This window comes from Lissotriton vulgaris, chromosome 6 (genome assembly GCF_964263255.1).
Source record: "Lissotriton vulgaris chromosome 6, aLisVul1.2, whole genome shotgun sequence".
In the NCBI taxonomy this organism is placed as follows: Eukaryota; Metazoa; Chordata; class Amphibia; order Caudata; family Salamandridae; genus Lissotriton; species Lissotriton vulgaris.
Genome location: NC_141694.1, coordinates 1,913,392,598 through 1,913,536,776, shown reverse-complemented (window position 1 = coordinate 1,913,536,776; position 144,179 = coordinate 1,913,392,598).

Below are 144,179 nucleotides of genomic sequence, written 5' to 3'. Positions count from 1 at the left end.
TACAATCATCTGTCATAAATGTACACCAACTTTAGATCTTCTGTTTTGCATGCTCTAATTTACATACACATTGTATAAGCTGCTCTTTCAGTATTAGGCTTCTGACCGCTCTAGATTTCTTGCACTTTGCATATATCAAAAATAATCAAACATGTAATTATTTCTATAAAGATTATTCACATTGAATCACAAGGCACTATTTACTAATTCAGTAATTTGCATTTCTTTTTATGTGTTAAAGGGCACAACATAATGGGCCTTCTACATCCAAAGAACAGGTGAAAATATTCATGATATATTTATAAATTTTGAAAAAGAACTCTTATGACTCTGAATGTTGATACCCCAACAGGTTATTTTTTTTCAGTTCATGTACTAAATTTGTATTTTTCATGCATTATCATATTTTGTATATCTGCTTTGAAAAATAACAATTTTCTTTGAATGTAACATGAACTAGTACCCAAAAGATGATTCTTAATTTTAATGTGAGCACTGCTCTGTACCCACATTAGAGTCAATGCCTGAAACCAACGCTGCCCTGGGCTACGCAAAGGTGATACATATGAGCCTGACTTGAATCAAACCATTTTTTGGGAGAGTACTCCATGATAAGGCTCCCAGACAAGTCATTAAAAAGAAAAACAGTTCCTCACACTGGGCAAACATTTGTTCAGAGATTTGAGATTTATTATACTTCAAAAACCCTCATTTGCCTTCTTTTTAAGAAATAAGTTGCAGAGAAAAATTGTATTGGATTGGGACCTTCTGCATTGCCCCTTTGCTTAGTAACTCCTGAACCTGTTGCAAGATAAACTTAGGTTCTAGTGCACAGACTAATATTGGATGAAGGTAAACAAACTAATGGAGGAGAAGATCATTGTGTCTGATAATCCTGACTAGTCACTGGTCTGATAAGATTAGTCCAAATATCTTCTTTAGAAAGAGTGAGTTTATTGCACCCATAAACAATTATGCCAATGCATCACTAGTGATGCTTCACACTTGACCCGTCTCACTAGTGATGCATACAAAAGAAGCTTTATTGAAGGACGTAAAAGTATTTGGAGATAAACATTTTGTTTACCATGTTACTAGATCACTTTTGCATACTTTGTTCCTCATTTTTATACCTTTTATTTCACTTCAAAGCACAGATATACAGGAAATGTAGTTATTTATTTATTTATTTATTTATTTAATCAGAGATTCTACAAAGATGTTGAAATTAATTTGGGGAGTATTCAGGACACTACAATTGTACCTATAATATATTATTATGATTTGCCAATTTAAGAAACTTTGACCTCCATAAAGGGGCAAACTAAGATTTTACCCTCAGAGTTCCATGACATTGGACACAAGAGCCCACCTGAACTTTAAAATGAAGTGTCACATTTGTTTGTAAATGTATTAGTTGTTTTTCATTTGTTCTGTATTTAGCACTGAATTAAGCCACAGTAACACCTTTTAGTTTTCATTCTAGTCTTTCTTTGAACATTTATTTAACACTTACTAACAGTGCATTATAACTTAGATGATTATTGGTTCAGAGATACTTCAAAAGTGTTGATAAGTCACTTTGGATAAACTCAGCACACTGCAAATGTGCCTATATAGTTTTTAAATGATTACCAATTAAGTACATTTTTGACTTTCATGGAGTGGAGCAAGATTTCGAGCTGAAATTGTACACCACTTAGAGCTCCAGGACATTGGATATAAGTGGCATTGTCCCTTTGAACTTCAACACCTCAAAATGTTCCCATTACTAAAACAGATGTCTGCATTAGCAAAAACACTTTTTGGCATTGTCACTAGTGTTGGGTTTCCTCAACAGGTGGTCCCTGATAGAGGGACTAATTTTATGTCTGCATGCCTAAAAGCTATGTACTATAAAAGTGGTGTGAGCAACAAGTTCACTACCCAGGACACCCTCACCAAACTGGTTTATTTGAAAGGTTCAACAAAAGGAGGGAGGGCATATTAATAGCCCTCCCCGAAATCTCAGCAGGAGATTGTATGTTCTGTTCCATTACCAAAATTTAGAAAATGCTGTCAAATTGTGTTCACATGTTTTCCTAATTTTGCAAATAGCTTATACTGGATATCAGACTCATGTTGCTAGTACACCAGACTAACCCTGGGCAAGGAACTACGCTCCGTTCCGCGGAGCACGCGGAACTGTCGATTACTCCGCGATCCGGTGCGTAGCGTAGTTCTCGCGCGCTGAATAACATTATCGCGTGCGCGGCAATGGCTTACCGTGGTTCTGCGTTCGCTTTTTCCCGGTCGCGTGTGCCACCATGTTTGTAAACCTTCCCGCACCATTCCGTGCGACTGTGCGAACGCGATAACGTCATTTGGATGCGCGATAGCGTCATAAGGACGCGCGAGGATGCTTGTTGGTAAGATCGAGTTGCCGAACACGCAGAACCTGCAATCTTGCACAGAATAACTCGCGAGCATGTTAAAAGTTAAACCATAATAAATTACCATTTTGGTTAGCCAAAAAGTGAGAAACCCCTTAAAGTTGAACCTTTGGCTGTATTTTTTGGGGGGGAAGGAGTCCTCTTTTTGTTTCTACTCTATTTTTGAAAATTAAGGAGGAAGGGCTCTTGAGTTTACAACTTCCTGTCCACCAGGCTCCTCCCAGTGCTTTGTCCATGAGGTGCTCACTTTCATTTGGATTTTGAGCTGGAAGGATCACTTTCTGTGTGTGTTGGCTGCATTACTGCTTTTTCTTGGATTTTATTGAGGACTTTTGGATTTGGAATTCTCTTTTTCAAGTAAGTTTCAGTAATGTATGAGTGAGTATGATGTTGTAGACTTGTGTTTGATTTGAGATTTTTTTAACTACAGTATTCATTCCTGGATTTAAATTATTGATGGGGGCGATAACGTCATTTGGATGCGCGATAGCGTCATAAGGACGCGCGAGGATGCTTGTTGGTAAGATCGAGTTGCCAAACACGCAGAACCTGCAATCTTGCACAGAATAACTCGCGAGCATGTTAAAAGTTAAACCATATTAATAAATTACCATTTTGGTTAGCAAAAAAGTGAGAAACCCCTTTGGCTGTATTTTTTTTGGGGGAAGGAGTCCTCTTTTTGTTTCTACTCTATTTTTGAAAATTAAGGCGGAAGGGCTCTTGAGTTTACAACTTCCTGTTCCTGTCCACCAGGCTCCTCCCAGTGCTTTGTCCATGAGGTGCTCACTTTCATTTGGATTTTGAGCTGGAAGGATCACTTTCTGTGTGTGTTGGCTGCATTACTGCTTTTTCTTGGATTTTATTGAGGACTTTTGGATTTGGAATTCTCTTTTTCAAGTAAGTTTCAGTAATGTATGAGTGAGTATGATGTTGTAGACTTGTGTTTGTTTGATTTGAGATTTTTTTTAACTACAGTATTCATTCCTGGATTTAAATGATTGATGGGGGCCTGTACTTTTATGAGGTCCCAACTTGTATTTCTTTTTAAATTTCATCCAGGCTACATAGAGAGGTACCCATGGGTAGAATCATAATTCTGTGGTCTGTGTTTAAATTTGTATTCAAGTTTGTAAACAAACATCATGGCTGGCATTGGATTATGGTCATTATGCAATATCAATGTCTGTTGTGGAATTTCTGTTTGTGTAATTTAAATGTTTTTTATTTTTTTAAGCCAATAGCTGACCCTAGTACTCCATGTAGTTAGTGTGTAGGCATGCTTGAGTTCATTGTATTAACTTTCTGTGGTTGGCCTGGCCATGTGTTGGCGGCCATTTTATGTTTCCCAGCCACTTTGCTCTTGCCATAGGCCTCCAACCTTGTGGCCTACTCTGCCAGTAGGCCAGAGGTACTAGTCATAGGGTCATGAAAGTTAATCAACTGTTTTTGTGGTGTACCCTTAATTAGAAAATCATGGATGGCTTGGTTTGATTTAGAAAATCTTTTATGTGTGGGGTATGTCAGGTTTTGGGTGTGTTTAACTAATCTGTCAATTTCTGCCATTAGGTAACCCTAGGAATACAGCTTGGGTAGTTTTGGTAACTTCGCACAGTGTGAGAACGTGACCTTACATTTTTTGTCTTGTTCGCGCGCTCAATGTACTTGCTCGGGAACGCGATAACGACATTTCATTCAATTCGCGCTGCTGAACACGTTGATTTTGCAATCTCGCGAACAATATGTCCTGAGTTGCATAAAAGTTCCTCGAAAATGTTTAATGTGTTTATTGTGCTACAAAAAGTCCTCATTTGTGTCATTTGGTTGTAGTTTTCTCTTGTTGGAGCATGGACCACTTCCAGTTTCTTTCTGTCCTCTATGTAATGATTTCTTGTTTATGGGTGGGGTGACCAATTTGGGCGGTGGTGTGTCCATTTTGTGAAGCTAAGCATTGTCCCTTTGCCATAGGCATTTATTGTCTGTCTTCTCTTTCTTTTCATGTTGTTGTGGGTGACCAGGCCATGTGGTGGGGGCCATTTTGTGTGTACTTCCTTTGTGATGATTCTGCCGTGTTGTTGTTGGTGGACAGGCCATGTGGTGGCGGCCATTTTGTGTATGCTTCCATTGTGACTGATTTTGCCATGTTGTTGGTGGCCAGGCCATGTGGTGGAGGCCATTTTGGGTATACATCCTTTGTGATTTTTCCATGTTGTTGTTGGTGGCCAGGCCCTATGGTGGCGGCCATTTTGTGTGTCCTTCCTTTGTGCTTTTGCCATAGGCATCCAAGGTTTTTGACTATTCTGGCAGTAGGGCAGAGGTACTACTACTCACAGCCATAGGTGCATTAAAGTTAATCAACTCTTTTTGTGCTGTATCTTTAATTACATCATGTATGGCTTTGGATTGCTTCACATTTTTTTATGTTGGTACTTTCAGCTTTTGGTTGCTTGTGTGTAACTAATATGACACTCCCTGCCAGTAGGTAACCTTAGGAATACAGCTCGCGTACTTTTGGTAACGTCGCACAGTGTGGACACGCGACATTACATTTTTTGTCTTGTTCGCGCGCTCAATGTACTGGCTCGGGAATGCGATAACGACGTTTCATTCAATTCCCGCTGCCGAACACGTTGATTTGGCAATCTCGCAAACAATATGTCCCGAGTTGCATAAAAGTTCCTCGAAAATGTTTAATGTGTTTCTTGTGCTACAAAAAGTCCTCATTTATGTGTCATTTGGTTGTAGTTTTCTCTTATTGGAGCATGGACCACTTCCAGTTTCTTTCTGTCCTCTATGTAATGATTTCTTGTTTATGGGTGGGGTGACCAATTTGGGCGGTGGTGAGTCCATTTTGTGAAGCTAAGCATTGTCCCTTTGCCATAGGCATTTATTGTCTGTCTTCTCTTTCTTTTCATGTTGTTGTGGGTGGCAATTTTGTGTGTATTTCCTTTGTGATGATTCTGCCGTGTTGTTGTTGGTGGACAGGCCATGTGGTGGCGGCCATTTTGTAGGTACTTCCTTTGTGCATTTATCATTGGCCTCCCTGCTTTTGGTCTGATCTGACAGTAGGCCAGAGTCCCAGAGGTAGTAGTTAGCGGGGCTGCTTTATGTAGCTGTTTCTATTCGGTCTATTCAATTAACATCATTAGTGCATGTGTGTATGGCATTGCATTCCCAAATGTGTTGTCTGGGCAGGGGTGTAGGTAACTTTTTTGTGTGTGTAATAATGTTATGCCTTGCATGTGTTTTTGCGGTGTAGGTTTCCAACCTCTTAGCCATGGGGTATTTTTATTCCTTGCATTAACCTGTCATGTGTAGCAGGCATCCTCCTTTTTCTGTCCATATTGGTATATATAGGCCTGCTTGACTTTATTGGTTCTTTCTGGACTTCATGTGGCTGGGAGCTGTGGTGCTGGTAGTATTAGTCTTCTGTTTTGTGTTCTATACATTGGCCTGTGTGTCTTCCAATTGTTCATGTTGGCTTACTGCTTGTTTGACTGATGTTGTTCTGTCTTCTTTGCTTGTAGGTGCACAAAAAAAGACTGAGGAGGTGCTGGTTGTTTTCATCCATCGCCCGTTCTACTGCCAGACGGACATCCTTCAGTTGTACGCCACGTGTGGTGTGTGACTCTTCTGACTACACATCTCTGCAATTTGTGCTACTGAGTGCTGCTGTGTGCTGACATCAGAAGAAGATGGGCCCTAAGAAAGCAGGTACCAGGTCCTCCACCACCAAGAAAGTTGCTGAGAAGAAGGTACAGAAGAAGGAAGTGTCACTTAAGTGTGGTATGGACCCCAAAACCTTTTTTGGGCCTCCAAAAGGTACGCCTGCAGCAGCGGTGTCCGGGGTGCAAGCTGGGGCCAGCACATCCGCATTAACGGGGGCAAGCCACCAACCCAGGGCCAAGCACATGAGGGTCGAAGAGGTAGCCACCCTAGTGTTACAAAGCAAAGATACTGAGCCTGAACTAAACTTATCGCTGTCTCAAAGTAGTACACAATCCTTGCAAGATGAAAGTGCTCAACAACCACCGCCAGCAGTAGATGTTCAACAACCACAACCACTCCCCGCAATAGTTGTTGAACAACCACAAGCACCGCCCGCAATAGTTGTTCAACAACAACAACCAAATCCCACAATAGTAGTTGTTGAAGAACCACAGCCCGCTATAGTACTTCCTCAAGAACAACAACCACCATCTCCGCACGCAATAGTAGTAGTTGTTCCTCCCGAAGTCGGGGCAGTTCAGGAAGTAGAGCCTCATTCCGAGGAAGAAGAAGAGGAAGCCACTTCTGGAGGTGATCTATTGTCTTTCAATTTACCAAGGGAAAGGATGGTTAGTGGTGGCAGTGCATCGACTTCACCAAGCATCCCTTCAGATGACCTTGATAAGGATTGGCATCCAAAAGTATCTGAGCATTGAAAGGAGAGACATCCCAAGACCAGGCTAGGAAAAAGGAAGGATCCACCAAGGCTTGAAATTATGGAGGTCGATGTAGGTGAGCAGGATACTGCTGGTGATAAATACGGGTCTGACACTGTTATTATCACGAGCATTATTCCTGGTGCAGAGGATGTAGAGACCAACATTTTCACCCTATCCAGAAGAGCTGCGATTAGTGATGAGCAGGTAGCACGTACAACTCCTACACACTCAGCACCCAAAGTAACACCAGCTCCCATTTTTTCATCAGCGAAGGCCCGGCAGCGTCCGACATACAGCACAAGCGCCACCTCAACAGAAGGAGGTAGTGGCAGTACTAGTACTGAGCTGTCACATAGGGAAATTCAACAAAAATCCTCCAGTTCATCCGGCATTGGAAGTGGGTCCTCTTCCTATGGCAGGAGACAAAAGTTTACCTCCCCAGTGTGGGATTTTTTTACGGTTCACCCACATCAGGAGAACACTGCTATATGCACCATTTGTCATACCAATGTTAGTCGTGGTAAGATTGGTACAAACTATGGTACTGGAGGCCAAACGACCCATTTGAAAAAAACAGACTTAATCCAGTGGGAGAACCACCTTGCAAGCTTAAAAAATGTAAGCACTGGTGTTGGTGGGGATACAGTACTACAAGGTCCACTCATGGTTGACCAGGAGGAAGAAGAGGGAGACGATGACCTATCTGGGAGTGGTATACAAATGAGCCCTGTCGCCAGCACTGGAGTGGTGCAGTCCACATCCTCCGCATCAGCAACTTCTCGGTGGCACCAGAGTCAGCCGGAGACACCAAGGAGGGCAAAGTCTGCGTTGAAAGGTGGTCCGTCTAGCATAACAGAAACAGAAAGAAATACCGAGCAGCGTACCATTACTAGCATGTTTAGGCAGGAGGGACCACCCAATAGCACGTTTGTACAATGCGAAACTTGCAAAAATGTTGGCACTCTACCTTCTCCCATTTTCATTTGTTGAGGCAGTGGGATTTCGGGAATTAGTGGCAACACTCTCCCCAAAATGGGACGTTCCCAGTCGCTACTATTTTGCAAGAGTTGCTATTCCAGCACTACACCACGACGTGCTGGAATTGATTGGGAAAGCCTTACAACAGAGTGTTGTCCATTGTATCCACCTGACAACAGACATGTGGAGCAGTCGCTAAGCCACAGCAGATTACATGTGCATCACCGCACACTGGATCTCTTTTGCAGGTGTTAAAGACAAGTTAACTTCAGGCCTTCACGTTGCTGGGATTTTTAATGATACTCGCAGACATGCAACTGTAGCCATGTTTGGTATGGAGAAAAATCATACTGCTGAAAACATTTTGTCTGAGTTTAACAGCAAGGTCTTTGAATGGCTGCTACCAAGAGGCCTTAAGATTGGTTTTGTTGCCACCAACAATGGCAGTAATGTAGTGAAGGCAATGAGAGAAGGACAATATTTCAGGGTACCCTGTTTGGCACACTGCATTAACTTAGTCGTGCAAGACTTTCTGAAAACTGAAGCCAAAGTCAGCAACATACTGACCATCTGCAGAAGAATATGCACGCATTTTAACAATTCTTTGAAAGCACGGAAGCTGCTACGCGTCATTCAGCGTGAGCATAAATTGCCAGTCAAAGCACTGATCCAGGAGGTCCCAACACGTTGGAACTCTACTTATTTCATGCTTGAGCGTCTCTTTGAGCAGTACATACCACTGAATGCTTATGTCATGTCAAGAAGATTAGGGGGTCCTACTGTTAATCTTAAAACCCTGACCGTTGAGATGTGGCAGTGGGACATCATTAAATGCTTGACAGAGATGCTACAACCTTTTGAGGTCTTCAAACGTGCAGTTAGCAGGGAGGACAGTACTATGGGCCAAGCCATCCCATTGTTGTACATGCTCGAGCAACAGCTGAAGGAGGTCTGTGAAACATACGAAGGTGACGAAGAAAAAGTTGATGCATATACCTTGGCCAAGGCCTTAGCCAACCGCTTATCTGTAAATGCAAGGCTTCAAATGATTGTGTCAGATCAACATTACATAACTGCAACAATGTTGGATCCACGGTACAAATTGTTTGTCAGCAGTAGCGCAGTAATTCCTTTTTCAGATGGGGATGTTGCCAATTACAAAACTTCCATAGCTGTGGAAGCTAATGATTTAGAAACTGAACGGCTGTTACTGAAAGGCCTGCCAGTGCCAGCCCAGGACAGTCAAAGTACTCCAGGCCATCCTCCTGAAGCAAGTTCATCAGAGCATGAGAGCAGTGCGTCTGCTTCCCAGCAGGCACCAACAGTACCAAAAGCAGCACCTACACGATCTGATTCAGCAGACACAACCAAAAGCATAACTGCTTTTTTTCTACAAAAAGGAATGGGTAAGTCCGTTGCTGTTGCAAAGGGGAAAGAGGACCAGCAAAGCCGAGCACCAATGAACACTGAGCGGATGGTTCAGGCCTATCTGGATGACACAACAGAGGTGTTCATGGACCAAAGCCCATTGGTCTATTGGTATGAAAGAAGGAGACAGTGGCCAGTGCTGAGCAGGCTGGCGATAAAGTATCTGGCTTGTCCTGTAGCCAGTCTCCCTTCTGAGCGTGTTTTCAGTGCTGCTGGTGCCATTGTGACATCGAAAAGGACCAGTCTCTCCCCCAAAAGCGTGGAGAGGCTGACAATGATAAAAATGAATCAACACTTCATACCACCAGACTATACTGTACGTGAATCAGAGCAGGATGAAGAAAGCGAGTCCTAAGACATCATCACTACTGTGTTACATGACTTACTTCTGTCCAAACCCCCAGAGTTTGAGGACGAGCTCCTCTTCCCTGACAAATAGGCTTTTAAATTGTTACTTTCTCCCTTCCTTTATTTGTGTTATTTATTTTCTTATTAACAATGGCTTTCTGGTGCAAAACTGCAAATAAAAACCACAACCAAATCCATCCCCACCACTGATTCTTTTTATGTACCTACTGGAGTTGCACGCCTGTGCATTTATGTTCCATGTTGACTGCACTCCTCAGAGTCTTGCTCCATCTTCTTGACTCCCACTCAAGTCAAAACAATTCCATCTTGCCAGCCATACATTGGATGTTGTAGATGGAGTATAGTACAATAACAATAATGTAGCCTCTAACAGTCCCTCCATAACAAGTGAACCATACATGACTACAGCCATCCTCTATTTCATTTGAAATCTGCAACTCATCACTGCCTTACTGAGTCTTAAGGCTACCACCTCTGTCTGCAGGCATTCATAGACGACTCTTCAGTGTCAAAAGAAACTTGAGCAGGAATTCATAGACGACTCTTCAGTGTCAAAAGAAACTTGAGCAGGCATCCACAACTGAAGTCAACTTGTTGTGACTCGCATTACTTTTAAAAGGCTCGGCAGCATCTGTGATCAATCATCTGACAGTGTAAGAGAAGAGCAAGACAGGTATATTAAATGAATGATTCCATGCATTGCATTGGATGTATTGTTTTGCTGACTCTGAGCAAATGTGAATGGAGTTGAAGTATACTAGTAACTTTAGACTCACATGATAGCCAATTTTTCCATGTTATTTAATAATATAAATTATTTACGCACTTGTGTTCCTACTACTACAGATGCAGTCAGGACTTAATTTATCGTAGTCACTCACTACCGACTGAGTTGCTGTTGCTGTTGGACTAGACGTGCCACACCTGATAATGATGGTGACCACCATTTCTTTGCTGTCAGGCAGTTGGATCTGAGCTGATTGATGTACGATGTCTCTTGGAGTGGAATACAAGGTAATAAATACAAATAAGAGGCACAGCACAGTAGACCCAGGCTACTACATGTGTGTGCACTGTGCAGTGGTAGAGTACAATAGTGGTATGATTGATGACTGAGAATGACGCATTGATTTTGTTGATTAATTTTGTAAATGCTAGGTTACTTTTTTATTCCCCTTTCTATGGGTCTGTGAAATTTTTAGAGAAATGCAGTTTGTATAACGGGCGACCCTGTGTCGTCGTGGGCCTGTTCTGTGCTGGCTCCTGTCTTTTTTTGTACTTCTAGATTAATAATGATGTGCAACTAGTAGACTTATACATATTGTATCCAAGCCGCCTCAGTCTGAAAGTCCTCTCATACGACTACTCCTCTTGTATTATTTTTTTGATCTTTACTGTATTACAATTTGTTTAGGTCATTCACATTCTTTTGTATTTGCCTTTTTTTTTTTCAGGCTGGACGTTTTTCACCCACTGCTATTATACTAAGAGCATCAACTCACCCTTACCATTAATCCTCATCATCAAGCAATTGGATGGCGGGAAACCAAGAATGATATTCAGCGTGTCCTTTTCTTACGTTTATTCCTTACATTCATTGGCTAGTGGATCAACATCATAAATCATCGTCTTCATTGTTTTGCTTTTGTTGTCTCCATGCGTACTGTTTTTCCTTTCTCAAACCTTTCCCAAAACCCCCGTACCCATCCATTCAACAAACCCTAACCCTCTTCCCCCGGGCTGCGTGGTTTCATTGAGCTGTGATGTTTGTTACATTAAATACACACCAACAATTTGATCATGCGCTTGCTGGGGCAGATGTGGTGAAAGCAACAATAGTGAAATTTCAACAAGGCATGGCCAGAATCTTCTTCTGCTTTCCAACTCAAGCTCTGTGTATAATGCCAAATAATTTACCATTACCATCAAACAACGAATACATCTAATGAATTGGCGTCATTGTTTGGGTTTAAGTTTACAGCATTATGATTTAGAAAAGTTTGACGTTGCCGTGAGTACTACAACTACAGTTGAACTTCTTATCTACTCTTGCACTTAGTTTCCAGTCCCCAAAACCATTGTTTTGTTTCAGTTTAGCAGTTGCAATATTGTTTTTGGGTCAGTCGTGTAATGTACTGTACTTAATACTTATACTACCCCCACATTGTCTATCACGCCTCTTTCTTTTTGTCTCAAAATGCTACTAGCAGGGTCTGTCTACTACTAGTACTATCACAGAAGTTCAGAACCACAGATTCTTCTCCATTGTCTTGGGAAACAAATGCAGCCCTTGCAGTGCCACACTTCATCATAAATCATCATCAGCAATCACAGGTAAGATAAGTTTGCTGTGAGGTATAACGCAAGACAGACTGGTAGTTCTTCTAATACTACAAATATAACTCGGTGAGGGTTTACTGCATCTATCTGTCTGCATGTTAAAGATGTGGGCAATATATTTTTTTATTAGAAAGCACTGTCCGCCAACCTGCATGGCCAATTAAACCTTGCGATGTTGCACAACGTACATTATTTGGTGAAACAGTCCCCCCTCCACCCCACCCAAGAAACGCAAATGAACTTCAAATGTTTTCTTTTGAAAATAACTTTGTCTCGTTTATTTTAACATAATATAAATAAAGATGATACAAAAATAAAATATATATAAATCTTACCCCACAGCTGTCCCTACCCGCCTCCCCTAACCCCAACCAAATTTCCACGTTCAATGTAATGTAAAAAACCCCAACACCTAATTCCCACCCACCAACAAAAGGATTGAAAAAGGGGCAAACAAACAGGGTCCCTCTCAAAGCCGGCGGGCTTTCAAGTGAATCTTTCTTTGGAATTGGCGGCACCTACATTGGCATGCATGTTGTTGTGGGGGGTGGCCGATGCTGAAAAAATCTGGCGGCGTGCGGCTGCCTGACCACGGCGACGTACTCCTGCAGGCTGCCGCCGCCTCCTCCTCCTCCTCCTCCTCCTCCTCCTCCTCGGCCTGAGCCACCAGCCAGCGGTAGGCCTCAACGATGGCCTGCAGTTTCCGCTGCCGGGCCCGGACTGCCAACTCCTTTCTCGTTGGTTTTGAAGGAGTAACTATAAAGAAAGAGACAGAATTGTTGTAATCCAAAATCCCAGCAAATCAAGAACACAAAATTTATTCAACACATAGTGGCACAGTACAGTAGCACTAGCAAGCAAGCTGAGTACAAAAAATGGTGTTTTATCTATCTTGAACATTCTACGGCTTATATACCTAATTTGTTTGACTTTTTGGCACAGCATTATGCCTGCCCTAGTAGCATAGCATGGGTGTACTTCAACGGTCACACACATACGAACACCTGTCTTTTTCATATCTCTTTTTTTATATCATATACTCTGTGCTTCCGGGAACAGTGACAGTCTCAAACTAACATTAATTAACAGGGGCCAACTAGTACTAGTAAATGTCTAGTAGAGACTATCATTCTTTATATCGCGCAACAAACCTTAGGTGGTTTGTGTTTCGCCAGCAACGACCCGGAATGCATCCAGTCGTCCCCTCCTTCCCTTGCCTTTGGGTTTGACCAAAACACCGCTGCTGACACTAGTATCCACTATCCACTACCCACCGATATTGGATGTGTCTCCCACCCACGCAGGCAGCTGTGTTTTCCCCTTTCTATGCTTCCACAACAACCCATGCATCCGACTGCTTTCAGCCACCTGCATTGTTGATTCCAAAGTATCCTTCTATATTAGATGATTGGTGCTTTTTCCTTGCTCCTTTCATCATACTTAAAATCAATCTACTTAGTGTTAATCCATCGCGGTCATGTAATGTTGTGGATAAGACTTTTTTAGTCTGCCACCAACCTTTCACAGCTGAGTTGTAGTCAGATAGAAGAGGCCTGTTATTTTATCAATTCTCGCCGGTGGTAATGCTAAGCTTGGTAATGACAAATAAAGGTGGCGTCATATATTGTCCAGTAGAACTTCAAGTTCATTATAAATATCAGAGTACAGTGAGGAAGTTTTCCCCACCCACCAAGTAATGCGGATCACTATTGAATGTAACTTACCATCGCCCAACGTTGTTGGCTCCTCCCCCACTGCTGCTGGTGCTGGTGTAGGTGCCTCTGGTCCTCCTGCCCCCTCCGGGATCGCCTCTGCTGACGCTGCGCCGCTGTCCCCGTCGCCACTGGTGGATGGTACCGGTTCTGCACCTATAGAAATAAGTACACCTTTTTAGATGGATGCACAGCCCCCACTGTACTTGTTCACCAAGAATGGAGTTCTGCAAAACAGTTAAGTACAACGTAATCAGTAGTAGTCCACATTGCCTAGTACAGCAGAGTAACTAACTCACTACACATATTAGCATTCATTTGTTATGGTATGGTACCCAAGCTCATCGCATCTATACTGCTACTCTAGTCCTTGGAAAGTTAGACTGAACCATGTAACCTAACCAGTTTGTACATCAATGTCTACAGTTTTGCGCATGCTACCTCGCAGCTTGTTGCGCAGTACGAGAAGACGCCTTTGAGGCCACATGATTGTTCAAAGCATACACCTGAAGAGTTTGGAAAATAAAAAGTCCCGTATTTACTTTTTCAATGTGGATTGTGGAATCGAGTTTGCTTACAGCCTCAGGTTACACCTTTTTTTTAGCATGACTGCTAAAAACTTGCATAAATGTATTTAATATTTTCATACTGTCTAACGTGCACCACTTTTGTCATTATTTTTTGGCAAATGAGAAGATTTCCTTTTACGAGGCAGAGATTTCCAGAGCTTACCAAAAAGAGGCATATGTAACCAGTATACGTTCAATGGTGAGGGGTCTCCGACATTTCCCACATTTCCCTAACGTGAACTGGTAGCTGTACAAATGTAGATTACTTTATTCAGCCTTTTTTAACTCTGGATATTTTATGGTGGGCCTTGACGTATTTCAAGGAACAACTTAAAAATACATTGATGTTAATTACTTAGTTACTTCTAACAAAATAAAGCTTTTGAAGTACCACATTGACTCGGAAGTATATTTTCAGTGTCTGTTGTCTTGTAGACTTACACGAGAGAGTGAGCAAAAGGGGGTTACTTAGGTTATGGATTGTGTAATAAAAGCATTGGGCATCTTGGTATTGGGGTTCAGCAGTGGGATTATTGAATAATTGACCAATGACTGAGCCCATATAGGTTGTCGTTCAGTGAATTGTGGGTTCCTCAGAGTTCTGTGACTGAGGTGTAAGACTGTAAGTAAGGTCCAACCTGCCTATCACCAACATCCAATTTTGTGGTGCATACATAGTTATGTATGTGACTGCATAGAAGAATAGAATACCCACAAGAGTAGTAGTGGTATACTAACATTTACAAAATACTAGACCAACATCTGGATGCATACTTGGTTGGTGTCAATTGGCAAAGAAGAGACATTACAGAGGAAAAAGCATAAGACAGGAGTGGACCCTGTGCCTGCAGCTATTCCATCACAGATTTTTTGAAAAGATTAATACCTTAACTAAAGAGTGGGCAACAGTACAAGCTTACCTAAAGACAGTCTAGTAGTAGCACAGAGAGTCATAACAGGGGCTCTTTGAAGGAACAGAAAGGCAGGGACGGATACCCAAAATTTTGAAATCAAAATCAAAAAAGCATTTGTCAAAATTTAGTTAGGAATGAAATGTCATGAATCGGTTGGAAAAAAAAGCTCCGTTAGAAAGTTAGGGAAATATCATTGTTCCAAAAGAAAGAACTGTTGGACTTACTGGGGACAGCAGCAGGATCCTCAATAGAGGAGCTCTGTGCCTGTGGTTCAGGTTCACACGCTGACTCGGCCCCAGCCTTCTGCTTGCCCCTGGGTTCTGTGGTTCATGTAAGAAATAATAAAGAAAGAGAAAAAGCATTTCGTGCTGTGAAACAGACAGCACAGCATTTCAAAAACGACTGCTACAACATTAAAAGAAACAAACATTGATCTACCAAATGACTACTGCCTTGCATGATTCACTGACTGTATACTTGGAGAAAACAAATCAAATGTTCCATAAACATTCTGATTGCAGATTACCAAGTAACACAGAGGCAGTAACACCTGAACAACACCACTGATTCAAGAATGGGGTAATCAATTATCTGTAAGTAGGCATTTCTTTTTTATTTTTGCCAGCAAAATGCATAGATCACAAGGAGGAGACATGCTTAACTTTGTGCATACTAACACGAAATTGTACGTTCATTGCATCATATTTTGTTCTGCTACTCACTGAATGCTACTGCTGCCCTACCCACTCACTAAACAAACTACATCAGTTCTATGGAGGGCTAAGGCAGGAGCGGCTCTAGGCTCATGGTGGTCCTGGCCAGGGAGCGTAGGTAGGGGGGCCCGGAAGAGGAGGTCGGGGTGGAGCACGGAGGCCAGTGAAGAGGGGGGAGTCAGGGTGTTTGGAAGTGGAACAGAGCCGGAGGCACCAAATCCCTGCCAGGGGCCGCCACGCAAATATGTATCCATCCTCTGAGGATTATTAAATTAAGGATATATATTGGTGTGGTGGCCCCTGGCGTTTGGTGGCCCTGTGCAGTTGCACAGCTTGCACATGCCTAAAGCCGGCCCTGGCTGAGGTAAGAAGAACAAAGTAACTTTAGCATGCATTGCCAGAGGAGGATTCATGCAGAAGAGAAGGCCGTGAAAATAAAAATGATACAATAGGCAAACCCGTACAATTATCTATCAACCGCTATTTCACTGACGGACAAAGGAAGGACAAGACTCTATTAATAGCATTAACTAACTTCAGTTCTCTACAATAAAGAAAATCTCACATCAATAAACAGCAAAAGCTAGCGCCAAATTGAACACGCAAGAGTCAGTGAAGAAGCGCAGCACAGACCAGTGTCATACAATTACAGTAGATATAATAACGGAATACATCGGAAATGTAACTAGGAGCACCAGTCATCGCGTTACTTATTCAGCCAAGATTTACAAAGATACAATAACAATACTTATACTACTATAGATATACATTATACACACACTTTTTTGGGGGGGGAAGCCACTCACCAAGACCCACAACCTCGACACCAAGCAGGTCCAACAGGTCCTGCTCCCGGTCCAAAATGTCTGCCCAGCGGTGGGTCAGCTGATGGTGGGTACGCCGGATACCGGAGCAGCGGAAGACTGCCCAGCGCACCTTCGCCCACCGCCGGAGACGCTCTTCAATCTGGTGGTAGCCAGAGCCGGGCCTGCCGCCTGCTGCCAACATCAAGGGGAGGTGGCGCTGGATAACAAAAAAGACCAGGGCAGCCACCTCCTCCTCCCCAAAAAGTTGGCGGGGCCTCACCCCTAGGGGGCGCATTCTGCCGCAAGGCAGCCGGGTTTTTTGGGGCACAGGCGCCTTGCCCTTTGAGCCGCCGCTGCTGCTGGCGCCCTTGACCATGGTTCTGGGTGGAGGGGAGAAGAAAAGTTCAAGACAAAAAGGTAGGGGAAAGAAGAAGCAAGGTAAAAGAAGGAAGTAAAATAAAACAATAGAAAAGTTGTAAAAGTAGAAATAAAATGAAAAATATAAACCTAGGCACAGAGAGAGATAGGTAATAACTAAAGAAAGTTTGAAAAAGTCGGTAAAAAGACAAGGATTGAAGAGATATCAGCAAGATGCTAAAGTAGGCCCAAAACCATAGCCAGAGTGTGTGATCCAAGATGGCTGCGCCCATCACGACGGCGTGGGTAGGTTCGCGCGATATTTAGCGCGATCACGCACTTTTGTAGTGCGAACGAGAAGATGAGTTCCCGAACATGTCTTGCACACCCCGAACACGTTACTTGTGACCCGGAACAGGAAATAAGGGAACGCAAGCGGGCGGGACAAACCTCTTGGGTAACTTAGCGCGCTAGCCATCACGAGCATGCAGGCAACGCCCCAAACACGCGCACCGCACTCCGAAGACGAAAAACGGCGCGCGAATGGGTCTAGCAAGCAACTACGCATGGCTGCGGAGCTACGCGTAGTTCGCGGAGTGCAAGTTCGTCTTCGCGCAGCTCCGCGGAGTCCGACTCCGCGAACTACGCCCAGGGTTACACCAGACCTAAATACACTTGTTAGAAAGCCTATCTCTGATGCTATGAAAGGGTTTATGAGCATTTTTGACTATATGAAAAAAGATAATTTAAAGTGTGTAATATTGGTGATATCAGTCTGCCCTACTGAAGCAATCTTCATGTCTCTGACTTATTGCTAAGTTTTTTTAATACAATTTTGAATTTCTTGTTTGTTTTGCTCTATAGCAGCGAGGACTTCAAAGTCATAATTCACGTATCGTAATAGCGACAAAATTCGAAGTGCACATTATTGTCGAGATTGCATTGCCAGATTGCACCCATATCTTTGCCTCTGGCGTATTTTGTGGACTTGACACAACTTTTAGCTTTAATACACTATTGTTTTTAACTTTAAAGGGTATTTTTGCAGGTGACTGTTGACCTTAAAGGGGGGTGGGGGGGAGCACTGCCTTTCATTCATACAGCCTGCCATTACAGGTCTTGAGCTGGAGCATTAGGGAAAGTGGAGACTTAACTCTTGGGTAAAGTTCACGTTAGGGAGGGCTAACTTAACTGTGCACCAGTGAGAGCCAACTAATTCTTTCCAAGGAATGTTCCTCCCACTGAAACGGCAGTATAAATAGCAGGTTTATTTCCCAGTGAAAAATAGTACTTGAACAGCTCTGATGAGAGCAGATTTATTCAGGAGCTCAGAACGGTTTAGCGCTTCCCAGATTAAAGTCTTCCTTCAAGACTTTAAAATGGATTCACCAGTGAGGTAAGACCAGGGCTCAAGTCGGGGTACCACGCGGGTAGACGGTGTCCCCCCACATATTTTCTGGGTGGGACGCCATCACCCCCTGCTTATTAAAACACCGTCCACCCTGCACTGGCTTTCTCCTTCAAAATGTGATAAAGCGCACACCGACCAAACCACGCATTTCTGGGTGCAGCCTCAGCCTGCTTGCTGATCACCGCGCCCCCTGCACCTAGGGTTAGGTTAACTATGCCTATCGCAGCTCTTACAACCAGCCCCACCTCTTCGGACTCGGACCTACCAGTGGAACAGAGACATATGCGTCCAATCAGTGGTCATAGCAGAAGTCACTGGATGGGTGTTTCTGCACCTCAACAGTCCCGCCCTTGTGCTCCACGCCCTTTATTTTTCGGGTTTTTCTTGCTCCTTTCCTGTTCACTGTCCCTGCCTGGCCTCGCCGGAGACTTCCCTTCCTGCATCTTCGACCTACACCATTACCTAGGAAACAATTTTCGGCTTGGCGACAGTTTCACTTTTAAGGTAAGTGTAAGTTCAATGGCTCCACTCTTTTTTCCCTTGTTTTTTGTGCCCTTCTGCCCTCTGTTCCACTCGTTTTTTTGTGCCTTTCTACCCTCTGTTCCACTCATTTTTTTGTGCCTTTCTGCCCTGTGTGCCACTTGTTTTTCCCTTGTTTTTGGGCCTTTCTGCCCTCTGTTCCACTCGGTTTTCCCTTGTTTTTTGTGCCCTTCTGCCTCTGTTCCATTCTTTTTTTTATGGCCTTCTGTTCCACTCTTTTTTTGTGCCTTTCTGCCCTCTGTTCCACTCCTTTTCCCTTGTTTTTGTGCCCTTCTGCCCTCTGTTCCATTCGTTTTTTTGTGCCCTTCTGCCCTATGTGCCAACTGTAGGATTAATTATGTCACAGAAAGTTATCACCTTTCTCTTGCATTAAATTACTTGTATTCACTATTTTTACATGTCTTATTTCCAACGTTGCCAGCTGTAGGGCTCTGTTGTACTTTTCACAGCAGAAATATTAACTTTGTTTAAATAGTGATAAATATTAAGGGACTGCTTAAACTACGAAAATGTAACTGCGCACAAGTCCAAGGTACACTTGCAAAAACTGCATTTTTTAAATTTGGATACTCTTTCCCTAAAGCTTTAGGCATAAAAAGGTAAACAAAACATAGATTACCCACGGTTTCACTCAGTACATCAAGTCACTTTTCATTAAAAAATATATTTCACTCATAATAACACCGAAAAGCACACAGGAGTGTGAAGACACGTGTAGGTCACTGGTGTATTCATGCAAAACTGGTAATGATTAGACTGACAGGGAATTGTGAAGCTGTTTTTAAGCAAAATATTTTGCCCATAATCACTGATTAAAATGCTTTTTAACCCCTTGTATGCTGATGACGAACCCCAGCCATCATGCACTACGGTGCTCGTGTGCTGATGACGGCTGGGGTTCGTCATGGCCCGCCCCTGTTCTTTTGTTTACCGCACAGCGGCGGAAACGGGCCAGCAGCGAAGGGGTTAAACTCGACCAGAATTCAGGTGCTAACAATTAAAGGTACTATAAGTATTGATTACGTGAGAAGAAAATGTCACCCACCTCTGTAGGCAGGTGAGGGTATTTGGAAAATCCAGGCTCTCATATTACTTACAAAAAAATCAAGCAAAAGAAAACATTTGAAATCGTTTGCTAACAAACAAAGTCATAACATTGAAACAAATCCCATAGTAAAAAAACTGTTCTGCGCTTATGCAGATTCACAGAGAACATGAACAAAAGAATGCTAGGATGACAGCCATGATAAGTGTGGCATTCAGTAGATGCAGGAAATGGCCACATGAGTTGATACCAATAGTCTTTTTTTTTCCACAGTGTGTCTAAGAGCTTCCACACACAGCCGAGCAAGCACGGTCAGTCAATATGCATTGACTTTTTTTTCCAGAGTGTTATATAGCATGAACTTGACCTGAAGGTGTCGGAGCCCTTTACATGAGCACCAGTTACGTTACACAGCAGAGATTTGCGCATAAATGAGGTTGCCAAACTGTACATTTCCATATTTATTTCAGATTGACGGGCACTCATACTTTGCTGTCTGTCGAGTTTTAGCTATTGAAGCTGGCAATTACATAACAATCAATCCACTTTAATACCAGCATTATACCATAAATGTATGTTGACATTTCCAATTGACTTTGTTCTTAGTTCCCTAGTGGAATTGTTGTTAGGGCAAGGAAGCATGGAGGTTTCTAAGTTAAGTTAGAAATGATCTCTTTTCAAAGATCGCAATGAAGTCATTAAAGGCAACCTTCTGTCCCGCCAACATCCAAAAGCGCTTTAACCTCTTCAAATATTAAAATGTGGGTGCTCAAGATTGATTGAAATCTATGGAATGCCTCAGACCCAGTTCTAAGGAATGAATGACCATGGCAGCAGGAAGCCACCATTCCTTTAACTACAAAAATGCTTAGAGTTGCCTAATGTGGAATACTTTATGTGCACTGCAGCTTACAGTATATTGGTAGCCTTCCTATTCAACAGATCTCCCTGCCTTGCATTTGTCCTGCTCACACCTGCAATGGTCCATCCTGCAACACAGCAGGGTCGCGTTGGGTCCCATGCACACCCAGGACACAACACAGATCACCAGGAAGTCGCACAGCCAGCTGCTGCCAGACCGAAAACTTTACCTTCTACCCCTAGCACGGAGGCTTCAACACTGGTAGCCAAGAGAGGTATAAAGCGCTGGTACCCCTTGCCAGAAAATGTTTGGTTCATTTATGACCACAAATCATTTTAATTTAATGTTCATACAGATTCCAGAACTTTTCACCACAGAAATGGGAGGAAAATGTTTTTTTGGACAGTTTTTATGGAAAACGAAATGAGCAATAGCACACCGGTAAAATTGAAGATCATTTGCTAATTGAGGGGATTTTTCTTTTTAAAAAGGGCGTTGTGTGACTTTTTTTATTGTAATACCATCACATACCGGGATGAATGGCTCCTTGGACCACAAACATGTTCCTAAGTGTCAAAAGTAATACGAAAAATATTTTTGCCAAGCATTTTTGCAATTTTTTCTCCTCACCAACCATCAGTGAATACGAGCGTGACCAATGCTAAAAATATAGTTGACCCAATGCTTTCTGCTTTCTACAGAAATAAGTAAACTCAAATCTAGCATCATGGATTTCTTTGCAAATGTGAACAAGAGATCTCGGTTTGATTCGGAAAGTAGCCTAGTACAGCCCAGTGCATGCTTGAAAGATGTACCTGCACAACATACGGAGAGTATGATGCCAAGCCAAGGATCGATTAAACCTGCTCCACTGGAAGACTCTTCAACAAAGATCCTGGATGCGGGCACCAGTTTTGAAAGGGATACCAGCTTGCCAGTGTTGGGACCAAAACCAGGGGGCTCAATTTAAAGAAAAGTATCCATGGCTCACAAGTGAAAATGGCCGCCTTGGCAGCAACATATGCAGTGAGGTTAAGCTACTTGGAACATCATAGGGTGTGGCTATGGCTAGAGAATGAGTCACTGGGAGCATTGCTGCATTTGGCCCAACAAAAGCGAGCCAGTTAGCCGCACTGAGGAAAAAAATACATAAGCATAACATTTCAGAAGCACATTGTAACACGTGATATCCGAGCTGCATCCAAGAAGGAGGTACTCCGGTCAACGATCCTGGAGCAGCAGAGGCATTGTCATGCTTCAACTGTAAAGGTGTTTCGCACACTTTACTTTTGTGCAAAAAATAATCGCCCCTTTTCAGACTTTACAGGTCTAGTAGCCTTGCAGGTTGCTAATGAGTCAGATATGGGCTTGATCCTACACAGAGATTTCACGGCAGCACAGATAACGGATTGCATTGCTAAGGAAATGCGGATTAAGCTTTGTATCGACATAGTTGAACAGGCTCCAAAAATATCTGTTTATATTGGAAAGTCAACAGCCCATTCTTCCATGACTGTTTTAATTATTTATGTGCGTGCTGCAATCAATGGAAAAGAGCCCCTCACCTTTTTCCTTGACTCGCTCAAGTTGCCTAGAGGCGATGCAATGTGCATTGAGTCCTCACTGTTAAAATGTCTTGAAAAACATGGGTTTTGCAACAAGTTCTTCGCAGACAATTTGATAGGGGTGTGCAGTGATGGTGCCATTGTAATGCTTGGGAGAAACTCTGGTGCTTTGGAAAGGCTATGTTGTAAATACCCTTGCCTTGAAAAATGGCACTGTCTATGCCACCAGCTTGAGCTCAGTGTAGCGGATACGGTTGATACAGTGCCAGGCCTTAAGCACCTTGCATAATTTTTCGAAAAACTGTATGCTGTGTACCACCAGTTTCCCAAAAATCAGCGAGAACCCTCCCCATGTGTGAAAGAGATAGAAATTGCAATACTGAAAATTGGGCGAGTATTTTCAATCCGGTGGATTGCTTCTAGCAAAAGGGCAATATGAGCAGTGTGGGAGTCATACCCAGCCCTTCACCAGCATTTTGTTCAGTCCAGTTTGAGTACTTCTCGTGATGCCAAAAACCTGGCAGCGGGCTGAATAAAATCCTGACGACATCTGATTTTTTGCTGAAACTCGCCGGTGTTGCGGATGCGGTTCATGAAATTGGAACACTTCAAAGGGATGAAGTAACTCTGCCACAAGCTTTTTAGCTCCTCAATCGTACAGTAAAGGCAATTGAAAAGCTTAAGGAGTTTCCAGGGACACACAGGAAGGAGGCTGAACAAGCTATTGAGAGTGGCTTATTTAGAGGAGTGCCAATCAGCTGGGAGGACTCATGCGGGCAGATAAAAATAAACCTTCTCTAGTTTTATCAAAATCTGGCAGATAACTTGCGCTCCAGGTTGTACGCACAGTCTGCTAGCAATAGGTCAGCCACATCATCTCGGACAGATTAATTTTTAGCTCTTACATCAGAGATAGATGCCACAGAAGTGGCCAAACGACATTGAGAGCCCATGGCATGAAGGTGAGGAGAAACTCCAAAACCTGTGTAGGAAATTCGCTCTTAATTATAAAGGCATATCTGAAGGTTTCAGAGACTATATTGATAATGGTGGTAATGATATTCCAGAGCAACTGCAACCTGTTTTGAGGGCTGTAAATACACTTCCTCTTACTTCAAGTGACTGCGAAAGGGGTTTCAGCACAATGAACTGGATACTGTCACCCATACGAAACTGCCTTGGTATCGGACGTCTTTCCTCATTAATGTTCATAAACCTCATGGGCCCTCCTCTGCCTCTTTGGAATCCAATGCCGTATGTCAACAGGTGGTTGAGTGCTCATCGCCATGCAGATGATACTCAGTCTAGAAAGGTAGATCCTACAGCCCAGCACAATAAAAGATATGCATACGCATGGGCGATTTTTTAATTGATAGTTTTCAATGCTATAAGCGGTCTCACAAATTTTCCATGGTCAAACATCCTTGTCCCATAATGACTGCAATAACAGATGCACGGAGTATCAGGTTGAAACTGTAGAGTACACCTTGCATTTTATTCTCATGTTCACAGTGTATCAAACTTGCCAGTATATTTAAATGTGGTGTTCTAGGTAGCGTAATAAATTTTATAGTTTTGATAATCACTTTTGTAGTTTCTAGCATGTGGTTTTCTTTGGATTTTTTTCATCGCACAAACTCTGCTTTTGTTCATGGTGCCATGTTTTAGTATGCCTCACTTACAACACTTAATGGCTTGACTAATGTAGTTGTATGCCAAATTTCATCCATATCTGGGCTGTCAATTCCCCCACAGAGGGACCTTAAGTCACAGGCTTAAGTACTGAGCAGCTTCAATTATTAAATCTTGCAATATGTGAAAATGATAGATCTGCCTCATATGTGAGGTCACTTCCTGCCATGAGGTCACTTCCTGCCGTGAGGTCACTTCCTGCCGTGAGGTCACTTCCTGCCGTGAGGGAGGTCACCTCCTGTGACACCACCTAAATTGCCGAGTCTCCCCACTTCTTTTTTTAGGACTTGAGCCCTGGGTAATACTACATATTAGTTTTGTCCTGGCAATTTTTTATATTTTATTTATATTGCCATGATTTTTTTTCTCCTTAATTGGTTATTTTTACATTACTAGCCAAGTAGTGAATTTTACATGTGTAGCCTTTTTCCCTACCTGTTGCATTAACATGTTGAGGATTATGAGGATTTAGCCAATAAAAGCTTTCACTTTTCACTGAAAGTTTAGGAAAGAATGCTGCACAATTTGCTACATATTTTGTCAACCATAAGAGATTCAGATTTAATATATAGGGCAGAAGATGGTTGCTTTGAAAATTGCTATTTATGATTTAGTTTTAGTTTCTCCAATCTGGAATGTACTCTGGGAATTTAGCATTCTTTTTCCAATTCCTAGCCTTTCCTCAAATGTATAGCCTCTGATGTGGGAGCGTACTGCATTGATCATTTGTCAATTGTTTTCATTTTGTGTGTCACACGAAATATATAGCTATATTCTTCATCCGTTTTACCTGACCTATGTATCTTTCAAAACTATGTGTTAATAATTTCGATTTTAGTCTTTTTTTTAATAGCAATATAATAAATATTATGTTCTTTTAAAATGTGTTATTCTAATTGTGTGGCTCTCCTATTTCCTTTCTGTCAAAGCCAATCGCATACCTCTGGTTTGCACAAGATGTTTTAAAAACTGTGGGCAGTTCACTTGGCCAGGGTCTGCATGAAAGGAAGCCCTCCCGAAGGGATTGGTGCAGCAGTGAATGAAGCTAGAGTATATATTCTTGGTGATGAATTAGATTACTGCTTTGTTTTTAAAATGATTGATTGTGTGGGATCGCTAACCTTTTGCACGTTAACAATTCATTAAACTTACAATTCATGGGCAGGGAACAAGCCATTCCTACTCTCACTTCCTGCTTTCTTGTGATTCTACTGGTATGGAACCATTTTTCCTTGGTGCATGCTCCAGTGTTTTTACAATCTCATTACAGCTCATAAAATGTGTGCAAGTCGCTGGATATCCACAGAAAGGCCATTCTACAGGTAAGCCGAGCCACATGGTCGCTAACAGAACAATTATCTACTTCTGGATAATGCCTGGGATCTGATGTTTCTGACAGAAACACGGCTTAGAGTCATCAGCAGTGGACATTGCCTCATCTACCCCGCCCAATTTTTCAGTTAAGAATTTGGACCATGAAGGGAAAAATGAGGGTGGGCTAGCTATTGTACACTGCTCCTTCTACTCATGCCCCTTCTCTTAACTAGTGATTGATACTAGCATTGGGGGTGTATCCTTCTCCATTGTTTTATCCAACCTTTGCTCTCTCCGGGGCACTCATCTATCATCCTCCTAATGTGTCGGGGGATGCGCATCATCTGCTTCAGGATACCCCAGCCCAACTTTCCTCTCTTCACGCACATTTTGTAGTATTAGCGGGTTCCCTATCTTCATGTTGATGATTTCCTCCAGCAAATCTACACAACAGTTTGTGTCTTCTTTGGAAGGTTTTGCTTTGCGTCAGTAAGTCAAGGGGCTCTCTCATTCTCTCATTCTTCTGGCCGTAGACTTGATCTTATTTTCTTTCCACTGATTTGATTAGAGTCATGCTGACTCTTAAGCACTTTTGGTCTGACCAATTTTTGATCCCTTTTGATATTTACATCACACCCAGGCCCAAGGATCCATCTTGAAAACTTCAAGACCATGGGCCAAGATAACTGACGCATCCTTTAAATAGTGCCTATATTAATAATGGAATCCAGGAATATGATGTTGACAATTTCAGCAACTAGCTGATCTCAGCATTAGACTCCATTGTCCCATTAGCACATGCTTTTCAAGTAGAATCTCTCCTTCCACACCTTGTTTCTCAGAGGCTCTTATGGTGAATTAATGTGGCTGCACTGGACTAGAACTGCGCTGTGGGAGGGCCTAGGATAATGAGGATGAAGTCATAATTTAGCTGTGCTGAAATGCTACCATCCCTCTTTTTAGAAAACGCAGAAACGTTTTATTTCTACTTCCATCTATGAAGCAGCTAATGAGCAATACGGACACTTTAATACTGTAATAAAACGTTTTCCCTGTGCCACAGAAAGGGCTCTTACTCATACCATAGACCTTTGTCAAGCTTTCTCAAACTTTTTCTATGATAAAGTCAAAAGCCTTTTTAACCAATGTTCTGCTTTAACTTATTCTGTTGTGACCTCCCTGATCCCTACTTCTTTGGGCCTTTAGCTCATGAGGTTTGCCCCCATTTCCTTGGCTGATTCTGTGATGGACCTTGCAAGGTGCAAATCAGGATTGCATTAGACCCCTGTCCTCCTGCCTTTCTAATACCAACGACCGAGGTAGTGATCCCTTTTATAAACATGTTGATGAATAAATCAATGGAATTGTGTAATGTTTCACTTAGCTGGAAACATGCTCTGCTGCTCCTACTCCTTAAAAAGCCATCTGCAGATCCTATAGGTCCTGAGCATCTTAAGACCCATTTCTATTATCCCCACAGTAGCTAAACCTTTAGAGAAAAGGGTCAATAAACAATTGTCCCATTTCCAGAAATCGGACTCTCTTCTGCAGGATTCTCAATCAGGTTTTCGCTCTGGCTACAGCACCGAGTCTACTCTACTAGAGGTATTGCAATTTATCAAGGAAAACGGGATCAGGGTTCACCTGTGCTGCTCCTGCTGTTGGATTTGACCTCTGCCTTTTACACCATTTCCCATCCTAAATTACTTGACAGAACTGAAAGGTTTGGGGTCAGAGGCCAAGCTTTGAACTGGATGTAATCCTTTCTGTCGGATTGCTCCCAAGAAGTTTTTATTCCTCCTTTTACCTCTTCTGCCAAACCACTAATATGCGGAGTCCCCAAGGGCTCACCGCTTTGCCTGACTTATTTTCAATATCTATCGGAAGCCTTTTGCCAAATTGGTGGAACCATGATGGGTGCGGGTGGTCTCTAATGCGGATGACACCCAGCGTTCTTGCTTACCAGGAACATATGCCTTCATCTGTCAGTTCTTTTAAGCTGTGTCTGAAAGAGGTAGTAGCTTGGATGGAGACAATGTATCTGAAACTCAACTCCGATAAAACGGAGGCTCTTTTCTTTGGCACTAAGCTTGTCCAAGATGCTAGTTTGTGGTGGCATCCTGGAGGTAGGAGGTCCTCATTTTATTCATTGGCCAGAAACCTGGAAGTAAACATCTTTCTTCTGCACCCCAAGTCAGCTCTTGCTCTCCTTCTTGTTTGGCCATCCTTAAATCCCGGAGAATGGTCTGCTTCATTCTGATGGACTCCCAAATAATGGTTCACCACGCTTTGATCACAGCTAAAGTGTACTATGCTGTCTATTCAGACCTTCTGGCCTTTCTTCTACAATGGCTTCAATTCATCCAGAATTTGGCAACCCACCTCATTTTAAAAATTCCCTCCCATTTTTCCATTTCCTTTCATGACAAAATATTCACTGGCTTCCTGTGATCAAGTTAAAGCTCTTGCTTTAGTATTTAGCGTCTTCAATCACAAGGGTCCTCTATATTGTGGTAGAGACTGAGACTGAGACCTTATTTCCAGCCCAGACCCTTGATATCCAACTGTTTGAAACCTTTCCATATTTTCTGTAATTGTAAAGCTAGATAAGGGGGTTGTTCCTTTCCCTACCTGGCTTCTAAGTTGTGGAATGCTCTGCCACTCTGTCTCCACTCCATCACCTTGCAATCATTTTTAAAAGCAAGCTAGCTTTACAAATGTCCTGAATTTAATTCAATATGAACACCCATCTTGAGAAAGGATGGATTTGCCATCAATGAAGATAATCACAACAAAGTTATCAATATGATTTAAACCTCCTATTTTCCAAAGGGTTTGCTTGAAGTGCTCACCGAAGTGTCCTTAAACTGTAATTTTCCAACCACGTCTTTCCCATAGAGTTGTACGGAACAAGAGTCTGTGTTCTTGCACTGCAGCCGCCCTCCGTGTGCTCCCTGTGTCACTCCCTTGGGTGGTTCCTTCGGGTCCCAGTGATTTTATGTGCTCTAGGCACTGTGTCTAGTAAAGTTGTTGTTTTAATACCATTTTTTAGTATATGGTTTGTTCTCCCCCTGGAGCCCGCCGTGTATTGTGCTGTTTACTGTTGTTCTATTGATTAAGTATTGTGTACTTTGTGCTCTAATCTCATAAAGACACTGGTGGAGAGTGTTTAGAAATAAATACATATATTTTATATAACACTTGTGGTTCTCCTTTCATTTGAGTATTCAAGAGGTTCTGATCTGGTAAAACAAGCTGTTTTACATTCCTTCTAGACTTCGCCTGAAGGCTGTGCTCCACAGCTACCACTAGGATAGCATTGATAAAGGTTATCTTTAATCTAATCACCATAAGGGTTGTTTGGACTGGTATAGGATGCCCACTTTAACTAGTGGACAGCATTTACCAAGTGAATTTCTCACAGTGTGCCTGTACACCGAGGCGTCCATGGACTGCCTGCCCATCGAGGCTTCTCACATTGGTATGCAGTGGTTGGGATTCAAGCTTGCTATTGTTTTACCAGATACATTTCGTTGAGTAATTAACTGAAAACCACTAAAATTATTTAGGTACATATAATACATCAAGATTGAATAAGTAAGTTCATGCAAGTATCATGGCTATCAGATAGCACCAATTCGGACATCGTCACGGCCCTCCCCACAGGGTATCTCTGCCAAGCTTTACACATACCCAAAGGGAGAGGAGGGGGGGTAGCTATAATTTTCAGGGAACAATTCACTTGTAGAACCTCCAACGCCTGTATCGAGGATTGCGAGAGCTGTCAATTCTCCATCCAAACCTCCCCAGCTCACTCCCTGGCAGGGCTATTAATCTACCGCCCCCCAGGTGCTCCCTGGAATTTTATCAATGCTGTTGTCGAATCAGTATCACAACTAGCTTCGGCCACCTCCAACTTTCTCATGCTAGGTGACATAAACTTCCACTTCATGGACCCCACGGATCGGTTAGCCTCTGACCTTCGGCAAGACCTTACTTCACTAAATATCCGACTGGTGAACAACGAGCCCACCCATGAGAAGGGACACCTATTGGACCCCATCCTCACCAATATAGCAACTATCTCCACCAAATCACCCGTGACCCTCCCATGGACGGACCATTTTCTGGTGCCTATTTCCTGGGAAATTCCCACGTCGAACCCCCTAACCTCTAAAATCCAGGTAACTGACCGACGATGGCGCAAACTGTCACCTGAGGAATGGGCCGCCGCCCTTACAGACTCCATCCCCGAGCTCTCCTCTGACCCTACCATGGCTGACAAACAGTTTAGTGAGTGTATCACCTCATCCTTAGATACTCTGCTCCCAAAAACTGCGACCCTCAAACATCCTAAAAGACTATCTCCGGCTCTATGGTACACCCCAGAGCTCAAAGCTCTGCGCCAGGAGTGTAAGAGAACGGAACGCTCCTGGAGAAGAGACAAATCAAAAATCAACAAAAACATCTACTCTACTTCTCTTCTATCCTATAAAACCGCTATCCGAAAAACCAAAAGCGCGTTCTTTCAGGAGAGAATAGAGAAAGCGGGATGCTCCAGCAAGGAATCATATGTCATCCTTAAAGAGCTTTTAAAAACCCCAGAACAGGGACCGGGATACCCCTCAGACCCTAAAGCCGATCAGGAGAAATGCCAACAACTGGCTAATTTCTTCCACGATAAAATCCGAACAATTCTGGATTCAATTCCCCCTTTTAGCCCGTGTGAAGAAACCGTTCTCCCATGCCCGTTACCTCCTACTTGTCTCTCCTCGTGGGGCCAAGTTACAACAGATGAAGTAGGAAACACGCTTAATTCCATGAAGAGCGGATCCCCTAGGGACCCTGCTCCACTCCGGATCCTCAAGGAGGTAGCCCCCACTATCATCCCCCCCTTACTCATCTGATCAACGCCTCACTCCAACAAGGAGTTGTACCCCCGAGTTGGAAGATGGCCGTCGTAAAAGCCCTATTGAAGAAACCATCCCTCGACCCTGAGAATCTGGCTAATTACAGGCCCATTTCCTTACCCCCAGGAGTCAGCAAAATCGCTGAAAAATTGGTCAATAGGAAACTCTCGCAGTTTTTGGAGGTCAACAATAAGCTAAAAAGTTCCCAGATGGGCGTCCGACCAGGGCAGGGCACTGACATCGCCCTCCTGGCAGCGGTAGAGGAGGCCAGAGCGCTATTGGATGGGGGAGGATCAGTGGCAGTGATCCTCCTCGACCTTAGTGCGGCGTTCGATACCGTTGACCACCAACTCCTCATCGAAAGACTCAAAAGAGTTGGTGTGGAAGGCACAGCCCTGTCCTGGCTTTCATCCTTTTTGGCCCAACGGACCTACCAGATCTGGGAGAAGAACGCCCGCTCCTCCGAAATGCCCCTCTGATGTGGTGTGCCTCAGGGCTCCTCCCTGAGCCCCACATTATTTAATATCTATATGTCCACATTGGAGGAGGTTATCACCCCATTCGGAGTGAGCATCGTCAGCTACGCTGACGACACGCAACTAGTGGTGTCTTTGTCCCACCCCAGACAACAGACAGCTGACCTATTCAACTGCCTTACACAGGTCCACCGTTGGATGAATAGATCAGCCTTAAAGCTAAATGGGACGAAAACCGAGGTCCTTCTGCTTGGCTCGAAAGGAACCTCACTCTCCCCAGACATCTGGCCAGCCTGTCTGGGCCCTCCCCCTGACCCAAAAAAGAAGGTAAAAAGTCTGGGTGTGTGGATCGACTCTGATCTCTCATTCACTATACAAGCAAAGAAGGTAGCCGGGACCTGCTTTGGTCTCCTGAAATCTCTGAGGAAAGTCCTGCCCCTCCTACCCTTCAACTCCCAAAAAGTGCTAATCCAAGGCCTAATAATATCGAGGTTTGATTACAGCAATGTGATCTATCTGGGCGCTCCTGAAGCGACCCTCAACAAGCTTCAGAGAATCCAGAACACCGCTGCCCGGATTATCACAAATACCCCGGCCAGAACCTCTGCTAAACATGCTCTCAAACTCCTCCATTGGCTCCCCATAAGGGAGCGAGTCAAATTCAAGGCCTTATGCCTAGTCCACAAATCACTGCAAAATCAAGGCCCCCCAGTCCTGAGCAATTTCATCACCCCCTATAAAACTATAAGATCCCTCCGTTCAGACGCAGAAAACTTTATCAACACCCTCAGATTCAAGAAAGCCCGATCAGGAGGAAGACGCTTCTCGGTCCAAGCTGCACGCCTCTGGAACTCACTCCCCCGAGACCTCCGACGTGAATCACAATACCTGCGCTTCAGGAAGCAGTTAAAGACTCATCTCTTTCCCTAATGTTTTGTCTATGCCCTCCTCTTATTCTGAATCCTCATCCCCCCCCACCTCCTTTTTCTCTGCCCCTTGCCCGCTGAATTGTAGAATTAGGGTTCCTAGCGCTGGGATACCTCTGGGTGACTACGCGCTCTACAAAAATAAATAATAATAATAATAATAATAATAATAATACTGAACTTTGAGTTGGGTAAGTCAAGGGTCTAGCACACCCTTTCTCTAACTCAAGAGTTAGTCTCCACTAGGTTAGGTAACAACGTAGAAAATCTCCTGAGGCACAGCCGGGAGCACATAGACAGATGGAGCACTTCACCGTTTTTTAAAATTGTAATTTGAAAGCTTTTTTAAACTCACTCACCCTTCCTGTCACACGATTGCAGTGTGCAGGCACCCCTTCACCCAGCAAAACAAGCGCTGGAAAGGGCGAAATCGCCGATCTTTTCCAACCGCCATTCCCCACGACCTGATTGGGACACGCCCACTCCGAGGCCACACCCCCTCTTTATCACATCTTCATAAAAATGTGCATGTACCGGAAGCGCAGCGGACGAGCACAGCGGGTGCGACGATTGCGCGCCGAAGGCGCGCTTAAGGCAAGCTCGTCTGCGCTCGTCCGCAATCAGGAAGCGACCGGGGCCGGTCTCCATACCCGACCCACTAGCCATAACACCGCAACATACACTCGGATAGAGTTGCTGTCTATGAGACCTCACCTTTGCGCGACTAGCCCTTGTTCCACCTCGGACGCTCGGAGCCAGGTGTTCGAGGCATGTGGGCTGCTGAATTCATATCTATGCATAGATCGCCGCCTAGTGTTGGGTCCGGATGATTGCACATTGTTGTCCTGGAAGAGTCTTCCAAGTATCACGAGATAGTTGGCTCCTCCCCTGGACTACAGTGCACATGGGCATCGACTCCATCCCCAGATTGTTTTTTCCGCCATTGGGTTTGGATGTGTTTCGGTTCCCTCTGTCGGGATCGATAGTTCTTAACTTACTTTGCTCGAGACCAAAAGGTCTTTAGGACTTGCGTCGGTATTGTCTGTCGTTCGGGTTCGTAGTTTCCTCGGGTCCGAAACAACACTTCCCTTCCGCGTGCTTTCGGCGCGGACGGGCCTACACGACGCTTCAACCTACTTCCATCATGGAACAAAGTCCATTTAAACGGTGCCCGGTGTGTGCCTCGAAGTATCCGCATATCGACGTACACCCGGTGTGCAATAAGTGTTTGTCGCCGGACCACGACGAGGCCAAGTGTATGGCCTGCTCCAAGTTCCGGTCCGAGAAGACACTCAAGCTCCGCCGAGCTGCGTGCCTGGAGGCCCAGCGATCGGCACCACCTCCTGCAGACATCTTCGACACGGAGGATGTCAGGGACGACACTATCCAGGAGATCACAGAATCTAACCCGGTGTCGGAGGTCGAGGAAGACTACGACGTGGAAGACGAGGATTTCCATGAAGTTGTCGAGGAGGTAAGGGACGATGACGACGGGGCCCTTGCCACCGTAGAGGATAGCTCGGACGAGGAGCTTCCTCAGACTGACTTCGGGGCCAGCCACAATTCTAAGGCCCAGGTCGAGGGATCGCCTTCGGGCCTTACCCAAAGCCTTGATTCCCGTCCCACGGCTCCGCCTTCCGGCCCGGCCACGGACATTGATACGGCGCCACTCACGGTGCAGAAACCGAAAGTGAAACCATCGGTCTCGACGCCGGACGTATCGAAACCGAAAGCGCTAATCACGCTGGTCGGGTCGAAGACTTCGGAGGCCTCGGCGCCGAAGAAATCCAAGATGGCCGTCGAGCTCAAGAGCCACGCCAAAATGGCTGACCCGAAGGCTACTGTGTCGAAGCCGAAGGTTAAACAGACTGACACAGCTGCATCAGCGCCGAAGACGGTCGACGCACATAAGAGTCGCCTCGATCCCAAGAAGGCCGACGACCATAAGAAGGCCACTCTTGACCCGAAGAAGCGGCAGGACGACCCCAAGTCTCTCACTGCCTCGCTTCCACTCGACAAGGCCAAGGGGACAACGGCGTCGACTCCGAAGACCACGTCATTGGTCGCCACCCCAAAACCAGCTTCAGAAGACTCTCTCGAGCCGGTGCGTCCCTCCGCCTCGTTCACTAAGAAGGTTACGGAGTCCCTTCAACATATTAGGGAGGGGGCCGCAGCAGTCGAGCTGAAGGACCCTGTGCCGCCCAAGCCTCTTCAAAAACCAGCAAAGGCGCCAACGCCTATCCTGTTCACGTTGCCGCCAAAGACTGCGCCTAAGGCTTTCACAGCCAAACCTGGGGCCGGAGTGCCCGTGAAAATATCTTCGACGCCGAAGCCATTGTTAGTGGTCCCAAGCCCACGGAACCGACCGCTGGCAGAAGAGGAGCGTCAAGAAGTGATCATCGACGCCAACACGGGCAAGCTCTCTCTCCTTAAGAGAAAGATCACCCCTGAACCACAATTGGAGCATTACCAAATTCCACTTAAGAAAAAGATGGACTCTGCTGGTGCCTCTGCCTCTATGGAGCCTGTATCACCACAGGCACAAGAACTTTCACCCACTCATTCCCATGTGGAGGAGGGTGACGGCAACGACGAGGATGAGTATACCTATCCAGTCTACTCAGACCCAGAAGATGTAACTGAGCCATGGTCTGCTGGTGGCGATCCTGGGGTCCCGCATTCGGGTCAGGAGCCTCAGCTTTTTTCAGCCAAGACTTCCCCAACAGAAGACTCTGCAGCTTTCAATGCACTCATTGAAAGGGCGGCAGCCAATCACGACGTCGAACTCAATGCTGACCCGGTGGATGTCGACTTCCTTTTTGACACCTTTTCAGTCTCTGAAAAAAACTGTAAAAACTTTGCCAATGCTAAAAGGGGTGTTGAAACATGCAGCAGAAGTCTTCAAGGAGCCCACCTGAGCAAGAGTCATCAACCCACGTATCGACAAGAAGTACAAAGCATCGCCCACTGATCCTACTTATATCAAAGGACAGTTGCCTCTGGATTCCCTGGTTGTCTCCAATGCACGCAAACGAGCTGACTCACAAACTATGGGTAAAGCTCCTCCCCCAGACAAGGAATCAAATGTATTTGAGGCTTCGGGGAAAAGGGTGGCTGCGCAGGCAGCCAACATATGGAGCATATCCAACACACAGGCGCTACTGGCGCGTTATGACAGGGCACACTATGATACTCTAGAAACCCTTTTACAGCACTTGCCCGATCAATATAAGGAAGCAGCAGAAATGTTGATACAGGAGGGGAAGCTTATCACCAATGCTTCGATTAAGTGCGCTCTGGACGTGGCTGACACCGCCTCAAGAGCAATTAACACTAGCGTTCTACTTCGTAGACATGCATGGCTCAGGATATCCGGTTTCAAGCCAGACATTCAAACTACCATCTTGAACCAGACGGTCAACCCAGACCACCTGTTTGGCCCAGAGGTTGATACCACCCTCGAGAAGATGAAAAAGGACACTGACACTGCGAAGTCTATGGGTGCTTTGCAGTCCCAGCAGTTTCGGGGTGGTTCCTTTCGTCGCTCCAATAATAGAGGCACCTCGAGGGGTCAACTGGCGCAGTCAACACAATTCTACAAAAGCAACACCCAACCTTCCTATACAAATAAGGGTCGGGGTGGATACCGTGGCAACAACGTCAAAGGCAGAGGACGTGGAAATAACAGCTCCAGGTCCTCCACCGCCAACAAACGGTGACGCCTTGTCACTGCCCCCGACCACGCAACACCGGTCGGGGGGATACTCCAGCAGTTCCTGCCCATGTGGAAGTCCATCACCACGGACAGGTGGGTCAGATCTCTTATCCAATACGGTTATTGTCTGGAGCTCACATCCACTCCACCCAACATACCCCCGAAGAACCGTCCTATGTCCGGCGAGCACTTGCACTTGTTGCAGCAAGAAGTCAACGTCATGCTGCAAAAAGGGGCAATAGAGCTCGTGCCCCTGCAGGAAAGAGGTACAGGAGTTTACTCCCTGTACTTTCTGATTCCGAAGAAGGACGGATCCCTCAGGCCCATCCTAGACCTCAGACTGCTCAACTTTTACATTCTGTCAGAACATTTCCATATGCTCACGCTGCAGCAGGTTCTCCCACTGCTTCGGCAAGGGGACTTCCTAGCAACTCTGGACGTAAAGGATGCGTACTTCCACATTCCACTGCATCCTTCACACAGAAAATACCTCAGGTTCACCATCCAAAACCAGCACTACCAGTTCAAGGTTTTGCCTTTTGGGGTCACCACGGCGCCCAGGGTTTTCACAAAGTGCCTGGCGACGGTGGCGGCGCATCTAAGACGTCAAAACATCCACGTCTACCCCTATCTGGACGACTGGCTCATTCAGGCGAAGTCGGCCCAGCAGTGCGCCGACCACGTGTCCCACAGCATTCACCTTCTGCACGATCTGGGGTTCTCACTGAATTACCCAAAATCCCATCTCCAGCCCGCCCACATACGGCAGTATCTGGGTGCGACCATAAACACTCTGTCGGCCACAGCACAGCCGAATTCAGTGAGAGTCAACAGCATTCAATCGCTGATCCAAAAATTCAGACCTCAACTCTCGCTTCCAGCAAGAGTGTTCATGCAGTTGATAGGCATGATGGCCTCCTGCATCTCCATAGTCCCACACGCGAGACTACATATGCGTCCGCTTCAGGAGTGCTTAGCACGTCAGTGGACTCAGGCTCACGGGCAGTTGAAAGACCTAGTGTTGGTGAGCGGTCGGGCATACAACTCTCTGCATTGGTGGAATACACAAAACCTTTGCAAGGGCCGACCGTTTCAAGAGCCTGTGCCGCAGATTATCCTGACAACGGACGCTTCTCTCCAGGGATGGGGAGCGCATGTACTCCAATACACGGTGCAGGGACTATGGACGCTACAGCAAGGGAAGATGCACATCAATGTACTGGAACTGATGGCGATCTTCATGGCCATTCAAAGTACATCTGTGCAACAAGGTCGTGTTGATCCGGACGGACAACATGACAGCCATGTACTACATTCAGAAGCAGGGGGGCACACACTCTCCGCAGCTGTCTCATCTGGCTCAGAGCATGTGGAAGTGGGCCATTCAGAGGAACATTTTCCTAATGGCAGAACATCTCCCAGGCAAGGACAATCAGATGGCGGACCTGCTCAGCAGGCACAGCCACCAAATGCACGAGTGGGAGATACATCCATCAGTACTCCAACCGTACTTCCAAAGGTGGTGTCATCCAGAGATCGACCTCTTCGCCACAAGGGAGAACGCAAAATGCCAAAGCTTCGTCGCCAGGATCCCACACCCGCAGTCGCAGGGCAATGCGATATGGATGAACTGGTCAGGCAGATTTGCCTACGCTTTTCCCCCGGCACCTCTGATACCCCTGGTGGCACGCAAGCTCAGGCAGCACTCAATGACTCTCATCCTGGTTGCTCCAATGTGGGCTCGCCAACCATGGTACACCACGTTTCTGGAACTTTCCGTGGTACCGCATCAAAGGCTTCATCTCACACCCAGCATTCTGACACAGAGCCATGGCGGCATTCAGCACCCAGATCCGCAACAGCTCAACCTGGCGATCTGGCTCCTGAAGTCCAAGAGTTTGGCTACCTCAACCTTCCTCCCAATTGTATGGACATCATTCGGGAGGCAAGGAAGCCCACTACTAGAGCCTGTTATGCGGCAAAATGGAAGCGGTTTGTCATCTATTGCGCAAACCATAACATTGATCCACTAAATGCTTCTATTCAGAACATCTGTTACCTGTTCCATCTATACAAGTGTAATCTGGCATATACTTCCATTCGCATTCACCTGTCTGCGATGGCCGCATACCTCGAAAATTGACAGCACCTTTCACTTTTCAAAGTGCCTGCCATCAAAGCATTTCTGGAAGGCCTCAAAAGAATCATTCCGCCACGGACTCCACCAGCTCCTGAATGGAACCTCAATGTGGTTCTTACAAGACGGATGGGTCCTCCCTTTGAGCCACTACATTCCTGTGAGATCCAGTTCTTGACATGGAAAGTGGCTTTCCTAGTATCAATTACATCGCTACGGAGGGTTAGTGAACTGCAGGCCCTCACAATCCAAGAGCCTTTCTTCCAAGTTCATTCAAACAGGGTTGTGCTCCGCACTAACCCTAAATTTCTACCCAAGGTTGTGTCTCAATTCCACATCAACCAAACCATTGAGTTGCCGGTGTTCTTTCAAAATCCAGAGTCACTGGCGGAGCGGATGCTCCATACCCTTGACGTTAAACGGGCCCTAATGTATTACATTGATAGGACCAAGGATTTTAGAAAGACTAAGCAGCTTTTTGTTGCCTTTGCGCCACATCACAAAGGTAACACTATTTCCAAGGCTGGTATTGCTAGGTGGATCGTGAAATGTATTCAAATCTGCATACAAAGGCAAAACGCACTCTTACCATTCCACCAAGAGCCCACTCCACCAGAAAGTTGGGGGCCTCTCTGGCTTTTCTAGGTAACATTCCCTTGGAGGACATATGTAGAGCAGCCACATGGTCTACCACACACACATTTACCAAGCATTACTGTGTAGACGTGCACTCCAAACAGCAGGCAGCTGTAGGGCAGGCTGTTCTCAAGACACTTTTCCAAACTGCTGCAGCTGGCACGGGCGGCCGCCGCTAATGGAGGGACTGCTATGTATTCTATCCAGAGATATGAATTCAGCAGCCCACATGCCTCGAACTGCAAATGCTACTTACCAGTATGCATCTGTTCTTGGCATGTAGGGCTGCTGACATTCATATCGCCCGCCCTCCTCCCCGGCGCCTGTAGCAGCTGCAGTGTTCACATATCATTTCATGGCATGGTCATCATTCACTGAGTATCACTCCATCTTGGCCACAATGGCTAAAAACCATCTGGGGATGGAGTCGATGCCCATGCGCACTGTAGTCCAGGGGAGGAGCCACCTATCTCGTGATACTTCGAAGACTCTTCCAGGACAACAATGTGCAATCATCCGGACCCAACACTAGGCGGCGATCTATGCACAGATATGAATGTCAGCAGCCCTACATGCCAAGAACAGATGCATACTGGTAAGTAGCATTTGCATTATGCCTGCACTGTTTGCAATTTATCCCTTCCTGCTCCAGACAATACTTTCAGGATGGCTCAGGCCCCGAAACCTGCCTCCTCTCGCGGAGCCCAATCCTCCCTGACCCTCAGAGCTGCACTAATCAACTGCAGATCACTGAGCAAACATGCCATTGACATCTGGCAGTCCCTTCGGGACAACAACTGGGACCTGCTCTTCTTAACTGAAACGTGGCTGAACGACACCACGAACCCTACCATCACCCATGCTCTGCCGGAGGGCTACAACATTATTTGTGCCAACAGACCCAATGGTAAACCGGGAGGTGGTGTCGCCTTAATTCACAAATCCAAATGGACAGTTACCCTCCCCCCATTTGACCAAATTGATTGTATAGAAGGCCTACCTTTCAGTGTCCAAATCTCCCCGTCCTCCTCTTGCTCGGGAATTCTTATCTACCATCCCCCTCATTCCAATACCTCTCATCTATTGGCTCTGGCGGACTATCTCATTCAGCTTAGCACACGCTACGCTAACTTCACCGCCTTAGGAGACTTCAACCTCCACGTTAACAACGATTCCTGTTCGCACAGCAGCAACTTCACCTCTACTCTAGCAGACTGCAACTTAGTCAAAATAATAACCCTACCTACGCATAAAGCAGGTCACACTCTGGATCTGATCTGCTCCAACCTACCATCTATCCGTGCCACTCCTCCTACCCCGGTTATATGGTCGGACCATTTCCTCATCCCTTTCGAGATCGACATTCCCTGCCACATTAGACCCGCTATCACCCCCAAATCATCAGGCAGAAACTGGAGTCGCATCACCCCTGAAACGCTCCTGGAATATCTAAAAAATACTCAACCCTGTCTGCCGTCTGACCCCGACTTACAGATTGACCACTTGAACGCATGGATTAGTCAGGCTCTAGATGCTGTGGCCCCTCTTAAACCCACCAAAACCTTCAGGGCTGCACCCTCTGCACCTTGGTACTCTGACGAGCTCCGGCAGAAAAAGGCCTCTTGTAAATCCCTCGAACGTCTCTGGAGACAGAATTACTCCCTGGATAGCAAAACCACCTATAAATCATCCCTCAAAGAATACCGGAGAATGATTGAGAAGCACAAGCAGGATTTTCTGTCCTCCAGAATCAAACTAGCCAGCAATGGCGCTAGGGAAATTTTCAATATAGTGAGATCCTTCACAAACCCCAATGCGTTGACTCGTACTCAGCCCGCCTCTCAGTCGCTATGCGATAAACTCCCACAATTTTTCGAGGACAAAATTGAGACCATCTAATCCTCCTTCCCCACCCCTAACATAGAAGGGCGAGAAGAGGAACTCACTATTCCCTCGCCTCCGCAGTCCACTCAATTCGAATTTGAAGCTGTCTCAGAAGCTGATTCTATGGCTGAACTACTCAAATGCAAATCAGGCTCTCCAAAAGACCCTTGGCCAGCCAAGCAATATAAAAATCTTGCACCCCTTCTTAATCCCTACCTGAACCACATTTGGAATGACTCCCTCAGAACGGGCTGTTTCCCTGCTAAATGGAAACATGCCTCTTTAGTCCCCATCCTCAAAAAGCCCAACCTGGATCCAGACAACCCCAGCAACTACAGGCCTCTCTCTCTCCTGCCTGCCCCAGCTAAGATCCTGTAAAAGCTGGTACACTCTCAGTTGTCCAATTACATTGAATCCAATGGGCTTCTCCACGACTTCCAGCACGGCTTCAGGTCGGGCCACAGCACCGAGTCGGCCCTTATCGAAATGGCTGACTCGGTGAGATGGAAGCTTGACCGAGGGTCGAGGGCGGTGTTACTGCTGCTGGATCTTTCAGCAGCATTCGACACCGTCTCTCATAATATCCTGCTGAAAAGGCTGGAGGACCTAGGGTTGGGCGGCGCTGTTCTGAAATGGTTCTCATCCTATCTCTCAGATCGCACACAGCAGTTCTTCACTCCTGCCTACACTTCCCCTGCCATCCACTCAAATGGGGAGTCCCACAGGGTTCTTCCCTGAGCCCGCTCCTTTTTAATGTGTATTTCACCCCCTTGGCCAAGCTGATCGCCCAGACGGGGATCAAATCCACCTCCTACGCTGACGGCATTCAGCTTCTCTTCACTTTCGACTCCCCCTCCGCCTCAGCTTTTGATCCACTGAAATCCTGTCTCAGGGACATTTCGAGTTGAATGGATGCCAACTCCCTCCGACTCCATGCTGGAAAAACGGAGATCTTGTTTTTCAACTCACCATCCCCTTTGGATTCTAGTCTGTGGTGGCCAGAAGATTTGAGCTTAGCCCCCACCCCCAAAGACTCGGTAAGAAACCTAGGAGTACGCTGGGATAACCAACTTAGCTTTAACAATCAGGTACAAACAGTAGCAGCCTCCTGCTTCGCAAAGATCAGAACCATTAAACGGCTTATCAAATACACGCCCACTCGAGGCCACGCCCCCTTTTCGTCAATTTCACTCAAATAGCGCGCTGAACCACAAGCGCCCTGACAGCCAGTCCGCTCCTGAGGCACAGCCGGGAGCAGCAGTGTAATTTGTGTTTTTAACTGTGTAAAAACTGAAAATTTTTAACTTTGTTTAAAAACTTACCCACTTGTCTGCAGCACGATTACTGTGCACAGGCACCCATTGGAGAGCAAAAACGAGCGCTGGGTAGGGCGAAATCGCCAGTCCCACCAGCTGGATCCCTCACGTTAGGACGGGGACACGCCCACTTGAGGCCACGCCCTCTTCACTGCCCCCATGCCATAAACATGTGCAGCGGACGAGCGCAGCGGGCGCGACAAATGCGCGCCGAAGGCGCGCATAAGGCAAGCTCGTCTGCGCTCGTCTGCGCCGAGTCCGGGCCTAGGGCCACCCCCCTTACACCCCTGACTACAAAACCCAGGCAATACAGCCCCGGAAAACTCTTAGAGCTAAGACTCCTACAAAAGAACTGTAGCCAGCATCCTTACCACGTTGAATGTCTCCCGTATGCTTGCAACCTCTGCAAATCCACCCTCAAGCCCCTCCCACCCTCGTACCAGTGCTATGAGTACCGCATGTTTTGCTTAACTGTAGGTCTCTGTCCAAGCATAAGAACGAATTTGCACTCTTGATGGAGGAGCACAAGCCCGACATGGTCTTCCTAACGGAAACCTGGCTCACCTTAGATTCGGACCCAGCCTTGGTTACAGCCATTCCCCCTGGCTTTCAAATCTCCCGCCAAGACCGCCCAAAAGGCAGAGGAGGAGGATTAGCAATCGTTCACAAAGAGCAGTTCCTCTGCCGAATTATTGCAGAAAGCATCCCAGACTGCGAAAGCCTAGCGTTTAGTCTGGAGCTCTCGCCAAACAACTGCTTCTCAGGCACCCTCATATACAGACCCCCCGGCCCCCCAAAACAATTCCACATCCAACTAGCACGGATTGTGGCAGAACGTGTCAGCAGTACCGCCAATTTCACATTGTTGAGTGACCTTAACTTTCACTTCGATTCCAAACTAGATCACACAGCAGCTCTTCTTACCGACGACCTTGCCGCGTTACAATTACACCAACTGGTCAGCTCCCCTACCCACGATCAAGGACACCTGCTTGACCCAGTTTTCAGTAATTGTACTAATTTGACAACTATTCCACCTCTCCCTCTCCCCTGGACTGACCATCTACTGGTCCCTTTTTTATGGCACAACCCCAGACTCCCAGCCACCAAACCCACTATAAGAATAGCCAGACCGTGGTCCCGCCTCCCTATCGAGACATGGACCAAAAAACTGTCCAGCAACACACCCCCGCTTAATGAGGACCCATGCTTCGCAAACCTTTCTTATGAGGAATGGATCACCAAGTCACTCGATCTTTCCCTACCTAAACGGAAAACCACCACAAAACGCTGTCAAAAATCAGCTCCATGGTACTCTGAACCCCTCAGAACTACAAAACGTCAGTGTAGACAACAAGCGGAAAGGAAATGGCGCCTGGACTCTTTGCCAGAAAACAAAATCCAATACCAAAAACTACTCAAAATATATAAAGAACAAATCAAGGCCAGCAAAACAGCCTTTTTCGCCAACGAAATTATCCTAGCGAAATCCAAACCCAGGGAAATTTTCCGTATCGTGAAAAGCCTCACCAAATTACCACCCAGTCTAGATGAGACCAAGACCGCAGTACACTGCAACAACATGGCAGATTTTTTCCTGCAAAAAATCACTACCATTTATGAATCATTCCCTGCTCCTCCCAACACCCTCTCTACCGCGAGCAATTCGGACCTGAACTCCTCCCCCACTTTGGACCACTTTGCTCTTCTTAACCTCTCGACTCTTGAGTCCTTGGCAAAAAAAGTCAAATCCGGGTCTCCGGGGGACCCAGCCCCGCCAGACATCATTATGTCAGCCTCGGCTATCACCCTGCCCGTCATAATGGACCTCCTTAACTCCTCCATTACTACTGGCGTAGTCCCGCCACAATGGAAACAAGCCATGGTCCGAGCACTATTAAAAAAGCCCAATCTGGATCCCTCGAACCTCAGTAACTACCGGCCAATCTCTCTCCTTCCCTGGCTTAGTAAAATTCTAGAGAGACACATTAACAGCCAGTTGATCAAATATCTCGAAAACCACCAGCTTCTTGATCCTACCCAAACGGGCTTCAGACCAAGACATGGCACCGAAACCGCGCTCCTCATGGTCACCGAGGAATCCAGAACATCTTGGATCAGGGAGGATCAGTGGCAGTGATCCTCCTTGACTTAAGCGCGGCTTTCGACACGGTCAGCCATGACATACTGCTGGACCGCATGGCAAACATCGGCATAAAGGACAAAGCTTTGTCTTGGTTTGAATCCTTTTTACAGGACAGATCCTTTCGGGTATTTGATGGAACATCTTCCTCTACCAGCAGACCATCAAAATGTGGAGTCCCGCAGGGCTCCTCACTGAGCCCGGCGCTCTTCAACATATATATGAGGCCACTGGCTGAAGTTGTTCGTCAGTATGGAATTAAGATCATTTCATATGCTGACGACACTCAGCTAGTGGTATCACTGGCACAGGAAGCTAACCATACCTCGAAAGGAGGGCTGAGGAAATGCCTAAAGGAAGTCAAGGACTGGATGTCCTCCTCCTCATTAAAAATGAATGGAGACAAGACAGAGCTTATGCTCCTGGGTCCTGCCAACCCTAACTCCCTCAGCACTCTATGGCCACCCTGCCTGGGTACCCCTCCGGCCCCAAAGGACAGTATCAAGAGCCTTGGGGTGTGGCTAGACAGATCTCTGTCCTTCGGCACCCAATCCACCAAACTGGCAGCCACCTGCTTCGGCCTCCTTAGAGTGCTAAGGAAGGTACTCCATCTTCTACCGATGGAGGCAAAACAAGTAGCCATTCAGGGCCTTATCCAGTCACGACTGGATTATAACAACGCCCTTTACCTCGCCGCCCCAGAGTACACGATACGGAGACTACAGACGGTGCAGAACTGTGCCGCGCGCACTTTGCTTCAGATTCCTCGACGTCAATCAGTCAAAAATGGACTGAAAAAACTGCATTGGCTACCCATTCCCCAAAGAATACAATTCAAAGCCTTATGCATTGCGCGCCAGGCGTTCTGGAAAACGGGCCCTCTCATCACTCGCAACCTAGTGTCACACTACCTTCCCACTAGGAATCTGCGATCCAACCAGACCTTCACGGCCACAATTCCCAAAATAAAAAAATCCAGAACTGGCGGTAGGACTTCCACCTACAATGCTTCCAAGCTATGGAACACCCTACCCCTCCACCTAAGGAAAAATCCTAATCTTACCTCATTCAGGAAACAGCTAAAAACATTCCTCTTCAATGCTGCCCAATAACGCCCTGGCTACCTCCTCTTGTTCTGTTGGTTTCTTAGCGCTTGGACGCCCCCGGGCAGCAATCGCGCTCTACAAATCGACATACAAATACAAATACAAATACTTGCCGGCGGACTGCCGTAAGACTGTGATCCAGGCACTGATAACATCCCATCTTGATAACTCCAATGCCCTCTACCTTGGTATCACAGCAGGCCTCTGCCATATACTCCAGACGGTCCAAAACGCCGCCGCCAGGCTGGTGGAGAGAATCCCTGCTAGACACCATATTACTCCACACCTCCGTAAACTGCACTGGCTGCCCATAGCTATAGGATGTGTCTTCAAGGCCATGACACTGGCCTTCCAAGCAGTAAAAGGCAGTGGATCGGCACACTTGAAAAACACCCTGCGACCTTATGTCAACTCCAGGACTTTACGCTCCAATACCCTTCATTTCCTGGAAACCCCCCCGATTTAAACGCTCTCGTGCAGGTGGAAAAACCTTTGAGGTCTGTACTACTCAGCGTTGGAACAAGCTCCCACTAGCCTCACGCACCTGTCAGACAGAATCAGCATTCCGTAAATCCCTGAAGACCCATCTCTTCTCTTCTTAAAACTGGATATCTGACCCCATGGCCTCTATTTTCTGAGTTCTCAGCGCCGGGAAGCCCCGTTGGGGCCGCTGTGCGCTCTACAAAATACACAAAATAAAAAATAAATAAATAAATAGGTAGGTGCCTACACCATATAACACTAGTATGTCTTCTAGAGAAGAAGTCAGTGGCTCTTTGTCAACTAGATATGATAGCCTCTAATTTCAAGAATTGAGAAACATAAGCAGATCTAGGAAAATGAAGACAGAGAGAAGTGCCAGCACTCAATGCCTCGAGAAATATTGATTCTAGATAACCTCAGAAATACCCCAGGGTCTGATGAGGTAGGTAGAGGGTCTGAAACAGGAGATGAGGACAGAGCAGGAAGTGCCAATTACTAGAGATTGAGAGAATCAAGCTCAGGATCAAGAAAGAGCAATTGGCCGTAGACAGGAAATCCCTAGCACTCCAGAGAGCTTCCAGAAGATTGGGACTAGAGTCCCATGGTGGCAGCAACAGTGTCCCTAGAACTAGAACGTATTCTAATGATCCTAGGAACCTGAACAAGATAGTCCCTCCCTACCAGAGTGGGGATGACATCTACAAATGGATAACTGCACTAGAGAAGGCCTGTAAAGTACATAGGGTCCCTCAAGAGCAGTGGACAGCTGTCTTGTGGCTCTCCTTTGCTGACAAATGTAGAGATAAGCTCCTCACTGTAAGAGAAGAGGAGGCTGACAATTACTCAGTCTTGAAAAGTGCTTTCATAGATGGGTTTGGCGTAACCACTGAACAGTACAGGATTTTGTTCAGAGACACCCAGAAGGTACAGACCCAGGAATGGGTTGACTTTGTAGATTGTGCTACTAAGGCTCTGGAAGGCTGGTTACTTGGCAGTAAAGTGCGTGATTTTAAACGATTGTACAAATTAATTATGAGAGAGCAGATCCTTTTTAATTATCAAAATCAGTTGTTGCATCAGTACCTGGTGGAGTCTGATCTGACCTCTCCCCAAGAATTGGGAAATAAGGCAGGCAAATGGGTCAGAACCAGGGTTAAGCGAAAAGCTCAGAACCAAGGTGGTTAAGACCAGAAATCTTCACAAGGGCCCCAAAAGTCTCCATTGGGGGGGGGGGTCACAATCAAACAAGGGTAAAGGCAAAAATAAACCCTGGTGTTATATCTGTAAAGAGAAAACCCCTTGCACAAAAGATGCTGCCACCACTGCCCCTAAGGCAACTGTTCCCCCTAGTTCAGTTCAATGTGGTGTTACATAGAGTTCGAGGCATGTGGGCTGCTGAATTCATATCTGTGCATAGATCGCCGCCTAGTGTTGGGTCCGGATGATTGCACATTGTTGTCCTGGAAGAGTCTTCGAAGTATCACGAGATAGGTGGCTCCTCCCCTGGACTACAGTGCGCATGGGCATCGACTCCATCCCCAGATTGTTTTTTTCCGCCATTGGGTTCGGATGTGTTTCGGTTCCCTCTGTCGGAATCAATAGTTGTTTAACTTTCTTTACTTGAGACCAAAAGGTCTTTAGGACTCGCGTCGGTATTGTCTATCGTTCGGGTTGGTTATTCCTCGGCTCCGAACAACTGCTGCCCTTCCGCGTGCTGTCGGCGCGGACGGGCCTACACGACGCTCCAGACTACTCCATCATGGAACGAAGTCCATTTAAGAGTTGCCCAGTGTGTGCCTCAAAGTACCCGCACATCGACGTGTACCCAGTGTGCAACAAGTGCTTGTCGCCGGACCACGACGAGGCCAAGTGTATGGCCTGCTCCAAGTTCCGGTCGAAGAAGACTCTCAAGCTACGCCGAGCCGCTAGACTGCAGGCCCAGAGCTCGGCACCCCCTCCGGCGAACATCTTCGAGGAGGATGTTGAAGACGACACCATCCAGAATGTCTCGGACTATAACCCGGCGTCAGAGATCGAGGAAAGCTACGACGCGGAAGATGAGGAGTCCGAGGAAGTCGTCGAGGAGGTAGGGGACGACGACGGGGCCATTGCCACCGTAGAGGATAGCTCGGAGGAGGAGCTTCCTCACACTGACTCCGGGGCCAGCCACCATTATGAGGCCCAGGTCGAGGGATCGTCTTCGGGCCTTACCCAAGACCTCGATACCCGTCCCACGGCTCCGCCTCCCGGCCCAGTCACGGACATTGGTGCGGCTCCACTCCCGGTGCAAAAACTGAAAGTGAAACCATCAATGTCGACGCCACCAGTATCGAAACCGAAAGTGCAAGTCGCACTGGTTGGATCTAAGACTTCGGAGGCCTCGGCGCCGAAGAAATCCAAGATGGCCGTCGAGCTCAAGAGCCACGCCAAAATGGCCGACCCGAAGACTACGGTGTAGGAAGCCGAAGCCGAAGGCGAAGACGCCCGACGCGGCTGCGTCGGCGCCGAAGTTAGTCGACGCTCTGAAGAGTCGAGTCGACGCCAAGAAGGTCGATGACCATAAGAAGGCCCCGAAGAAGCGCCAGGACGACCCCAAGGCTCTGCCTGCACCGCTTGACCCCAAGGCTCTGGCTGCACCGCTCCCATCTGACAAGGCGAAGGGGGGAGCTACGTCGGCTCCGAAGACTGCGGCCTTGGTCGCCGACCCGAATCCAGCTTCGGAGGACTCTCTCGAGCCGATCCGTCCCTCTGCCTCGTTTACCAAGAAGGTCACAGACTCCCTTCAGCGTATTCGGGAGGGGGCCGCGGCGGTCGACCCGAAGGACACTGTCGCCCAAGCCTCTGCAGAAACCGGCGAAGGCGCAGACGCCAATTCTTTTCACGCTGCCGCCAAGGACAGCGCCGAAGGCTTTCGCAGCGAAACCTGGGGCCGGAGTGCCCTTGAAGTTGGCTTCGACTCCAAAGGCATCGTCGGTGGTTCCAAACCCACGACACCAACCACTAGCGGAGGAGGAGCGTCGAGAGGTGGTCATCGACGCCAACACAGGCAAGCTATCTCTCCTTAAACGGAAGATAACCCCGGAGCCAGCGTTGGAGCATTTCCACATCCCACTTAAGAAGAAGTTGGACTCTGCGGGTACATCGGCCCCTATGGAGCCTGCATCTCCGCAAGGTCAGGATCTCTCACCCACTCATTCCAATGCTGGGGAGGGTGATGGAGAAGACGAGGATGAGTATGCTTATCCAGTTTACTCAGACCCCGAGGATGTCACGGAGCCATGGTCTGCTGGGGGCGACCCTGGGGAACCTCATTCAGGACATGAGCCGCAGCTTTTTGCTGCCAAAACTTCCCCAACGGAAGACTCTGCGGCCTTCAATGCTTTAATTGAAAGGGCTGCCGCCAATCATGACGTCGACCTCTATGCAGACCCAGTTGATGTCGATTTTCTTTTTGACACTTTCTCAGTGGCAGAAAAAACTGTCAAGACACTGCCAATGCTCAAAGGAGTGTTAAAACATGCGCCAGAGGTTTTCAAGGAGCCCACCCGGGCAAGAGTCATTAATCCTCATATTGACAAGAAGTACAAGGCAGCGCCCACTGATCCAACGTACATCAAAGGACAGTTGCCGCTAGACTCTCTGGTTGTCTCCAACGCACGTAAACGAGCCAACTCACAGACAAGGAATCAAAAGTGTTTGAGGCTTCAGGGAAACGTATTGCTGCGCAGGCAGCCAATATGTGGCGCATATCCAACACGCAGACGCTACTTGCACGCTACGACAGGGCACACTATGACACTCTAGAGACCCTTCTACAGCACTTACCAGATCAGTATAAGGAGGGTGCGGAAATGTTGGTTCAGGAGGGAAAACTTATCACTAATGCCTCAATTAAGTGTGCTCTAGATGTGGCTGATACCGCCTCACGAGCTATAAACACTAGCGTTCTGCTGCGCCAACATGCATGGCTCAGAATCTCAGGCTTTAAACCGGACATTCAGACTACCATCCTAAACCAAACTGTCAATCCTGACCACCTGTTTGGGCCAGAAGTGGATGCCACCCTAGAGAAGATGAAAAAAGACACTGACACTGCTAAATCTATGGGTGCCCTGCAGTCCCAGCAGTTTCGGGGTGGTTCCTTTCGCCGCTCCAATAACAGAGGCACCTCAAGGGGTCAGGCGTCACAATCCACGCAATTTTATAAAAGTAACACCCAATCCTCATATACCAACAAGGGTCGGGTGGATACCGTGGCAACAACGTCAAAGGCAGAGGACGTGGAAATAACAGCTCCAGGTCCTCCACCGCCAACAAACAGTGATGCCTTGTCACTGCCCCCCGACCACGCAACACCGGTCGGGGGGGAGACTCCAGCAGTTCCTGCCCGTGTGGAAGTCCATCACCACGGACAGGTGGGTCAGATCTCTTATCCAACACGGTTATTGTCTGGAGCTCACATCCACTCCACCCAACATACCTCCAAAAAGCCGTCCTATGTCCGGCGAGCACTTGCACTTGTTGCAGAAAGAAGTCAACGTCATGCTGCAAAAAGGGGCAATAGAGCTCGTTCCACTGCAGGAAAGGGGTACAGGAGTTTACTCCCTGTACTTTCTCATTCCAAAGAAAGACGGATCCCTCAGGCCCATCCTGGACCTCAGGCCTCTCAACTTGTACATTCTGTCAGAACATTTCCATATGCTCACTCTGCAGCAGGTTCTCCCACTGCTTCAGCAGGGGGACTTCCTGGCAACTCTGGATCTCAAGGATGCATACTTTCACATTCCCCTGCATCCTTCACACAGAAAATATCTGCGGTTCACCATTCAGAACCAGCACTACCAGTTCAAGGTTCTGCCTTTTGGGGTCACCACGGCACCCAGGGTCTTCACGAAGTGCCTAGCAGCGGTGGCGGCGCATCTAAGACGTCAAAACATCCACGTCTACCCCTATCTGGACGACTGGCTCATTCAGGCAAAGTTGAACCAGCAGTGCGCCGACCACGTGTCCCACACTATTCACCTTCTGCACGATCTGGGATTCTCACTGAATTACCCAAAATCCCATCTCCAGCCCGCCCACATACGGCAGTATCTGGGGGCAACCATAAACACTCTGGCGGCCACTGCGCAGCCGAATTCAGTGAGAATCGCCAGCATTCAGTCGCTGATCCAAAGATTCAGACCTAAGCACTCGCTTCCAGCAAGAGTGTTCATGCAGTTGATAGACATGATGGCCTCCTGCATCTCCATTGTCCCGCACGCGAGACTACATATGCGCCCGCTTCAGGAGTGCTTAGCACGTCAGTGGACTCAGGCTCACGGGCAATTGAAAGACCTAGTGTTGGTGAGCGGTCGGGCATACAACTCTCTGCATTGGTGGAACCCACAAAACCTTTGCAAGGGCCGACCGTTCCAGGAGCCTGTGCCACAGATTATCCTGACGACGGACGCTCTCTCCAGGGTTGGGGAGCGCATGTACTCCATTACACAGTGCAGGGACTATGGACTATACAGCAGAAGAAGATGCACATCAATGTGTTGGAACTGATGGCGATCTTCATGGCCTTAAAGGCGTTCAAAGTAAATCTGTGCAACAAGGTCGTGTTGATCCGGACGGACAACATGACCGCCATGTACTACATTCAGAAACAGGGAGGAACACACTCTCCGCAGCTGTCTCATCTGGCTCAGAGCATGTGGAAGTGGGCCATTCAGAGGAACATCTTCCTCATGGCAGAACACCTCCCAGGCAAAGACAATCAGATGGCGGACCTGCTCAGCAGGCACAGCCACCAGATGCACAAGTGGGAGTTACATCCATCAGTACTCCAACCGTACTTTCAAAGATGGGGTCATCCAGAGATAGACCTGTTCGCCACAAGGGAGAACGCAAAATGCCAAAGCTTCGCCGCCAGGATCCCACACCCGCAATCGCAGGGCAATGCGATATGGATGAACTGGTCAGGCAAATTTGCGTACGCTTTTCCCCCAGCACCCCTGATACCGCTGGTGGCACGCAAGCTCAGGCAACACTCGATGACTCTCATCCTAGTTGCTCCAACGTGGGCTCGCCAACCATGGTACACCACGTTTCTGGAACTCTCCGTGGTGCCGCATCAAAGGCTTCATCTCACTCTCAGCCTTCTGACGCAGAGCCATGGCGACATTCAGCACCCAGATCCGCGACAGCTCAACCTGGCGATCTGGCTCCTGAAGTCCTAGAGTTTGGCTACCTCAACCTTCCTCCCAATTGTATGGACATCATTCGGGAGGCAAGGAAGCCCACTACTAGAGCCTGTTATGCAGCCAAATGGAAGCGGTTTGTCATTTATTGCGCAAACCACAACATTAATCCACTAGATGCTTCCATTCAGATCATCATCTGTTACCTGTTCCATCTGTACCAGAGTAATTTGGCATATACTTCCATCCGCATTCACCTGTCTGCGATGGCCGCATACCTCCAAAATAGACAGCACCTTTCACTTTTCAAAGTGCCTGCTATCAAAGCTTTTCTGGAAGGACTCAAACGGGTCATTCCACCACGGACCCCACCAGCTCCAGAATGGAACCTCAATGTGGTTCTTACAAGACTGATGGGTCCTCCCTTTGAGCCACTACACTCCTGCGAACTTCAGTTCTTGACTTGGAAAGTGGCCTTCTTAGTAGCAATTACATCGCTACGTAGGGTTAGTGAGCTGCAAGCCCTCACAATCCAGGAGCCGTTCTTCCAGGTTCATGCTAACAGGGTAGTACTCCGCACTAACCCTAAATTTCTACCCAAGGTTGTGTCTCAGTTCCACATAAACCAAACAATTGAGTTGCCGGTGTTTTTTCAAATTCCTGAGTCACTGGCGGAGCGGATGCTCCACACCCTTGACGTCAAAAGGGCCCTGATGTATTACGTTGACAGGACCAAGGATTTTAGAAAAACTAAGCAACTTTTCGTTGCCTTTGCGTCACACCACAAAGGTAACGCTATTTCCAAGGCTGGTTTTGCTAGGTGGATCGTGAAATGTATTCAGATCTGTTATGCAAAAGCTAAACGCACTCTTACTATTCCACCAAGAGCCCACTCCACCAGAAAGGTGGGGGCCTCTATGGCCTTCCTTGGAAACATTCCCTTAGAGGACATATGTAGAGCAGCCACATGGTCTACCACACATACCTTTACTAAACATTACTGTGTAGACGTGCACTCCAAGCAGCAGGCAGCTGTAGGGCAGGCTGTTCTCAAGACACTTTTCCAAACTGCTGCAGCTGGGACGGGCGGCCGCCGCTAATGGAGGGACTGCTATGTATTCTATGCACAGATATGAATTCAGCAGCCCACATGCCTCGAACTGCAAATGCTACTTACCAGTATGCATCTGTTCTTGGCATGTAGGGCTGCTGACATTCATATCGCCCGCCCTCCTCCCCGGCGCCTGTAGCAGCTACAGTATTTACATACATTTCATAGCATGGTCATCACTCACCAAGTTCACTCCATCTCGGCCACAATGGCTAAAAACAATCTGGGGATGGAGTCGATGCCCATGCGCACTGTAGTCCAGGGGAGGAGCCACCTATCTCGTGATACTTCGAAGACTCTTCCAGGACAACAATGTGCAATCATCCGGGCCCAACACTAGGCGGCGATCTATGCACAGATATGAATGTCAGCAGCCCTACATGCCAAGAACAGATGCATACTGGTAAGTAGCATTTGCAATAAGGGTGTAGTAGGGTTAACCGTGGGATCTGAGATGGATTCTGGCCTAGTCAGAATTCCAGCTCAGGCTGTTTTAGTCTGTGATGGAGGCCTGGATAGGGCCTCCTTATTTCTCAGTCCCAGTAATCTGGGCAAATACAGACAGTAGCCTTTGATCAATGGTAAGGAGGCCATGGCATACAGGGATACAGGTGCATGTGTCACCATGGAGACAAACGATCTTATGGGCCCGAGCAAATCATACTTGGTGAGATGTATCAAGTGACCAATGCAAACAATGTCAGGACAGACCATTCCTTGGCAGTTGTGAACTTTACCTGGGGAGGGGTAACGGGCCCTAAAAAGGCTGTGGTAAGTTCAGACCTACCTGTAGAATGCTTATTGGGCAATGATTTGGAGACTTCAGCTAGGGCTGAAGTGGAACTCAGGACAAATGCAGAAATGCTGGGCATCCCTGCAGATGTGTTTGCCATGACTAGGTCACAGGCAAACATGTCTTCCACTAAACAGGCCCTGGATCTGGGAATAATGGACCAGGTCCCCTACAGGAGAAGGGTTGAGGCAGTGTCTTCCCACCCTGCCTCAGAATGCAGATCAGTCTCTTGAGGGAGATGATCCTAGTTCTGAAGGAGGAACGGTCTCAGAGGAATTTGAACCTGATCAGGTTGAGTTCTTGGGGACAGGGGGCCCTTCCAGGGCAGATCTGAGCCAGGAGCAGCTGAGCTGCCAGTCTCTTGAACCACACAGACAGCAAGCTGCTGCTGAGGCTGCTAGGAGTGCCAGTGGGTCCCATGGGATCTACTGGGATGATGGACTCCTACTCAGAGGGTAGAGATCCCACACCTGGTGCTACCAGCAGGTTGGTTATACCTCTGAAGTTTAGGGGCTTCATATTGACACTGGCACATGATATCCCATTAGCAGGAAACTTAGGCCAAATCAAGACCTGGGACAGACTTGTTCCTCACTTTCATTGGCCACACATGTCAGAGGACACACAGGAATGTTGTCGCTGCTGTATCAGTTGTCAAGTCAGTGGTAAGACAGGTGGTACTGAAAAGGTTCCCCTCATACCACTACCTGTGTTGGGGGTTCCCTTTGAGAGGGTTGGGATTGACATTGTTGGTCCCATGGATCCTCAAACTGCATCTGGGCACAGAGTCATACTAGAGGTGGTGGACCATGCCACTAGGTAGACAGAAGCAATTCCACTTAGGACTCCCAAAGCTCCTGTTGTGGCTAAAGCCCTTCTGGGTATATTTTCCGGAGTGTGTTTTCCTAAGGAAGTGGTATCAGACTGAGGTGCAAACTGTATGTCTGGTTACTTGACTGCTATGTGGAATGCCATTCCCTATGAGCTGCACAGCACCCAAGACCTTAGGCTGTTTAAAAACATTGCTTTTTAATTAATATCCAGCCACGTTCTACACCCTTCTGTCACTGTACTACTGGCTCCTGCGCCGGGACACTCCTGAGTAGATGTGTGAATTACAAATGCATAATAACATAATATGTGGGAGGAGTGTGGGGGTACCATACAAATTTACCACCCCTTATCATCCAGAAAGCAATGGTCTAGTTGAGAGATTCAACAAAACCCTCTCCCTGAAAAACTCAGGCGTAGATGGAACATCCTTTTGCCCTGCCTTCTTTTTGCCTACAGAGAGGTTCCTCAGAGAGGTTCCTCAGAAAGGGGTTGGTTACAGCCCTTTTGAACTTCTGTTTAGACACCCAGTTAGGGGCCCTGTATGTCTAGTGAAGGAGGGATGGGAGTTACCTCTCACACCCCCTAAACAGGATATTGTGGACCATGTACTTGGTCTCCGCTCCAGCATGGCTGAGTACATGAAGAAGGCATCCAAAAACCTTGAGGCTAGCCAGGAATTGCAAAATGCCTAGCATGACCAAAAGGCTGTTGTGACTTCATCAGCCAGGACAGAAAGTATGGGTGTTGGAGCCTTTTCATTTTTTACCTCCATAAGGGGGGCAAGCTGAACTTTTACAATGCTCAGAGTTCCATGACCTCAGGCACACAAGTGACCATGTCGCCTTGAAATTGATAATGAAACTTTTCAACTTTGTGAAACTGTTTAATCTGTTTCATTCATTAAGTGTTTACGATGTAATTAGGCCACTGTAAAACTTTTTTCATTTTAATCCATTTAGTGAGTGTTTTTAACATTTTGATGCACCAATGATGTATTGGGACTTAGGCACTTTTTGCTTCAGGGATTCTTCAAAGGTGTTCAAAAGGCTACAATTGGGAACCAGACCTTGCAGCTATATCTCCTGAGTGAAATATGGGTTACTGATATCCACAGCCACCCACAAACTGTCATGACGGTTGATATCAGATATTAGTAAAAGCTGTGAAAAAATATGTTTTTAACACGTTTTGCTAATTTTGCAAATAGCATTGCCCTGGATACTAGAGTCTCTTTGTGGGTACATAGGACCTAAATACACTTGTCAGAAAGCTTACATCTGTTACTCTGAAGATGTTTATGTACCTTTTGGACAATATGAATATTTATTTCAACTCCAACCAAAGGGAAAAACCTGAAATCTTACCTGACTGAGAGCTCAATACCCTTATCTAGTAGAAGTGACTGTCCCCTTAACACCTGCAATGTTACAAATATATCTAACAGGTGCCTGGATGCTAGAGTTGGGTCTCAGACACTGCTGCTATATCACCCGAGGTATAATATGGGTTCATGATGTCCACATGAACACAAAAACTGTCATGAGTTCATAGTAAAAATTTGCAATAGCAGTCAAAAAGTGAAAAAAGGAATGTTAAAAATACCTGTCTATAGCTTACACCCCACTTCACTGTGTACACAATATCTAAATATACTTATTAGAAAGCTCGTATACGATACTTAAAAGTGTGTTATATACCCCTGAATGATACGTTGCCCTTATGCACACAGGACCACTCAATGTCATACAGTCAGACAATATTTTCTGAGATGAGGCAGCCCAAATGAAAGCCGAACTAGATAAGATGGTAATTGGTCAAAGCACGCCTAGCCTGCATGAGACATCCCTTTAGGGTTATAAAGGAGCCCTCACCTATATGTGCATCATGGCATGCTTCATCACAGTTTCAACCTGCGCATCTTCAGTTTCAGACAATCTGCGCTCCACCATGGCAAGCCTCTCAGCATGCTTGTTGACCCGCTCAGACATACAACCAATCCTATATGAAAGTGAGTCGAGGCTTTGCTGCATTGCAGAGATAATATGGCGTATATCTTCCCTCTTGTTGATGTCTGTAGCCCGCTGTTCAGATGTCATGGTGTCTGAGTCCACCTCTCTGGCGCTGGACTATTAACGTTGCTTAAATTGCAGCTTAGGCTGGGACAGGTCAACCTTCCCCATTTGACTGTGGCTTGCTGTGGCAGGGGGATTGTTGTGGCCCTTCTTTGTGCAGGTGTTGTGGATATTATTGGCTATTGCAACTGGTAACTGGGACAGTTTTTATGTGGCAGGTATGCATGTCTGGAGAGTTATTGCTGTCTGTGCAGGCACAGACTAATCCAGGCGAACGGCGCCGTTAGATTCCCTCCGGGCCCCATGAATCTTGCATAAGGCCTACAGGCGTGGTACCTGTAGCATGCCCACACCCCTGGTATCACACGAGGGTCAGGCTGCACTGATGACCAATGGGCGCCCTCAGTATGCTGCCTGCGATGTCAGATGGGGGGCATGCCAGGCACCGTGCTCCACCAATCACAGCAGTACCTCAGGCTCTATGCGGGGTCCGCTGCTGCCTCTCCACCCCTTGCAGACAATCCAGCCAGGAGGCAGGAAAACCCGCAGCTCTGCTGCCTCCGCACACCTCCCGGGCCAAGCACCCAACACAGTGCCGCTGCCCAGAAAACCAGGCCGCAGTTCTTGATGGTTCCCTGCTGTACACCCACGGCACAGAAGTTCTCTTACAACGGGAAGACGGGGAAGACATGTAGCACCTTTTTCCTCAGCAGCATCTGGTAGCAGCCGCCACACTTGACTGCAGAGGAGTGCCCAAATAGACAGAAAGGCATGGAGACTGTGGGTCCAACAGCGCAATCACGGTGTCACTGCTGCACCGCACACTGCGCCGCCACGTTGCTAGGCCGCATTTCATTCATGACGCAATCTTGATGCAGCAGGTGCATCAAATCTCTGCACAGGCATTTTTCAGTATAGCTTGCTATGAGCCACAACAGATTTCAGCACATTTATGTGCCAGGATAAAGGCGATGTCTGCAGGATATTGTAGGCGGCCATCGGAGCTCGCTCACGCTGCAGCCATCTTTGAGTCAGGCAGGCCTTTACTTTGCACTTCGTCCTTTCTCACGGTTTGTGTAAGATTCTCCAACTGCGATAGCAGTACCGTGAATTTTCCAACCAGCGCAACATGGATCTTCTTTTTTGGTGGTTCTCTGTTCTCAGAGTCTCAGTTTGACAAACACGCTACAAGCATCAAACAGGAGGACAGACGTAGCCAGTGACAGCAGAGGTAATTTGAGGTGTTGAGATGTAGGGGGCACAGTCTGTTCTAACAAAGGCCCAGGGGCTTTGGGTGCAGGAGTGTCCTTTGAGATCAGATTCTTCTGACCAGTCTCAGTCGGGGGATCCTCTGGATTCAGCCTGCACCCATTGTTGTGGGGTCCAGGAGGGATAAGCCAATGCTGTAATTAAGGGCATGATGACTGGAGAACCTGTTATGGATTGGTGGGTACCTGGACACAGGCTAGGAGGTGTGGGTGCAGAGTGGTCAAGGATCAGAGGATCCGGGGGTCACTATCGTCCTTGCAGGATTCTCAAAGGCTGTAGACCGGTTGGTAGGGCTGGGGCCAAGTCAGTAGTCATCTTTAATATACTTCTGCATGTGTCTCCTTGGTCCTTTTCTTTTCTTCTTCAGTCAGCAGGAACTAGTGTCCAGGTGGGGGATCTAACTAAATACTACATATAGGGGACTAGAAGGTATGATCAGTGGGTACCTTACCTGGGGTGACTACACCCTCAATTATGCCACCCTCCTATGGGAGGGGGAATTGTCCCAGCACTGATTGGAGGGGTACCCCCATCTTCAAGATGGAAGGGACAGAAAGATGTGCTTTACCTCACCTGCCTCACCTTATTGGTGGCATTGGCAGAGGTGGTAACACCTCTGATTCTTCTAGGTTTTCCTGCTGGCTTTCCAACCCAAACCGTGGATATAAACCGGGGCTGCAATCTGCTGCTAAGAGCGGTCGCTGGCGTTTGTATTACAAAGGCAGCAGGCCTTTGAAGCTTTCCTCTTGAGCACTGTATCCCTTCTGGGGGAATGCTTTAAACTTTCTTTTCAGAATGTAGAGGAGATCTCTCCACCCTAGTGTCCGAATTGTCATGTCCATAACATATAGAGATCTAGCATGAAAAAAAAATCTGAAAAATGTTTTCTTCTTTTAACATGGACTGTGAATACTGTTTTTTGTTAATTTACGTATTACACACGCTCACTTGTATTTTTTTTTTTTAACTTGCTGTTTTAAAACTGCAAGGGGTGTCTTCAGCACATCTCTGCTCTTGCAATGAAGGTGTGTGTCTTTCCTTCAGACAGGTGTGAAATTTCTTCCATTTGCATAATCAGAGCTGGGAGCTGGTGGGAGGAGTTGACCCTAATGAAGTGACTTTGCTCCCAGATGCACAAACTGAGCTGGCAGCTGATGGGAGGAGCCACCACTAGGGAGGTGTAACCCTATTCTAAATTAGCCAATGCAATTCTTGCAGGCAAAGTTTCAACCCTTTAATATCTAATCAAGTAGCAGGCCCCTTTTTCTATTAAAATCCTGCACTTGAACTCTGCCGAGTATAGGTGGATACAGGTAGTCAGTATTGTTTAGTAGTACTCCGATGTCTTTCTTCCCTAAAACCTTCTGAATGGATTCCCTTCTGTGGTAATGTGCTGTCTTTGCAATGCTTATTATTTTAATGCATTGAATTAGTGTTTTTGTAACATATTACAAGGGTGCTTAAATACATTGCAAGACAACATTTGTTAGTTATTCTCATCAAATTGCCTTTTTATTTTCTTTCCAGCAAAGTGAATCGCATTCCGTTGGTTTGCACAAAGTGAATCGCATTCCCTTGGTTTGCACAAAGTGCTTTAAAAATTGTGAGCAGTTGTCCATTTCTCTTGGCCCGAGTTTGCATGAAGAAAAGCACTCCTGAAGAGATTGCAGCATTTGTGTAGGAGGCAAGAAAATAGATGATTGCTCATCAACTAAATGGAAGAATGTACGCTTATGATAATCTCAAGCTCCTTTTCAATGAAGAGACCAGAAATACTGCCATCAATATCCTGGAAACACATGGGTGCTTTTTGATGGGAAGCCTGTTGATCAAGTTCTTATGTAAGGTAAATATTCTTTTTTTGCTTCCATTATTAGTTTGCTACCATTAGAATCACCAAATCTATTTTCATATCTACTGTATTTGAAATCATACATCATTTGTAACGTGGAGATATGTATAGTTAATGTATGTTCTCTATATTACTAGCTCATGACTTAACCTTTGTGAGGGTCCGTCGTCCATCCGTGCATGTTGTGTTGTCATCAGAAGAAACCTGTATGTTATTAACTGTGGCAGCTGCTCACTTCATGCTTGATTCTCTCATTTATATGCCTTACTTTTAGACCTCCTAAAGCTCCCGATGAAGACACGGAGACTGAACAGCTGAGAGAAGAAGAAGAGGCTGCGGAATTATATCAACCGTAAGTTCAAATGGCCAAAACCTATTTCCGCCACATGCATCTCAGATAGTCATATTTATGAACTGTTTATTTTATAAAATATTTCACTATTCCATCCAACAGACCAAGTGAAAAAAGTTGCCGACTACTACACCGTAGAAGGTGAACAGGGGACTGTATAGGAAGCATTCCCTGAACTACAAACTGTTAGTTGATTTCAGAAACTATCTAAAATACAATCTCAATCTCCAACTGCAAGCAAGAGGTAATGCAAACAGCTTTAACTACTATGACTACTCCTATTACTACTAATACCCATTATATTCAGTAAAATATATAACCATTATGTGTATTTAACTGATTTAAGCTAGAAAATGTAGCCAGATTCCTCTTTTTGTTCTTCTACAATCCTGACACCATCAATAACTTTAATAAAGGACATCCCATGCACACTGGAGCTTTTCAAACTCCTGAAATCAACTGGGTTAGAACAGCAGACTATCATAAATTACATGAAGAACATCAAGCACTTTGTTCACTATCACGTCGTGGCTACAAATCAGAGAGAAGATAATGTTCTCTAGACATCAGCTCAACATTTACAGTGTGCGATGAAAGATATGCTGAAAAAAATAAGCAGAGACAGTTCAAAGGAAGTAAGTCACAAAAAGTAACCATTGATTAGCTGTGATGACTGTTCCCATTAAGGTGCGCTCACGCAACTCTATTAACGTGAGCGTGGACTGCCGAATGGGCAGTGCGCACTCACACAGGACATCCCACGAGATAGTCGCACCGCTGCTTTAAAAAAGCAAGCGGTGCAAAAATAAGTCACTTCCTGGATTTGGTGTGCCGGAGAAAGAGTCGAGGCTTGGGAGTTCAGGTAAGGCGGGATTTGGGGCAAGGGAGCTTGTGGCTGTTGGCACCTGCGGGCAGATTGTGGGCTTTTGTTTAAGTACTCATGTTAATCACAGCCCCTTCACGAGCTGTGATTAACATGAATACTTTAACAAAAGCCCACAACCGTCCCCGCACTGCGCCTTACAAACCAAAGAACACAAGTTTTAAAACGCAGCGTGTACTTTCTGAAAGTACACGCTGTTTTTAGACTTGCTCTACTCTTTGTTTGTAAAGCGCAGTGAGGGGAAGATTGAGGGTTTTAAGCACATAAAAAACTGCTTCTTCATGTCTTCAGTCGATCTCTAAAAAAACAAATTTGAGATAAATGTCTCCAAATCTGCTGGGACAGCTTGTGAGAAATCGAGGACACCTGGTCACCATTAATCTATTGGTATTCATGTAGCACAAAAGGCAGCAGAGCACTGCACTGCCGCAAAAACAAGTACACAGTCAACAAGCCGTTGGTGAGGTAGTTGGGTTCTAGGAGCAGAGGTATACTATTACTTCATTTAGATGTAGTGCTCTTAAAGAGGCAGGCATTCAACCATTTCCTACATTTAAGTAGTGTTGTGGAAGTCCTGATGGGTATGGGGATATTGTTCCAGACCCTGGGTACATAGATGGAAAAGGAGTGATGACATTTTTCATTTTTTGTTTTTTACTCTTCTTAGCATCCAGCCTGATGGTGTTTTGGCTTTAGATAAGCCAAAAGTGATCAGGCATGGTGAGTCTTGGAGTGCAAGCAATGCTGACAGAAACTGCCACTGACAAAGCAAATAGAACGGGCGTGGTTGAACGACAAAGATCCCTTCCTGAGGAGATAAAGATGCTAATCAACAACGTGTTGCTGGTAGTCAAGATGAAAACTTGAATGTTATCTATACAACAGATCCATGATCACCTTGCTTTGTACGTGAATATATCAGACAGCTGGAGGAGCAAGAACTATGCCTTTGAGTTCCCAGAGGCCATCAATAGAGTGATCCACTGTGAAGGTAAGGCAGAACTTCGTAACGCTTTGTATCACACATTGGTAATTCAGAGGACAGATATTTCTGTTACAAAAATGCTCATCCTGTACTTCAAGTTCTGACCTGTAATTTCAATAGAGCACAAAACAGTTTTTGGGGGCATAGTGAAGCTGACTAGTTGTAATGCTGAGGCTATCACTACTGCTGTCAAATAATTCTACGCTGCCAATGAACTGGACCTCATGAAAATGGTCATGTTTGCATCAGATGGTGCATCTGTGATGCTGGGTAAAAATTATGGTGTTGCTACTCACTTTAAATCATACATTTGCCATCTAGTTGAGCAGCATTGTGTCGCTCAGCTAGAAGATTTGGGAGTTGATGATGCCTGGAAGAGGCTTCCAATGATTAAAGAGATGGAGACATTATTGACTTTTGTCTACACTGTGTTCTCCAGATCTCCTGCAAGAAGTCGATGCTGGGTGAAATGGCATCAGTCACCGATTGTGAAGTGGTCTCCTTTCGACCATTGAATGAAGTCCGGTGGCTTTCAAGGCATTTTGCAGTTGGTGCACTAATTCGGAATTACGAGGCTGTTCTTAAGTACTTTGAGCATGAGAAAGTTGAGTAGAATGATCCAGTTGCTAAAGACTGTTACAAAAAGCTATCTGACAAACTACCACCTTTCCCTTGCAGAATTTAATGACATTCTGAGTGAATTTGCATCTCTGTGCAAACTTCCAAAAAAGTTCTTTGACTATGGTTGAAGCTGTACAGTATGCAAGAGCAAAGATTGGCCAAATTAAGGAATAGTATTTGGGGGACACCGTCTTTTGGAGCATGTAAGATCTGATGCTGTTGTACAAGCAAAGGCTAGAGGTTGACAGTGGGCCTATTTTGTCTTTTGTTTCCCTTCTTTGTGAGCACATGCAAAAAAGGTTCCCTGAAGATGAGCTGAAAGAATGGGCACGTTTTGAAATCCAAGCAATAGCAACACAATCACATTTTGATTTTGGGACTGAAAATATACAAAGACTTGTTTAAGAGTATAAAGATGTCTTGGTCCTGGGTGATTGTGAAACACCAGAAGACATTGTTCGACAATTCAGAGACTATAAATATGTGGTGGCAGAACATGTAAAGGGTGGGTTACTTACCACCTTTCAAGACATGGTGAATTTCACTGTACGTAATGCTGCTCAGTATAGTGTGGTGTCTCAGCTTGTTGATGTCTGCGCAACACATTTCAAGCATCTAGTGCAGATTCTGATAGAGGATTCAGCCTCATGAATACTATCAAGAGTAAATTGAGGAATAGACTAGAGCAGAAGCATTTGGATATGCTGATGAGGACAAAGGCCTACCTGCTGAATGGGAAAGTTGACCTCCATAGAGTTTATCAGCATTGGAATAATGGCAAGGATCGCCGTGAGACACAACCCTGTCACCCATCTAGTGATGCCATTGGACGTGTCTGAACGGCCCTCTCCCACAATCCAGGTTTGCCTGGATGTCTGTTTTACAAACTATCTCCGGCGGGATAGCCCAACATTGCTCATTAGTAGCTTTCACATCATACTGTAAAAGGTTACGTAATTTTGTAACTTATTGTGTATATGTGATATAGTATAGGCTCTCAACAAATCCCCTGCCAATGAACAGTGTTCAGTTAAGAATATTTAGTACAATCTTACGATGGTATCACCATTGGAGTCTTGTGCTTTTCTAAACCTGAAGTGTACTTGCCTGTGTAACCATGTCATGGCGTGTTAATCCAATTTGCAAACCGACCTTCGGACCCTTAGCTTGGTGATGTATGTGTGAAAATGCACAACATCTTTTCACTTTTTTAAGTAAACATTTGGAGTGACGTTTGGTGCTGCACACACGTGGTCTGGTTCCTGGATCACATAGCCATGGTTGCAGAGACCCTCCACTCCCGCACACAGAGAAAAAAAAAATAGAGGGACCATTGGTTGTGATGGAAAATAGCCATTAGATGATTGTACACAATATTTCTTTTCATTGCACCTTTCCAATTCAAAAATCACAAATGTATTATCTTTCTTTTCTATTGAATGATCAAATCTTGTTAATTATTATGGGTTTCCTAATATTGCTTAGATAAAAGGAGTCACAACAGAAAAGGGGACCCCTGGGAACTGCTTACTGATTTTGGATACGGCAATTGAAGGCTTCCTCAAAGTGATTGAAAAGCTGAATGCCAATCAGGAATTCTCCTTCCAGGATACACGGTTGGTATTGCATTATTTAGAGGGACTATTGCTCTTAAAGCATGTGCAGAGACCGTGTGTGGTGAAGAATTTTCAGGTATGTAAACAAAAAGACACTAACTAATAAGAATCATACAATGCATCTACATTGAAGCCTTCATGAACGCTCGGCATAAACGATGTAGGGACCGATTAGGACATTGGTAGTCTACCTGTGTGCCTCCATTGCAGTGCCTTGCAGGAGCAATGCCAAAGCCTTACTCATACCGCCTGCCTGATTACAGTTGTAATTCTTGGTCGGCAGGTGGTGCTCCAGCGGTGTTTTGGTCATGCCTGTCTAAAGGCCCAAAGGTAAGCCTCAGACAGGCACGCTGCAGCACGTTCCTAGATGGTGCGGCATGCACCATGTGGTGCATACTGCACCATGCAGGAACTGGCCTCCCAGGCCCAGAGCCACAAGGGGGCACTGTTAGGGCCTTGCTTTGTCTCCTCACTGCCAGCCTTTACATCTCGGCTCACCACTGTGGTAAGGCTGGTGGTGAGGCAACCTGTAATACGCTCGACGGGGCTGCAGTGGCACCACCAGCATATTACTGCCTATGACCACTGTGGGATTGCAGATCCCTGCCAGATGCAGTCTTTCAGTGGTGGTCTAAACTCTAAATTTGGGATACAATCGGCAGAACCCCAGTCCAGTGTTTTGTGGACTGTCACCTCGGGTACTGCCGTCCCATGGACTGCGGAACTCTTTAGCAACCCCTTAATGTTAATAATTCTTAAAATTAGTCAATTTAATAAATCTAAACTAGGTCAAATTATTATACATAACTTAAAACTTTGCAGGTTAATGAATGGAGTGAACGAAGACAATATCACGATGAGGAGGGAGCTTACTTTGTGACTGTTGCAGTGAAGGAGCACAAAACTGCAGCCCGGCAGATGGCGTCGTTTTGTTTAAGTTATGAAGAACAGGTATTGCTTTAAGACTCCATATACATTTTTTTGGTGCATCCACGAAAATGTTTTGAATATTTATTCACCCAGTACTACCAATTTGGATAATTCCATCGCATCCTAATGTTTTAAAGTCTGCTTATTTGAGTAGCATCCCTCTTGTGTAAATAATACTGAGGATCCAATAAACAACCTGTCAAGCAATCTTAATTTAATGTCCGGTATTTCTATAATGCTGGCTGTGTCTTTTTGAATTTCCAGATTACTATTGGTCAGTGGTGTACAAGTACAATGGATGGGGATTATTGGGCATCCAAAGAGATGGCATTAACATTGCTTATAACTAGCATTACTTTGTAAGAAATGGTCTAACTCATGACCCATATAATACCTTTATAACATACATGACTATTTATAGTATAACGAGCAGGCTTCAAATGATATTAATTCTTACAGGTGCAATGTTCCTGCACTAACAGGTCAGCAAGCTAGACAAGTATATGAGAAAGCAACTAAAAGACTGTATGGATGCCGAAAAAACCTTGTTGCTCATTACATTGCTCATTCAACTCATAATGCGCAAAAGCATTATCCCATGAGTAGAAAATAACTGTGCAGCATCAAAACTATTATTCACTTCGAATCACATAGCTCTTTTTACTAATGCTATCATCTTTTTCCTTCGTCTGCCTAAAGGGCACTACATAATGGGCCTTCGACAGCCAAAGTACCTGGCGAAAATATTCATAATGTATTTATAAATTTTGAAAAAGAATTTCCTGTGACTCTGAAAGTTGATACCCAAACAGTTTGTTTGTTTTCAGTTATTGTACTAACTTTGTATATTTCATGTATTATCATAATTTGTTCATCTACTTAGAAAAATGATTGATTTTCTTTGAAAGTTCATAAAGTATAACCAGAGCGAGTACCAAAAAGGCGATTCTTAATGTTAGTGTGAGCACTGCTCTGCACCAAAGTGAGAGTCACTGCTTGAAGCCGCAGCTACCCAGGGTTGCGCAAAGGGGATACAAATGAACCTGACTGGAACCAAAAAACAGTTTTTAAGAGAGTATTCCATGATAAGGCCCGCAGCCATATCGTAAAATAAAACTATTTCCTCAAAGTGGACAGAAATTTGTTCAGAGACTTGATTTATTATAGTTCAAAAACCCTCATCTGCTTTCTTTATAAGAAATAGGTTTCTGAGAAAACTTGGATTGGGACCATCTGCATTTCCCCTTTGGATAGTTACTCCTGAACCTCTTGCAAGATTAATTTAGATTCTAGTACACTGACTATTATTGGATGAAAGGAAACAAACTAATGGAAGAGAATAACATTCTGTCTGATAATCCTGACTAAAACCCACTGGTCTGAAGTGATTAGTCTCAATGTGTTCTTAAAGAATGAGCTTTTTGCACCCATAACCAATGATACAAATGCATCACTAGTGATGCTTCACATTTGATCTGTCTCACTAGTGATGCACGAAAAAGTAACTTTATTAAAGGATGTAAAAATATTTAGAGATATACATTTTGTTGATACACCTTTCCTGTACCATGTTATTAAGTCACTTTTGCAAACTTTTTTCCTCATTTTTACAATTTTAATATGTTTTATGGCACTTGAAAGCACAGATGAGCAGGGAATTGTACACGACTCAGAGTTCCATGACCTTGGGTAGAAGAAGTGACATGGCCCCTTTAAATGAAATGAAATTAAATGAAAAAGAAACTTAATAAAGCGCACTGTGGCCAAGCGGCTTCCTGGCGCTGAGACCAAACTAGACTCTAAGGAGGAGACCAAGGGAGTTTAACAGGGGAATGCCTGGGAGAACAGAAATGTTTTCAAAGCTTTACGGAAGTGAGCATAGTTGGGAATAGAACGAATAAAGAGAGGAAGGGTAGGCCAGAACCGAGAAGCGAGTGCCCCCCGTTCTAGATTTACGAAAACGGGGGACATGCAGGAGGGAAAGAGAAGAGGAACGAAGAGTACGGGTGAGAGTGTAAGGAGTAATCAAAGAACTAATGAAGAGGGGGGCTGAGTGTGTATAGGCCGAAGGGCCAAACAGGCCAATTTGAAAAATGATCTGAGGTGCACGGGGAGCCAATGGAGGGACTTAAGTGCAGGCGTGATATGGGATGATTTGGGGAGGCGGAGGATGAGACGGGCAGCCTGGTTTTGGATGGCCTGTAGGCGACGGATTTCATAAGCAGGAATGCCTACGTACAGGCCATTCCCATAGTCAAGGCGAGAGGTGATAAGGGCCAGGACTATGGTTTTAAGGGCGTCCGCTGAGAAATACCGGGAGATCTTCCGGATGAGACGAAGGGACAAAAAACAGGAGGATACCACGGAGCTGACTTGGGCATGCATGGTAAGGTCATGGCTGACCTTAATGCCCAAGGTCCGAACAGAGGGGACCGGAGAAGGGGGGGAGCCAAAAGAGGGGGGCAAAGACGAGCTGGAGGTCATCCGCGTAATTGTACACAGAGACCCCCAGCTCGCGAAGGGAAATAAGAGGGTGGATATAGAGGTTAAAAAGAAGAGGGGAGAGGGAAGAGCCTTGAGGGACCCCCCAGGTGACTGGACAAGGGGGATCGGAGAAACTCGAGAGGTGAACCGCTTGGGACCTGCCCGAAAGAAAGGACGCCAGCCAAGAAAAGGCTACGCCACAGATGCCCGCTGCGCTGACACGGTCGAGAAGGATGACATGGTCGACCGTGTCAAACGCAGCGGACAGGTCGAGGAGAACCAAGGCTTGGGGAAGATTGGTGTCCGCTTTCCCCTTGAGTTCGTCCAGGACGGCGGTGATAACTGTCTCCATAGAGTGTCCTGGTCGAAAGCCTGCCTGATGGGAGGCCAAGAGGTGGTTCTCCTCGACATAAGAGGACAGGCAAGAGGTGACATGGCTTTCAAGGATCTTCCCCAAGTAGGGGAGAACAGAAATAGGCCGGAAGTTAGAGGGGAGAGAAGGATCTAGGCCGGGTTTCTTAAGAATGGGAAGAACCCTTGCGTTTTTAAAAGAGGAAGGAACAGAACCCAAAGTCAAAGAGGCATTAAGAAGAGCAAGAGGAGGGGCGGGACAGTTGGTGAAAAGAGCTTTAAGGATCCGTGCCGGGGCACAGTCCGCTGGCGAGCCGGATTTGACTTTAGAAAGCAGATTGAGAAAGCAATCTATAGAAATAGGAGAAAAATGATCCATTGACGAGGAAGGCAGAGGAAGGGAACAGGGAACACCAGTATGTTGTGCCAAGGGAATATTGGCCTTTATATTGGCGATCTTGTCAATAAAATAATCATTAAGTGAGAGGCAGAGGGACTGGGTAGGGACAAGACTGGTGCTGATGCGATCAGAGGTGGCGAGATGATGAACCAGGGAAAAAATTTCTCGAGGTTTATTAACAGAGAGAGCAACTTTCTCAGTGAAGTAGTTAGTTTTAGCCGCCAAGATCGCTTTTTTGTAATCAGTAAGAAGGAGTTTATACTTGGCACGGAGGATGGGGCAGTAATTACGTCTCCAGTGACGTTCCGAATGCCTGAGATCGAGTTTAAGATCTTTAAGCTCCTTGGTGAACCATTTGTGTGCGTCGTAGGGGCGGACAGATTTAACCTTTTTGAGAGGGGCAACCTGATCACAGGAGGAGGAAAGCCAGGTGCTAATGGCTTCTGTCTGCGAGTCTAAGGAGAGGCCAGTAAGGTCTGGCATTGAAGAGGCCAGAGAAGATGAGAGTATGTTAAGATCCGTTTGGTTCCAGCTACGAGCTAGTAAATTTTGGGATAAGGGTAATTTGCCAGCAAGTGCAGAAAAAATAGAAAAAGAGATAGTGAAATGATCAGACCAAATACAGGGAAGTAAAAGAGGGGGTGAGATGTCGCGGCGCAGTGACCAGATCTGGTCAAGGGTATGACCCTTGACATGGGTGGGAGCCAGAATGTGAGGTAAAAAATTCAGACACTGGAGGGTAGCAGAAAAGTCTTTGGAAAAAGAATCTTCTCTGGGGTCACCTGGCCAGTAGTTGAAATCGCCAAGTAAGATGACCGATGAATGGTTGACCGCCAGAGTGGCCAGGAGGTCCTGCAAGGTGGAAACAAATAGGGGCATGGATTGGGGAGGATGGTACATGAGGACGACAGTGAGGGGATCAGGGAGATTAAGGGAACGGGCCACCAAGTAATCCACATTGGGTATTGGTGGATGGTCAAGGAGCTGAAATTTCAGGGTGGCGCGAATGATCATCGCCACGCCACCCCCCAGCCTTCCCAACCTGAACACCTCAAAATATTTCCATTACTAAAACAGGTGCCTGCATTAGCAAAGGCACTTCTTGGCATCTTTACCAGTGTTGGGTTTGTTAAGCAGATGGTCTCTGATAGAGGGACTAATTTCATGTCTGCATGCCTAAAAGCTATGTGGGATAAATGTGGTGTGCGTAATTAGTTCACTACACAGTATCACCCTCAGACAAATGGTTTATTTGAAAGGTTAATCAAAAGTAGGGAGGGCATCATTCATTCCCTTTAAGTAGACAGTATTTGATTCAAAGCTGTCTCTTTTGCGAGTCACTTCCGCTTTACCGCTGTGCACACGTCCGTCCTGCGACATACTTGTGTGATGTCTCCTTAGTATGCATTCACTGCTTCTCCTGAGGCGCCATCTTTTCACTATCTGTATTTATTAGTCACACTTAAATATACCTGCAGATATGGTATCCCAACGTGGTATTGTTTCACAGACCCTAGTATACATTTCCATGTCGTTTTAGGGACATTGAGGCGATACTATGATTTCTCAAACATACGCAGGTGCGCATACTCAGCTTGTAGCTATCCCGGATGCGCTATGACAAGATACGAGTTTGTCAGCTAGCGTCTTTGTTGGTTGCCATAGGACCTTCGCGCATGCGCGTTTTGATGTTTCTATTTACTGTAGGTAGCGTTCCATGGTACATAACATAAAAGAGCAGACCAGGTCTTAAGATGGTGTGTGGCTATACCAGACTGTGAAGCAGTTGGATGTATGTGTGTGAAGTGCCGCTGAAAACAAAATGTGATTCAAAACACAATGTTGTTGAGAACACAAGCTAGGACAATACCCATCAGACCACTCTTATGGTGGAAGTTACGTCATGTGGGAATTGCTGATCATCCCAATCCGCATCCGCCCATGTAGTGCCGGTGCGGGGATGGATGCCAGTGATCTAGCTCTAGTGTTTCTCTTAGGCTAGTATGGATTAAGTGCAGTGCTCAAATTATAGTGACAATTAAAATTGACTACCTAGATTCTAGGAATATTGATACAGAAATCTACGTGTCAAAGGTTAAAAACACGCTGAGTAGTAAGACTACCCTGTAGCGCTATGCAGAACGGTCGACATGTTTCAGCCATTGGGGCATTGCCCCGGCTTTCTTCAGGACCTTAAGATTAGAATAGCTACTGCAAATGCACGTAATGTAATGAATGAAAACAATGAACTTAAGGAAGTTACATATCTACCAGGAACCTTTGAACGCTTGGTTATGCCCACTGGAGGGAAAGAAGCATATCTTCTTCCTAATGTAAAGACAAAGAGTCTTATTATTTACAACAACACTTAAATACACACACACACCGCATGGATACACAGGAACTCATATAGACAATGCATGAATAATTTGCATTCTGCATATTAAAAAGCATTTTTTGCTAGATCACATGGAGGCATTTCCTCATAGTGATACTCACCCAGCTTTGTGTGGGTGAAGACCTCACCTCACCCGGCAACCGCTCGGGAGTATGAGGCCCCGCTCTATAATGTAGAAAAAGGGACACATTCAGCACACAACTGTAAGGTGCCCAAACTAATAACTCTACATTTAAACCCAACAGACGTGTGTCAGAACCCCATTCGTAGCGTTCCATGTACTTTTGCAGCTGTTTTCACTGGCATGATTACACACTACGTTTAAAGTGTTGGGATATATCAAATAACGAACCTCACCTTCTTTTGGTGTACACAGACGCAAGAAGGTATTTGATGTTTTGCGTGTGTGCCGCAGTATAGCATAGTGATACCAGAGCATGCATATTTGACTCACTCTTCTGGATCATTGACTCAATCTTCCGGATCATCGACGCGCCTGTGGCCTGTTTACACACTGGCCCTGCAGTATTTAAACAATCGGCCCTACCAGGCACACTCACCTCCGGTTAGAGGCTCAAATGGACCTGGTGTACCAACGGAGAGGTGAGTGTGAGACTGGGCTTAATGTTCTGCTTTGTTAGACTTTTGATCTTTGGAGTTTGATTCTGCACTAACTTAATGACAAAGTCTTTCATCTGTTTCATGTTTCTCCACATTACGAGATTTTTCTCTGGCAACAATTGAGCTGGTTTGACCTCTTGCCTTCTTTACCATATGCATCACTTTGCTTATACGTCTCTATGTGGCTAGTGAGCCATTTTGACTTTGAATTCTATGCCGTATATTGCTTCACGTCCCCATCAGACATGTCTTACTTTCCTATAGGTAAGCTGGTCTTTGTGATTGTTAGAGGTTATCTGTCAGGGCTCTGATAGAGACATTCCCTTATCAACACAGCTGTGTTGGTGTTAATATTCCTGATCTCCATCTAGGCTCCCTTGTTTTTAACTTAAGCTCCAATATATATGTATATCTCAGATATCCTCAAGTGATTATTATATCCCTGGATTGACATGCGTATACATAGTCTGATAATGGCAAAACTATTTTCTTCAGAGCGGTGCCCCATTCCTGAGATGTTGCCAGTTAGAGGTGAGGTCCACTACCCAGCAGTTGCGGGTAAGAAACTACTCTCTCATTTTTTCTTCACAGAACCTATATTTGCATTGCAATGCTAAATAATCAAAGCCTTGTGGTGATTGACTTTTGGCCCTCTTTCCTACCATATAGGTTATGGTCCTTCATGAGACAGACTGACACTATATTTCGTCCATGTATGATATCCTTTTCGATTTATTTCACTGTTTCACCTAAGCAGCAGAATCATCTTGAGGTCCTGACAAAAGCCCAGTCCACGCTTGGCTTTTGAAGTGAAACATGTTGACCACTTTTTTCACGTACACCAAAGCGGTTTAAATCCATACCACTGGTGCACTGCATTTTAATCCTGGCAATGGACATATCCCAATAAAACGTTTGTGCTCATTAGCTAGTTTTAGCTCACATTTCCTTCACTTTCTTTGTTCGCGCTGCATCCTCACTCATACTAGATCTTCTCACTTGTGGGTTTCGTACACCCCATTAATACTCAAAATATCTCAGAGCTCCTCCCTCTCAGAGAGGGGGGTTGTAGCCCTCAGAGGAACCAGGTGTTTCCTTTGGGAGGAGAATCCCAAATGATGAAGCATGTGACCTTTGGTGAGTGAGGGATTTCGTCCTATAAAGGGATCTGCCAACTGTTAGATTAGTAGGCACTAGCCATTGGCTCTATGTCATTTCATTGTAGCGATTTTTGTCTTATAGTTAAATACCATTTCCAGTTTAGACCCAAGGATTTCCCACCGTTTTATTGTAGGGCATAATAATAGCCCTCCCCAAAGTCTCAAAAGAGTTCTGCTACTTTGTCAAAAATTAGCAAAAGCTGTCAACTTTTTTGTACATGTTTTCCTAAATTTGCAAATAGCTTAGACTGGATATCAGACTCGCATTTTGAGGACACGGGACCTAAATACACTGGTTAGAAAGCTCATATCTGATGCTATGAAGGGGTTTAGGAATCATTTTGAATATATAAAATAGAAATAAGTTAAAGCGTGTAATATTTGTGATATCAATCTGCCATACTGTGGCAATATTCATGTCTCTGGCTTATTGCTAAGTTGCTTGAACACCTTTTTGAATTTACAGTTTGTTTTGCTTTTTAGCAGTGAGTACTTCAAAGTCATAATACACGTACCGTAATGGATAAAAAATATATATTATTGGTGAGATCGCATGTCCCGATGGCACCCATATCTATGCCTCTGGTGTATTTCGTACGCTTGATACAACTTTTTGCTTTTTTAATACACAATTGTTTTAAACTTTAAGGGGTATGTTTGCAGGCTGCTGTTGACCTGAGGTGGGTCTGCCTTTCTTGGGCAGAGTTAATGTTAGGGAGGGCTAACTCAACTGTGCAGCAGTGAGAGCCAACTAATTATTTCGAAAGGAATGTTCCTCCCACTTCAACGGCAGTGTAAATAGCAGGTTTATTTCCCAGTAAAAAAATAGTACTTGAACATCTGTTGAGAGCAGACTTATTCAGGAGCTCATAACGGTTTAGCATTCACGAGTTAGATAAGACTCCATATTGGTGCTGTCCTAGCAATTCTTTACAGTTTAAAATATTAATAGTGTCATGCTTTTAATTTGGGTTTCCTTTTTTGGCTATTTTTACATTAGTAGCCAAGTAGTACATTTTACATTTGTAGCCATTCTCCCTCCCTGTTGCATAAAGATTAGATTCTGATGAGGATTTAGGCCATGAAGGCTCACACTTTTCACAGAAAAGTTAGCAAATACTGTACAAATTGCTTTCATGAACCATCAAATATTGAGATTTCATATATAGGGCAGAAGATGTTTGCTTTTAGCACTGCTATTCAGAAATAGTTTTAGTTTCTTCAATAATCAATGCCAATCTGGAAAGTACTCCTGAAACGTAGCATTCTTTTTCCATTCCTGACCTTTCATCAAATGTGTAGCCTCTAATAAGAGAGCATACTGCATTGGTCAATTGTGGCTTTCATTGTGTGTCACACGTAATATATAGCATATAGCTGTATTCATCAGATTTACCCGACTTATGTAGATGTCAAAACTAAGTCTTAATACTTTTGATTTTAGTCTACTTTTTTTTCAATAGTAGTATAATGAATGACATGTTCTGTTAAAATGTGTTACTGTAATTGTGTGGCTCTCTTATTTCCTTTCTGTCAAAGCAAATCACAGACCTCTGGTTTGCACTTTCTGCTTTCATGCGATTCCAAAGGTAGGCACAATTTTTGGTTGGTGAATGCTCCAGTGTTTTTACAATCACATCTAAACTATAAAATGGGCACAGGTCACTTGATGCATAGAGGGCACATGCAGCTGGCACGCCCAAGGCAAGCCCTCCTGCGCCTCTAGGGGTCCAGATCGAAGCCAGTTTTGACCATGCTACAGGTAAGTCAGGCTACATGGACTCTAACGGAACCACTATCTACTTCTGGATAATACCTGTGATGTGATGTTCCTGACTGAAACATGGCTTAGAGAGTGGTCGGCAGCAGACATTGCCTCATCTATCTCGCTCAATTTTTCAATTAAGAATTGAAACCATGAAGGGTAAATGGGGGTGGGCTTGCGATTGTCCACTGCTTCTACTCGTGCTCCTTCTCTAAACTAGGGATTGATACTAGCATTGAAGGTGCATCATTCTCTATTGTTTTATCCGACCTTTTCTCTCTCTGGGGCACTCATCTATCATCGTCCTAATGCACTGATGGATCTACTTCCTCTGGTTCTGGATACCCTTGCCCACAATTCCTCCCTTCAATCAAACACATTTTGTACTATTAGCCGGTTTCCATCTTCATGTTTAATTTCCATCAGTTATTCGAGGAGCTCTCTCATTCTGGCCATAGACTTGATCTTATTTTTTCTTCCACTGATTTGATTAGAGTCAGACGGGCTCCTAAGCACTCTTGATCCAACGTAGTTTTGATCCCTTTTAAAATTTTGTCCGCACATCACAGGCAGGCCCAAGGCCCTGCCTTGAAATCTTCATGGCCATGGGCCAAGATGACTTGAGCATCCTTTGTGTAGCACCTATATCAATAATGGAATCCTGGAAACTGATGTTGACAAATTCAGCATTTCGCTGATCTCAGCATCAGACTCCATTGGCCCCATACGAACGCGCTCTTCCAGTAGACTCTCCTTCCACACCTTGGTTCTCAGAGGCTCTTATAGTGCAACTGTGTCGCTGCAAAAGACTGGAACTGCACTGTAGGAGGGCCTATGATAAACAGGATAAAGAAACATTTAGCAGTGCTGAAATGCTACCATTCCTCTTTAAGGAAAGCACAGAAATGGATTATTTCTACTTCCATTTCTGAAGCAGCTAATAAGCCATACGAACGCTTTAAAACGGTCAAAAATTAAAAATGTTGCCTGTTCCACAGAAAGGGCTCTTACTCTAACTATAGATTTTTGTCAAGATTTCTCAAACTTTTCTATGAGTCAAAAACCTTTTTAACCAATTTTCTGTTTAACTTCTTCTGTTGTGACCTATCTGCCCTTTGCTTTTGAGGTTTGCTCCCATTTCCTTGGTTGATTCTGTGATGGAACTTGCAAGGTGCACCTCAGGATTGCCATTAGAACTGTGCCCACTTGCCTTTCTAAAAGTAACAACTGAAGTGGTGTTGTTTATGATAAACAGGTTGATGAATACATCAAATGAATTGTGTGATTTTTCACTTAGCTGGAAACATGCTCTGCTGCTCCCACTCCTTAAAGCCATCTGTAGATCCTAAGCAACTTTAGACCCATTTCCCTAGACCCCACAGTAGCTAAACCTTTAGAGAATAGGGTCAATCAACAGTTGTTGCATTACCTGGAATCAGATTCTCTTCTGCAGGATTTTCAACCACTTTCTTGTTCGGGCTTTAGCACGGAGTCCACTCTGCTAGAGGTACGAGAATTTATCAAGGAAAAACTATATCAGGGTTTGCCTGTCCTGGCTCATGCTGTTGGATTTGACCTCTGCCTTTTTACACCATCTCCAATGCCAACTTACTTGACAGAACTGAAACAATTGGGGTCAGAGGTCAAGCTTTGAACTGGTTGAAATCCTTTCAGTTGGATCGCTCCAGAGAGGATGTCTTTCCTCTTTTTACCTCTTCTTCTAAACCGCTGACATGCGGGATCCCCCAGGGCTCGCCGCTTAGACAGACTTTTTTCTGTATCTGAAGCCTCTTGCCAAATCGGTAGAAACAGGAGGGGTGCGGGTGGTCTCTAATGCTCATGACACCCAGCTCTTTCTTGCTTACCAGGAACAAATGCCTTCATCTGTTAGTTCTGTAAGCTGTATCTGAAAGAAGTGGTTGCCTGGATGGAGGAAATGTATCTGAAACTCAACTCCAATAAAACGGAGGCTCTTTTCTGTGGCACTAAGTTTGTGTCGGATGCTAGTTTGTGGTGACATCCTGAGGTAGGAGTTCCTCTGACACCTTTTCATTTGCCAGAAACTGGATAGTAACATTTTATTTGCATCTTATTTTTGTTCCCAAAGTCAGATCTCACTCTGCTTCTTGTTTTGCCATCCTGAGATCCCTTAGAAGAATGTTCTGTTTCATGCCAATGGACTCCCGAAAAACAGTTGTCAACGCTTTGATCACAGCTAAATTGTACTTCGCTGGTCTTCCCTATTACGGCCTTTCTTCTACAACATCTTCAATTCATCCAGAATTCAGCCGCCCTCCTCATTTTGAAAGTTCTCCCCCATTTTTCCTTTTAAGCAATATTCACTGGCTTCCTTTGATCATGAGAATTCAATTTAAAGCTCTTACTTTAGTCTTCAGAGACTTCAAATCACAATGGCCCTCTGTATCTGGGGAAGTGACAGACTTTCTTTCCAGTCCAGAACATTGAACAACAACAGCTTGAAACGTCTCCCTATGCCTTGTATTTGAAAAGCTAGATGAGGTGGTTGTTCCTTTATCTACCTGGCTTTTAAATTGTGGAAGGCACTGCCACTCTGTCGCCGCTACATCCCCTCGGGATCATAATCATCTTTTAGAAGCAAGCTAGCTGTGCTCTTTACTAATGTCCTGAATTGAATTCAATATGAATGCCAACCTTGAGAAAGGAAGGATTTACCATTATGACAGTCTCAATGTTATAATCAATGAGGATAACCACAGCAACGTTATCAATATGCTTGAAACAAATGAGTCTTTTGTTACTGGAAAGCCCGTTGATCGTATATAATTTCTTTAGGTCATTCTTATTATGTACCATGTACATCACAAAATATATTGTCATAGCTACTGTGTTATAGGATTTCATTCATACTCTTAACATTTTTAATTACTGTATGTCCACTAGTTCACTGACAAATGATCTTAAGCCTTGGAGGTTCGCTATTCCATTGATAAATGTTGTGCCTCCATGAGACGAACCCTAAGTTTTATTAGCTCTTACCCACTCCATGCTCTATTTTTCAAATATATCCCATTTGAGAGATTAGGAAGGTAAAGAAGATGAATTTCATCAACTGCAGTTTTAATTTACAAAATTCAGGTTTCATACATTAATCTCAGATAATAGATGCACCAATGATGTATTGGGACTTGGGCATTTTTTGCTTCAGGAACTCTTCAAAAGTGTTCAAAAGGCTACCATTTTGAGCCAGACCCTGCTGCTATCTCACCTGAGGAAAATATGGGTCCCTGATACCCACAAGGACCCACAAACTGTCATGAGGGTTGATACCATAAAATAGCAAAACCTGTCATAAAAGATGTTTTTTTACAAGTTAGCAAATTTTTCAAATAGCTCGGCCAGGATAACAGAGTCACTTTGTGGGTACGCAGGACCTAAATACACTTGTTAGAAAGTGCTTCGATCTGATACTTTGAAGTTTAAGTACCTTTTGGACTATATGAAGAAATCTTTAACTCCGGCCAATGGGAAAACCTGAAATCTTACCCAACTCGGAGCTCCATACCCTTGTGTAGAAGTGACTCTGTCCCCTGAACACCAAAACATGTTACAAATATTACTAACTGAGGGCTGGATGCTAGAATTTGGTCCTAGACACTGCTGCTATATCACCGTAGAAATAATATGTGTTCCTGATGTCCACAGGGACCTACAAACTGTCAGTTGATTCAGAAAATTAGCAAAAGCGGTCAGAGAATTATTAAGTAAAGTTAAAAATAGCTGTCTAGCATACACCCCACTTCACTGTCTACACAGTATGTAAATATACCTATTAGAAAGCTCATATCCGATACTCAAAAGGTGTTTATGTACACTGAATAATACGTTGCCCACAGGACCGCCCACGGTCATAGTCAGACAATATTTTCTGAGATGAGGTAGCCCAAATGTGAGCAGAACTAGATAAAGATGGTAATTGGTCAAAGCACGCCTAGCCTGCAAGGGACATCCCTTTAGGGTAATCAAGGAGCCCTCACACACATTTTCATCATGGCATGCTTCATCACTGGACTCATCTCCCAGAAATTGTCTTTCGGGTGGGCTCAACCAGAGATCCTGATGTGGTCAGGGAAGAAGAAGAATTAAAATGATCTAGAGTCTAACTAAAATGAATTTTTTTTAATAGTAGTTACTTTGATAAGATTAAAAACCCCTTCAATGCATCAGATCTGAGCTTCCTCAGCTTTATTTGCCCATTTATCTAACCAACTTAAGTCTATTCCTTTTCCCTTGAATGAGTGAATGAGGAAGCACTTGTAAAGCGCCTGGTTACCCAAAGGCATCCCAGCACCAAGGAAACACTAAATCAGATTCATAACGTATCAGGGCAAGAGAAAAGTTTTTTGTTGTTTACTGAAATGATGATTAGATTGGGAGCAGATGTGAAGGGTACAAGATTCTAAAACCTGGCAACGCTATATCAAAACATGCGGCCTCCACTTGTTTGTTTGACTTTGGGACTGTTAGAAGGTTTTTACCCTCTGATCTCTGGACTCTTTTAGGCTGGTAGGAAAGAATCATATCCTGAATCAATAGAGATCCTGTTACTGCCAGTGATTTATGTGCAATGCACTTAGCCTTAAATTGAATCCTTTCTTGGAGTGGAAGCAGATTTGGCTGAAAAACGTTTAGGAACATTTAAAAGTAGCGGGCTGCACAATTTTGAATAGTCTGTAATATTTTAGTGGTGGACAGTGGAGCTCCAAGATAAATAGCATTCGCATAATCCAGCCTCTGAGATAATGTGCTGCCTTTGCAATGTTTGATATTTTAATGCATTGAATTAGAGTTTGTGTAGCATATAACAAGGATACTGAAACACATGGTCTTACAATGTGTTATTCACATTAGATGACATTTTTATATTATTTTCAGCAAAGCATTCTGTTGGTTTGCACAAAGTGCTTTAAAAATTGTGAGCAGTTGTACGTTTCTCTTGGCCAGAGTTTGCATGAAGAAAAGCACTCCTGAAGAGATTGCAGCAGTTGTAAAGGAGGCAAGAGAATCGATGATTGCTCATCTACTAAAAGAAGACTATACTCTTATGATAATCTCAAGCTCCTTTTCAATGAAGAGACCAGAAATACCATCATCAATATGCTGGAAACAAATGGCTATTTTGTTTTTGGAAAGCCTCTTGATCAAGTTCTTATGTAAGTAAAATATTCTTTAGTTTGCCACTATTAGAATCACAAAATCTATTTTCAAATGTACTGCATTATATGAATTCATACATAATTTGTAACGTGAAACCTTTATAATTAAGTTCTCTATTTTACTAGCACTTGACTTAACGTTTCTGAGGATCTCTATGTCATACGTGCTTGTTACGCCGTCATCTGAAGAAACCTGTATGTCATTAACTGTTGCAGCTGCTCACGTCATGCTTTATTGCACAATTATATACCTTACTTTTAGACTTCCTAAAACACCCAATGAAGACATGGCGACTGAACAGCTGAGAGAAGAGGAAGAAGATGCTGCTGAATTATAACAACCGTAAGTTCAAATGACAAAAATCTATTTGCACCACATGCATCTCGGATAGTCCTATTTATGAATCATGTGTGTTATAAAACATTTAACTATTCAATCTAAAAGACCAAGTGCAAAAAAAGTGGTTGACTATTATAAGGAAAAAGGTGAACGGCGCGGGGCTTTGTAAGAAATATTCCCTGGACTGCAAACTATTGGTTGATTTCAGAAACTATCTAAAAAATGCTCCCGGTCTCCGAACCACAAGCAGTGCTAATGCAAAAAAAGCTTTCACTCATATGATCACTCTTATTACTACTAATACCTATTATATTCAGTAAATTATATAACAACTTTTATCTGTATTTTATTTATTTATTATAAGCTGGAAAACATAGCAATATTTCACTTTTTCTGCAATCCTGGCACACAATAAATAAGTTTCATTAAGGACATCCCATGCACACGGGAGTATTGCAACCTCCTGAAATCAACTAGGTTAGCACAGCAGACCATCATTAATGACATGAAGAATATCAAGTGCTTTGTTCACAATCACATCAAGGCTACAAGTCGGGAGAAGATGATAACGATCTCTAGCCATCAGCTCAACATTTACAGTGTGTGATGAAGGATATGCAGAAAAAACTAAGTAGAGACATTTCAAAGGAAGTCACCCACAGGAGGTAACACTGTATTAATTGCAAAGTATAATAGTCATTAGATGATTGTAAACAACAATTTCTCATTGCAAGTTCACAAATCAAAAATTATGAATTTATTATTATGTTTCTCTACTATTGAACGGTCAAATCCTATTATTATGTCTTTCCTAACATTGATTAGAAACACAGTTTACCGCAGAAAAGACGACCCCTTGACACTGCTTACTGATTTTGGATACGGCAATAGAAGACTTCCTCAAAGTGATTGAAAAGCTGAATGCCAATCAGGAATTCTCCTTCAAGGACACACTGATGGTATTCGACTATTTCGAGGCTCTTAAAGCATGTGCAGAGACCGTGTGTTGTGAAGAATTTTCAGGTATGTAAACAAAAAGACACCATTGAGAATCTTAAAATGCATCTACATTGAAGCCTTCATGAGCACTCTGCATAAATGATGGATAATATTAAGGGCCTGTTTAAGACATTGGTGGGTCTCCAGGCAGTGCCTTGCTGGAGCACCACCAAAGTCTTACTTGCACCGCCCACCAGATTACAATTGTAATTCTTGGTAGACAGGTGGTGCTGAAACGGTGTCATGGCCGTGCCTGTCTAAAGGACCATAGGTAAGCCTCAGGCTGGCCCCATCACAGCACGTTACTGCATTGCCTCACTGCCAGCCTTTCCATCTCTGGCTCACTGCTATGGGATGGCTAGTGGTGAGGCAACTCGTATAACGCTCAACGGTACTGCAGTGGCACCACCAGCATATTACTGCCGCTGACCGCTGTCCCACCACTGTTTGATCACAGATCCCTGCCAATTGCAGCGGTCCAATGGCGTTCTAAACTCCAAATTTAGTATACGGGAGTGGACCATCCGTCCAGTAGTTTGTGGACTGTCACCACGGATTTGGCAGTCCCATGGACCGCTGAACTCATAATCAGCTGCTCAATGTTTTTCATTCTTAAAATAAGTACATTTAATAATAAATCTAAACTATATCTAATTATTATACATATCTTACAACTTTGCAGGCTAACAAATAGAGTGTACAGAGATCTTGTGATTGTTGAAGTAAAGGAGCAAAAAACTGTAGCCCAGTAGATTGCATCCTTTTGTTTAAGTTAATGATACAGAACAGGTATTCCTTCGAGACACAATCTATTTTTATTCACCCAGTACTACCAATTTAGATAGTGCCATCACATCCTAAAGTTTTAAAGTCTGCTTATTTGAATAGCTTTCTTCCTGTGTAAATACTACAGAATGTGATCCCCGATGCATCTTCATGCCGCTCTGTGACCCGATGACCATTTTTCTTTTTCTTGCAGTGGTTTGAATAATGTTTATAAGGATAAGGCCCACTAAATAAATGAAAGGACAGCATAAACAATTGATCATTCTTTTGTACCATACAAGGGGGATCCAATATACAACCCATCAAACGCTCTGGATCAATTTCATGAAAGGTATTACTGCAATGCTGGCTGTTGGTCAGCGGTTCACAAGTTTACAATTGATGGGGAGTATTTGGCATCCAAAGAGAAGGCTTTAACATTTGTTATAGCTAGTATGACTTTGTTAGGAATGGTATACGCTCTTGAGTCATATAATACCTTTATAAAATACCTGACTATTTATAGTATAACAAGCAGGTTTTACAAATTAATAATTCTTGCAGGCACAGTGTACCTGCAGTAAAATGTCAGCAAACTAGACGAGTGTATGAGACAGCAACTAAAAGAGACTGTACTGATGCAGGAAAGAACCTTGGTTTTGATTACATGGCTCATTCAACTCACACTGCGGAAAAGCATTATCGCAAGATGGGAGTTGAAAATATCTGTGCCGCATCAAAACTACTGGATAAACTTGCACATGAAATCCCACGGTGAGGCAATAATCATTGTTTTTTATCTATTGGATTTTTAGAAAACAGTTACTATACCCATAATGGTTATGCTTTTATGCAACTATGTATTGCTTTTAAACATTTATATTGAACAATCAACCATCCATTCTTATCTCTGTGTTTGTTTGCAGATGTTTGAAACAAGATACTATACATTGTAGACAACCACTTAATGAAACAGCATAGGTAAGCCAAGTAAAACGTGCTCCTTTGTCTTTCGTATACAATCATCTGTCATAAATTTAGACCATCTTGTTGATCTTGTGGGTTACATGCTCTAATTTACATATATTATTATTATTTTGACATTTGTTAAGCACGTGGCTACCCCCGACGGGGGTTTCCCAGCGCTGTAGACAGCAAAACAAAACACCACAAGAGGGCTAGAGGATGGAAAACAGCCAAGTCTTCAGGCTGCGCCTGAACAGGGATTCTGCTTCAATAAGCCGAGACTTAGCGGTAGACTGTTCCAGAGCTGAGCCATGACCACCTCAAAAGCTGTGCCCCCATTCCTAGAGCATTGGAAACGGGGGAGAGCAGCAGGCGGAGGTGGTTGGATCTAAGTGCGCGAGATGAGTGCACCAGCTTAAGCCTTTGTTGGAGATATCCTGGTCCCCTGCCATTCAGTGCCTTGAAGGTCAAGACCTGGGCTTTAAACTGGGTGCGGGAGGATACAGGGAGCCAGTGGAGTTTCTTCAGATGCGGGGTTATTGAATGACGGTAGGGGGTGTTGCTAATCAGCCTCGCGGCAGCGTTCTGTGTGATCTGCAACCGGTAGATGACATAGGCTGGGGCTCCCACGTATAAGCTGTTGGAATAGTCCAGGTGGGAGGTGATGAGGGCATGCATGACCGTCCTTCGAGAATACAAGGGAAGATTTTTTCAATCATGCGTTATTTGCCAAAGCAAGCGGAGGTGACTTTATTGATTTGGGCCTTGCGCGACAGTTCATTGGCAATTACAAAGCCCAGATTCCGGGCAGATTCAACAGGGGATGGAGGGGGGTTGAGCTCGGACGGCCACCACAACGAAGGAAGCAAACGGGCCCTTTGGTTAAAAAACAGAACCGTGGTTTTGTCACTATTCAACTTGAGGGAGTTACACGTCATCCATGATAGAATGTTAGAGAGGCAACATTTAAAATTAGATAGGCCGTTGTCAGAGTGACCTCTAAATGAAAATTCTAGCTGAGTATCATCAGCGTAGGAGACCTCTCCGACCACCCAGTCTTTAAATACCTTAGCTAGCGGTGCTAGGTATATATTAAAAAAAGGGGGGCGAGTGCCGACCCTTGGGGAACTCTACAGCTCAAGGGTTTTTCTTCTTTAGAAGCGAAGGGCCGGCACCAGACCTGCTGCGTTCTTCCCGTTAAGAATGATCTCATCCAGGCCAGGGGAGTGCTTCAAATCCCTAGGTTATGAAGTCTGTCAAGTAGGATGGTGTGTGAGACAGTGTTGAAAGCAACTGACAGATCGAGGAGCACCAACAGAGCTACCTCACCTCTGTCCACGCTCTCGCAAATAGTCTTGGTTACCCCCAACAGAGCAGTCTCCGTACTATAACCGGATCGAAATCAGGATTGTGAGTCATGAAGGAGTTTTCTGGATTCCAAGTAATCGGCCAGTTGTTCCTGCACAACTTTTTCCAGTATCTTGGCTGGTTTAGGGAGGAGAGATATAGGCCTGTAATTGCTGAATACAGCTGGGTCAGGCTCGGCCTTTTTTAAGATGGGGATCAGCATGGCCTGCTTCCATACTGTAGGAAACAGGCTTATGGATAGGAAGAGTTCCAAATTGAGATTAGGGGGCAGTGGTAACTGGCGCAAGGGTGGTGAGAACCTGGGCGGGAACAGGATCTAATGGTGATCCAAATTTACACAGTCCTATTTTCAGCAGGGCTGTGTCCAGTGAGACTAGTTTAAAAGCACAAAGCATTTTATCCTGGGGGATAGTTGTATCTTGGGCAGGACTCTTAAACCGACTCACATCGGATTGTTTAAAGGCAGAGAAGAGGTCAATGATTTTGTTATAAAAAATGTAGACAAGCCGTCGCAAAGCTCTTGACTGGGTTTAATCGTGCTGGCAAGAGCCGTTGGTTTAGTGAAATCCTTCACGATTTGAAACAATGATTTAGCAGAATTATCCGCCGCGTTAATTGTATTCACAAAAGTTTTTCACGGTGGCGCGTTTGAGTCTATCAATTTTTTTTAATGCAGCTCTATAGGTGACTTTGGCAAGAGGGTCATAGGTGAGTCGCCAGCGGCGCTCGAGCATCTTACAGCCACTTTGTTCTTCGCGTAGTGCCTGTGAGAACCATGGAGCTGAAGGTTTGGCTCGAGCCGATGGGAGGGGTTGCAAAGTGGCAATAGTATATATTGCTGAGGAGAGTTGAACATTAAAATTCACAACATCGGCGTTCAGATAGCCGGAAGGCTGCAAATTCGCATTTTTCTCCTCAGGTCTCTGGCTTTAGTGGAAATGTCCGGTGTCCGGAAAATGGTCAGATTAAAAGGGATTAAATAATGATCCGACCAGGTAAGGGGAAGAGGTGACAAAGTGGACAAGCCCGACAGATTAGTGAATATGAGGTCCAGGGTATGGCCCGTGCAATGTGTGGGACCCTGTACCTTCTGATTGAAGTTCATGCCTGCCAGGGTATTCACGAGAGAACTAGCCTTTGAGCATGAGGTATCATATACATGCAGATTAAACTCACCCAGAATAGTAAAGTGCGGATGTCTTAGTGCGAGGTCTGTAATGGTCGATAGGAGCTTCATAAGATAGCATGGTGGTGAGTCGGGGGGGTTGTATACCAACACCCTTGCTACAATCAGGTGTGTTGTATCAGACAGAGATGCTAAAAATACATAGCCTAAATAGGGCCAGTATTTTCCAACTTCCTGGATGTTATCAACCAGTGTGAGTGAAGGATAGCAGCAATCCTGCCTCTCGCTTTAGCACCTAGGCAATTAATCCCAACAAATCGATAATCCGGGGGGGATCGCCAGGCTAATATCAGGATTAGTTGCATCTTTGACCCAGGTCTCGGTCAAGATCATCAAGTCCCAGGAGTGAGAGGTCAGGAAGAGCCAAATAATCACCTGCATGTCATGGGAGGGATCGACAATTTAGCAGACAAGCTTTGACCACTCTCGATGTTTTAGTAAAATTATCTCCTCTTTCCTCTATGCAAGGTCATTCAGAGAGAGGGAGAATGAGCAATCCTTGCAATTAAAATGGCTAGTTAGTAGCCGGGAAGGGTCGCCATGAGTGCCGCTGTTGCTGCATGTCCCTGTCCTAAAGGCTAGTAATTGAGACCTCGACCAGCAGATTTGAAGCAATGGGGGGGGGGGGCCCCGGCAGCATGGCTGGTGCTGGTCGCGGAACAGGCGCGGACGGGCTTGCCTTTGGCACGCCCGCTGCGCGTAAGAAACGGCATCCCCCTTAAGTGCCTGATCCCTGACTCCACCCTCCCTAAGCCGGGACCGGTTTTTGACCGCCCTGCCTACCCTCCACAACAATCAGGCAAGCCCGTGGTGGGCCGGGGTGGGGGCGGAAGGTATGGAGGTACAGGGGAGCACAGAAAGCAATGCAGGTAAAGAGCAATGGAAATAAAGTTTTTATAAAAGTCAAAGAGCAAGGTGGCAGTTTAAAAGCAGCCTGTAGCAGCTAGCGCAATATAATGAATGCGCACGCGTCCACTGCTAGAGAGCAAACAAAAGGTACATTTTAAAAGCTAAGCGATCAGGCGGCAGTTAAACGAAACATCCAGGTTTTAAGAAGACAACCTGGAGCAGCTAGCGCGATGTAGATAATGTTTCGCACTTCACATGTACATTGTCTAAGCTACTCTTATCAGGCTACTGACAGTTATAGATTTAATGCACCTTGCATATATCTAAAATAACCAAACATGTAATCATTTCTATAAAGATTATTCACTTTGAGGCACAAGGCACTATTTACTGATTCTATAATTCATATTTATTTTGCGTGTTAAAGGGCACAACATAATGGGCCTTCTACATCCAAAGTACCAGGTGAGAATATTCAAGATATATTCATACATATTGAAAAAGAACTCCTGTGACGCTGAAGTTGATACCCCAACAGGTTATATATTTTTAAGTTCTTGTACTAAATTTGTATATTTCATGTATCATAATTTGTATATCTACTTTGAAATATAACAACTATATTTGAATGATACCATGTTAAATCTATTTTCTTTGAAAGATCCCAAAGCTGTAACCAGAGCTAGTACCCAAAAGACTACTGTTAATTTTAGTGTGAGCACTCCACTGTACCCAAGAGAGAGTCGATGCTTGAAGCCACAGCTACCCAGGGTTGTGCAAAGGTGATCTAAGTGAGCCGGACTTGAATCAAAATGTATTTGAGAGAGGACTCCATGATAAGGCCCCCAGCCAAGTCATAAAAGAAACCAGTTTCTCACACTGGACAAACATTGGTTCAGAGATTTGAGATTTATTATACTTCAAAAACCCTCATCTGCCTTATTTTAAAGAAATAAGTTGCTGGGAAAAATTGTATTGGATTGGGACCTTCTGCATTGCCCCTTTGCTTAGTAACTCCTGAACCTGTTGCAAGATTAATTTAGGTTCTAGTGCACAGACTATTATTGGATGAAGGTGTGATATTTAGCACTGTATCTTTAATAGAATGTTATAGATGTCATTAGCTATGTCAAGCATGTAGTTGTCATAGGAAAGTTCTAATGTAAGTCAGTTGATGTTTGTTAAGACTTGCATGTGGATGGGATCTTATATTCCTGGATTAAACTTCATTGCAAGAACCACATTGTATCCTGGATTTATTAATGAAGATACTTCACTGGCGTAGTCAGCATTGGAAACTTCTTGAAGGAATATATGGAATGAATTTCATGTAAAGATCCCAACATAAGTTTTTATGAGGACAAGAAGATCAATATTGTTATCCTTGGCAAGGAGAAGAGCCAATCCTCCCTTAACTGGCAAGCAGCGTTTTGATACTGTTCATTAATTTCAATTCATTCATCAACTTATAAACATCAAGAAAACTGGCGTGATATTGACTGTATCTTCTGTCGTGAGTAGAAACTGATATTGAAATTTCTACTTTCTTTATGCATTTTTACTGCGCAATTGATTGAGCTGACAATTTTGTCTTGCATGCTTGTGCTCTAGCGCCTCAATTGAACTGTGAACTGTTATTAGTTCAAGCGCTTTAGTGTGAAAATCTTTATCACACTGGAAAGATTGTTGTGTGCTCCAACCCTTAATTGGACATGTGAACTGTTATTAGTTCAAGCGCTTGAGTGTGAAGATTTTATCAGTCATGCTGTATAGTTTTTCTAAGAGCTACTTTAAAACTACACAAGTTATTGAGTGGCCGTGCAATTTTTCCGAAGTGTGATTTAATTATATACAATTTATTGAGTGCTAGGAAAGCTGTAAAGAAAGCTGTAAAGAAAGCTGTAAAGAAAGCTGTTTTACATGTTAATTACAAGCTGTCATCCCGCGAGCCATAACTGAAAATAAACGTGAAGTCAAATCAAGTCAAGTCAATAGATTTATATAGCGCGCTACATACCCAGAGGGTCTCAAGGCGCTTGAAGAAGGGTGGGGAGTTACTTGTCAAATATCCACGTTTTGAGTTGCTTTCTGAATGCTAGGTGGTTCTGAGTAAGGCGAAGGTGAGTGGGAAGTGAGTTCCAAGTTTTAGCTGCTAGGTAGGAGAAGGATCTACCTCCCATGGTGGTTTTGTTGATGCGAGGTACAGTGGCAAGGGCTTGGTTGGAGGATCCTAGCTGGCGGGAGGGGGTGTAGAAGGATAGTCGTGTGTTGAGGCATTCGGGTCCGATTTCGTAGAGTGCTTTGTGTGCGTGGGTTAGGAGCCGGAAAGTAATCCTCTTATTGACGGGGAGCCAGTGGAGGTTTTTCAGGTGGTCAGAGATGTGTTCTTTACGCGGGATGCCTAATATGAGCCTGGCTGAGGCGTTCTGGATGCGTTGTAGTTTTTTCTGGAGTTTTGCGGTGGTGCCGGCGTAGATGGTGTTTCCGTAGTCCAGTCGGCTCGTGACCAGAGCGTGGGTGACTGTTTTTCTAGTTTCGGTAGGGATCCAGCGAAATGTTTTTTTGAGCATGCGAAGAATGTTGAAGCAAGATGAAGAAACGGCGTTGACTTGTCTGTTCATCGAGAGTGAGGAATCCAGGATGACGCCCAGGTTCCGTGCGTGGTCCGTCAGGATGGGTACTTTTCCAAGGGCCTCTGGCCACCAAGAGTCGTCCCAGGCGGAGGGGGAGGTACCTAAGATGAGGACTTCTGTTTTGTCTGAGTTCAGTTTCAGACGGCTGTGCTTCATCCATTCGGCTACTTCTTTCATTCCTTCGTGTAGGTTGGTTTTGGCCGTGTTAGGGTCTCTGGTGAGTGATAGGATCAGTTGAGTGTCGTCGGCGTAGGAGATGATGTTGAGGTTATGTTGGCGTGCGATGGCCGCGAGGGGGCTCATGTAAACGTTGAAGAGGGTGGGACTGAGTGAGGGCCCTTGGGGTACGCCGCAGATGACTTCAGTGGCCTCTGACTTCAATGGTGGAAGGCGGACTCTCTGGGTTCTTCCGGAGAGGAACGAGGTGATCCATTCCAGTGCTTTTCCTTGGATTCCGATGTTTTTGAGGCGCTGTAGAAGGGTGCTATGGCAGACTGTGTCGAAGGCTGCGGAGAGGTCGAGGAGGATGAGGGCGACTGTGTCTCCATTGTCCAGTAGAGTTCGAATGTCGTCTGTTGCTGCGATGAGGGTGGTTTTGGTGCTGTGCTTGGCTCGGAAGCCAGATTGTGAGGAGTCGAGGGATTTGTTGGTTTCGAGGAATGCGGCGAGCTGGTTGTTGACAGCTTTCTCGATGACTTTGTCCGGGAATGGAAGGAGTGAGATAGGGCGATAGTTTTTGAGTTCGGTGGGGTCAGCTGTGGGTTTCTTCAGGAGGGCGCTGAGTTCGGCATGTTTCCAGCTTTCCGGGAAGGTTGCGGAGTTGAGGGAGCAGTTGATGACGTCTCGGAGGTGCGGTGCAATAATGGAGTCTGCTTTGTTAAAGATGTGGTGAGGGAAAGGGTCTGTGGGGGATCCTGAATGGATAGAGTTCATCAGACGGATGGTGTTCTCAGTGGAGATTGGCTTCCAGTCATTGAAGATGTTCAGGGGGGGTGGGGGTCCTGCAGGGGATTGGGTGGGTTGGTTGTCGAAGCTGTTGTGGATGTCTGCAATTTTGTTGTGGAAGAATGAGGCTAGGGAGTCGCAGAGGGCTTGAGAGGGGGTGATGTCGTTGGAGTTGGCTGAGGGGTTGGTAAATTCCTTGACGATGTTGAATAATTCCTTGCTGTTGTGGGCGTTGTTATCTAGACGGTCCTTGAAGGCTGCTTTCTTGGCATTTCGGATTAGTTGGTGGTGTATGCGGGTGGCGTTTTTGAAGGCCATCGTTGAACCAGGAGGCCTTCTTGCTGCCTAGTTTGATTTGTCGTTTTTTCAGTGGTGCTAGGATGTCGGCGCTGTTGGATAACCATTGGGTGAGGTTGGTGGCTGCTTGGTCTGGGTTTGAGGAGTGGGCGGGGGGGTTTTGAAGAAGCAATGAGGAGATCTGGTCGATGGTGATTTTGTTCCAGTTTCTTTGCAGAGTGGGTTGGGGGTGGTTGTTGGATGTGGGCTTGTTGTAGGTGAAGTGAACGCAGCTGTGGTCAGTCCAAAGGAGAGCTGTGGTGTGGCTGAAGGAAACATGCTTGCTGGAGGTGAAGATAGGGTCGAGTGTGTGACCTGCGATGTGGGTGGAGGTAGTGACAAGTCCGAGGTTTGCGAGGTTGTCCGAAAGGGTGGTGATGAAAGCTTCATCGCACAAGCACCAATTGAATGTAAACAGGTTGCTGGCTAGAGAGTGCGCGCAAGCTGAATGGAATCTTCATTGCACTAATTGAAAGTAAGCAGGTTGCCAGTCAAATAGAGCGCGACCAGCCAAGCCTTCATGAGCAGTCCACGTGAGCCTTAACCCCTTCCATGCTGCCGTTGGCAATGCTACCTCGCTGGTGCTACCATCGGCCAATGCGGCCCGGCTGTTTTGCGGAAGTGTCGCACAGGCGGCGCATGGGAGGGGTTAAACTAAATAAACAACTCGTCGGCTAATTGGAGCGCGAGCAACCAAGCTTGAAGGAGTTCTCACCGCGTCTAAAGTGATTTATTGACAATCTGTTTAACTAAAAGAAATATAGTTTTGATTTTCAATTAAACGGAACACAGATTCAGTTTAGCACTATTATTTCTTCGACCAAACCTGCCATTAATTGTGGAAACTGGTTATTATTTGAAGAATACATACATGTTGGTCTTTAGCCAGACTTCCTTTCATCTCTCTTGTCGTCTCCTCCTGCATCCTCCCTCTATTTAGGTCTCTCCTTCTCCCCTCTCTCAAAATATTGAGACTAAACTTTTTTGTGTGATGCCCGATGGAGCTACCTGGTTTAGCTCTAGGGGAGATGGGCCGTGGATTCCCTCCTTGGTCATCACTTACCCAGTTGGTCTTTAGACAGACTTCTTTTTGTCTCTCCATATTGTCTCTTCCCTTATCCTCCCTTTCTCACCTCCCCTGCCCCCTCCACTACTTTTCTCTCTCCTTTCTCTCCTAATTGTATTGCCTATTTTTTGGGGGATTTATTGTGTAATTGTTGAACTTGTTCTGTTACATTGTTGATTCTCATGTAAAGCGCTCTGATACCTCCGGGTCTAGCCAGCGCTATATAAAACTCTTTCAATAAACAGGGTCTGCGTAAAAATGGTACATCGGGCCTGAGCCCTCTCCTGGCATCAAAAGGGAAATGTGTATCAAGCATGGCAGGCCTTAAGAAGAAACATCGGGACTCAGAGAACCTTCCCAACCCTTTAAAAAGTGAGAAGCTCGACAAGGTATTCCCAGAGCCCCAAACCAAACCCTTAAACCTCACGAAGAAGGACCAGGTGCTCCCAGAGGCACAAGCAAGACCCTTAAGCCCTGAGAAGAAGAAACAGAGGACCCCTGAGCAGGCCCGGACTGGCCGTTGCGGGCACCGGGCAATCCCCCGGTGCGCCGCAAGGGTGGGGGCCGGTTTTAGGCCCCGGGGGCCGTTTGTGTTATAGGGACGTTTTTGCAGCATAGCTACAAAAACGGCCCTGTAGCAAAATCGGCCGATAACTGGCCCTGGCAAAGAGTTCGACGGCAACCCCCCTCCCCACCTCCCCAGGAATGGGGGTTAGGGGGGGCCGGCCGAGCACTTTGCCACGGCTGGTTTTGGTTCTCAGTCCGGCCATGCCCCTGAGCCCCAATCTATCCCCTTAGACCTATCAGTAAAAAGGGATGCTAAGCCCATGAATGAGGCCTATATCTCAAAGGAGGCGGTAGTTGTACCGCAAGTTGTAGAAGAGATGGTGCCGCCACAACCCCCTAAAACAACGCGCCTCTCAAGAAAATATCTTAAGATGAAGCCGGGGGGTCCGGAAGCTACAGATAGCAGTGCCCCTGAAGAACCCTATTACACCGCAGGATCCAACCTATACCCAGAAACACCAGCCAGTTCCAAATAAACGAACGCTGCGTGCAGAGGTGCACGCCCCGGATCAGACCCCAAAGCAGACTATAATCGCTCAGGACCGGCTTAGGGTCTCAAAATGTGATAATACTCAGCATTTAGGAGGTCCTTATGACAGGAGCAGCGACGTTCTCAATGCGATGGGAGGCATGGTAGACAGCGTAGGTAGAACCACAGAAGCGGTGCACAGGGGGGCTTCGAACACAGGGGGGTTACAGATCCCTGGTAGCCAGTCACCATGCCATAACACCGACATTTCTGCTAGGACCCCGGATTACTATGCCAGCCCCATAAAATCCCCATAACCTATGTCCCCTATTACCCCACCGGGAGCATACGAGCCTACCAGCCCCTTGTCCAGCATAATCCTCACATAGCCCCCCGCAATATACAGGGATAACAATACAGCCTAGGACCCCTGGGCATATCCGCTTAGGACACGCGCATTTTGCACTGATCCGCTCCTGGATGCCCCAGGGCGTTCGCAATGGGTCCCTGCTACTAAGCTACTACAGGAACAGGCGTTACGGTTGTTAGGGGGAGAGAGGGTCCTGAGGAGTTACAACCCTTTATAAGGCCCCGAAAGGTGGTCCCCCCTAAACCGGCGCAAGGCGATTCTGTAAACACAAAAGAGGTGTTGGGGACTCATGTAAAAGAGATGCAGATGGCGGTCAGGAAACTAAAACGCCAGGCGAAAGCTGCAAACTTAAAATTGGGGCTCAGGATTACCAGCAACATATTCATGAGGCAGCACAACAGAAGGTAGTGCAAAGGGTTGATATGTGTAAAAAGGTGATCATCCAGACGTGTCAGGCGGCTGAGGCAGACATATGCGGCATATGGTTGTGACGAGGGCAACGCAGCCCCCTAAAGAGCCCCGTGGCATCTGGGGCTCATAAGAGGCCCCCAAAATAAAAATATAGGCGCACGGTCCACAGGTTGCTGACAAAGTCCTCACGCTTATTACAGCGGCTCAAGCAGCATCCACCTGTTTCCCTAGAACCCCTCAAACAAAGCAACCCAGTTTCCCTAGAACCCATCAAATAGTGTACCCTAGTTTAACGACCAACGCTTGAAACACAAAAATCAGCACCATACACCCGCCAATACATAGGTGCAGGAGCTATCATCCCGAGGGTCGGCCATTTGAAGGGGTCAGGGGGTAGAGCGTTAAAACTCCAGCACACGGAACACTCAGAAAGGCCTGTGGGTGGATCTGTAGCGGAGGCCTCCCGAACAAGGCGTATACCGACACAGGAACCAGCGATGATCATGCACTCCACTGAGATCACAGCGGAAGAATCTTGTGTGATCCCACCCTGCATTAAACCTACTATGTGTAAGTGTAAAGGAAGATGCGATACTAATGTGTGTGAATGCAGAAGGCTGTAGTTGTGACTCCAATAATCACCCTCGAAAAGCATGGGCCCGCACAAAAACATAAGTGGGCTAAAAGCGCAAAGCAGCACCGGCTTTTAATACGCAAGCTGAAGAAGGCTAGAATATGCGCTACCCGCAGGCTTACAAGACCCCCAGAGACAGGTCCAGACCAGAACCTACAAAATGACACCAAAGAACACCGTAACAAGTCACACTCTTGAAGATGAGGCTTCAGAGCCCTTGTTTTCAGCGAGTGTTAGAAGTTACAGTCGCACTGTAGAGAGGTTTAATGCCATAGAACACTATGAGGAGTTTAGATTTGTTAACCTTCACCAAATACCATCCTCCGATCATGGGGTTCTAGCTATACATCAGGCTGTGCAGGAGCTCATAGAAAGATTGTTACGCGATGTGGGTCCTAATGAATTTTCCCAACTACGCTTCCAGGGGCAGGGTTTTGACAGTCCTTTGTTCACCAAATGAAAGGCCCGCGATGTGTTTGACGCTGTGTAATATTTAGAAAGCCTCTCCAGGCTTTTACAGAGTAAGGCTGAACTAGGCGCCTATGGCACTTTTAGAGTCATAGCCCTCATTGTACGGGGGCGTGAGGTGGGTGTTTCCAGTCCTTTAAAGAGCATACTATACAGTCAGATAATTGGTAAGAAACAACGGTGGCTGCTCAACTTTAACAGCGGCACAGCCAATACATGTCTGGCGGCCAGCATCGTAGGGTTGTTGATGGATCGCAAGACCCCTGACGCTGTCATATCTAGAGCGGCTGAAGCCCACGAGGTACTTGAAATACCTCTGGACCGCATGGTTGGCTTTGGTGACAGGTCTTTTTGAGAACTATTTCGCCGTGACGGTGAAAGTTCTGTATCACAACGGCTCTTGGCAGTACTTTACAACCGGGGAATGTGTGAGAAACAAGACCGTATATGTTCTTCACAACAAAAATAATTTTTACGGAATCTTGAACCTTAAAGGTTTTCTGGGGGTCACGTATGTGTGTACCCATTGCGACCACATATACAACAATAGAACATATCACTAGTCAGACCCTCCAGCTTATCGTGATTTCGCGATTTGCAAAAAAATTGCGAAATCGGCCGATCTCGGGAAATGCTGCGATATTTGGCAAAAAGCCCACGAAATTTGCCGTTTCCGCCCGTTCGCCGTCTTTCCACCCGTTTCCGCCTTAAAAGAGAAGGCGCGAGGCACCCTTTTTCCCATTCCCCCCAGGATTGACCCAGGATTCATTTGCGGCGAGAGAAGAGAAGGAGCCAGGAGCCAGGAGGTCGAGGACGGCGGCCGAGCGAGGGCGAAGACCAGCACCACACCAGCAAGAGGGGGAGAGAGCACGAAGCGGCAGCGACACGAAGACTCTTCCTCAGAGACCGGGGCTCGGAGCAGGAGGAAAGCCGGCCGGCGAACAGAAGACAGGTACGTCCGTCCTTCACGCTGGTGGGGGCCCGCCACACACATAGGGGAGAGCGCTGCCCGGGTGGGAGGGGGGCAGTGGAGATGTGGCCGACCGGCCCCCTGCCTGGGCTGCGTGTTTGGGGGAGAGCGCTGCCCGGGTGGGAGGGGGGCAGTGGCCTTCAGCTTTATTGGCAGGTCCCGACACTTCGATCGATGGCATTCCGTGCCTCGCGCTCGAGCGGGCCCCTTTTGGCGAGCTAAACCTGGGTGCAGATGTCTCTGTTTTGTAATTGCATCCTTCCCAACAGACAGCACAGAAGCAATCAGACAGTTAAAAGCTGTAGCTGTCTAATATTCGAGCATTCTTCAGAGACCAGGGCTCGGAGGTGGGGGCCCACCACCCACATAGGGGAGAGCGCTGCCCGGGTGGGAGGGGGGCAGTGGGGATGTGGCCAACTGGTCCCCGGCCAGGGCTGCGTGTTTATAAAGGTTTATAAAGGTTTTACTAAAACATCCAGGCTTCTCTCTTGTGCTGCAATACTGTATCACACCCACATTTTTAACAATTTTCATTAGTGAATGTACAGGATCATCAAATATAAATCCATACCCACAGAAACTATGTCCTATCAATATAGAAACTGGTGATCGGGTTGCTATAGGTAAATTGCTTTTTAACAAGCAGCGCCACATGTATGATATTTACTGGCTTCACATTTTCTAACGTTTCTGTGGGCAACTTTGGCTTTTCATCTTCTCTTCTTCGTCTCCCTGGCCTCTCTTCTTCATCATTATTTCGTAAATTGCTCCCACTTCATCTCCAGTGTGTGTTACCACTCAGAATACTGAATATATTTATATGTGCGCCTCGTTTTACATTACTTGTAGTCTTTGGCCTCATTTTTAGAAAAAAGATATGGCTTTGCTGCTGTTGTAAAGTGCTAGAAAGCCAACAAGTTTCTTTACTTTGTGAATGATTGCAAAGGCAGAGATACCGGGGGAAGCGACATTACAGGCAGAAAGGCAGATTTTTTTAATGTTGCGCATTGTGAAACTTACACCCTCAAACTTTCAATCAAACATAAAACATTATTAAACCTGCTGCCAGTTCCTTAGCATTTCTTTTAAAGTTACAATATAACTTCTGAATGCTTATTAAAATATGCAATGATGCAGCGACTGCTTCTGCTGTTTCAGGGACTCGAATTGCTGGGGCACTTGACTTGTGAGTTTTGAAATGAGATTTTTATTGATGTTATGTAATTGAATTATACAAAGGATTGATGTATGTTGTTAATGAAATAACCCAAGAACATGTCTGCCTATCCGTCTAAATTTAGCACACATTTCTTTGGAACTCGAAAAGTATAAAACATTGTGATGTATGTCATTCCATTATAAAAAAAAATGAGTACCTAAAAAATGAAGGCATTTGTTCATGACAAAATAGAATAAATGGGCAGCTCGAGGGGAGCCGCCCGTAAGTCTCTACAGTATACATAAACCCCAGTTCAGAGATCTGGTCCAAAATCCATGGGTTTTTTTTTTTGCTCACATGCCATTCCAGTTTGAACCCAGCCATATGCAAATCAGTCTTGACCCTGTGCCCCATGGGTACAGTCCAGCCCGAACTGCCAAGCCAAGTCCTCCCTGGACTGGAAACAAGCATCCAAGGACAGGTTTCGGGCTTTCAGCCCTCATCAGCCTGGATAGCTTGATTCCAGTGCCATGGAAATCACGTCTGAGCATACCCGTCCCACTCGCTCAGAGACCTGTCTCTGCCTCCAGCATGCCTAGTCTGAAACCTGTGGGGGCCGGGGGGGCGTACATCGTTTTGTTTATGCTTGTTGTCACAGGGTTGACCACAGATGAATGCACTATTATTTTACCTGTGCAGGTTTTATCTGCATTCTCCACCACTTGGAAAGTCTTGTCCTGAATCTTGACCCTTTTTCATGAATTTTTACTTGCACTGTACTTCAGTTTCAAGAGCCATTTGGCCCAGCTGCCGCAGCGCACTGGTAAGTTTGGTGTCCTGGGCACCTGGTGAGTATCCTAACTCTTTACTTGTGTTCTTTTGCAGAGCATCACTGGGAAGAATCTGCTGTTGCAAGAGACAGAATTGGGTCAGCTGCCGCAGCGCACTGGTAAGTTTGGGGTTGTAGGTACCTCAGGGGAATTTCTTATTTGTTTATTTTGGTTTGGGGCAATTGCTGTTTTCTCTGTGGGGGAAGGGACTGCAGTTTCAAGACTCATTGGCCCAGCTGGCGCAGCGCACTGGTAAGTTTGGGGTTGTGGGCACCTGATGAGTTTCCTAACTCTTTACTTGGTTTCTTTTGCAGAGCATCACTGGGAAGGATCTGCTGTTGCAAGAGCCAGAATTGGGTCAGCTGCCGCAGCGCACTGGTAACTTTGGGGTTGTGGGCACCTCGGGGGAATTTCATCGTTGTTTATTTTGGGGCAATTCTTTCACTTTCTTTGCACGTGGCTGACCGGACACGTTTTGGTCCAATTTTGCACCACCCATGTAACCGTTGGCATGTTACATTTTAAATTTTTGGGCACTTACTTGGAGCTTTTCAACAATTGCTATGGCTTTTTCCCCCTGCGCTTTTCACACTGTCTGTTTGCTCAACACCGTTCGGGGACTGGCATTTACCATTGCAGTTATGGCCCAACACGTTTGTCACTTTACTTGTGCTTCAGGGTTGCATGCATTTCTTATCGTTGAGCACCGGCGCTTTCTGAACTTTCCTTTCAACAATTGCCTTTCCCCCCTTTGAGGTGCCTTTAGTAATACCAACTATCTTTGTAGGTGAGTTAACTGACTGCGCCACAACCGGGAGATCTTCTGTTTTACAAGGGAGCAACAAGCCACCACAAGAAAAGCAGAATGGAGAAGTTTCTGCAGCCTGCAAAGGGTGTGAAGCACAGATCACATCTGCCCACCCAGATAACCGCAGCAGACCGGGCCAGAGACTACAGCAATGTGATGCACGCTGATGGTGGGGTGCTGTTTTGCAGTGTGTGCAATGTGGCGATGGACCACATCCGGAACACACTGTGGATATGCATGTGCGGTCCCAAAAACATTTGAAGCGCTGTTCAGATGATCTTGACCTTCAATCTTTGCCGAAACGTGCACGGCAGATGACAGTGAACTCGCTATTCACCAAGAGTACAGCTGCCGGTGCCACAAACCACGAAATGATAACTGAGTGGGTTAACGTCTGCACCGCGTTGAACATTCCGCTCAGCAAAACCGACCACCCTGTGTTGCGCAAGCTCCTGCACGAGCGAGTACGGAATGGTGGAGCGATACCTGGGAGTCATCAGCTGCAAGAACGGTATCTCCCAGAGAGATATACAAGTGCCAAGAACGAGCTGAAAGAGCTATTGAAAGATCAGAAGATCAGCGTTATCTTTGTCGAAGGGCGGTGTGTTTTGAATGTGCTAGTTGCAGTAGTCTCTCCGCAGGGTGCCCGTCAGATCCATACCCACCTGGTGGACACAGTCTTCCTATCACAGTGCAACCATGGGACTGTAGCGCAAGCTGTTGTAAAGGTACTCACAGAGTACAGCATAGACTTCCAGAACGTTGTTTCCTTCAACACTGACAACGCGGCATACATGCTCAAGGCATTCAACACAGTGTTGAGGAATCTGTACCCAAACTCCATCCACATCACCTGTTTGGCACACATAATGAATCTTGTTGGAGAGTCATTTAGGAAGCCTTTTGTGGAGCTAAATGCTTTCCTGCTGTACTTCTCCCGCATCTTTTACATGGCCGGCAGCAGAAAGAGAAGGTGCCTGCACCATCTTGCAGAGAACCATGGGATGAAGGCACGGGTGGCACCTGATCCTTGTAGTACCCGCTGGAATTCTTTGTGTACTGCTGTCCAGTACCACTGCAAGCACTTTGAGGCCTATGCTGGGTTTGTGGAGTCAGATATGCAACTTAGCAAGTCTCCCCCAGACTCCCTTGAAAATCTACAGAAGATTTTTAACACCGACCAAAGGGAGTGCATAAAAGTCCAATTGGACATTGTGGCAGAAAAATGCCAAAGCATTTTAAACCTGATGGAGTTATTCCAGAGCCAGACACCAGTGACCATGAAGGTATACGATTATTTGGAGGACCTCCACATGAACCTAACCAACAATTCAGTCCTCACTGTGGAGTCACTAGAACCATTTCTACAGACCACTGCAGGGGCAAAATTAAGTCTGGCACAGAAAAAAAAAAATAACAGCCCAGCTTAATGAAGCTTTTGAACATTCATTAGAAAAGGTGGCCAAATACATGGGGGAGGCCCAGCCAGGCATACAATTCTTAAAACAAGTGCGCATTTTCAATCCTGCACGGCTCTGCATCCTGCCTAATGACAAGAGTGCCTATTCAGCAATCCCTGGTTTGAGCGAAGTTCCCGATCAGGAGCTTCGCCTCTACTTTGAAAATGTAGGGCCAGAAGCAGTGCAGGCGTCTGTTTCTGGACTTATTGACACCAACCTCTTTTGGCGTGGGCTGGCTGACCGCATTCCAGCTCTTTCCCAACTTGCAGCTGTGTACAAAGACTGTGTAACAAGCTCTGCAGATGCTGAAAGGAGCAACAGCATATACAAAATTATTCTCTCTTCCAGACGCTGGTCCCTTTCAGAGCAATCGATCCGGGCAATATTGTTTTTACATTATAACCAGCAACACAATACTGGTCTAGACTTGGAGTGCTCTGAAGAACTGAACGTACATGGCCAAGATTAACATGCCTTTTACCTAAAACAAATGGGTTGAATTGTAAATAAACAAAATGTACATAGCTCCATGTTGTCAAATAACTCAAACAGTAAGATATCTGTGTTTGGTGTTGCGAAAAAACCAAAATAAAATGCCGCTAAATTTCCATTTTTGTGCCGCTAAATTTTCATTTTTGTGCCGCTAAATTTGCCAATCCATGGCGCTATATCCTGGGGGGTCTGACTAGTGTGAAATGCATTGTAAGATGTGTCAGAGGGAAGGGTGCATAGAATATACTACCATGAAGGTGAGGTGCTGCACGTGTAGGATGTTTTGTCGATGGCAAGACTGCTTGAGCATACACAAGAAAACTCTTAACTTCATCCCTAAAATGCATTGCTGTGAGTGGGGGTGGTATGTGGCAGAGGGTCACAAGTGCAAAGGCATGAAATGCCCTCGTTGACAGATGTCTTTCACTGCAGGCACCAACCATCAATGTTATATGGTTAAAGGTAGACCCCAGACCAAGACCGAAGACTATATAGTGTTTGATATAGAGTGCAGACAAGAGACGGTGGTACACCAAACCTATCTGTATTTACGCACACCATCTAACTTCCGACGACAGCTGGGAGTTTGAAGGGCGAACGTGCGTTGGTGATTTCCTCAGCACTTTCATTCAAACAAAATTCAAAGAGTATACCATGCACGCCCATAACTCGAAAGCCTACGACTCCTTTATTCTGCAAAACATGATTCGCGAAAAGATACAAGTGGAACTCATAACCCAGGATTCTAAACTGATGCTGTTAACGGAATGCCCTTTACAAATAAGGTTCATAGACACCCTGAATTTCCCACCCATGAAATTGAGCAAGCTGCCAACGGCCTTTGGTTTCCCAGGGTGTAAACGTTATTTTCCACACTTTAACACCTTTGCGAACCAGAATTATGTGGGGCCCATGCCGCCTCCTGACAGCTACGGCGTTAAATACATGATGCCTGATGATGAAGTGAGCTTTCTACAATGGTACTCTGAAAACCGTGAAAAGGAGTTTCATTTTCAAACAAAGTTGAAAGCTTATTGTCAGGCTGATGTAATGATCCTACGGCAAGCTTGTAACATCTACCGTTATGTTGTGGTGTCTATGACTAAAAAAGTCAAGGTCTTGAAACCTAAGACACAGACTAAGAAAGGCCGGGCCTTGAAATCCAAAACCCCTGACATGCTAGAAACGGTCGAATACATAGACCTGTTTCAAAACATCACTCTGGCCTCCATGTGTATGTCCATCTACAAGCACATGTTTTTTAGGCCAAAAATTATCGCTCTAGTACCGCCAGACCTCTACAGCGTTAAACAGAAACGTTATTCAACCCCCCCCTCTATCCAATGGCTCATGCACCTCTCTGAGAAGGAAGACATACAGATTAAGCATGCCTTACAGGGTTGTGAATACCGCCTGGGCCCCTATTACCTGGACGGGTACGTTGTAATTAAAGGAGTGTCCACTACCTTTTCATTCAACGGCTGCCCTAAGTGTTACAAACCCCACGAGCATAACAAACGGATAGGTGCCCCATTTGAACACTTATACAGACGTACTCTGACAAAGGCCCTGTATGTTGAAAAGAGTGGGTATCCATTTACGCCCCCATCTGATAGAGGTCAATCTTGCACGCCGCCAGTTAGCCAAACTCGGTCTCAACTCCTTATGGGGAAAATTCGCACAGCGTATGAACCTGTCAAATCCTACCTTAATACCAGATCCTGATGAACTGTTCAAGTACCATTTTGCCCCTTGCTACGAGGTGTCCAGCTGTGAGTTAATCGATGACGATACCGTTGCTTTGTGTTGGAAATATACCTAAGAGTCACCCCACAACGAGTAACAAACATTTTCATTGCCTGCTTCACGACAGCCCCCGCTCGTTTAGAGCTTTACGGGGTTATGGATAAGCTCTAGGATTGCTGCTTGCATCATGATGCAGCCATTTTTTGAGCAAACCGGTGGATGAAGACCCTCCTCTAGGGGATTATCTGGTTAATCTGACCTGTTTCACTGGTTTATGACTTAATGTGGCTGTGGGCCTGCTAATCAGACCCACAGCCTACTTTTCTCTCTCTAAATTACTGCCAATGCACTCTAGGTGCATTACGAATTGGAACTGGTTCACCTTATTGGCCCCTGTAACAGTGTACCCTAGGTACCCAGGGCATAGGTGTTTCCAAGGCCTACCAGGGGCTGCAGCATGTATTGTGCCACCCCTGGCCTGGCCTCCATATTTGACACAACTGGCTGATCACTCAGCTGGGGTAAGTTGGTGTAATCACCTCTTACTTAGATATAGTATCCCTATATCTAACCCTAAACTGGACACATATGTTCCTATCAGCCACTCCTATGGAAGGCCTCATCAATCCTGGAGGCAGAGTGCTTGGAAATATGTGAGATGGTGCTCTAGCATGAGCTGAGCCTGTCTGCAGCTGTCGGGAACCACTCCCTAAGCTGTTCCGGGATATTGCCATACCATATACTCTTAAATGCATTATAATCCTCGCAGTTATATGCTATCTTTGGTTTGGCTTTATCAAAACATGTCGAGTAAGGTGTCATATGAATTGGAATACTATCCCCTCGACAGTTCTGTCGACGGGGATAGCATTCCACCCTTCTAGAGGGACACGACATGTGTGTAGCCTTAACCCAGGTTAAAGTTAACCAGAGCCTCAGCATCACAAAATGGATGCTGCCACCACAGACACGAGTCTGACCCCCTGCTGCTGGGAGTCCTTCCAGCGAGGGAGGCTTGGACAAAGGGTTTCCTGCCTTGGGAGGTGCGAGCACCACCCCAGACAGGGTTTTGTGTATTGGGTAGGACAGGGCTGAATAGATTGAGACATGCCCGGAGCACACAAGGTGTCCCCGTACATAAGCCAGTCCAAACCGGTCCTGGGACTTTCCAGACCCAGGCCTGGCGAGGAGCTGGACAAAGGAAAGGGGGTGTAACCGCACCCCTACCTGGTTCCTCCCAGAGGAGGGCCCTAGTAGGTGATCCACCCCTCAGATTGGGAATAAGAGTGGGAGCAGTGCCATTGCACAGCAGATCATCCTGAAATCAACTTTAAACAAAGAAGAAGACTGGACTTCGACATTTTGCTGCACAGAAGACTAAAGAGAATCTCCCTTGTGGCCATGAGTGGCAACCCTGTGAACACAGGTACCAACCAGCGAATAGACGTCTGCTTTGCTGCCGCCTCCCGCCGGAGCCCGAGCCCAAAGCCTGACAAGACCCAGACTCCCAGACTTCTCACAGCCTGATCCACAGTCCCTGCAAAGAAGGGACCCGTGGAGGCACTGAGAGACGTGGGACCGGACTTCTTGGAAGACACCCGAAGAGCTGACAGCGCAGCACCAGAGGCATCCTCGACGTTGTGCTTTGGGGACTGAGAACCCCCACCACCGAGCAGCCCTTGCACCGAAGATCAGCCCCCCAGCATCTCCACGATCTGCCTGGGGCCCTTTTGCATTGTGCCACTCGACGCGCCATCCCGGCCTTTAGCCACGTGGTCAGCGGCCATCTTGGCGACTACAACTGCGAACTACACCACGAGTCTGGTTGCTCCAGACTTGCCCTAGCTCCTGTAAAAAGGAGCACCCGCTCTGACCTTGCTGGTCCGAGTGTTAAGCCTTTTCCGACTCCTGCGTGGCTTGCATTAGCCAAAGCCTGTTTGCTCCGATCAAGTTGACGACACCGTCAACAGCGAGAAGCCTGCGTGGGACAGCTTGTGACCGACTCCTAAACGTCCTCAACCCCTGGTGTTCACGTGGCTGCAGAGAGAAGCTACACCTCAACGCCTGTTTGCACCCGACATCGCCTGGTTCCAATCTGGTTCCACGGTAGTCACTGGCTAGTGACTTTGAACATTGTCCCCTCTGCTTTCAGGTCTTCACATCTTCAGATCCACCCTTGGATCCACCGGAACTCTTCACATCGAGCCGCGTGCAGCATCTTCAGCTCCAAGCACCATCGACCAGCGTGACGAAACCCGACACTACTTCGACCCTATGCACCCGCTTCCTGTGGGTGAGGTAACTCAGCTCCGCCGGTGTTCCTACACTGGTACACACCTCTAGGGCCTGTGTCTCAAGTTTCAGCTTTCTAGGTCCCTCGGAAGGTTCCGAACTAACTAACTTTGTACTTTTTACGCACCATAGACTTTACATTGGTGAGTGCGTGCACTTTAAACACTGCACCCGAGTCCCGCGGGCCTTTCCCGACTTAGTCACTGCTAGTTTCGAATAGCTCCAGCGATTCCCAAGGCCCTAGGCCTGTTTCCTTTCCGATTGGTATCTCTTATACCACTTTCTTAGTATATGGTTTTGGTGGCCCCTAGGGCTCATCCATATTGTGCAACTTTTGTGTATTTTAAACTGTCTTGTGTTTAGCGCTTGTGCTTCTGTGCTCATAAAGAGTCCAGGGGATACTTTTAGTTAATAAATCAATATATATTTTCAAAATATATCTGTGTGGTGTCCTTTCATTTGGTATTCAAGGGGGTTGTGTATGGTAATACAGCTGGCTTTACATGCCTTTCAGAGTTTAGCCTAAGACTGCTTTGTCCACGTTACCACTAGGATAACTGGTCTATAAGGTTGACTTACAACCAATCATCATAAGGGTTGCTTGGCATGGTACAAAGTGATCACTAGAATTAGTGAGCATTATATACCAGGCCAACTTCTCACATTGGTGGCAGCGGTGGGATCTGAGCTTGCTGTTTTTTTACCATTACAATCTTTGAGATAATCATTTGAAAGATCATACAGGTACCTTTTAGGTACATAAAAAACAAGACTAGTATACTTAAGTTCTACTGAACTTAGTTGTTGTAGAGCAAAGGGAGTAGCACGCCCTGACTACAACTACTAGATAGGTTTAGTAGGTAAACACCAGTGTAGGTAGATTGCAACACATCCACCCACACTAGAGCAATGTCTGGAGCAGAGGGTTCCACTGGGAACATCCCTGTTGAGAGTGACCCTCCAAGGGCACCATCCAAATTTGCTATTTTTTCCTTTAAGGAATTAAGACAGCTTTGTGTCTTAAGGGGTCTGAGGACAGGGCCTTCCCCTACCAGAGACCACCTTAGAGAGAGCTTGGACCAGTCTGAGACTCTAAAGACCTCTAAGGCAGACCCCACAGGGAATGCTGAAGGAGGCCATCCTTCTGAGGATGACACTGTAGAAACCCCTGTCCCTATAATCCTAGTAGATGAGGAAGCCACCATCACTGGAGCTCCTCAGGTAGATGAGGAGGAGGAAGAGGAAGAAGAGACAGAAGGGGGAAGCAGTGAGTCAGATGATGACAGAAATAGTCAGGTGCTGGTCAGTAGGCTGAACCAGGCTAACTTAAGCCTATTTGGGACTGACTCTGGGAACAACCCATTCAGACCCCCAGGTGGACTTAACCAGAAGCCTAGGAGGAGAAGGACTCACTCAGGTGGCTCTGACAACTCCCATGCTTCTAGAGGTTCTCATGGTCACTCCAGAAGGGAGATGACTAGCCCTCAGAGAAAGGAACATGAGGCCAAAATGAGAGAGGCTGAATTGAGGATCCAGAGACAAGAGTTAGAGGTTGCCCTGGCCCAAGAGAAACTTGCTAGAGCAAGACAGCCTAGAGAGAGTGGGGTAATAGAACCCACTGGTGGCAGCAATATCCACAAGGATAAAGACAGGTCTTTTGATAACAGAAACCTGAGTAAGAGTGTGCCCCCCTGCAAAGCTGGGGATGATATCCACAAATGGATAACTGCAATGGAGAGAGCCTGCAGAGTACAGCAGATCTCTCAGAAGCAGTGGGCAGCAATCTTGTGGCTCTCCTTTGAAGGTAGAGGCCGAGACAGACTCCTCACAGTTAGTGATGGGAATTCTAGACACTACCTGGTCCTGAAGAGTGCTCTGATTGATGGGTTAGGCTTAACCACTGAACAGTACAGGTTAATGTTTAGAGATACCCAGAAGACACAGACTCAGGACTGGTCTGAATTTGTTGAGTGTGCCACTAAGGCTCTGGAGGGATGGTTGCTGGGAAGCAAGGTTACAGACTATGAAGGATTGTATAATTTGCTGATGAGAGAACAAATTTTAAATAATTGTCAGAACCAGCAGTTGCATCAACATTTGGTGGACTCAGATTTGACCTCTCCCCAAGAATTGGGAAAGAGGGCAGATAAATGGGTTGGAACCAGAGTTAAGCAAAAGAACCAGAACCAGAACCAGGGTGGTGACAAGAAGAAAACAGACCAGAAGGGTGGGGAGCAGAAAGCTAAAGACCAGAAGTCTTCAACAGGGCCCCAAACTGATAAAGAGGGTGGGTCCCAAACTTCCAAGAAAAAGAAGAAAGAAGGTCAGAAGAAACCCTGGTGTAAAACTTGTAAAAACACCTCTCACTGGACAAGTGAGTGTAAAAAGGGTGGAGCCCCCAGCACTGCAGCCCCTAAGGCAACTGCACCCACTAGTACAGCTAGCAGTGCTGGTCCACAAACCAAGGGGGTAGTGGGTATCACCTTGGGAACTGAAGGAGATTCTGACCTAGTCAGAACCCTTACACAGGCTGTTCTGATTTGTGAAGGGGACATAGATTTGACCCCTGACATCAGTCCCAGTAACCTGGGCAAATACAGACAGACGCCTTTGATTAATAACAAGGTGGCTCAAGCTTACAGGGACACATGTGCCAGTGTCACTATGGTGACACCTAACTTTGTGGACCCTGGACAGTACATACCAGGTGATAATTACCTTGTGACCAATGCCAGCAATGTCACTACTACACATAGTGTGGCACTTGTTAACTTTTCCTGGGGAGGGGTAACTGGCCTAAAAAGAGTTGTGGTTAGTGCTGATCTCCCAGTTGAATGTTTGTTGGGCAATGACCTGGAGAACTCTCTATGGTCAGAAGTTGAGTACAGGACTCATGCAGAGATGTTAGGGATATCATCACATGTCCTTGCTGTGACCAGGTCACAGGCCAAAAAGTGCCTCTCTGAACCTCAGGTCTTGGATCCTGGATCAATGGATCAGGTACCTTCCAAGAAGAAGAACAGGAGGGTTAAGGCTGTGCCTTCCCAACTGCCTACAAGTGAGGATCAAGCTTCACAGGAAGCTGGTCTTGAGACCCCTGAAGGAACTGTCTCTGAATAACTTGAACCTGATCAGGTTGAGTTTCTGGGGACAGGGGGACCTTCTAGGGCAGACTTGGGGCAGGCTCAGTTAACCTGTCCTTCTCTTGAACCCCTCAGACAGCAGGCGGCTGCTGGGAATGCTCAAGGTGCCCATAAAGTTTATTGGGATGAAGGACTCCTTTACACAGAGGGTAGAGACCCCAAGCCTGGTGCAACTAGGAGGTTGGTTATACCTCTGCAATTTAGGGGTTTCCTTATCACCTTGGCCCATGATATTCCTTTAGCAGGACACTTAGGCCAGAATAAGACAGGCTTGTCCCTCACTTTCACTGGCCTCACATGTCTGAAGACACCAAGGAGTTTTGTCGCTCCTGTGAAACCTGCCAAGCCAGTGGTAAAGCAGGTGGAACCACAAAGGCCCCCCTAATACCAATACCTGTGGTGGGGGTTCCCTTTGAAAGAGTGGGGATTGATATTGTGGGTCCAATGGATCCCCCTACAGCATCTGGGCACAGATTCATACTGGTGGTGGTGGACCATGCCACCAGGTACCCAGAGGCAATTCCACTTAGGCCCTGGCCACCACAGGAGCTGTTGTGGTCCTTACTTGGAGTTTTCTCCAGAGTGGGGTTTCCTAAGGAGGTAATATCTGACAGAGGTGCCAACTTCATGTCAGGATATTTGACAGCTATGTGGAAGGAATGTGGTGTCAACTACAAGTTCACCACTCCTTATCATCCACAATGTAATGGGCTTGTTGAAAGGTTTTACAAGACCCTAAAGGGTATGATCAAAGGATTACCTGAAAAGCTTAGGCGAAGATGGGACATCCTTCTACCCTGCCTTTTGTTTGCTTACAGAGAGGTCCCTCAAAAGGGGGTTGGCTTCAGCCCCTTTGAATTGTTGTTTGGGCACCCTGTAAGAGGACCCCTGTGTCTGGTGAAGGAAGGATGGGAGTTACCTCTCAAAAAGCCTAAGCAAGACATAATGGACTATGTACTTGGTCTCCGCTCCAGGGTGGCAGAGTACATGGAAAAGGCATCCAAAAACCTTGAGGCTAGCCAAGAATTACAGAAAGCTTGGCATGACCAAAAGGCTGTCCTGGTTGAGTTTCAGCCTGGACAGAAGGTATGGGTGTTGGAGCCAGTGGCCCCAGCAGCACTCCAGGACAAATGGTCTGGACCCCATACAAAAGAAGGGAGAGGTTACATACTTGGTGGACCTAGGAATTCCCAGGAGCCCCCACAGGGTGCTCCATGTCAACAGATTGAAGGCATATGTCAGCAGGGCAGACATGGGCTTGCTCATGGCTACAGATGAGGGACAGGAGGAAGAGAGTGACCTCTCCCAGACCTGCTCACTCAGAACCCTGAGGATGGCTCAGTTGATGGTGTGGCCTTAGATGGCAGCCTCACTGAACATCAGCAAAATCACTGTAGACAAGTTCTGCAGGCATACAGACATATGTTCTCATTGACACCCAGTCAGACTAACTGGTGTACCCATGTGGTGGACACTGGTGACAGTCTTCCGGTAAAGAGCAAGATTTACAGGCAACCTGATCATGTCAGGGACTGTATAAAGACTGAGGTGCAAAAGATGCTGGAATTAGGTGTCATTGAGCCTTCAGAGAGCCCCTGGGCTAGCCCAGTGGTTCTGGTCCCCAAACCTCACACCAAAGATGGCAAGAGAGAGATGAGGTTCTGTGTGGATTACAGAGGACTCAATGCTGTCACCAGGACAGATGCACACCCTATTCCAAGGGCAGATGAGCTCATTGACAAGTTGGCTTCTGCCAAATATTTGAGCACATTTGACTTGACAGCTGGCTACTGGCAAATCAGGTTAGCTGAGGAGTCTAAAGCCAAGACAGCATTTTCTACCCCTAGTGGGCATTATCAATTTGTGGTGATGCCCTTTGGTTTGAAAAATGCACCTGCCACCTTCCAAAGGTTGGTCAATCAAGTCCTCACTGGGTTGGATGACTTTTGTGCAGCATATTTGGATGATATTGCTGTCTTTAGCTCCACCTGGGAGGATCACCTGGTCCACCTGAAGGAAGTACTTGAGGCTCTGCAGAAGGCAGGCCTCACTATCAAGGCATCAAAGTGCCAGATAGGGCAGAGCAAGGTTGTATACCTGGGCCACCTTGTAGGTGGAGGCCAAGTTCAACCACTGGAGAGTAAGATCCAGACCATAAAGGACTGGTCCCCTCCAACCACCCAGACTCAGGTCAGAGCTTTCTTGGGCCTGACTGGGTACTACAGGAAGTTTGTTAAGAACTATGGGTCCATTGTGACTCCTCTTAATGATCTGACATCTAAGAAGATGCCCCAAAAGGTTCAGTGGACAGAAATCTGTCAAAAGGCATTTGATGACCTGAAGAAGGCCATGTGCTCTGCACCTATCCTGAAGAGTCCTGACTACTGAAGGCCATGTGCTCTGCACCTATCCTGAAGAGTCCTGACTACTCAAGAGAGTTCATTGTCCAAACAGATGCTTCTGAGTTGGGAGTGGGAGCAGTGCTTTCACAGCTTTATGTAGATGGCCAGGACCAGCCCATTGCTTTTATTAGCAGAAGGCTGACCCCCAGAGAGAAACGTTGGTCTGCTATTGAGAGGGAGGCCTTTGCTGTGGTGTGGGCCCTGAAGAATTTGAGACCATACTTATTTGGCACTCACTTCAAGATTCAGACCGACCATAAGCCCCTCTTATGGCTTAATCAGATGAAGGGTGAAAACCCCAAACTACTCAGGTGGTCCATTTCCCTACAGGGGATGGACTTTACAGTGGAGCACCGCCCAGGGACTGACCATGGCAACGCAGATGGTCTCTCCAGGTACTTCCACTTAGAACATGAAGACACAACTGGTCAAGGTTAGTCTAATGTCCCTGCGTTTGGGGGGGGGGGGGTTGTGTAGGAGAGTAGGGTCTGCTATCCTATGGTCACCCCAAATTTTTGCTTTTTGCTTCACTGGTTTATGACTTAATGTGGCTGTGGGCCTGCTAATCAGACCCACAGCCTGCTGTTCTCTCTAAATTACTGCCAATGCACTCTAGGTGCATTACGAATTGGAACTGGTTCACCTTATTGGCCCCTGTAACAGTGTACCCTAGGTACCCAGGGCACAGGTGTTTCCAAGGCCTACCAGGGGCTGCAGCATGTATTGTGCCACCCCTGGCCTGGCCTCCATATTTGACACAACTGGCTGATCACTCAGCTGGGGTAAGTTGGTGTAATCACCTCTTACTTAGATATAGTATCCCTATATCTAACCCTAAACTGGACACATATGTTCCTATCAGCCACTCCTATGGAAGGCCTCATCAATCCTGGAGGCAGAGTGCTTGGAAATATGTGAGATGGTGCTCTAGCATGAGCTGAGCCTGTCTGTAGCTGTCGGGAACCACTCCCTAAGCTGTTCCGGAATATTGCCATACCATATACTCTTAAGTGCATTATAATCCTCGCGGTTATATGCTATGTTTGGTTTGGCTTTATCAAAACATGTCGAGTAAGGTGTCATACGAATTGGAATACTATCCCCTCGACAGTTCTGTCGACGGGGATAGCATTCCACCCTTCTAGAGGGACACGACATGTGTGTAGCCTTAACCCCGGTTAAAGTTAACCAGAGCCTCAGCATCACAAAATGGATGCTGCTGCCACCACAGACACGAGTCTGACCCCCTGCTGCTGGGAGTCCTTCCAGCGAGGGAGGCTTGGACAAAGGGTTTCCTGCCTTGGGAGGTGCGAGCACCACCCCAGACAGGGTTTTGTGTATTGGGTAGGACAGGGCTGAATAGATTGAGACATGCCCGGGGCACACAAGGTGTCCCCGTGCATAAGCCAGTCCAAACCGGTCCTGGGACTTTCCAGACCCAGGCCTGGCGAGGAGCTGGACAAAGGAAAGGGGGTGTAACCGCCCCCCTTCCTGGTTCCTCCCAGAGGAGGGACCTAGTAGGTGATCCACCCCTCAGATTGGGAATAAGAGTGGGAGCAGTGCCATTGCACAGCAGATCATCCTGAAATCAACTTTAAACAAAGAAGAAGACTGGACTTCGACATTCTGCTGCACAGAAGACTGAAGAGAATCTCCCTTGTGGCCTAGGAGTGGCCACCCTGTGAACACAGGTACCAACCAGCGAATCGATGTCTGCTTTGCCGCCGCCTCCCGCCGGAGACTGGGCCAAGAGCCTGAAAAGACCCAGACTCCCAGACTTCTCACAGCCCGATCCACAGTCCCTGCAAAGAAGGGACACGTGGAGGCACCGAGAGACGTGGGACCGGACTTCTTGGAAGACACCCAAAGAGCTGACAGTGCAGCACCAGAGGCATCCTCGACGTTGTTCTTTGGGGACTGAGAACCCCCACCACCGAGCAGCCCTTGCACCGAAGATCAGCCCCCCAGCATCTCCACGATCTGCCTGGGGCCCTTTTGCATTGTGCCACTCGACGCGCCATCCCGGCCACTAGCCACGTGGTCAGCGGCCATCTTGGCGACTACAACTACGAACTACTCCACGGGTCTGATTGCTCCAGACTTGCCCTAGCTTCTGTAAAAAGGAGCACCCGCTCTGACCTTGCTGTCAGAGTGTTAAGCCTTTTCCGACTCCTGCGTGGCTTGCATTAGCCAAGGCCTGTTTGCTCCGATCAGGTTGCCGACACCGCCAACAGCGAGAAGCCTGCGTGGGACAGCTCGTGACCGACTCCTGGACGTCCTCAACCCCCGGTGTCCACGTGGCTGCAGAGAGAAGCTACACCTCAAATCCTGTTTGCACCCGACATCGCCTGGTTCCAATCTGGTTCCACGGTAGTCACTGGCTAGTGACTTTGAACATTGTCCCCTCTGCTTTCAGGTCTTCACATCTTCAGATCCACCCTTGGATCCACCGGAACTCTTCACATCGAGCCGCCTGCAGCATCTTCAGCTCCAAGCACCATCGACCAGCATGACGAAACCAGACACTACTTCGACCCTATGCACCCGCTTCCTGTGGGTGAGGTAACTCAGCTCCGCTGGTGTTCCTACACTGGTACACACCTCTAGGGCCTGTGTCTCAAGTTTCAGCTTTCTAGGTCACTGGGAAGGTTCCGAACTAACTAACTTTGTACTTTTTACGCACCATAGACTTTACAATGGTGAGTGCGTGCACTTTAAACACTGCACCCGAGTCCCGCGGGCCTTTCCCGACTTAGTCACTGCTAGTCTCGAATAGCTCAAGCGATTGTCAAGGCCCTAGGCCTGTTTCCTTTCCGATTGGTATCTCTTATAGCACTTTCTTAGTATATGGTTTAGGTGGCCCCTAGGGCTCATCCATATTGTGCAACTTTTGTGTATTTTAAACTGTCTTGTGTTTAACGCTTGTGCTTCTGTGCTCATAAAGAGTCCAGGGGATACTTTTAGTTAATAAATCAATATATATTTTCAATATATATCTGTTTGGTGTCCTTTCATTTGGTATTCAAGGGGGTTGTGTATGGTAATACAGCTGGCTTCACATGCCTTTCAGAGTTTAGCCTAAGACTGCTTTGTCCACGTTACCACTAGGATAACTGGTCTACAAGGTTGACTTACAACCAATCATCATAAGGGTTGCTTGGCATGGTACAAAGTGATCACTAGAATTAGTGAGCATTATATACCAGGCCAACTTCTCACACTCAGGACCTAAGACATACAGTTACCACACAAACAAGAACAACGTGTGTATGAAGGTCAAAGGGATAACATTAAATGTCAGCAAAACCCTAAAAATCAATTTTGATAGTTTGAAGAATCTGGTGCATGAATACGCTACAGCAGACGATTCCGAGAATTCTAAAACCATAGTTGTGAACCAGCCCTGCATAGTCAGATCCAAAAAGAAGTGGGAAATTACAACCCAGCCCCTTCATAAAACATTGCAAGTTGTTTTTGATTAAAGGGTCCTGACTTCGGACTATAAAACACTGCCTTATGGTTATTAGGCCCATTAGAGAGACAGCCGCCATATCATGGACACCAGGTTACAGCATCCGTTCACCTGCGTGCTAGCAGGACCCTCAAACTGCAGCAAGAGCTACTTTATAAAAAAGCTCTTAGAAAATGCCGGCTCTGTTTTATCCCAAACCCATAACATTGTGTGGCTTTATTCATGCTGGCAGCCTCTTTATACAGACTTGGCCCGGAATTTCCCCTATATCAAATTTATAGAGGGTATACCGGATAACCTCAATGATGATGAGCTACTTCCCCCGACCCTTGTAAATATGATAATTGTCGATGACCTTATGCGTTAAGATTGTGATCATCCGGAGTTAGAGAGAGCTTTCACTCAATATTCACATCATCGCAATCTAAGCATCTGCTACATTTTGCAGAACTGGTTTTACAAGGGAAATAACAGTCGGTCTATAGCTCTCAACGCTTCATACCTTGTTTTATTTAAAAACCCCATGACAAACAGCAAATATCCATCGTAGCTAAACAGATGTACCCCGGAAACACCCACTTCTTAACGACGCTACAGCAAAACCCCTTGGTTACCTGTTGGTAGACTTGAAAAATGAAACTCTAGAAGACAATAGACGGAGGGCTGATATTTTTCCCCCAGAGCTACCGGTAGTTAACACCCCTATGCCCAAGACCTGAACCTATAAAAAGCTGCAATGATGTCTTTTAGAGCCATTTACAAACCCGCCCTTATAGTGCGCAGTGTTGACCATGTCTGCCCCCCTACGCCGCAATTTAGCTCTCCTGAAAATGCTTGTTACAGCCAACCCCCAACACAGAAAGGTCATCCTGGGCGCCGCTTCTGACGATTTAGTGTCTGCCATTTCAGAAGTAGCCCTAAACACCCTAAAAGGCAACGTCCCTATATCAAAGCGTCAGTTACAGGTGCTGAAGAAGAGGGGTCTTATCAAGAAGCTCAGTAATAAAAGGGCCTCACTCATCACCAAGATGAACTGGTGAAACAGTCTGGGGGCTTTATAGCTAACTTGCTGGGTATAGCTATACCTGTAATTACAAGCCTCCTGTCAGGCCAGTGATGGAGCATGCCAAAAAAATGTATCCGGTTCCTAGGCAGCAAATGGAGCATATGGGGTCTTCCTCAGACAATGCCTGGAATATCGGTAAAAATGAGACTCTACGCCTGGATACAGAAATTAAAGACATTTTGAGCAGGACCGATTTAAACCCCTATGACAAGGCTAACCTTTACACCAGCACTCTCAAACAATTCTTAAATGACTACACCCAGTGGAATACCGAGAAAAACAAGCTGACTCTATATACCACAGACTCCTGCCAACGCCCCTCAGCTCCTGCCAACGCCCCTCAGCCCCTGCCAACGCCCCTCAGCCCCTGCCAACGCCCCTCAGCCCCTGCCAACGCCCCTCAGCTCCTGCCAACGCCCCTCAGCTCCTGCCAACGCCCCTCAGCCCCTGCCAACGCCCCTCAGCCCCTGCCAACGCCCCTCAGCCCCTGCCAACGCCCCTCAGCCCCTGCCAACGCCCCTCAGCTCCTGCCAACGCCCCTCAGCTCCTGCCAACGCCCCTCAGCCCCTGCCAACGCCCCTCAGCCCCTGCCAACGCCCCTCAGCCCCTGCCAACGCCCCTCAGCTCCTGCCAACGCCCCTCAGCTCCTGCCAACGCCCCTCAGCTCCTGCCAACGCCCCTCAGCCCCTGCAACCGCCTCCCGATCTTGCACGATCCTCAGATACCTTTGTTGGTGATCTCTTAAAAAATATAAGCCAAAGGCACAGAGGGGCTGCGCAGATGATAATGAGTAAACTCGAAGGTTCTAAAGACTTAACCTCTTGGAATGAACAAGGCAAATTTCTCTACAAGGGACAACCGGTTGCAGGGTCGCACATTTACGGTCTAGTCAAAGGTCTCACGCACCCCAAAAACCTAACGCCTCAAAATGCACCGCGAGGTTGCGATCAGTTTCTGCGAGCCGCTGCTGAACTCAACATACTTTCCACGCTCGTTGGTAATAATGAACACCGTCGACTGTTAGAAAACTTTGAAGGACCCCCTACTACCATCGCCTACAGGTTCTGACATTCGAAGGCTATCCCCTACTTGGTCTACCCCTGCGAAATAAGGCTTTGACAAAATCCCTCACGTGGATTACGCCTTGATGTTTCTACAGACTTTTTGAATAATTGGGTGTATTATGTGTATAATAAACCTGTCTTTTTTTTTTCATAGGTTTCTTCAATAAAGTTTGTCAAACTAATAACCAACCTACCTACCTACCTACCTACCTGTTTGTAATAAACACGTTATAACTTTTCAATCCGTCTGTCATCTTTTAAAACATTTATGATGCATGTACATTGAAATACAGAGTCTAAATGCATGTTTTTAAAAAATATAATGTCTTTATTTTACAAGTTTAACATTAAGCATACATCTGATATAAACCCTTACAGTTTTGACAAGCTGCATATTCTGTTTTCACAGGTCTGACCGATGCCCTTGTGTTTTCTTTTACATATTTCACAACTATACGGTCATTGTTAACAAGATCCCTCGAATATAGATTTAAGAAATTTCTGAACGAGACACCCTCTGACATTTTACTGATAAAATAAATACAGTGTTCCCGCTGAGTGTGATGGCCATGGAATCCTGGACCCTCAGCTTGCTATACTCCACCACAGCTGCAGCTTTTTCACAAACTTGAATATAGGCTGTGTATAGATATTGTGTTCAGGGAACTCTGCTGTACTCTCAAACACTAATCTTCTCACTAGCTATAAATACGGCAGCCCAATGTGTCCCACCCTTGTCATGAGGGTCCGTGTTGAAGACTAGGGTGCACTGTCTTTCTGACCCTATTTCAGTTGGTAACCCATCGCTAGGGAAAACCCCTAAAAAGTATTTCCTAGCATATTTATTTATGCTTAAGAAGTCACGTATCTGCACAGTGTCCACTTCACAAATGTTTTAAAGATAGTCAAGCAAAATCTGTCTGGCGCGGTTGATCTGAATGATGCTGTCGAATACCGAGAATACGACCATGTTCACATTAGCCCGCAGTGGATCTGTATATAGTATTTCAGCTTTTAGTTTCCCGTTTTTTACCAGGTTGTAGTGATCGCCATCTTCCATGTTGGGTGTTAGGTCGAATGCGAACAGCGTGTATCCGCTCCCATAGCCTTCTCTTGACACGGCCACACCACAGTCCCTTTGATGCTTCCCGGTTACCGAAACCAGCCCTTGATATTCGCTGATGTAATTGGCGGTTGTAAAACTGGGTGTGTAGGGTTTTGCAGGAATCACATTGCCCTCGTGGACCAACGCCGCATAGTTGATACTGTAGTGTTTAAAATTGAAGGGGTTTGAGGCATAGGTGCCGCTAAAAGCTGTATTGTCCACAAAACCGATGAGGAGGAGTTTGGGTAGCTGCCCCAGAAATAAATTCTGCTGTTGTGGTTCAATTGAGCTTTATTCGATTTTTGGAATACAAAATCATAAAAGCATTCATTTAAAAACACAATTAAAAAGGATCTATACGGGTAGTATTGAGTACAATAACAGAATGACATAATGTAGTATAGTTCATAGGAGGGTAAAAAAAAATTGTCGGGAGAAAAGACCAGCACTCCACTCAATACACGTTTGTGATCAAGAATAAAGATAAAAGTTAAACATTTATATAAAAATAGTCTAGCTAAAATAATTGCATTTTCTTGGTGCTTTATAGGCAGACTTTCCAGGGATAATCTGATCTAGGTAGATGACAAAAACCATGTTTCTTACATCAAATTCCTGAACCTAATAACAAGTTTCAAATAGGAGGATACGACTTTGATGTCATATGCGTTTTCTAATAATTTGAACTTGTAAAAGGCCACTCTACAAGTGTGTAAACCCCAGGCCTTTAATAAGGGTTTCAGGAATCTTTCCCTGTGGATCAGATAAACCTGCAAAACAGTACGCAGTGAATATTGGACTGATATGAAGTTATCACACGGGCAGATTAATATTTCCCCTGTCCAGTCATTACATAGCGGGAATGTGATTAGTCTTAAAAAAGTGTCTGTACGAAAACGGGTCAGGAGCATACGGTCAAAAGGGCATGATTCTAATAGGTATTGCTGACCCCGCCATCAATAGTGGTTGGCTGGTTCTCTATAACTGTGCGTTTGCCCTTTTCTAGGAGCCATCTTTTACTATCTAAATGCTCTAGGATCATCTTTTTCAGGGTATTTCTGGACACAGCCTCCATACTTGCCGGGTTTGAGAAATATTACGAGTGCCCAATGTCTTTAAGCATTTCCCTTACATAGCTGATCCATTTTATGTTGGCCACACCATCCAGCCTGAGGCAGTCTTCAATGACATCTCTATTCAAACTTGTCTCAGGTTTTACCCATACATGATGCCACAGTAATAAGGGGTAAGATTTAATGGTGACAGAGATGTATGGGAGGCCTAGTTCATTATGTGCAAAGTATTTGGCTGTAGATTTGGGGGCTGCTAATAGATAACGAGTGAAATGATTCTCGCAGAGTTGGATATAATCAGTATGCTCTATCCCCCAAAGGCCTGCTCCGCAAGTACCGGTGGATACACATTTTGATGTGTATATCTGTAAGAGTTCACCAACCTGTCTTCCTCCCAGTTTTTTAGCGAAGTTAGTTAATGCACCTGTGGCCCTAGAAAAAGCTAGATGCCTTGCAGTAGCAGCTGCCTGCCATGTGTCCCTTCTGTCAAAATGTATTCCTAGATAGGTTTTCCTATCAGTGCACTCAATTCTTTCCCATCCAGAAAAATTGGGCACAGTATCCTTCTAGTCCCGGTTCCACAGGACATAGTATACGTTTTGGATACATTTACTTTTAGGCCTCTGCTTCTCATGAAATCAGTAAAAAATTTCCCGTCTGCCCTTTGCAGCCCAACCCTTGTCCTGGACATTATTACGGCATCATCCGCATACATCAGAATTGGTATTGATGTGCCGTTTCTTGTTGGGTAATCATGATAAGATTCATTGAGATGTTGACCAATCGCGTTGATGTAAAGGGTGAAAAGCAGGGGTGCAAGAATGCACCCCTGTCTCACACATCTGCATACCCACCCGGCAACTTTCATCAGAGCATCGAGTAACGAAATCAGGCGATAGCAGGCGGGATCATTCCTGTCCCCTTTTTTAAAAAAAATCGGTACCACGATTGCATCTGGCCAGGTTGGGATGAATCCAGAGATATTTGAGGAATTAAACACGTTGGTGAGCAAGGGCGCCCATAGGTCAATCTCAGATTTGTAGACGTCTATGGGGACACAATCCGGGTCCGGGTGCTTTCCCTGAGGGGCTTTCTTTTAGTGCCCTGATGACTTCCTCACATTCAAACGTGATGCCCAAGGAGAAAGCACTGAATGGATTGTGCCCCACAGGTGCGCCAGGATCATTTTCAGGTAAGGCTAGGTTCCACAACATTTGCCTTTAAAATATTTAACCCAAGTATCACCCGGAATTGCAAGGTCAATTTGGTCGGCCTCTTTACTTTGCAGGAATGGGGCATTTACTGCCTTCCAGAAGGCAGTGTTATCTTTTCTTTCGGATGCTTCGTGAAGTGCTAGCCATGCATCCTTCTTTAGTTGTTTTTTCCTGCTGATTATGGTGGCGCAATAGGATTGTCTAGCTTTCCGAATAGTTTTGCTGGGTCTCGGGGTAGCATGTAAAGCATTTTTTAGGATGGTAAGTGCCTTGGTACAACCCACATCGAACCAGCCTTGTCCCTTTTTCGAGACGTGACGGGATACCCTATTTAAAAGTCTTTTTGATTCCACTAAGATTTTAATAAAGGAATCAATAACTATATGGGGTTCTTTCTTATTTGAGAGGCAGATCCTCGTAGGTGTTTTTAACTAGATTTTGGAGGAAACCCACAGGATCCACCTTGTCCCATCTAATAGAGTACCCATTTCTGCTGGCCAGCCTTATTGGAGGATTATATAATGGAATATCCAGCAGTTTTTGCTTGTTGTCCTTAGATTTTATGGTGATCTAAATTGGATAGTAATCACTGAGGGTGGTATCACGTATTTCCCAGTTTAGTACTGACCCTGAATATCTTGAGGAAAAGGCTCAATAAGATGTTGAACTATAAAGAAACACACCGTTTGTCCTCTGGTGCAGTTTAAGATTTGGTCTTGTACTTTTGTGTTCTTGCTTTAGAGTGGACTAATCATGGTCCTGTTCTTTTTGGACTGACGGTGCATTGAACTACTAGTGAAACTTGTTCTGATGTCTCTTCTAAAATAAGTATCACTAAACGAATCGTGACTTTTTACAGTAGATGCCTATGCATCTCTTTCGCTCCCTCTTTAGACTTCTAACAAACGGATTAGGTTAACCTTTATATTCGGTTTCAATATATATCTTTTTCTTCTTGTTTCACATTTTTGGGACTACAGATTTATTGAAAAGACCCCAGTGGTTAAATAATATTAAATAATATTTCCATTGAGACATTCGAGTCTGAACACAGAATATATCTATACAGGTGAGGTGAGAACAACAAGAATATTCTCCTATACCCCTTGTTTTGTCGTTCACGATTAGGAATGGGACAGCTGCACTATGTCACTTAATTAAGTAGTGAGCAAGTCGAACATTTGTTTAGAGATGGACAAATGTTCACTCATCTGTTTTGAGAGTGACTGATCACATTTGCACACATGGCATTGAGTTGATTTGGATAGACAAATAAACAGGGCACATGGTCTTTGGAATTGGTGGCTTTCTGTTTTCTTTTTTAGTGCACGGGTGATGGTGTTTATATGGTAAACTAACCAGTCTTTATCTTCCTGACTTTGGGACTGGTGTTTACTGCTAAGGTCATAACATCCATTATGGTATTGGTTTTTAAGTGTTTTACTGTATTTGAACTTTATTATAATGTAATGTTACAATCATGTGCTTTACATGTAATTTTTCAGCCTTGAGGAAGCCCAGGAAGGAGAAACGCATGTCTGCTGCCGTTTTTGTAAGAGAAAAGTGATTACGGAACAGTACAGCTGCGGATCATTTTTTGTGGACTATGTGTGTTCTGACAGCATACATGGAATTTGACCTATGAATTTGGACATTTTTGTAGACTGTGCATAATGCACTAAGGAGTATAGTAACTATATCTTGGTGTGCTCTGGTGTCTGTTATAATATTGGATCTGGACTACGTTTGTAGGTCTAGTATAGTAGTATAATACTCAAGGTGGGTGAGTATTTGGCACCAATGGAGAAGCCAATACAAAATGAAATATATTGATTTGATGCGGTTCATACTATTAATGTATTCTTGATGTGCAGGTCGAATAAGCATACCCACCAGTTGTTTTTTTGAAAGGTGTCATTTCTTTGAAGGATTCTTGAGGGCTGCAGACTGGCTATAGGGCTAGGACCAAGTCAGTGGTCATCTTCAGTATTCTTCTGCACGTGTCTTTTATCCTTTTTCTTCTTTAGTCAGCAGGTTCTAGTTTCCAGGTTGGGGAATTCACCTAAATACTAAATTGAGGGCCGTTTTAAGGGAGTAGCAGGTATGGTCGATGGAAGCCTTACCAGGGGTGACTACACCCTCAATTATGCCACCCTCCTGTGGGAGGGGGCAGAGTCCAAGCCCTAATTGGAGGGTTCTCCCTATCTTCAAGATGGAAGGGAAAGAACGATGTGCTATACCTCACCTCCCCACCTTAAGGGTGTATGGCCAATTCCGCTAGGTTTTCATGACGGTTTTCCATCCCAAAGCCGGGGGCTGCCATCTGCTGCTAGCAGTGGACGCTGGGGGTTGCATTACAAAGGCAGCAGGCCTTTGAAGCTTTCATCTTGAGCACTGAACCCCTCTGGGGAGAAGTGACACCTCCACCTATCATGTGTTTTGTCCCAGAGGTTCATAAACATGTCAGGTGTTGGCAGGCTGCTTAAAGCCAGTCTCTGACCACTCCAGGTCAGGTAGGTTTCCAGGGGGAGCACCTCTGAGGTACCTCCAAGTACATGTTTCAATAAATATTAAATTGGCATCAGTGTGGATTTGAGAGGAGTAGTTTGGTACCAAACACTCCTGGGTTAAAAAAAGGCTTCATGGTGCTGAGGAACTTGAGTTGTTGTGTTCTCAGCCCATGAATTCTGTGGCTTCCTTGGCATTTACAATATCTATGATTGGACTTAAATACTGGGGGGCATATCTCCTCCTGCAGAGATGTCCTAACCTGTGGTATAGTGCACCCCGCCTTAGGACTGTAAGGTCTGCTAGAGGGGTACCTTACTTCTTAGACAGTGCTAGTTGGCATGGCACTCAGAAAGTGTATTGGTGAAAATCTTTGAAATGCCTCCCTGTACTTCACATTATAAACATATCCCATAGAAAAATACGTGCTTCAAGACTGGGTAGTGAAGATCTTGGAAGCACCAAACTGTTCTGAACACTTGTGTCTGTCAGTACTCTTCAGAGCCGAGGATGTACTGCATTTTACTGTAGAATAAGCCTGGCATTTATGCAGACTGCAAGGTGGGTGGTGACCTGCTTCCAGTGATTCTATTGGCTATACCTTTCTGCACTCTAGGAGATGGGTGTTCCCCATTTGCATATCCTGAGCTGGGGGGAGTATTGCTTCTAGGAGGAGTTCACACCTTTTGCAAGCCCTTGTAGAAACTGCATATTTAAACAACAGGGGGTGGTGATGGACAGAGTTTCTGAATCAAGCCGAATACTCTCACCAAGTCAAGAGATCAGGGCTTGATCCAACACCGTTTTTTAGCTCACTGCACCATCCCAGCTCAGAACCTGGCTATATGCAAATTAGTCTGTCCCTGGCCCAGTGCATCATGGGAACAGGGCAGACCAAACTACCAAGCCAATTCTTTCACTGGGAAGGAAACAAGCTTCCGGGGACCGGTTTCTGGCATTACAGCCTTCTTCGGCCCGGCTTGCTTGAATCCTGATGGTGCAATGAGCAAGGGACTTACGTCTGAGTATACCCTTCCACGCTTATGGTGGACAAAATAATTAAACAGGGGGTGGTGATGGACAGAGTTTCTGAATTAAGCAGAATACTCTCACCCAGTCAAGAGATCAGGGCTTGATCCAACACCGTTTTTTAGCTCACTGCACCATCCCAGCTCAGAACCTGGCTATATGCAAATTAGTCTGTCCCTGGCCCAGTGCATCATGGGAACAGGGCAGACTAAACTACCAAGCCAATTCTTTCACTGGGAAGGAAACAAGCTTCCGGGTACCGGTTTTTGGCATTACAGCCTTCTTCGGCCCGGCTTGCTTGAATCCTGATGGTGCAATGAGCAAGGGACTCACGTCTGAGTATACCCTTCCACGCTTATGGTGATCAAAATAATTAAACAACAGGGGGTGGTGATGGACAGAGTTTCTGAATTAAGCAGAATACTCTCACCCTGTCAAGAGATCAGGGCTTGATCCAACACCGTATTTTAGCTCACTGCACCATCCCAGCTCAGAACCTGGCTATATGCAAATTAGTCTGTCCCTGGCCCAGTGCATCATGGGAACAGGGCAGACCAAACTACCAAGCCAATTCTTTCACTGGGAAGGAAACAAATGTTTTGAAATTTAGGCAAAAAGTCTTCCAAGTAAACCATAAAAAGAAATTTATGTCTCAAGAACCACAGAAGCTAGAAACTGATTTTAACTTTCAGAATGTAGTGATCAATCCAACATAGTGTGTTAATTTTCATGTCCACAGCATATATGGAAATTTCTGAAAGACATTAGGAAAATGTTTGCATCATTTAACATTGTGACTGAAATTCAGATTCTTATTATACACCCTCACTTGTTTATATATTTGTTTACTTGCTGTTTTAAAACTGCAAGGGATGTCTCTAGCACATCTCTGTTCTTGCAAAGAAGATGTGTGACTTTCCTTCAGGCAGGTCAGAACTTTCTTCCACTTGCATAACCTGAGCTTGGAGCTGGCGGGAGGAGTTGATACTGGAGGTGTGAACTACCTCCCATCTGCCCAGTCTGAGCTGGAAGCTGCCAGCTAGTGGGAGGAGCTGACCCTAATGAGGTGTGACTTTGCTCCCAGATGCACTACCTGAGCTGGGGTGAGAAGCTCACACTAGGGAGGTGTAACCCTACTCTACATTAGTCAATGCAATCCTTGCAGGTAATGTTCCACCCCCTGAATATTTGTATAGGTAGCAGGCCATTTTCCCACTAAACTCCTGTACTTGATGTTTAGTGGTACTCAGATGCCTTTCTTCCTTAAAACCTTTAGAATGCATTTCCCTCTGAGGTAATGTGCTGTCTTTGCAATGTTTGATATTTTAATGCATTTAGTTAGTGTTTTTGTAGCATATAACAAGGATACTGAAATACATTGTGTCCTACAATGTGTTATTCATTAAATGCCCTTTCTATTTTCATTCTTGGAAAGTGAATCGCATTCCATTGGTTTGCACTAAGTGCTTTAAAAATTGCGTTAAGTTGTCAGTTCACTTGGCCCGAGTTTGCATGAAGAAAGGCACACCTGAAGAGATTGCAACAGTCGAATAGGAGGCACGAGAATCGATGATTGCTCATCTACTAAATGGAAGAGTATACGGTTATGATAATCGCAAGCTACTTTTCAATGAAGACACAGAAAAACCATCATCAATATTCTGGAAACAAATAGGTGTTTTGTTGCTGGAAAGCGTGTTGATCAAGTTATAATGCAAGTAAAATATTATTTTTAATATTATTATTAGTTTGCTACCATTAGATTCTCCAAATCATTTTTTATATATACATTGTTTAATCCAGGAAACTTGATGATTAATATATGTTCTCTATTTTACTAGCACGAGTTCACCTTTGTGAGGCTCTCTTGTCCATCTGTGCATGTTGTGCCATCTGATGAAACCTGTGTGTTATTAACTGCTGCAGCTGCTCACTTCATGCTTTATTGCTCAATTATATGCCTTACTTTTACACTTCCTAAAACACCCGATGAAGACACGGAGACTGGACATCTGAGAGAAGAAACAGCAGCAGCAGAATTATATCAACCGTAAGTTCAAATGACCAAAATCTATTTGCACCACATGCATCTCAGACACTCATATTTATGAACATTTTGTTTTACGAAACATTTAACTATTTAATCCAACAGACCAAGGGACAAAAAGATGCTGACTACTATACCAAAGACTGTGAACGGCACAGGGCTTTATAGGAAACATGCCCTGGACTGCGAACGGTTTGTTCATATCAGAAACTATCAAAAATATAATCTCTCAGTCTCCAACTGCAAGCAAGAGGTAACGCAAAAAAGCTGTTACTGATATGACTACTCTTATTACTACTAATACCTATTATATTCAGTAAAGTATATAATAATGGTTATCTGTATTTCTTTTTTTAATTTAAGCTGGAAAATGTTGCAGGATTCCTCATCTACAATCCTAACATCGTTAAGTTTCATAAAGGACATCCCATGCACACTAGAGCTTTTCAACCTACTGAAATAAACTAGGTTAGCACAGCAGACCATCATAAATTACATGAATAATATCAAGTGCTTTGTTTACTATCAAATCGTGGTCTCAAATCTGAGAGAAGTTAACAATCTCTATACATCAGCTCAACAATTCCAGTGTGTGAAGAAAGATATGCAGAAAAAAATAAGTAGGCATTTAAAAGGAAGTCACACACAGAAGGTAACAATTTATTAATTGCGAAGTATAATAGCCATTAGATGATTGTAAACAATAACATTTCTTCTCATTGCACATTCCCAATTCGAAAATTGTGGATTTATTATTATGTTATTGAATGGGAAAATCTTATTATGTCGTTCCTAATATTGCTTAGATATACGGAGTTTACAGCAGAAAAGAAGACCCCTGGGCACTGCTTAAGGATTTTAGATAAAACAAAAGACTACCTCAAAGTGATTGAAAAGCTGAAAGCCAATCAGGAATTCTTCTTTCAGGATACAATACCACCAGTGTATCTTTTAGGAGGCACTATTGCTCTTAAAGCATGTGCAGAGACTGTTGTGGAGAATTTACAGATATGTAAACAAAGACACTAATTGGTATCATGCAATGCATCTACATTGAAGCCTTCATGCTCACTTTGTAGACCTCATTGCAACATTGTTAGTCCTTCTGCGTGCCTCCATGGCAGTGCCTCACAAGAGGACTGCCAAAGCCGTATTCATACCACCCATTGGATTACAATTGTAATTCTTGATGGGCAGGTGGTGCTGGAGCGGTGTCATGGCCATGACTGTCTAAAGGTCCATAGCTAAGCCTCACATAGACACTGTCGCAGCATGTTTCTTCATGGTACCATGCAGGAACCGGCCTCCCAGGCCCAGAGACACAAGGGTGCCCTGGTCGGGCCTCGCTTTGTTGCCTCAACTCCAGCCCTTCCATCTCTGTCTCACTGCCCTGGTGAGGCATCTCGTAAAACGCTTGGCGGTGCAGCAGTGGCAACACCAGCATATTGCTGCCTCTGACCGCTGTGCCACCACCGTGGGATCACGGATCCCTGTCAGTTGCAGCGGTCCAGTGGGGGTTTAAACTCCAAATTTGCTATCTAGTGGGTGGACCGCCAGTCGGCTGGTTCTCGGACTGTCAACATGGGTTTGGCGGTCTCCTGGGCCACTGAACTAATAATCAGCCCCTTTATGTTTATCATTACAAAAATAAGGGAATTTGAATACATCTATACTATATTTATTATACATACCTTACAATTTTGCAAGCTAATTAATGGAATGAACAAAAACCGTACAGCAATGAGGAGGGAGCCTACTTTGTGATTGCTGCAGTGAAGGAGCACAAAACTGCAGCCCGGCAGATGGCATCCTCTTACTTGTTATGAACAGGTATTCCTTTAAGAGGCTATATATATTTTTTAGCACAACCACCAAAATGCCTAATATTTATTCACCCAGTACTACCAATTTAGACAATGCCATCACATCATAATATTGCTTTAATGTCTGCTTATTTGAGTAGCATTCCTCTTGTGGAAATACAACAGAATGTGATCACTGAAGCATCTTCATAGCTGCTCTGTGACCCCATTACTGTTTTTCTTGCAGTGGTTTGTTCATTATTTTACAAAGGGGAGGCCTGTGATATTAATGAAAAAGGAGGACAGCATCAGTAATTGATACTTTTTTTTGTAGCCTCAAAGGGGGGTCCAATATGCTACCCATCAAACGACCTTAATTGATTTCATGAAAGGGATTACTGCAATGCTGGCTGAGCTGTTTTGAATTCACATATTACAATTGCTCAGTGGTTCATGAGTTTAAAATGGCTGGGGTTTATTTGGCATCCAAAGAGATGGCTTTAACATCGTTTATAGCTAGTATTACTTTGTTAGGAATGGTATAAGCTCTTGACCTATATAAAACCTTTATAAAATACTTTAATATTTATAGTATAATGAGCAGGTTTCACATATTTAATAATTCTTGCAGGTACAATGTCCCTGCAGTAACAAATCAGCAAGCTAGACGAGTATATGAGACCGCAACTAAATAACTCTACGGATGCCGAAAAGAGCATTGTTGCTGATTACATGGCTCATTCAACTCAAACTGCAGAAAAGCATTATCGCATGATGAGTAGAAAATATCTGTGCTGCATCAAAACTGCTGGATAAACTTGCACATGAAATCCCACGGTGAGGCAATAATCATTGTTTTTCATCTCTGACTTAGAGAAACCAGTTACTATACCCATAAACTGGATGCTTTTAATGAAACTATGTATTGTATTTAGACATTTAGTCCTTAAGCATTACCATCTGTGTTTGTTTGCAGAATCTTTAAACAAGAAGTTACAAATTGCAGAAACCACTTAATGAGAGACTGCAAAGGTATGCTAAGTAAAATGTATTCCTTTGACTTTCGTATACAATCATCTGTCATAAATGCTGACCACCTTATAGATCTTATGTGTTTTGCATGCTCTAATATACGGATATATGTTCGTACATCACGTTTTCAACGCGTGCTTTTACCACACATCTAACACATCGCAAACACTGTCACACCGGCAGTTTTCACAACGCATGGCGTTTCAATGCCAATGCGGTGTAACCGATTGCAAAGTCCATTACATCGCGCAATGCAAAAGGGCACGCCATTACAATGCCAAATGTATTCTTTATGTCCATGGAAACTCATTCTTTGTATGTTGCCAGTCCTACCACAGTTTCAGGTTTTTTTTACGAAAAGCGTGATCCCGCCTCTAACCCCGAGCCCCCACTGCCCCATCCCACAATGCTAATTCTTTAAAAAATGTATTTCCAAATGTATTTATTTTTTATGACAATAAATCCTACAATTGAAAATGCTACATAACTTAAATGTTTCCCTTCACGATACCGAAAAGTTTAATGGGGGGTATAAAAGGTGTCTGCCACCTTGTCTCAAGCCATTAGTGACTAGATTGCACAGCTTACCAGAAGTGACTCCAACGTTCCATTGCCCAGACATCTGCCATATTCAGTAAGTTTAACAAAGTAATGACTGAGCGTTTAACCCGCTCTTTGCAATCGGTGTTTGTAGGCGATTGTACTTAAACTAATTTTTATTCTCCTCCCAAGGGCCTGCCTTTCACTGGCATACTGCCGAAAATCAGCAAACTTCCTAGATTGTAAGCACACCGTGCACGTTCCCCCAACGTTTTTCTCATAATCGGTAAGTGTTTCCAATGCAAGTGATGGAACACAAATTAAATAAATTACAAAGTGAATAAAAGTGTAATGCCGTTCTGCCCATCAAACAAGAATTGCCACATGCAGTGCTGATCTGCTTGTGTGATTCGATGGGTGTTTTCAGCTCGCTGCTGGATCATTCTTTTCCCTTGCAAGTGGTGCTGACCTGAGTTGGAGGGCCTCCACCCTTATTCCCTGCACTGGCAGCTTGGGTGTACAGATATGGAGACATTGGCATTTATGTCTCTTAAAGCTCATCATTTTGACTGAGCTGCGCCTACCATAGGAAGAGCTCTGGAGTATCGTGTTCGCCATGTCAACAGGTTCATGGCATCAACTATTTAAATGACTGATGCAAAATTTACCACCTAAACTCTCACCGAAGGCAACCTCTTGGAGTAAGCCTGTGATCATGTGTTTCCAGAATGCACACTTTCCTGATCTGTAAGCGAGTCAACATTTACAAGTTTCATTGGTGGAGAACAAAGATTCCTGAAGTTAATGAGTTAATGCGGAGTGCAACTCTACGGCACAAACTAAAGCATCAGGTTCCGTGCATTTGTTTACATGTCAGAGGGCTTGGATTGCAGGAAAGTTTGTTTGATAAAAGATGTGAGCAAACGTAAACAAGAGCACGTTCATGATCCCCCCTCAGATGCCTTACTTCCTCTCTTCTGTGATCAGGTGGGTGTGCATGGCTGTCTTTCTCTCAAGGGGCTTGCATGCAAAGCCACAGGAACAGAGGTGACCTGAACTTTATGACGTGAGAATCAGCTGCTAAAACACGCAAAAAAGCACTCAGGGAACCATTCCAACAACTGCAGGGAGCAAGTTTTTTAGAATCTATGGCAGATTATTTGATAGGTACACAGGCTCTAACTTTCTGCCCTATATAGCCCAGACAGGTACATATGGGGTGGGGTCTCGGCTCCATATTGCATTCCACAGAGATTTGCAAGCATAGGATGCTAGGCATGCACATGTTTGCCAAAGGGCTATGTACTTCATCAGTGCAAACCCAAGACCTCTGCTATTTGCAACATTGCACCCAGTCCCCGGGAATCTGGGGAGAGACGTGTGCATCTGAAGGACGTGATACCAGACGGATGCAGGCTTGAGACGGATCTATGATGTACTTCTGCTAAAATTCAAGTATCCCACTTTCATGAAGCGTTTCTAGACACCCTATAGAGAAAAAAAATAAAATGAAAGAAAAAGAGGAGTTACTCAGTGCATTATGTCAGCATGTACTATAGCATTACGTAGTAACAGTTTTCTATTGAAGCCAAATGATGTGTCAAAGTCAGTCAGCTTTTGCCTGGTGTAATCTTAGTAAGTTAAGTAATAAGTAGAGGATTGAAGTTCCTGTCAATGGGGGGTCTTAGTCCAGCTGCTCCGGATATTAGAGTAAGGGACTTCCTGCCAAAGTGTTCATCAGCAATCCCTTGGATTTAGCTAGGGTAAGTATGTTATATAAAGCAAAAATACAATAAATGCAGCAAATCTCAGTCCGCGCTGTAGGACGGTGCAACTGGTGTGACCGCACCGGGTGCTGACTTTAGGTGGAGACATCATGTTTGCAAGTATATTATGGTTTTAAAAGCGGTTGCTGTCTTCTTCCTGGCCTCCAGCAATTTTCAGCAACAATAAAAATGTCATGATGACTCTGGTGATTAATGTTGATCCTAGAGAGATCATAATTTTGTTTAGTGGAAGTTGAGTCATGGAAAGGTAGCTCAGAGGGCTAATGTACCTGCTGCAAAGAACATATACCATGCAGATCACAAAGTGCACATATTGTAAATAAGTCAGTGGGCTACTGCTTTTTTCAGAGAGATTCTTTTGTTACTTGCAGTTTATAAGTTAAAATCCTAACATAGAACACTGAACTATTAACTGTCATCTAAGAGCTGCATACAAACAGCAACGTATAAATTACAGTGTTATGGTTTTTTTTCCCACTCTTTGATTATCCTAATATTGCAAAAAGTGTTCTTTTGGACAGAAATCAATTCTGATTATTAAAGAGAACCCCCAACCATGATATTACGTGTTAAATTCCGGGTATTGTGTTTCTCCAGACCAATCACTATAAAAACTATACGGGCTACTAGTATCCTTCCATCCACTATAGTTCCGGCCTTTGCCAATCTGTTTTTAAAACGTACCATCTTGCACACGCGTTCATTGCATGTGCAGAATTCCCATAAACCTTGTTAATACTCAACAAGGCCACAGAATGAGTAAAGTTTACTTTTGGGCACTGGCACCCAGACACTACTTCTACCAACTTGAACCTTGTTTAATACCTTCTCTTATGGTGTGTCCTAAATCCGTAGACCGCAAGCTGAATTGGCATTTCTTTGCGTTAATTGTCAAGCCACAATTGCTGGACCCCTTTAGAGAGTCATTATTACTGCATCATTGTTCAGATGTGAGAATTCTACTGAGTTCGGTGCGATCTGTGAGAAGCTGCTGGAAGTTCTCCACCTCTTACACTCATCACTTCCACGTTCCTGTGGAAACAAGCAAACCTACCATCCAAATACATTCACTATTTATATATTAACACCTGTAATATCACCATTTGACATTAGGTATAATTGTTCTTCTTTTATTGCAACCTGAATCTTTCAACTTGTCTGTGTAAAGTACTATATTTTGTGTTTTCCTTCTTCCCCCCAGCTAATGTCTGGCTCAAAGCTGGTGAAATACATCGACTCCAGCAGAGGAAACCACCTACTAGAACATAGTGGGTACGTGTATTACAAAGAGCGAAATTCTGAGCCTTGGTGACATTGGAGGTGTGTGCAATACTACTCCACTCATTGCAGAGGCAGAGCGGTTACTCTGGGTGACTCTGTTCTAAGAAGCACAGACCATAGCCACTCTGCCTCTGCAACAACGATTCAAGTGAGAGAATTTGTTATTGAAATGATAGAAATTGCAGTTTGAGTTAAAAAAAAATTAACAGCACTTTGCTTTGTTCCTCCTGAAAGTGTAAACGAGTACTACACCTCTATTACAGAGTCTGATCACTTTACGTCAAATGAAGAGAAATTGGCTCCTTTCCTCAATTATTTTGAAGACACATTGATTGGCCATCTAAGCAGGTCTGGTTGCAGGAGGAAGCCACGTTTTCTTGTGGACTGATGGAACTGCTACTCTACCTGCTTAGAGGGAGGAGCAAAGACGACAAATGACATTGAGGGATGGCACAACTCCTTAAACCACTCAATAGGCAAACCGCACCCTAATTTGTACAATTTTAGGAAGTTTGGGTTAGGGAGGAAAGTTTTCAAGAAATGCGCCTGTCTCTGTCTTCGACGGGTAGCCTTAACCCACGTATTTCCCATAGAACTAAGGAAACGTCGGCAAGACTATTGGCAGCATTACAACTCTTTAATTTGTCTGTGGCTTCAGACTAGCTTTGTAGCCTGGCCCACATACTGAATTCCTATGTGTAACTATAGTAGTACTTCCCTTGTAACAAACATAATGTAACACTTTCATCTGACCTTATGAAGCGGGCTGCCAGCGCCATGTAACTGAAGTTCATAAGTATAATACAGTTGCACAACAATTCATTTTAATTGAAGCTTGTCATTATTATTGCCATGTAATATAGTGACAATTTTTCTTTTAAAATGTGTAACTTTCATGTAAATAACAATTTTAATAATGTACTACAGTGACGAAGAATTTTCTGTTAAAATGTGTAACCTTCATGTAGATAAAAAATTTAATAATTTACATTTAGTTTTTTGCCCACATGTAAATAAAAACTTTAAAGAATCCAAACCTTGTCCTTGCATTTCTTTCTAACCCATACATGAAGAAATTATTAATAAGTATTTGTAAGTCATAAGTGTCCCATGAAAATGTACCAATTAATAAGTCATTATAAACCACATGTGGCCCTGTTGACCTATCCACCAATACCACCTAACAATAGCACATTAACTTAAGGGATCAAACGGGTTGCTTGTGTGTACGTCAACATGTGACATGCACGACCGCTGTGTGCCGTTGCCATATCAGCTAGACGTGTTATGTCGCCATGACAGCGGTGTACGTCACTGTGCCATTGAACATGCTGCTTCTCCTGCTTCACTGTATTTCTAAAACAATGGTCATGTGAATACCGAATACTTCTCTGTAGTGTGACATCACCGTGACAGGTATGCGTATTTTTATTTGTTTTGCCTCCATACGAAGCTACAGGAAAACCAGGTTTTTTTGTGTGGCCAGCCATCCCCCCCCAGTTCAACCTTCCACCCTGAGAATTTTTTACCTCTGCGCACATGTGACAATTAGTATGTGTGGTCTGCAGAGAGGCCAAACATTGAATGGGCATGATATCAGAAGCCAGTTATGAACATGAAGTAGGCATTATCAGCAACTTCATTGCTTTTACATCAACCTTAGATGACAGACTCCACTACACACCTGCTGTGACTGCCATGGTATGCAGACACAAAGCATCCCGATCATTACTTTGATTTCTTTATTGCTGTGCAAGCGTGCCAAAGAGGCAACAGCAAGTACTTGTTAACATTACTAGTATTCAAGTGTTATTTAACATTACTAATCATGCAATTGCCATAAACATCAAATAAGTGAAGCGCTTACATTTACAGGTCACTGATTTGTTGAAACTGGTGTGAAAACACACAATTAAGTAGTGGTGTAACATGATGAGAAGACCATGTACAGCTGACTTTCCCAGCACTCCACGTATCTAATGGGCATTAATGTTTTTTATGGGCATTAATGTTTTTTATGGGCATTAATGTATCTTATGGGCATTAATGTATCTAATGGGCATTAATGTATCTAATGGGCATTAATGTATCTAATGGGCATTAATGTATCTAATGGGCATTAATGTATCCAATGGGCATTAATGTATCCAATGGGCATTAATGTATCCAATGGGCATTAATGTATCCAATGGGCATTAATGTATCCAATGGGCATTAATGTATCCAATGGGCATTAATGTATCCAATGGGCATTAATGTATCCAATGGGCATTAATGTATCCAATGGGCATTACTGTATCCAATGGGCATTAATGTATCCAATGGGCATTAATGTATCCAATGGGCATTAATGTATCCAATGGGCATTAATGTATCCAATGGGCATTAATGTATCCAATGGGCATTTATGTATCTAATGGGCATTTATGTATCCAATGGGCATTAATGTATCTAATGGGCATTAATGTATCTAATGGGCATTAATGTATCTAATGGGCATTAATGTATCTAATGGGCAATAATGTATCCAATGGGCATTAATGTATCCAATGGGCATTAATGTATCCAATGGGAATTAATGTATCTAATGGCCATTAAACAGTCAAAGTGTCCAACCTTAACGGAGTTCAGTGGGGTAACGTGATGAGAAGACCATTTACAGGTGACTCCGGCCATCTTCTTAGTCTTGCGTCGACCCAACGAATGGCGCAATGTCTGCCTGGACTCAGACGTCACCATACGTCATAGTTGTGTGTAAAAATCAGTATTACTGTTCTGTGTGTAAAAATCAATATTACTGTTCTATGTTGGCAAGACTGTACACCGACGTCACCATACGCTATAGTTGTGAGTAAAAATCTGAAAAGGACAATCCCAGTCATTACGTCACCATACGTCATAGTTGTGAGTAAAAACCTAAAAAGGACAATCCCAGTCATTACATCCAATAAATGTTCACTGTCCATATTCAAATAAATGACATTCAGTATACATATCCTATTAGCGTTGTAATGCCGTCACCATATGTCATTCATAACGCAATAAAATACATATATTAGCATTGCAATACTATGATGCAATAAAATACATATATTAGCGTTGTAATACCATGCAATCCCCAATATTATATTTGCGATGTAACAGCATGCGTCGTGTACACATACTATGTAAATGCATTGTAATAGCACGCGATGTGGAAAACCCTGCGATGTAACCGCATGCGTTGGAGACATTCTACGTAAACGTTTCTGCGCTGTAAAATTTGCGTTGTTATGCAACCTCGATGTGCGCTCATTGCTGTAATGGGTGTTCGCCCTAATATACATATACATTTGTTAGCTACTGTTCCAGTATTAGTTAACTGAAAGTTCTAGATTTAATGCACTTTGCATATATCTAAAATAACCAAACATGTAATCATCTCCATAAAAGTTATTCACTTTGAATCACATAGCACTATTTACTAACGCTATAATTCGTCTTTTTTTAGGGCACACCATAACGGGCCTTCTGCAGCCAATGTGCCTAGTGAAAATATTCATGATGGATTCATAAAATTTGCAAAATGTATTTGCTGTGACTCTGAAAGTTGAGACCCCGACAGGTTCTTTTATTCAAGTTTGTGCTAAATTGTTTTATTTCACGCATCATAATTTGTATATCTACTTTAACAAAAGATCACAAACCTGTAACAGGAGCTTGTAACACAAAGTTGATTCTTAATTTTAGTGTGAGCACTCCTCTGTACCCAAGTGGGAGTAGCTGCTTGAGGTCACAGCTACCCTGGGCTGCGCAAAGGTGATACAGATGTGACTGACAGGAATCAAAGCTGTTTTTGGGAGAGTATTCCATAAGGTCCCCAGCCATGTAATAAAATAAAACAAGTTCCTCACACTGGACCAAAATTTGTTCAGAGATTTGAGATTTATTCTACTTCAAACACCCTCATCTGCTTTCTGTATAAGAAATAGGTTGCTGAGAAAACTTGTATTGGATTGGCCTCTTTCAATAACTCCTGAACCTCTTGCAAGATTAATTTAGCTTCTAGTACACTGACTATTATTGGATGAAGGGAAACAAACTGTAATGAAAGAGAATAACATTCTGCCTGAATCCGGACTGGTCTGTAAAACCCGCCGGTCTGAAGTGATTAGTCTCATTTTTAAAACTTCTTGCACCCATCACTAGTGATGCTTCACACTTGACCGGTCTCACTAGTGATGCATGAAAAAGTAACTATATTAAAGGATGTAACAATATTTGGAGATATACATTTTGTTCACCATGTTAGTAGGTCCCTTTCGCATGCTTTATTCTTCACTTTTACCATTTTTAAACATTTTATGGCCCTTCAAACTACAGATGAAGATGAATTTTAATTATGTTTTTGATGAGGGATACTCCAAACATGTTGAAATTCATTTGGGGAGTATTCAGGACACTACCACTGCACCCATGATGTTTTTTTACTGATTTGATAATTTAGACAACGTTGACCTCCATAAGGGGGGAAAGCTGAAATTTTACCTTCAGCGTTCCATGACACCTGACACAAAAGCCCCCCTGAACTTGAAAATGAAGTGTCAACTTTGTAAAACTATTAGATGCATGTCCTACCTGTATTTAGCATGGTATTAAACCACTGTAACACCCTTTTTTTTCATTCTAGTCTATTTTCGAGCATTGAACACTTTGATGCATTGATAGTGCATTATAACTTGATTATTGTTTCCGGGATTCTTCAAAAGTGTTGAGAATGTATTTTGGAGCAACTCAGCACACTACAAAAGTGTCTACATAGTTTTTAAATTAACTTTTTTTCTACATAATTGACATTTTCCTTGGAACCAAACACCTCAAAATATTCCCATTACTAAACCAGGTGCCTGCAATAGCAAAGGTACTTTTTGGCATATTTACCAGTGTTGGGTTTCCTAAAGGACATTAAATGCACATGGGTGTTTTTCAATCCCCTTAAATCAACAGAGGAGGAGAAAACAAAAATTCTCTGAAGCAGAGCCTGAAGTCCTCATAGAGCAAATGGTAACAAGCCATGAACTGCTGTTTGGGAGGTGTTGGACCTGGCCCTCTTGGTAGGGTCATCCCTAAACTTTTTGCCTTCCTCCAATACTCTCTCTGACCTGTTTTTGTTGGTTTAATGACTCTGGGCACTTTACCACTGCTGACCAGTGCTAAAGTGCATATGCTCTCCCTGTATAAAGTGTAACTGTGATTGATGTTCATGATTGGTTCATTGGATTTACTGTCAGTCCCCAGTAAAGTGCACCAGGAGTGCCAGGGCTTGTAAATGCCAATACTGCTAGTGGGCCTGCAGCGCTGGTTGCGCCACCCACAGAAGCAGCCTTTTAAAATGTGTCTAGGGTCTGCCTTTGCAGAACCTGCGTGCAGTCTGGTACTGTCATGCTGGCTGGGCAAGTGCACACACTTGCCAGCCTCTAAACATTCCCTTAACTTCATATTAGTCACCCCTATGGTAGGCCCAAGGGCAGGGTGCATTGTAAGTGTAAGGTAGGACATGCTCTGATGTGTGTGGCATGTCCTAATAGTGAATTACTGCCAAATTCGTTTTTCACTATTGTAAGGCTACATGTTCTCTTAGGCCAAGCTGAGCTGCTGGAATTATTACACTCTATAATCCCAGCAGGCTCAGGGAACATGGTAGAAAATAAAGTTTAGTATGCCTGAACTCAGAATAATAAAATACTTCTTTTAGTAAAGTTTATTTTAATATCCTGTGTTTGCAAATGCTACTTTTAGAAAGTTAGCATTTGCTTGCCTAACCATTTCAGCCCGCCTCTGCTAGTATGTGTATCTGACTGTCTGGGAAGAGTGAGTGACAGGGCTGGGGGATGACAGGTGGTGAATGCAAGGATTACACCTTACTGGGAGGTAGGAGTGCCCCTGGACTCTTAATAGGGCTGTGCTCTGCCACCACAATGCTTGCTCCGCCCCCTGGGGAGCGACTGATGACTCAGCCGGCACCTGGCCCAGGAAGGGCGAAGCACTGTCATCAAGGTACTCCTGGCTGCCCCTGTCCACACAATGCTGGCTCCACCTCCTGTGGAGTGTCTGATGTGCCTGCCCCTCACACTGAAAGCAGAAGCCAGAAGTACACCCAACAAGTGCTCAGAGACTGAATGAAGATATGCAGAGGCTCCCCTGGCCTGAAAAGACAAAAGAAATGCTGTATAAAAGTAGGAGCCCTGCTCCTTGTAAATCAGAATCCTGTTTTCCACAAAGAACCTCTGCCCAACTAGAAGGAGAAGAAGACACTGGAAGGACTGGCCTGCTGCTTGCCTTGCTGAGGAAGGAGAGGAGAAGACTTTAAAAAGGACGTTGCAGATTTGTGCTTTGAAACATTCTCCAAGGGCTTGACTGAGCATGCCCCCTGAACTGAACCCCAGGACCAGTGGGTTCAAGGTGACTTCGCCCGTTTATCTTCCAGCCATGTGTGCTTCCCGCCGGAGCTGAGTCTGTGCCCCTCATCGCCCCCTCCTAGGGCTGTGGCACTCGGGAGCTCGCCTGCCCTTTACCCATGAGAGCCTCGCTCCTTGGAGTCGCTCTCTGCCCCCGGGTCAGGCTGCCTGCTCCTCTGCCCCTGCAGCGCGCTGAAGCCCTCACTCGCCCCTCCCGCCGGAATTCCCTCCGTGGCCGGTGATCCTGCCGAGACTGCAGCCCACTTCAAGATGTGCCCTGCTGTCCCCGCTCGCTGACCCTGAGACATTGCAAGCTGCACCGCCCCTCTGTAGAGAGACCCCAGTACAGCCGATACTGAGGTCGTGGGCCGCGCCTGCTTGTGTGCACACCACCCGCTGGAAGTGAGATCCGAAGCCACCAGCCAGAACCGACTCGGCCGAGGAAGAGAATTAAGACCCCAAGGAAGGAATTCAAACCAGGCTCGGGGCCCGCAACGTTTTATTTCCCCATCAGCCTTCCCTGTGCCTTGGCCCAAGAGGCTCCTCTCACCCCTCCCTGCTCCTCACTGCAGCTGAGAGCCCCCACCTCTGGAAAAGGCCCGGGGTTCCTCCAGGCTCCTCTCATCGCCTGCTTGCTGCTCCACAGCTCAGCCCCCACCTCCGGAAAAGGCCCAGGGTTTGTCAGGCCCTCTCTGGTCTCCATTCAACCCGCACCGCGAGATGCGTGAGCATTGGTAGGGCCCGGGGTTCTTCGGTGTGGAGCACAGAGGAGCGCTGCGAAGCCCACTGAGGCGCTTGGGAGCGCCATACCTTCCAGGAACAGGGCAAGAGGCCCCAATTATTGCATAACTGGAACTGAGAACTGTTTAAGTGAATTGAACTGAAGAAGAAAGACATTTTGAACTACGAGAATTAGAACAATTTGCCTAATTACAACCTGGTGGCTAAAGAACAGCGTTATTGATGGTCTTGTGATAAGTCTGATCTGATATATATATTTTTACATAAAGGAACGTATTTTTATATATTTCCAGCCTGGTGTCCATTTGTGGGGGGATTGGTACATTTTACTCTGTGTGTAAATACAAATGCTTAACTCCATAACGCCTGAATAGCTTTGGCTGCTCACGCCACGCACCTAGAGGGTGAGCAAGGGTAATTCTAAGGGGTCATCCTTCGCCCTGACTTAGAGGAGAGGGTCCATGCTTGTCACAAGTGAATACTTGCACCAACCAGAGACCCCCAATTCTAACATTGGACGCAGCGGTGAGGATTTGCAAATTTGCATATGTAGTTGACATACAGTGAATTGCTGATCACCACATAGTGAGAGCAGACAGATAACGCAGCCACAGATTTCCATTTTTATAATTTTGCTGGGAGATCTCCATGTGTTTTTGAAGACGTCATGCCTGGTTCAGTGAGGATGGAAAAGGCAGCAACCAGATGCCTGTCGCCAGAGGAGTTGGCAGACAGGGCGGCAACCAGGGCACATGAAATAGAGATGGCAAAGTTAGCTGGACAAATAGAATTGGAAAAGCAAAAATTGGCAATGGAAGCGCAAAAACACCAAAGAGCTCACTACTTGAGGATGAGAGAACTTTATTTGGAGCTTGAAGCCAGGAGGGCTTCAGCCCAACATCCAGAGATGTGTGTAGCTCACAGATTGAGCTTTGCTGAGTTGGAGGTGGAGTCCAGCTCGGATGGTGGCAGCAACATTCAGGTACCTAGTGCTGACAGCATAGTGCGCGCACCTAGAGATATGGCACCTGACTTGGAGGGGGTTAACTTACACCAGGAGGTTCAAGGGCATGAGGTAGCTCCAGTAGTACGCAGCGTCCCTGAAGGGAATAGGGTAGCTGGCGTAGAAGTTTATGGTCCTAGTGGTGGGAGGGATTCCCCCATGGTTGAGGTCCTGGTGGGTGAGTGTAAAGACCGCCCAGAAGAGTGTGGGTTGTGTGACAGAGACAGTCCGCTACTGTCTGGCCAGTCTCAGAAGGATGGTGTGGAGTATGTGTGTGAGGCGCTGGATGGAGAGGTGGAGGATAGGTTGGTTAACCCTGCTAGGGGGCTGTGTAATCCAATTGTGGGAGAGCATACTTAAAGTCCCAGTTTTCCAGAGCTATGCTAACACCTGTTTGAGAGTGAGTTCTCTGACCCCAGGGAGCTCATATTGGAGGCAGACCTTGTGGTGGATTCCAGAGGGTCTAGAGAGGCATTGGGGTGTGATCCTGTGGGGAGTGGCTCAGGTGTCTTCCAGCCCAGAGTGGTGGAAGTGGCGCAGAGTAACCCAGCTAGGTCCTGTAGTAGTGAGAGGGGTGTAGGACCTCACGTCCTGTCCTTAAGGGGAAGGAGTGAGAATGGGTGTTGTCCCGGTAGTGCCCAACCTCAGTCTCAGAGCCTGGATGGTTCTTTAAGGGAACACCAGGTGGGGAGCCTAGGCTGTCCGCAGGAGTCACCCTCTGAGGGGGATCCCCTAGTGGCTAGAGAACGTTGAGGCTCTGTAAACAGAGCTCCAGTAGTTCTGGTATCTGGCAGTACCGCTCCAGTTGGGAGGGTGCAGAGGTCCAGGTGGAGGGGCAAGAGGGGGAAAGAGTCCCCAGTAGAAGAACCAGTGGGTCAGGGGCCAGCCAGCAGGACTGCGTCCCCAGTGAATGACCATGGGGACACCACTTCTGTCCTGGGGGATCTTCCCACACTGTCAGAGGGACAGAGGCTGGGAGATCTGCGCCAGGCAGACTGTCCCACGGCACATGAGCTATGTGACACCCTCAGGGGGGGCATGCGTGCTCCCCGGGAAGTCCTGGTGCGCCAGGCAAGTGTTCAACTGCAGGGTTGGGTCCCTGAGTTGGAGAGCCAGGTTCAGGTGTTGTCTGACCTGGAGGGTGGGACCACTGTAATCAGTGTCCTGACCCATGTCACTTCTAGGGGTACCCCTCAGGTGGGGAGTGGGCAGTACTCTGAAAGGGGGTGCAGAGGGAGGGAGTCCTTGCCTTAGACCCCAGTGCAGTTTGAAGGTTTAGACCCTAGGATAGAGGGCCAGGTGCAGGGTGTCCCCCCTGACCTGGTGCCCCAGTTGCAGGATAGCACCCCTGAACTGGTGGGCGAATTATGCAGGTCACCTGCCACAGGTGCCCTGACAATTCTGGAATGGGGTGCCACTCCAGGTGGGAGTGGTACAGAGCCCCAAGGAGAAGGACCGGGTGTGGGAGAGGCCACCCCCGTGTTTGGTACAGCCGCCAGGTACAGGCCTGGGGCTGGTGGGTCAGTGCCAGGTTGTCATACCTGACCTGACAGGAGGGAGAGTGGACAAAGGGTGCCAAACACCTGGGGCTACTGCCCCCCGCTCTCTGAGGCCACAGAGGTTTGGGAGCCTTGAGAGGCATGAGGCCTGGGTCTCAGCCCTGACTACTGTCAGTGGCCACTGTGATTTGATGACTGCCTGTTGGGACACATCTGTGAGCAAGTTAAGGTTAGAGGCTGCAAAGGTGGTGTCCACAGAGGAAGAGAAGGGTGCCCCATGGATTAGCTGGGTGGACCCTGAGAGTATGGACAGGGTATTTGAAATAGGTTCAGATTGGCGTAGAACTGGAATGTGCCCCTGCTGTTGCGGGCCAGGTCCAGGTTCTAACGCCCAAAGCAGGGAAGCCCATCACAGTGGTGATTGGTCTACCCTGCGTTTTGTCTGGAAGGGGTTTGTGTTGGACCTGGCCCTCTTTGCAGGGTCATCCCTAAACTTTTTGCTTCCTCCAATACTCTCTCTGACCTGTTTTTGTTGGTTTAATGACTCTGGGCACTTTACCACTGCTGACCAGTGCTAAAGTGCATATGCTCTCCCTGTATAAAGTGTAACTGTGATTGATGTTCATGATTGGTTCATTGGATTTACTGTCAGTCCCCAGTAAAGTGCACCAGGAGTGCCAGGGCTTGTAAATGCCAATACTGCTAGTGGGCCTGCAGCGCTGGTTGCGCCACCCACAGAAGCAGCCTTTTAAAATGTGTCTAGGGTCTGCCTTTGCAGAACCTGCGTGCCGTCTGGTACCGTCATGCTGGCTGGGCAAGTGCACACACTTGCCAGCCTCTAAACCTTCCCTTAACTTCATATTAGTCACCCCTATGGTAGGCCCAAGGGCAGGGTGGATTGTAAGTGTAAGGTAGGACATGTTCTGATGAGTGTGGCATGTCCTAATAGTGAATTACTGCCAAATTCGTTTTTCACTATTGTAAGGTTACATGCTCTCTTAGGTCAAGCTGAGCTGCTGGAATTATTACACTCTATAATCCCAGCAGGCTCAGGGAACATGGTAGAAAATAAAGTTTAGTATGCCTGAACTCAGAATAATAAAATACTTCTTTTAGTAAAGTTTATTTTAATATCCTGTGTTTGCAAATGCTACTTTAAGAAAGTTAGCATTTGCTTGCCTAAATATTTCAGCCCGCCTCTGCTAGTATGTGTATCTGACTGTCTGGGATGAGTGAGTGACAGGGCTGGGGGATGACAGGTGGTGAATGCAAGGATTACACCTTAGTGGGAGGTAGGAGTGCCCCTGGACTCTTAATAGGGCTGTGCTCTGCCACCACAAAGCTGGCTCCGCCCCCTGGGGAGCGACTGATGACTCAGCCGGCACCTGGCCTAGGAAGGGCGAAGCACTGTCATCAAGGTACTCCTGGCTGCCCCTGTCCACACAATGCTGGCTCCACCTCCTGTGGAGCGTCTGATGTGCCTGCCCCTCGCACTGAAAGCAGAAGCCAGAAGTACACCCAACAAGTGCTCAGAGACTGAATGAAGATATGCAGAGGCCTCCCTGGCCTGAAAAGACAAAAGAAATGCTGTATAAAAGTAGGAGCCCTGCTCCTTGTAAATCAGAATCCTGTTTTCCACAAAGAACCTCTGCCCAACTAGAAGGAGAAGAAGACGCTGGAAGGACTGGCCTGCTGCTTGCCTTGCTGAGGAAGGAGAGGAGAAGTCTTTAAAAAGGACTTTGCAGATTTGTGCTTTGAAACATTCTCCAAGGGCTTGACTGAGCTTGCCCCCTGAACTGACCCCCAGGACCAGTGGGTTCAAGGTGACTTTGCCCGTTTATCTTCCAGCCGTGTGTGCCTCCCGCCGGAGCTGAGTCTGTGCCCCTCATCGCCCCCTCCTAGGGCTGTGGCACTCGGGAGCTTGCCTGCCCTTTACCCGTGAGAGCCTCGCTCCTTGGAGTCGCTCTCTGCCCCCGGGTCAGGCTGCCTGCTCCTCTGCCCCTGCCTGCCACTGGAGCGCGCTGAAGCCCTTGCTCGCCCCTCCCGCCGGAATCCCCTCCGTGGCTGGTGATCCTGCCGAGACTGCAGCCCACTTCAAGATGTGCCCTGCTGTCCCCGCTCGCTGACCCTGAGACATTGCAAGCCGCACCGCCCCTCTGTAGAGAGACCCCAGTACAGCCGGTACTGAGGTCGTGGGCTGCGCCTGCTTGTGTGCACACCCCCCACTGGAAGTGAGATCCGAAGTCACCAGCCAGAACCGAGTCGCGCTGCCCGTGCACGACTCGGCTGAGGAAGGGAATTAAGACCCCAAGGAAGGAATTCAAACCGGGCTCGGGGCCTGCAACGTTTTATTTCCCCATCAGCCTTCCCTGTGCCTTGGCCCAAGAGGCTCCTCTCATCGCCTCCCTGCTCCTCAGTGCAGCTGAGAGCCCCCACCTCTGGAAAAGGTCCGGGGTTCCTCCAGGCTCCTCTCATCGCCTGCTTGCTGCTCCACAGCTCAGCCCCCACCTCTGGAAAAGGCCTAGGGTTTGTCAGGCCCCTCTCTGGTCTCCATTCAAAGCGCACCGCGAGATGCATGAGCATTGGTAGGGCCTGGGCTTTTCTTCTGTGTGGAGCACAGAGGAGCGCTGCGAAGCCCACAGAGGCGCTTGGGAGCTCCATACCTTCCAGGAACAGGGCAAGAGGCCCCAATTATTGCATAACTGGAACTGAGAACTGTTTAAGTGAATTGAACTGAAGAAGAAAGACATTTTGAACTACGAGAAAGAGAACAATTTGCCTAATTACAACCTGGTGGCTAAAGAACAGCGTTATTGATGGTCTTGTGATAAGTCTGATCTGATATATATATTTTTACATAAAGGAACGTATTTTTATACATTTCCAGCCTGGTGTCCATTTGTGGGGGGATTGGTACATTTTACTGTGTGTGTAATTGCAAATGCTTAACTCCATAACGCCTGAAGAATAGCCTTGGCTGCTCACGCCACGCACCTAGAAGGTGAGCAAGGGTAATTCTAAGGGGTCATCCTTCGCCCTTACTTAGAGGAGAGGGTCCCTGCTTGTCACAAGTGAATACTTGCGCCAACCAGAGACCCCCAATTCTAACAGGAGGAAGTCACTGAGGGTCCCTGAAACAAGAAAACTGCACTTATGGGCAGAGATTCAGGATAAGGTGAATGCAGTTGGGGTGACACATAGGAGAGTGGAAGACATCCGCAAACGATGGTATGATATGCGGCAGCGCTCCAAAGAAAAGGTGGCTACCAGGTTGGAGCAAGCAAGGAGGACCGGTGCAGGGACTTCAACTGCCACAGAATCAACACCACTGGAGGAACTTGTGGAGGCAACACTACTGCCAGAGAGCGTCATAGGAGTGGCTGACCTGGACAGCTCAGACCCCCCAGGAGCAGGACAAGGTAAGAGGCATGCTTTCACACCCCTGACCCATCCCCAACTACCCCCACTCACCCAGCAGCGACCCTTGGGCAGTAAGAAAGTAGTAATCCAGTGCAGGTATACAAACACACACTGCAATGCATTATGGGAGATGTAGTCACATGCACATTACATTGGTAGGCTGACACCCAGCCATACCCCAAAAGCATATGTGCATCAGGAAAGTGAGACACAAGAAATGTGTAATTCGCAAAATTTAAATTTATTTATTTACAAGGGCAATTCAGAACAGAAATTAAATGTATGCCTTTATGTCCACAGCATCTAATACAAATCAGGCAACAGGCAGTGGGAGACAGGGCAAGTCCCCTACCAGAACAGCAGCTGCGCAGGAGCAAGAACGTGAGGACGGGGAGAGTCCAGTCAACCCCCCCTTAAGCGCCGCAGGAGGATTGCTGTGAGACCTCTAACCCCTTTGGAGGACGAGGGCCAGGACACTGATGGGGATGGCCAAATCAATGACACACAGCCTGAAACACAACAGCACCGCCATGCAGAGCCAATGCAGGAAGTCCGAAACAGGCGCAGGTCCCGTGCTGCAACAAGTGCTGTAGGTCCTGGGGATGGATCTGTGTTTGCCGGGCTTAAGCTCAATATGTTGCAGGTCCAGCGCCTGCAAGCCAAAAACATCAAGTTACACCAAAGGGAAGTCAGGGCAGGCTTCAGGAGCTTAACATGTGCCATGGAGGAACTCTGTGGCGAACTCAGGGCTGACCGTGCAGCCAGGCGTAGGGAGATGCAGCGTCTGGACCTCTACACACGTACTGTGAACCGCCTGACCTCCTCAAACAACATACCAACTAGACGCTGCATCAGTATGCAGTGAGAGTTTGCGCACAATATTCAGGACGTTGGAAGGGCCCTGCTACAAATCTCTACGGATGTAGATGAACTGAGCTCAATCCGCACCACAGGGCCAGGAGTCCTAACTCCAAATGATGATGATGCCCTATCAGTAAGGAGCAGCGCAACCCCCCCACCAACCATGGATAGGTGCCGTAGTGGACGCAACTGTTGGGCGACTGATATGAGTGAAGGAGGCAATGTGCATCCCCAGACAGGAGCTTCCTCCCGCCCCCGCCGCTAGTAAGGACACTTCAATGGAGCCACTGCATTGGTGCAGCTAACCACTGTGCAGGGACACTTGACCATGAATGGATACATGCACTGTGCATCAACATGTGCTGGACATTATGAAGGACATTGTTTCCCAGTCAGCCTGTGTGTCTTTTACATTCCTGATGTTAAGGAATAAACACAGTTTGT